Genomic DNA, 144,179 nt, shown 5'->3' on the forward strand with positions numbered 1-144,179 from the left:
ATTGAACATAAAACAATTAAGGTGTCCCAAAAAAACTTTAAGAATTGTGTTAATTCAACTCATTATGAATTAATAGTTTGAACAAGCAGCAAAAGTGATTTTATTTTTGTGTAAAGCTGATGAAAAATGAAAAAAAAAAAGGTTTTCTAGGTCAATATGACTGGGTACCATACTCTCATTCTGGCGTAATAATCACAGAAATGTATTGCCGTACCATTACTGCCTTTACCATTACGTACCATTTTTTTTTAATGCAGTAATACATGGTGGCATGCTCTGTCTAATATAAATCCATCTCATGCAACAAATACAAAAACACATCACAATATATATATATATATATATATATATATATATATATATATATATATATATATATATATATATATATATACATATATTGTAATGTAAAGTTACCATAAAGGGTTAAACTGCAATTCAGTTTCTTAAACTGGAATTTAAGAATACAGAGTCATATTAAATTAAATATTAAAACTTCTGTATGTGCTGTATTTATATTCAAATGACAGCTTCATTAGTCTTTGTCTGAAAGTGGAATATATTTCAAAGCTATAAAAAACTCAGATAATGTTTTACAATTTGAAAGTGATTTTAATCTAACTAATCTAATCTAAATAATTTTTACCTAACATAGATTTTAAGGAACGCTATGAGTTTCTTTATATGATAATTGAGTATTCTAATCCTTTAAATACAATTTAAATTTCAATTCGTCTTCCTGTAAGGCCTGGTCTGTTTCATTCAAATCCACACTCTCAAACTGAAAAACAGCCAGTTCCTGCATTCAGAATGTAGACAAACTTCAGGCCTGGTATTTCAACCAGAACATGCATCAGGAAATATATTTAATTATGTCCTAACATGTTTCAGTCATACAATTAGGAAAACTGAATAATTTAGACTCAATCATTTTAAGTTACGTAAAAAATTGCTATTTTTTCTCAAAGAACAAGGAACTTTATTGCCGTACCATTACTGCCTTTACCGTACCATTACGTACCATTATTATTATTTTTTTAATGCAATAATACATGGTGGCATGCTCTGTCTAATATAATATCCATCTCATGCAACAAATACAAAAACACATCACAACATGAAATGTAAAAAAGAATAACAGTTACTGAAAATTATAAAGTTCTAGTGAGGACAAACTGACTAATTAATGTGTTTATATGAACTCTAAATATATCGTATGTATTCACTATCCAGTTCTTTAATTGTTACTGGAAGAGACTTCCAGAATGTGTTCTGAATCTGTCACAAAGAATAAGGGCAGTTCTAAGTTCAAAGGTTGTTTAACTGATAATAATGATAATTAATAATTCCTTACATTTACACGCTTTTCTAGACACTCTAACCACTTTACACATGAAGCCAATTATAATATGGGGATGGTTAGGAGGCCATGATGGTCAGTGGCCAGTGGGCAAATTTGGACAGGATGCCGGGGGTTAAACCCCTACATCCTGTGATTTTTAAAGACCACAGAGAGTCAGGACCTCGGTTCAATGTCTCATCCAAAAAATGGCACTCACTGAGCAGTATAGAGTGCCCTTCACTATACTGAAGAATTAGGATCCACACAGACACAGGTTGAGCACCCCATGCTGGCCACACTAACACCACTTTCAGCAGCAACCTAGCTTTCCCATGTAGTCTCCTATCCAGGTACTGACCGGGCACAGCCCTGCTTAGCTTTAGTGGGCCACCATGTGAGAGTTGAGCTAGCCGGCATACTAGCAGGTAGTAACCAATAAAGGGTCTTGTATCTAGACCTTAAAGTCAGTGGTTTACAATGTTTATTTTGTTAGTGCACACATTGTTAGTAAAACAAAAACAACAACAACAACAAAAAATGTTTTGGTAACCTTTAATCAAAATCTAATCATTTCCTTCCACTTTGGAATGGCAGCTCTTCTCTTATGTTGGCAGTTTGAAGGCTTGGGAAAAAAAGGTTTATCCACACCCCTCTAACCGTTAGTTTGCTGCGAGTGAAAAAATGAGAGGAATAAAATCCCACCCCTACTCAATATATAATTATAATAAAAGTCAGCTTCAACTTCTGGTTCAGTAACATAGATTTAGACTTCTTTTTTTAGGTAATATTTTTGTCCACCTGCTGAATATTTACTTATTTTAGTGGAAACCTGAAATGGTGCAAACATCTCATAACATTTTTTGAAAATATGCAATTGTGCATATGAAGTCAACCAAATGTATATTAAAGTGCACACAAAGATGAATTTTGCTGTATTTATTATAAGAAGGTCTTAGATGCTGAAAACTCTTATTGGATAAATCTTGGTTTAAAACACAGCTTGAACTTCTTTAAAAAAGGATTTACCATGATTTCATTAGTTTTAACTATAACAGAAGTCCACCTCATCCATTTAAAAAGCATTTAAAGCATGTGTTCCTGTAAAACATGGTGTTAGTAATAAGTGAAGTTTTCTAAATTAATCTCGAGAGGATCGTGTGATATGATTGATCGCGGCTGGTCTCTCATCCGTAATTAGCGATAAACCAATCAGAGCAATCCAAGACTACAATAAATAGACCAATTTACCCTACTTGCCTTATCTTTTTTTTAAGCATCCCCTTTATTCTAAATGACCAGGCGGGAGACTTGGCTGGGCTCAATTATTATTTCCAAGATCAGGTTTCTCTCCTAGCATGCTCAACCTGCAAATAGTTTCAAGCAATATCTAAATGTGAACTCTTGAATTATTATAATCAAACATACTGTTAATGCAGTGTCAACAAAAATCACCTAATTTCAAGCAAAAAAGCCCTTTAAATGTGTGTTGAACCAAACAAAATACTACATAGAATACACACTTTTTACACTCAGTGGAAGGTTTTTTCATCAGAGACTACATAATGAACAATGTTAAATTGACAGCTACATGCCTATATGACTCTATAGTCAAAACGACTTTGTGTTTAAAGCCTACATGGTCTGGGCCCTCAATATTTATCCCAAATGATTGTTATTTACCTCCATCCAGATACTTGCATTCCACTGATCAGTTTTTATTAAAAGTTCCAAAGGTCCACCTCAAAAGTAGGGGCGAACGTGCTTTTGCCATATAGCAGGTTCTCGCCTCTGGAACGCGCTCCTATTAGAACTAAGAAAGGGTTCATCGCTGCCTATTTTTAAGTTTAAATTAAAGACTCATTTATTTTCTAGGTCTTTTTGAAGCATAAAGCTGTGGTCACACTTGGCTTTTCTTCCCATAGACTTTCATTCATACGCACGCGAATGCGTCAGACCGGAAACACGGGGTCATGCGTTAAGTTTCGCAGTTCGCTGCGGTGCAAAGTTCAAGCTTGGTTAACTCTGACCTGCGAAATCGCATCACTTGACTGCGTGAGACCAATCAAGGATCAAAACAGGACCTCTCTGGACAGAAATTTAAAACATGGAGCAAATCGCTGGCTTTTTTAATGTCTAAACATCTTGTTTAATCCCGCCCCTTTTCGCAGCGCCATACGACAGAATTTTCGCACACACAAAGCCCAGTATGACCGCAGCTTAAGTCTTTCCCCTCTATAGGGGCAGGGGGATCAAAAACGGTCCTGTTGTTAATCTTGTTTAGTGTGTTCAACTGTGGTAGCATCTTTTAATTAGGCGAATTTTTTTTTTATTGTTACACTCTCTATGTTCTTTCCTATTATGTGCCTATTGCTGTTACTGCTTTTATGCTCATAACTTTTATTTATTTTTTCTCTGTAAAGCACTTTGTGCAGCCTTGTGGCAGTTGGAAACGTGCTATATAAATAAAATGAACTTGAACTTGAACTATTTTAGTTTGAAAAGTGGGACTTTTTTTTCTATCACTGCACATAGGAGGAGCCATTTCTCTTTCTTTCTCTTTCAGTTTCTCTTTATTAAATGCAGGTAAACAGAAACAAAACAACATGCAAGCCTACCACTGGTGTGACATATTGTTGTCCTTTACTATCTTTCTCACCAGAGCCTCAAGGTTGTTTGTTTTTGTCTGATTTTAATTGGTCTGCTACATTGAAGGCATTTAATAGGCTCAAAACAAAACATGTCTCAGATTTATTATTTTTTTCTGCAAGACCTGGACGATGCAAGGTTAGACGTAAGCCATTAGGGTTTGTTTTGGATTTGTCTGAAATAAAAGAAGGAGCCTGCTGCTTTCAATTTGATTTGTAAGCTCCTCAATAAATCTGTGCCCATAGAATTACGCAGTACGTTTTAAACCTGTGGTTGATTTTATTTACATACGTACAGTGGGGAAAATAAGTATTGAGCATGTCACCATTTTTCTTAGAAAACATATTTCTAAAGGTGCTGTTGGCTTGAAATGTATTTTTACTGGATGTTGATAACAACCACATAAATCCATATGCAAAGATCACAAAATTAATTAGTTTACAAATGAAGTTAAGTGTAATGAAATGAAATGACACAGGGACAAGTATTAAATACATAAAGAAAGGGAGGTGTAGAAAAGCAGTGAAAGCCAAGACAGCGGCTGTAATCTTTCAATGTTATTCAGCAACCCTCTGCCCTTCATCATTCATCATTTTCTTTTCAGCTTAGTCTGTTAATTAAACAGCGGAATGAACCGCCAACCTATCCAGAGCATGTTTTACACATGCCCTTACAGATGCAACCCATTACTGGGAAACACCCGTACACTCATTCACACACATACACTGCGGACAATTTAGCTTACCCATTTCACCTATAGCGCATGACTTTGGACTTGTAGGGGAAATCAGAGCACCCAGAGGAAACCCACACGAGCACGGGGAGAACATGCAAACTCCAAACAGAGCTGCCAACTGACCCAGCCAAGGCTCGAATCAGCAACCTTCTTGCTGTGAGGCAACATCGCTACCAACTGCGCCACCCCCCTTGGTCATTGTAAATTAATATTTGCTGCTTCAGTCCAACATCTACATTGGCAGGATAAAGAAGATGAAACCAGAGTGGACATTTCAGCAAAACAATGATTCAAGACACAGCCAAGGAAACTCAAATGCTTTCAGAGAAAGAAAATCAAGCTTTAGAATGGCCAAGACAATCACTTGACTTGAATCCAATATAAAATACAAAATAAAGATCAGATACAATAGATGAGACCCACAGAACCATCAGGATTTTTTACACTGTTGAAGTCTGTGAAAAGAAATCACACCTGAGCAATTCATATGACTTCATCTCCATCTCTTCATCTCTCACCAAAAAAGACTTTTATATACTGTAAAAAAAATGCAGGGTTCCACACAATTCCTTCATGTTGTCCCAACACAAATCGATTAAGTTAGGTTAACACTTTTAACAAATTTATCAGGATTGAACATAAAAAATGTAAGCCGTCCCAATGAAATCTCAAGAATTGTGTTGTTTCAGCTCATTTAAATTAAGCAGTTTGAACAAGTTACAAAATTGTTTTTTTGAGTGTATGAAGTATTAAACACAATTCAGTAGTTTCAGTAGTACTTTCTCCTTGTGTAATTCCATTGTTATTACACACAATTAATTTTTTTTTCTTTTGTTTTATTTTTTCGTTTTTGTATCATTTGGGTTTTACCAAAGATTGGTTCAATTCCATGTCAACAGCTCCTAGAATTATTATACCCAGGAAAAAAATGACCTGTTCAATACTTATTTCCCAACTGTATGTAAACATGTGCAAATTTCTATTTATACACTTTTTATCTTAATTTTAGTAATATTATTGAATAATATGCAATGGTTTATTCATATATGTACAATAGAGTTTGTAAAGTAATATTTTCTGACTTTTAGTAGACTTGCTTTTTATACATTGGATTTGCATTGTAAACCTTAAACACAAGTTAAAAAGTTACAATTTTTTTCATGTGTTGAGTTTTTACTATAATCCTAAAATCATTCTGCATAAGTCTTCATTGTCATGGATTGGTCAGGCTCTCACGACCCCCACTCACGAAGATCACCATCACCTGACTTCTAATGAGCACACAGCTGCATCACATTCACGAGCACCAGATAAAAGCACAGCACTCCAGTCGCTCATTGTCCGGGCTCGTCTCGACGAAAGCGGACAACTGAGCGACCACTCAGCGTAGTCATCCTCAGCTAAAACAAACGCTTTACTTACCTGTTCTCTTTGTATTCCTCCTAGTCTTCCTGGTCCACCCGAATCGTCCTGTCTTCCAGTCCTTCCAAGTCTGTGTCATCCTCTGTCAGCTGTATCTGGTGTGTGCTGTCCATCCTCGTGTATTCCTGTTACCCAGCCACGGAGGAAAAGACCCCAACATCATTCCTGATCCTCCTGGCTATCCTTCATGTGCTCCTTGTTGTCATTTAATAAACACCCTAACGTTTCCTTACCTCTGTCTCCTGTCCGCTTCATAACAGAAGCCCGGACCGATAACGACGACAACATGAGCACCCCCGATCACTTTCAAGAGCTGGTGGACCAGTTGAAGCGGATTCTACAGCCACCAGCTCCACTTTCCAACGCACCACCAGCACCGAGCACTTCCGCCTCCACAGTTTCTTCTTCGGCACTTCCTTCCAGTCCCATGGCCCGACCAGCGCCCTACTCAGGCGGAGCGGGGGAGTGCAATGGTTTTCTGTTACAATGTTCCCTCATATTCGAAATGCAACCTTCTCTATATCCCACAGATAAGTCAAAGATCGCCTACATCGTATCACTACTCTCTGGGCCTGCACTTAAATGGGCTGAGACGATCTGGAACCAAGCCGGGCCGGTCATGAATTCCATCACTACCTTCACGGAGTATTTCAAAGAGGTGTTTGGACGTTCTGATGGGGAAGTAGCCGCTGGAGAGCAGCTGTATCATCTAAAGCAAGGTACTCTATCTACACAGGAATATGCTCTCCGGTTTCGCACTCTAGCAGCTGCAAGTGGATGGAATGAGAGATCGTTGTTGACCACGTACCGGCTCGGCTTGGAACCCACTCTCCGAATCCAGCTGGCCACATTAGATGATACAATGGGTCTGGAGAGATTCATCCAACATTCTCTCCGATGTTCCGATCGTCTCCGTTCCTATCAACAGGACACCATCACCCCCTCGTCTGCACTCCTCCAATCGCCTGAGTCAACAGCCTCTCCAGAACCAGAACCCATGATAATAGAGTCTGGAAGACTGACATCAGCGGAACGACAGAGGAGGCTGACCCGGGGTCTGTGTCTATACTGCGGTGTCAGTGGACACACCCGTATGGAGTGTCCCCTTCGTCCCATTCGGACTTCAGTGAGTGTATTCAGTACGAATATTGAACAATGTAAACCACTTACCACCACCGTACAAATAACTACTGCCTCTATTTCTCTCCTTGTCACAGCCCTCATCGACTCCGGGTCAGCAGGGAACTTCATCTCCCAATCCCTCTGTCGTCAACTCCACCTCCGTACTGAGGCGTCCTCGCATATATACCAGATACAACCGATAACCCAGTGCACTCGATCTTCGACCCGTATCCATCGACAATGCGAAGACATCCTTCTTCAAGTGGGGCTGTTACATCAAGAGAGGATTCAATTTCTGGTTCTGGAGGGTGCAAATATGGACATCATTCTAGGGCGCCCGTGGCTGGTGAAGCACGATCCCATCATCTCTTGGGGCACAGGAGAGATAAAGAAATGGGGATCTGGATGTACACCTACCTGTTTTCCAAATCTCCCTCTTCAAGGTCGGAACCCCATTTCTTTGTTTGCAACATCGGTCGAGAGCCCTCCTGAGAAGCAGTCTATCCACATTCCTAAGGAGTACAGCTCCTTTCATGATGTCTTCTGCCCCAAGAGAGCTTCCCAGCTACCGCCGCATCGGCCATGGGACTGCGCGATCGACCTAGTTCCATATGCCCAGTTGCCAAGAGGTAGGATCTACCCGCTCTCGCTTCCAGAGAATCAGGCAATGGAAGATTACATAAGGGAGGCTCTGAGTCAGGGGTACATACGTCACTCAAAATCACCAGCCGCCTCAAGCTTCTTCTTTGTGGCCAAGAAGGACGGAGGGCTGCGTCCATGCATCGACTACAGGGTCCTAAATAACGGTACAGTAAAATACCGATATCCCCTTCCTCTGGTACCAGCCGCTTTGGAACAGCTCCGAGAAGCTAAAGTCTTCACTAAATTGGACCTCCGCAGCGCGTATAATCTGATAAGAATACGTGAGGGGGACCAATGGAAGACAGCATTCGTGACCCCTACTGGCCACTATGAATATGAGGTCATGCCTTACGGTCTGGTCAACGCCCCCTCCGTATTCCAAAACTTCATTCATGAAGTCCTCCGGGAGTTTCTTCACCACTTTGTAATAGTGTACATAGATGACATCCTCATTTACTCCCGGAGTGAGGCCGAACATCGCCAACACGTTGCGGAGGTCCTACACACATTGAGAGAACATCACCTCTACCTCAAAGCGGAGAAATGCTCATTCCACCAGAAGTCGATTCATTTCTTGGGATACATCATTGATCAAACCGGTATACGTATGGATGGGAAGAAAATTGAGGCTGTTCTATCCTGGTCAGAACCCACTTCCATTAAGGAGCTCCAGAGGTTTCTTGGGTTTGCTAACTTTTATAGACGGTTTATCAAGGACTACAGCAGGATTACATCACCTCTCACTAATCTCCTCAAGGGTAAACCCAAAGGACTGGAGTGGACCAAAGAAGCAGCCGCAGCCTTCCGCCTTCTTAAGAAGGAGTTCACAAGGGCCCCACTCCTGACTCATCCTGACCCAAATCTTCCTTTCGTGGTGGAAGTGGACGCATCCACCACCGGCGTCGGGGCAGTATTATCTCAACATCATGATACACCGCCCCGACTGCATCCCTGTGCCTATTTCTCTCGGAAGTTGAGCCCGGCGGAGCAGAATTACAGCATAGGAGACAGGGAGCTGCTAGCAATCAAGCTAGCCTTGGAGGAGTGGCGTCACTGGTTGGAGGGAGCCAAACATCCGTTCCAGGTGATCACAGATCACAAAAACCTCCAATATATCAAAGAGGCCAAGAGACTATGTCCACGTCAAGCCAGATGGTCACTTTTCTTCTCACGTTTTGATTTCTCCATTTCCTATCGTCCAGGACCCAAGAATCTAAGAGCAGACGCTCTCTCTCGTTTACACGAGCATCACGATCATGAAGAACTCCCAACGAAGATTCTTCCCGAACACATCTCCATTTGTCCGATCACCTGGAACGCTCCTCCAGTCGTTGCCACTCCGGAAGCCCCTGCTCCGCCGGGATGCCCTCCTCATCGGCAGTTCATACCACCTGAACACCGGGTAGATCTGATCCACTCCTTACATACCTCGCTAGGCACTGGACATCCAGGGATCAACAATACTCTCTCGCTAGTATCCCAACGATTCTGGTGGCCAAACATGGCAAGGGATGTGAGGCAATATGTTCAGGGCTGTAAGGACTGTGCCCAATCCAAGAGCCCACGTCATCTACCCGCTGGAAAGCTCCATCCCTTGCCGATTCCGAACCGTCCCTGGTCACACCTAGGAGTGGACTTTATCACTGATCTCCCTTCGTCAGAAGGTAATACCTGTATTCTAGTCATAGTAGATAGATTCTCAAAGTTTGTCAAACTAATCCCTCTGAAAGGTCTTCCCACAGCCTTTGAAACAGCCGACAATATCTTTAATCAAGTCTTCAGGTCATTTGGTATTCCAGAAGATATTGTGTCGGACAGAGGTCCACAGTTCATCTCACGTCTATGGAAAGCCTTCTTCAAGCTCCTAGGTGTGGCCGTCAGCCTCTCTTCTGGATATCATCCCCAAACCAACGGGCAGACAGAGAGGAAGATTCAGGAGGTGGGACGGTTCCTGAGGACCTTCTGCAGTGGTCACCAGAGCTCCTGGAGCCAGTATTTGGGCTGGGCAGAATATGCCCAAAATTCACTGCGGCAACCCTCCACCGGACTCACGCCATTCCAGTGCGTCCTGGGCTTCCAACCACCGCTCTTTCCCTGGGATGGCGAACCATCTGATGTCCCCGCAGTGGATCACTGGTTCCGGGAGAGCGAGAGAGTCTGGGACGAGGCTCATCAACATCTGCAGAGGGCAGTCCGTCGAAGCAAGGTAACCGCCGATAGAAGAAGGTCTGAAGAACCCAGATACACACCCGGACAAAAGGTGTGGCTATCCACCCGGGACATACGCATGCGACTGCCCTCTCGCAAGTTAAGTCCCCGATTTGTTGGTCCCTTCACCATCGTGGAACAGGTTAACCCCGTCACCTACAAACTACAATTACCCTCTCACTACCGTATTCACCCTACATTCCACGTATCACTCCTGAAACCCTATCACGATCCTGTTCTTCCCTCCACAGAGCCTGACCACGAAGAGGAACCCCCTCCTCCACTGCTCCTAGAAGAAGGAGCCGTCTACGCAGTGAAGGAGATCTTGCGTTCCCGACGTCGTGGTGGCCAGTTGGAGTACCTGGTGGACTGGGAAGGGTACGGCCCCGAAGAAAGGACATGGGTTCCCAGAGCTGATATTCTCGATCCTAGTCTCATGGTGGAGTTTCATGAGAGCCACCCTGAGTTCCCAGCGCCTAGAGGCAGAGGGAGACCACCACGGCGTCGGAGGTGTCGGCCCTCAGGAGCGGGCCCTGGGGAGGGGGGTACTGTCATGGATTGGTCAGGCTCTCACGACCCCCACTCACGAAGATCACCATCACCTGACTTCTAATGAGCACACAGCTGCATCACATTCACGAGCACCAGATAAAAGCACAGCACTCCAGTCGCTCATTGTCCGGGCTCGTCTCGACGAAAGCGGACAACTGAGCGACCACTCAGCGTAGTCATCCTCAGCTAAAACAAACGCTTTACTTACCTGTTCTCTTTGTATTCCTCCTAGTCTTCCTGGTCCACCCGAATCGTCCTGTCTTCCAGTCCTTCCAAGTCTGTGTCATCCTCTGTCAGCTGTATCTGGTGTGTGCTGTCCATCCTCGTGTATTCCTGTTACCCAGCCACGGAGGAAAAGACCCCAACATCATTCCTGATCCTCCTGGCTATCCTTCATGTGCTCCTTGTTGTCATTTAATAAACACCCTAACGTTTCCTTACCTCTGTCTCCTGTCCGCTTCATAACATTCATACAGTGCATCCGGAAAGTATTCATAGCGCTTCACTTTTCCACAATTATTTATGTTACAGCCTTATTTCAAAATGGATTAAATTCATTTATTTCTTCAAAATTCTACACACAATACCCCATAATGACCATGTAAAAAAAAAAGATTTTTTGAAATTGTTGCCAATTTAATAAAAATAAAAAACCTGAAAAATCACATTAATAAGTATTTGTAGCCTTTGCCGTGAAGCATCATGGCAGCATCATGCTGTGGGGATGTATTTAAGCAGCAGGAACTGGAAGACTAGTCAGGGTAGAGGGAAAGTAATTGCAGCCAAAGGTGCACCAACAAAGTATTGAGCAAAGGCTGTGAATACTTATGTACATGTGATTTTTCAGGTTTTTTATTTTTAATAAATTTGCAACAATTTCAAAAAATCTTTTTTTACACTGTCATTATGGGGTATTGTGTGTTGAATGGTGAGGAAATAAAAGAATTTAATCTTTTTTGGAATAAGGCTGTAATAGAAAATGTGGAAAAAGTGAAAAGCTATGAATACTTTTTTTACACTGTATATTGCTTCTTCAAGGAAATAGTATTAAATGTCTGCAGATTGGTCATACTGATTGGTCACAGATGACCTGTACAGACTGCTTGATGGCATACAACAAAAGCAAAAGAAAAACATTCATTAATCCATAAAAGACTACCAAGATTGTTTTGTTCATTATAAGCTCTTATTTTTCTTTTGACTTTTCTTAGCACAAATGATAATATGCTTCTAAGGAATATACCACATAATCCCGAAACGCCAGTTCTCTTCTAAAACTTTCTATCTTTTCTGGTTTTACATCTGAGGTGTTCAGTTTTTCTCCTGGGAAAGTGATCAAGGTCTTGAGGTTCAATGGAAAGTTGCAGGCAGTTGTGAGACTAAGGACTGTTCACCCCTGTGTAAGATAATAGCCAATATGTGCTAATTATAACTCTGTAAAAGTCTAGGTAGAACAAGGACATATAATCAGTTCTCAAGCACCTGAAGGTGTAGAAACAAACACATGCAGGAACCTGTGAATAAAACAACATAATCAAACACTGAACTTAGGGTTAAGAAAATAAGATAAATGATTATTTTAAAAGATGAAAGTAAGTCAGAGGTCTGAAGGTCTGTGATAATTCACACACTTTGCAATTAATATATGGACTGCTTGTGGAATTAGCTCTCACATGGACCTTAACACTGAAAAAAATTGTACATACAGACACATATACCAATTATAACATTTTAAAGACTTTTATCCAATGCAGCCAAAATTATTTTGAGAATGTAAAACTGCAGGATGTCTGAAGAATGGTAGGAGTAGTCATAAGGTAACAGGGCAGATTATGCAGCCTGTATCATATAAAAATAATTGTCTATGGGATGTCCCCATAAAACATAAAAACCCAATGTGTGTGTATAGATCCTTAGATAACTTTACCATTCCCCAATTTCTAATATGCTGTACTAAATTACATATCATACTCTTATTTGTACATTTCTGATCCCACTGGTGATGAAACAATAAAATGCAGAAAGACTAATTGATTTTCATGTATGGAACAATCTTACATGCTACATTTTTACAATCTTGCATCCTAAGACAATCTGCAATGCCATTCAAACACATTTAGCATGTCCTAATGTGTATGTAGAGTCTAAACTCTGACATTCAAGCTTGGATTTGCATGCTCATCATGACCGATCAACATGCATTTGTGTCTGGTATCCAGGGTAGAACAGAGGTTAGTTAACCTCATGCAATATGAGCCTCTCATTGTGGTAACCCCCTTGTCATATTACAGTATCACCTGCATACAAGCAGGAGCACAAGCACGAATAAAATAATGTACAGCGGCAACAACTTCAAAGCGGACGTCTGTACGCACAATAGAACATGTAAGTAATTGATTTTATGCTAATTATGTTTGCTTCACATTCCTAGTTGTGTTGTCAAGATCTGATATTTGTACAGGTGTGTTATTATATCTCTTTAGTTTGACAAGCTCAGATGATTTTAGTAATGTTATTCTGATAATGCGCCAGTGCTGGTATAGTGTTTCTGCCGCGGCGCTGCATGCTGAGGTATCAGTGATGGCCTGATTCTGCAGTGTGATTGTGTTTGTTCGTTCAGCTGAAGCAGATGGCCTCACCCTTCACTGAGATGGAGTGCTACACTATTCTCTTCTCTCTGGTTTTGTTCAGTCTTGTTACACTTCATGGCCTAATACAAGAGAATTGCATGCATACTACAGGTATGAATGATCCACGTATAAACAACATCTCTCTCATTAACTCCACTGCTGTCTTAAAAAGTACAACCTGTGTCATTCCATGTATATTACCACAAAAAATTTAAAGAGCCCATATTGTACATGAAATAGGGTCATATTTAGGTTGTAAGGGTCTCCAACAACAGTCTAATATGCATGCAAGGTCAAAAAACACTTTCATGGTCTTATAATCTGCATTTAGTTTTACCTAATTATCCCAGCGACTCCCATATGAATCGTTCAGCGATTCATTTGTTCCCAAACCCCTCCTGAGCGCGAAGCTAATCTGCGCTGATTGGACCGATGACAGCCTGCTGCGATGGGTCGACACGGACAAGGCTTCAGCGCGAGACAGAGTGAAATGGCCAGCTGCTAATCAACAATATAAAAGTAGTCACACTGCATACACGCTTCATAGTGTATGAATGTAAATACAGACGACTAACTATTTTATTGAGCAAAAAGTCCAAGAACTGGCGAGGAGATATCCTAGCCCTTCACAGTCTACCAGCTCTTTTCACACACACACACACACCTCCTGAATAGAGAGGGCGCGTCGGCGACACCTCCCTCACCACCCGCGTCCTTAGTTATATCCGCGAATACCCAACCCCCCCCCCCCCGGTCTTCATTTTCAACCGCGACAAACACCTCAGCCCCTCCCCCCCCCCCCCCCCCCCCCCCCCCCCTACCTAATACACATACACTTTACTCTACTAAGAGGAGACACACACACACACACACACACACACACGCACATGACCCTCCTCAGAGGAGACACACACACATTACACTTCTCCCCGAGGACACGACACACACGCCTAGAGCGCCAGTTCAGCTTGCTGGGTGCAATTTAGACACCTCACCTAGAACCTGAGCTGAACTATTTTTAAACTTGACCGTTGCATGTGTGTAGGAACAGCGGACGATCCGTAAACAAAACGGCACGCGTCGCGTTTTCAACATGGTTTTACACGCGATATGAGAATATAAAGAGTTAACCTGATACAGTACACACGGTTACAAGTAACAAAACACAACTAAATACATAATTTGCAAGCAAGAGTAAACGACGCAACAGTTTTAATCGCACGTACTTACACTTGTGAAATGGGGGAAGAAACTGATTCATGAGGCACTGATCCATGTTCTGACAGTCTTTACCGATCCTTCCTTTAACAAACTGATGAAGTCTTCTTTGTAAGCATGTAGTTTCCAGAAGCACTAGAACTGCTCAAGGCTAGGCTATATTGCTGAGGTTTCATCTTTGGGTGAACTGTCAATAATATCCATCTGCACAGCGTGACTTCATTCGACCGGTCTCTGTCTGTGTGTCTGTGTGTCTGTGTGTGTGTGTGTGTGTGTGTGTGTGTGTGTGTGTGTGTGTGTGTGTGTGTGTGTGCGTGTGTGTGGGTGTGTGTGTGTGTGTGTGACTTTTTTCTGTTAGTGGGCGGGGCCGCAGGTTTCAAATCTCCCGGGTTTGCGCGGCAACTACTTGTGTTTCGTAGCCGCGTCATCACGAAACACCTAATGACTCGTTATCATGACGACTCATTTGAAGCACTATGAGTCGACTCTTTTATAGATGAATCAATAGTTTTAAACACTGTACACTTACAGATTTAAGCCTTAGCTGGACATTTCACTTCACTTAGAGCTGTGTGACACACTATATGGAAGAGCATTTTCAAAAACCCATAATATGGGCTCTTTAAAATACAGCGGCCAAGAGCTTAGACGCATTACAAAACACATGCAAATAGAAAAATACTTACAAATTAAGAAAACATCTTCATCACTTTGACAACACACACACACACACACACACACAAATTCTCACAGCACATCTAAATACAGAAACATGCTGCAAATAGCACAGTCCAAAACGGAAATGTGTAACTAAGTGAAAGTTGTGTTTCCATCCACCTTTTTTATGCATTTTGGAATATTGCATCAAAACCGTCTAACTATAGGCTTTATTACCAAAAGACCACATTTTTATGGTGATGATTTAATTAAATAGACATTCTAAGCTTAATTTTAACCCTTGTGCACTGTTTAAATTTACTACCCTTTTGTAATGTTAGAGATAAAAACATCCACCAAATTAAAAAGCTGTAAAAAATGCATCAGATCAATTATTTTTTTTAATTCCCTTTGCATAAATCTGTTAATCAACCTCAGTCCTAATTAAAAGTACTAAATTTTTAAAAAACTTACAGGATTTTAACTCTTTAAATGCCAAGTTCATAAATTATGTCACTTATTTGGTGAAAAATAAAAAGTAATTGTGGACTGGATTTTTTTTACCTTTGATTCCAGCCTTGGACGTGAACGATTAGTACCAACATTCGCTTTGATGCATTGTTAGATTTTCTGTTTTCCCCCCTAAATTACTGTTGGTGGCTGTTTTTGCCCCATTGACTTCCATTATAAGCACATTTGATGGTGCATAAATACAGTCTTTGTTTTTGTTTACTCCATGTAGTTCTGAGAGCTGAGATGCATATTTTGATTTGACATTGACACATCAAGGTAAGTGCGCAAAGGTCACTCTCACACTCTCACACATGTACACACACTTTAATTTGCTGTTATACTCCATATAAAATCCAGAAACTACGCTTTTTTGCACAGGCCTATCTAAGAGTTAATTGTGTCGACTGATGATCAACAGTAAAAATTACAAATTTTACCTCTTCCCAACAGGAAAAAACTACCAACAATCAAAAATGCATGATTATATGGTGGATGGAAGTAATAATGGAAGTCAATGGGGCAAAAATAGCCACCAACAGTAAATTAGGGAGGAAAAAAATAAAAATTAATCAAAAACAATGCATCAGAGGCAATGCTGTTTCACGTGTCCAAGACTGTGATTAAAGATAAAAAAAATTTCAGTCCACAATGACTTTTTATATTAAAAATATGTCATTTGGTGTGATTTTTTCACCATATCAGTGACATCATTTATGAATTTGGCAAGTAAAAGTTAAAACCCTGTAATTTACTAAGCAATTTAGCAGTTTTGATCAGGACTGAGGTTAACAGATTTATGCAAAAAAAAAAAATGTTTCAAAATATTAATCTGATGCATTTTTGCAGCAGTTTAATTCAGAGGATGTTTTCATCCCAAACATAATTTGCCCAGAGTGTATTGTTGAGTTCTTTAAAAATGTCAAAACATTTTTTTCATTGTGTCAAAATAAGATTTTTCACCAAAAATCATTCATCAGAATGATGGTAATTCAATGGTAATTGTAGTAGTTATAGAATTCTGGTAATTCCAGTGTTAATGGACATAACAAGATGTCCATACATTTTGAAAATGCATATTAAAGACTTCTGCGCACACCTAAGATAAGCTTATTATCTCATAAGAAACATTTCACTTAAACTACAATGAATTTACAGAATAAATTGCAGCATGCACATTATTGTGCCATTGTTGTTTCTCATATCACTCATATCACTTGACATCACTGATCAAGGAAACGCAGTTATACACTCACCGGCCACATTGTTAGGTACACTTTACAAGTATCGGGTTGGACCCCCAGAACTGCCTTAATTCTCCGTGGCATAGATTCAACAAGGTACTACAAAATTCCTCAGAGATTTTGGTCCATATTGATATGATAGCATCACACAGTTGCTGAAGATTTGTCGGCTGCACATCCATGATGTGAATCCCACATCCCAACGGTGCTCAATTGGATTGAAATCTGGTGACTGTGGAGGCCATTTGAGTACAATGAACTCATTGTCATGTTTAAAAAAACAGTCTGAGATGATTCGCGCTTTATGACATGGCACGTTATCTTGCTGGAAGTAGCCATCACAAGATGGGTAAAATGTGGCAACAATATATCAGCAACAATATTCAGCGATGCTCATTTGGTACTAACGGTCCCAAAGTTTGCCAAGGAAAATATCCCCCACACCATTACACCACCAGCAGCCTGAACCATTGATACAAGGCAGGATGGAACCATGCTTTCATGTTGTTGATGCAAAATTCAGACCCTACCATCCGAATGTCGTAGCAGAAATCAAGACTCATCAGACCAGGCAAATTTTTTTTCCAGTCTTCTATTGTCCAATTTTGGAGAGCCTATGTGAATTGTAGCATCAGTTTCCTGTTCTTAGCTGACAGGAGTTGCACCTGGTGTGGTCTTCTGCTGCTGTAGCCCATCCACCTCAAGGTTGGAGTGTTCAGAGATGCTCTTCTGCATACCTCAGTTATAACGAGTGGTTATTTAAGTTTCTTTCTATTAGCTGGAACCAGTCTGCCCATTCTCCTCTGACCTCTGGCATCAACAAGGCATTTGCATCCACAGAACTGCTACTCACTGGATATTTTCTCTTTTTCGGACCATTCTCTGTAAACCCTAGAGATGGATGTGCCTGAAAATCCCAGTGGATCAACAGTTTCTGAAATACTCAGATCAGCCTGTCTGGCGCCAACAACCATGCTACGTTCAAAGTCACTTAAATCACCTTTCCTCCCCATTCTGATGCTCAGTTTGAACTGAAGCAGATCGTCTTGACCATGTCCACGTGCCTAAATTCAATGAGTTTCTTCCATGTGATTGTCTGATTAGAAATTTGCGTTAACAAACAGTTGGACAGAAGTACCTAATAAAGCGGCTGGCGAGTGTATATGTCATTCTATAAGTCCCCCCCCCCCCCCCGCTGACAAACAGCAAATATTCATTTTCATTTAGCTTGTCTGCTGTTTTTGTTTTGTACATGACATCCATGTTTTATCTAGACTGTTTTATGTTGATTTTATGTCATGAAGCTAAATGCCAGATCATTCGATTTTAATTTGTTTCGCTATTATACAATCAAATTTTAATCACATCCTGCACAAGCTAATGTATAATGACACTGCTTGCAGAAAGGGGTTGTCATGTATATTATTCAGCCATGCAAATAAACACTATGTTCTATACTTTTTTTTTTCTAAGAAAACGTGGAAATCTGCTAATTTGCTTGTTCAATTTAAGCTATTGGAATTGTCTGTGAAAAATCAAGATCTGTACATCACTAAATATGTTTCTGGGAATTTCCTTAGTTCATAGTGACAAAGTTGGCAACTCTAGCTGTGCCTATAAAAGCAATCACTTGTTTAGCTGATTCCCTAATAATCTCAGTAAACACTGAAGGAAATAAAGTTAAAAAAATCACAAGGTGACACTGCTTGCTTCAGAAAGCTGGAGCCTAATTTACAAATAAACCTAATTCTTACTATTACAAAAAAAAAGAACAATTAATTACAGTAAAAGTATAACTGTCTTTGTCAATAGCTTAGTGGTTAAGTGAGCGGCGACCAGAGTTCGATTCCTGGCTCAAGATTCCCTCACTCAGTTTCATGAATAATTAAAACTATTCTTAAACACTTTCAAACTAATGAAACCCAATATGGTAAGAATATATATTTGTAAAAGTATTTAAGAGGATATTTTCTCAACCTTTTTTACTAATAAACAAAACCTTAATCTCAGGAGCAATTAAAAACACTGACATCGCATTATTGTAACTCTTACCCACAAGTATAGTAAATATGTGTCTTCACACTGAGTACAATAGCGCTAATCTAACAAAACAGGTTCAGCTTGTTTCAAAAGTTGACGTGGCATTCTTGGTTTGTTTGACTGTCGAGCATTCTTGCTTAGCTTATTTGCTCTGCGTCTTGTTTTAAAGACAATGAAGATATGAAAGGAAGACTTGAGGAGCCACTGATCGTCTGAGTCCGGTTAATGTCATACACCATGGTCAGTCCCGGATCAGTCCTGACCTGTATTCTGCTGCCTTTATTGCACTTAAAACTTGATCACCTGGACTGGATCCAGCTGCAAACTCAGGTAAACAATAAAGACAGCCTGCGTATGTCTGTACAGCTACCTTAAGTATGAAAAGTGGGTTTTAAACGTTGACGTGGTTTATAGCCGGCAGTAAGGAAGTCGGAAGAAATGGACTTTGATTGCTCTGTGTTGGAAGCTTGTAAAAGTCTCTAACACACAAGCATGCGTTTTATACACTGTGTGTGGTGGGAAAGGAAAGAGCAACTGATTGGATGAAACCCATTGAAAGGAAAATAAGGTATTCATACATATTTCTCTCTTGCTACACAATGATAAAGCACTATAAAAAGGGCTTCAGATTAATTCATGCAGTAATCTTTTACAAGTCTATAAAATGTGTTCATTTCAGTGAGTGATATAACTGAGATACTAAGCTACTGAGATTTTTATTAGTATATTTTTAGTTATAGCTAGAGCCAGACGGAATCTGCTGACATTTTTTTGCTATTTCTGCTCAGAATTGTGTTAAAATCTGTGGATTTATGTGGAATTATTTTGGGAGTATCATAACTAAAACCTTAATATATGAAATAAAAAGTAATACCTTTTAAACTTTTATTTAATGTTTAAAATGCAAATCCAATTAGATCCACTTTATTTGGTAAACAATGCAAGTCTCTCAATTTAATATCTCTACTAAAAAAAACTGAAAATATTACTTTACGAACTGTATTGTAAATAAATCATTTGAATATTTTTATATTAGTCAATAATATTACTGAAATTAATTTTAAAAACTGAATTAATAATTAATAATTCAATAAATTTACACACATTTACACAAGAAAATAAACAGAATCAATGATGGGCTAAAAATCTGCAGAAATCTGTGGAATTCGGCATGCGCAGATTCCGTGTGGACCTAATTATAACTCATTTTAACCCTCATGTGCTGTTGGGGATGTTTTCATCTACTTTGTGGTGATTTTGAGTCTTAATTTGGCCACAACTTTCTCTGTGTTTTAGCAAATTGAATGAGTTTTGGTGACAAACCTTATTTTGACACATATTCTGGGACAATGCTTTGACATTTTTCAAAAACTCAACAATACACTCTGGGCACATTGATTACCCTTTCATTGTGTAAGTGGCTGTTTTTGTCCCATTGACTTCCATTATAATGACATTTTTTAATTTGCTGTTATACTCCATAGAACATATAAGAGAATTTTTGTTGTACAGGCCTATCTAAAGGGTCCATCCTGCCAACTGATGATCAACAGTAAAAAAATAACAAATTGTACAAGGAAAAAAAACCAACAATCAAGAATGCATGGCTGTCATACAACCTACAACTAAAATCTTCATAACATTAATATATAATGATGACAACCAATACAATAATGCAGGACATAAAAGAAAAACAGAACACTAACAATCAAACATAAATGATCACAAGATAAACTAAATACTAGCTTTGGAGTTATTCACACAAAAATGGTAACACATGACAAACAAATACAACAAACATTCACTAATTAGTTTTAAGAGCTTTTCTACTCTTAAAACATTATTTTACTGTATATAAATCTGTTGGTTAATTCTTACAGAATTTTCCATGACATTGTTACAATATTTTAAAGATTAAAAATTTTTATTTTCCACGATTTCCATGAGAGTATGTGGAGTCCAATCTTTCTGGAATATCTGATACTGATTTGTCAGCGACATTTTGGATAGAACAATAATGTCATGTAACGGCCATTAAACTATTTTAGTGTTGTCCTTGGTAACGTACAAACTATTAAACTTGTGTCTCTAATCATATCACCGACCATGCTGTTGTGAAATTTTTCAGCTTGCAGTGCATTATTGTTTTTTGCTATATCTTTAAATGGATAGTTCATAAAAAAAATAATTGTCATTTACTCATGCTCCATGTGTTCAAAACCTATTAAACTGTGGATGGACTTGCTCTTTAGTGTTTGGACTTTCAGCAGTGAAAATTAAACCACACTGAACTGAACTGAACTAAACTGAACTTCAACTCTGAAAATTGGACTGACACAGTTTCAATTTACTAGAACTTTTATGTTAAGCTGCTTGACACAATCTACAATATAAAAGCACTATAGAAATAAAGATGAATTTAATTTAATTTAATTTAATTTAATTTAATTTAATTTAATTTAATTTAATTTAACAACTCAATGGGATTCTAAAGAATGCTTGAAAAAAAATCAGACATTGGCTTCCACAGTGTTTTTGTTCCTACGGGTTTCAATGTCTGCTTGTTTCCAGCATTCTTCAGAATATCTTGTTTTGTGTTCAACAAAAAAATTAATTAATAATAACAGAGAACTACTTGAGTGTCAGTAAATGGACTGAAATTATCCTTTCTTATCCCTTTAAGATGATTTTGCTTTTGCAATATTTTGCTTAGTCCATAAACACGCTACAATCATTGTCAATCCTGTTTAGTTGTTCCTGTAGGTTTCAAACAAGCCTAATGGACTCAATTAATTTGATCAGGAGTGTTTATGTAGGGTTAAAGCAAAACTGTGCAGGGCTGATAACTTAATTCTTCTTTTAATAATGTAACCCTATGGGGATTCTTCTTCATGGGAGTTTAAAATCCGCACAACAGCGCTCTCTGGCCACTGGAAAACATTTACTACTGATCACAGAACCGTCCTTTCCTGACAATATGTGCATGACAATTGCAGATATGCTCAATCACGTTTTTAATTTTAAATATTAATTTAATTTTGATTAATCGCCTAGCCCTAGTCTTTCACTTACTATTTTTTAAGACATGGCAAAGTTAGCACTGTGTTAAATCACGTTCTGTATTGTGTGTGTGTGTGTGTTGTGTGTGTGCAGAAGTGGAAGTGTGTGTGTTATGGATCATCTGTTTTCAGGTTTTGAGTTGGTCTTCATCTTCATTGCCTTCACAATCATGTGCTTATTTGGCCTGGCTGCCATCTACACATATAATACAGATCATCAAGGTATGCACACTTTCTGTACTTACTCAAAAACTAAAATTAATAATAACAATATTATTATAATAATTATTATTAGTAGTAGTAGTATTAGTAGTAGTAGTAGCATTAGTAGTATTATTAATAATAATAAAAATATCAGGAAATGTGGTATTATTACAATTTGTTCAATGCTTCCATAGTTTGAACAATATTTGCTCTCACTGTTTGCACTATATTCTTTTATGTTTATATTGTAGTGTTGTTGTTTATATTATTAGTTTTTTCCATTATCTTTAATGCTGCTTGTCTCTGTATTATCTCTCTTATTGGCCTGTTTCAGTAAGGAGGTTCAACCAACTCGGAGTTTAAACTTGAACTCTGAGTTGATTTACAGAGAGATTAAAAACTCAGAGTTTTCGGTTTCAGAACAGCGGATCAGAGTTGACCAACTCAGAGTTAAGCGCACACCGCGACTATAAAAATGCATTATCAATGGAGCACAGATATTACGTGTGACTATTGCAACATCTTAAAAAAGAGATCACCATTTCTTTCTCCATGAACTTGATGTGCTCAAGTTATATGTGCAAAGTTATAGCAAATATGACCCTATTTTAAAAAGCAACACCACTGCATTAGGGAAAGAGACAGTTAGCGTGGGAAAACAGCCGCTCAAGTTAATGCATAATTTTACATATAAAGTAATTAAATATTTAGGTATAATAAAATAAGTAATGTAATGTGTGACATTTATAAAAATTTTTACACACAATCCCACTTTTAGACAAGTTTTAATAGATTTAAAAGTTGTGTGTGTCTGCCATTTTATTGATCAAGTGATAGAGGTTGATATGACATTTATGAATTTAAGCAGAACAATAGTTTTTAGAAAGAATAATAATCCCATTAATAGTTACAGTACATGTCCCTGTCGAAGGTCAGTGAATTTAAGCTAATTATTTATTTAAAAAGGACAAGCCATGCTCAGACGTGACTTTGTTTTTTTGTGTGACTGAAATGTAGGCAATAGCTATGTTTCTATGCAAATATATTAATTACATTTATGTGCAAACCTGGATATCGCATAAAAGATGTGCAAATAAAGCAGCGTTTCCATCCAACGAGTCAAAAAGAACAAAATCGTCACTTCCTGATTAAACGGGCGCCAAATATCAACAGTAAAAACAGAATTTACTGCGGTAGAAGAAGCTGCGTCAATCTTTTCTTTTATTAATAAATGTACTTGCGCCTCAGAAAACAATGTTGACACACAATAAACACGTGGCGGCGTTTTAGGCCACAGACGCTCTGGAGGTCATTAATAATACAATAACATTAATACTGAAACAGTTAAGGCATTTTAGAATGAACGACCAAAACAACATTTAAGATGTGTTACAGTGTGCTCAGCCTGCTGGTTTGTCCATTCACACATATTACATATGATACATAAGATATCATATGATCTCTTATAAAACACCATTTTTTAATGCACATACAGTTTAGGCGCATCTTTTCTGTCGAATAAAAGTTCATCCTACTCAGTTATGCGCCTGTTTTTTATGCGTATTTTTTAAAAGTTATGTGCATCATGACGTTTCTATCAATCATTTTTATGCGCATCTCCAAAATGAGCATTAAAATAGGTGGGTGGAAACGTATAAGGCTAAGGCAAGTAATACCGCTTCGTCTTTAAAAAAGGGGAGGAGACCGACAGAAACTCTGAGTTTAGAGAATAAAACCTGCTCCTGACCAGGTTAGGTTCACAGAGTAAGTTACCACAGTAACTGACTCTGAGTTAAAGTTACCTCTCTTTCAGAAACAGGCTTGACTTACCCTTCTTTTTCGAGTTTAACAAACTTGCCATTTTGAAACGGAAAACCCAGAGTTTCTCTCATTTCAGGGTTAAAATACTCTGAGTTTTCACTTAACCTCCTTTCTGAAACGGGCCCATTCAGTCTGCCCTAATGACTAAATAAAAAAGTCACCTAATTTTGATTTGTTTATGTCCCATAGGTGATTAAATTCAGACAGAGGAGATCACATAACAACTCCAAGAAAATGTCCTGCCTAAACAGGCGTGGCTCACCAAAAGATGTTAACCACTGGACAAAAGTGAAATCTGAAATCACATACATGCACCTGGTTTATAGTAGGTGAAAAAACAGTATGTGACAAAAAAGAAGAAGCAAGCCTGAATTTAAAAAGTGGGAAAAGGGTATAAGGATGACAACATGGCAACTAAATGTCCAGATTATATTTATATTACACTGTATTGGCACTCTATAATTGCCACTGATTAAACACCCAGCCTCAGGTGATGCCAGATTGTAGTTTTGGAGACTGTTTGAACCCAAGACTTGGAGATTCTTGGCCACTTGAACCATTGTCTTATGACAGTAGCTGGGTTTCCCTCACCCTGTGTCAACGCACACTTTGAAAGAGCAATGGAAATGCCGATTTTTTTAAGAAAAAATCCCTTAGTTAGCAAACAACGTTTTTATAAACACACTTGAGCTGGTTTTGGACTTGTGTGAAAAAGGTTTAATGCTAATAATGAGAAATGGAAACTCGTTTTCAGAATATGCTGATGTAGCGAACATTAAACCCACATGATACCATTATGCTTGCCTTGTTTACTGTTAGTTTCTAGGTTACCAATACCACAGACGGTTGCTCTAAAAACCTGATGGAAATGCACCTAATTCAGATTTGGGTTTTTTTTAATGAAATTTGAAAAGATTCGCTTTATGTTAGGATGGAAACCCAGCTATAGTGATAAAGTGATTCAACTGATTCATATGCCTAGGAGTTGAGTGTAATTTGTTAACGATTTCTCTAATGTCAGAAACTCTTGTATGTCGAGGCATTTTCTGTGTTATTGTTATTTTTATAAGAGCCACTTCCTATTTTGTAAAGCTCAGCAACACTTTTGCTGTAAATCACAGTTCTGTTCTTTAGTTCTTCCCCATTGAGATGAATGACTGAGTGAGTCTGGCCTTTGTGTTACCTCATATTTATAGCTCTGTGAAACAGGAGGTCGTGAATCTAGTCACCCATGTGTAAAAATAGGAAAGAAAAATATCAATGTGGATGTACCTTAAAAAATGCTCATATAAATTCATAGGAGTGTCAATAATAGTGGCACACATACATTTAACAGACATGTTTGTTTTTCATAAAACAAATGGATCAATTTTATGTTATTATTATAAGCAAAAACAGATCAAAAGGCTAAACAACAAAGCCATTTTCACAGCCTTTTTTGCTCATATTTCATCTTAAGGGTGCCAATATTAGTGTAACGCACTGTAGAATGCACATTTAAATGGTTGCCAAGTAATTACTTAATCTCCTCAAGAGAGCATGTGATTTTGGAGACAGCCAGCCTGTGTATCTGAAGATCTCTGAGACTGAGATTTCCCTCAGCTGTCTCTGATTGGCTTGAATGTATGACCCCGATAGGTAATTAACCAGTGAAAGAAACGTAAAGAGGATTTATTGAAACTGAAACCCCTCCTCTTTCCCCTCTTAAAGCTGCTTTCATTTGTAATGTAATTTAAAACCTGTTGGGAGTTCTTATGTTACCTGTTCCTACGCTTTGGAAGGCAGACTTTTGGTGGTGGAAGTCTTTGGCTACATAAATAGGAAAATGTGTATTACTCAATGTATTTTGTAAAATTATTTTAACTGTATATACACAATTTATTTCTATTATGTAATATTGTAATATTTATATAATGCTTTGGCTGTTTTGTATTTATTTTTCCACATATAGCTTTGTCACTTTTATACGTTAAAATAATATAACAGTAATCAAAAATGGTTGCTTTCTTTGTTTATTGTCTATTTTATTTTTTCAAGGGAACAATTTATTTCAAAATGTAAATGTATTTTGTTTATTAAAATGTGAAATAAATGTCTTGATGTGTCTTAAAATGTCTTTAATCAGTGTAATAGTGAGCTATATGTAAAGATTAACCAGCAAATTTACTTCTGTACTTATTCACATGTATAAAAGGATGGATCATATCATATATTATTAAATACAATTTAAATGATTAAAGTTTTGTTCTAAAAACAAGATATTTTGGTAAGCTATTCAAATTCTTACACTGAATGAACTGTTAGTGGGTGTTTTCAATAAATCATTTTAAAAATGTATGATAGTACTTGTTTTCTAGACATAGTCATATGTATCTAGCCAATTGAAGCTCTAATACAGTATTTATTGTTTATATTTTGACCCATTGATATATGCATTTTAAAATATATACAAAAACTGCCAAAAATCTATTTATATTCAACCATGTTGTCTTCAACTTATATTGGCACAGCTGAATTTTTTTTTATCTAGTATTAAAATACAAATGTCTGTGTGAAAGAGTTGTAATAAATATTCTAAACAAAAAAATAAATAAAAGTTGGTTCAGTTAATCTCTTGTGGTAATTCTATAGTTGCTACTGTAAAACAACATCTATAGTAATATAAACCATTTTCCCAGTACAACAATAAGTTCTCTGCAACTACAGTTGAAATCAGAATTATTAAACCCCTTTGGAATTTTTTTTCCCAAATGATGTTTAACGGAGCAAGGAAATCTCCACACTATATCTGATAATATTTTTTCTTCTGGAGAAAGTCTTACTTTATTTCCACTAGAATAAAAGCAGTTTTTAATTTTTTTAAAAACATTTTAAGGTCAAAATTATTAGCCCCTTTAAGCTATATATTTCTGATAGTCTACAGAACAAACCTATGTTATACAATGACTTGCTTAATCACCCTAACCTGCCTAGTTAAACTAATTAACCTAGTTAAGCCTTTAAATATCGCTTTAAGCTAAATATTGTCTTGAAAAATATCTAGTAAAATATTATTTACTGTCATCATGGCAAAGATAAAACAAATCAGTTATCAGAAATGAGTTATTAAAACTATTATGTTCAGAAATGTGTTGAACAAAATCTTCTCTCCGTTAAACAGAAGTTGGGGAAAACAAATAAACAGGGGGCTAAGAATTCAGGGGGGCTAATAATTCTGACTTCAACTGTACATAAATTATACTACAATACTCCACATTTTACTGTAGTAAGTAAACTAAAATACACTACAGAATGTATTACAGTTTATCAGTTCACTACAATATGCTTAACTAACAAAGAGTTGTAATATATACAGTATAATACAATTTACTATAGTGTGGATCATAAACACTGTAGTCAGTTATATTCTCATGTGGGATGATGGCAGGAAAAGTCACTGTATCATAATTTGGCTCTGTTACTGTGCCCTAAAGCAAGACATTTCACACCACTGTGCTGCAGGACAACTAACCCTGTAATTAGCCTTCTGTAAATCACCCGGGATAAAAAGATCTGCTAACTAACTGCTAACTGTGGATTATGGCCATTAAAGGATCTTGAAAATGACAGTGCGTTCCTTTAAATGCACTCATTCCTCTGGACTCCATGTAGGCTACTTAATCTTTACATGTTTACCTGATTTATTGCCCCACTCACCTGGATATGACGACTTTTGATGATGTACTGTAGGCTGAGGGTATGTTTACAGTGCTTTGTTTCATGACCATGAACAGTTCCAAATGCGACACTTTTGTGAACATTTCGAAAACACATATAGTTCATTTATAAAGTTCTTAAATTTGATTCATTCAGTTTTGAGTTTTGCACTAAAGTTATAAATAAAAAGGAGATAATCGCGGAATTCCATTGTCATGTCCGTTGGTGCCCTCTATTGGTAAAAAGCGATATGTAAAAAAAAAAAAGAATAGTAAATACATTGGCTTTAATTAACATAAATGAGGCAAGCTATTTCACCCATAATGAACATTTCCTCACCATTTAATCACACTGAAGTGGTTCTAAACTTTTAGCAATTTCTTTCTTTTATTGAACACAAAACAAGATGTTTTGAAGAATGTTGGAGCCCTGCAGCAGTCACTGACTTCCATTGTAGGAACAAAAAACTACAGAAGTCAGTGGCAGCTGGTTTCCAACATTCTTCAGAATATTTTAATTTGTGTTTAATAGAAGAAAGAAACCCAGACAGGTTTGGAACAAGTGGAGGATAAATGGTCACAGAATTTATACGTTTTGGGTGAACAATCCCTTTAATTCTCAGGTTAGTAATGAATTCTATCTTTAACAAGTGTAGATAAAAATATATTTCATTTTGTCTGGAAGAATAATGTAAAAAAAAATCTGTAATTATGAACAAGTATGAATTTTTTATCTTTAAAAATACTTTCAAAGTTATTTAAAATTTTAATTTAAAATGAACCCAAACTCAACTTAGAATTTTTTAAAACTTTTTTCAAAACTGGAAGGTCCTTCTTTTCTTCTGATTTGTAACTGTGATATTGCTAGAATGCCTTATAAATTATTCAATTTTCTTAAGCAAGCTTTACTTGCATGGTCTTTGATTTACAAACTCCACTTTTCTCCTCATCAGTATTTTATCTGGAAAAACCAGGACATTTTGTATACGTGCAAATCTTTATTTTTAAGTGGTTGGTTTGAGAAAAATATTGTGACAGTATCTCAGTTATTTAATGCAGAAGGTCTTCTCTTAAATTATAAAGAGTTTTTATGCAGGTTTGGTTTCTCAGCAACTCCAAAAGCATTTTCCATTGTAATGAATGCAATTCCTAAAGGAGTTCTAATGCTTTTTAGAGGTTATGGTGGAGTATCCAGTGTTTCGTCTGCCATTACACCCCTTGAAAACTTCATGTTTTTTGTCACAACCTTCCTCACATAATTACAAAATCAAAAGGAAATTGTAACAACCCCATAAGTACAGTTTTAATGCAGTGGTAGGGAACCTATGGCTCTTGAGCCACATGTGGCTCTTTGACCAAAAATATGTGGCTCTCCAGCTGTCTTCCTTCAATATTATTTTACCGTTTAAAAAACTATAACCAACTATAACCATCACAAATCAGTTTCCTATCGAAAATACAATTACAATCCCCTTTTAAATTGTAATTTTATACAGCACAATGAATAAGAACTCAGTTAACAATAAAAGGCCGTTTCGACCAATGTGCGTATGTGGCAGTGTGGATAAACTTATATCGCGACACCAATAAATGGCAAACCACTCTCATTTCTATGGTAGCTTAAATTCAAACAACATTCATAAGTGGTGATGGCAAAAATAAAAATACTATAAACTGTTCTTTCTTCAGTCATGATCTTGCTCAACATGTGATGCTTCACATTTGTTTATTTTTGAGTTGTACATGGACATAAATTAAGGTTTTGTTTAAACCTGTATTATTTATAATATTACAAATAATAATATAGTATTAGTAGTAACACTAAATAATTATGAGTAATTTATAGTAATACAGTAGCAAATGCCATTTTAAAAAAACATTTATATATATCCAAATGACTCGTTACAAAAATCCATTTGCTAAAAGAACAAAATGAGAGAAATGTCACTTAAACCAACACACAGATTTTACCCAGTCAAGACATTTCTGAAAAAAATTAAGTCGGATGTAGACATGCTGCTCTTTCTGTAATTAACCAGTGAAACAGCTCATCATACTTTTTTGGAATTGCCCTCAAACACAATACTTTTGGATTGAATTTTCTTTGGTTATTCATCGCAAAATACTACCGGGATTCTTGTAATATTTTAAGGATATCTTGTTGGGTTTTTTCAATAGTACTGATGATAAACATTAATTTAATTTATATAATAAAAACAAATTACCTGTGATCATACAAAATTATTTTAGACTATTTATCTCTATAAATGTTTGCTGACTCAAGGGTAGGTCTGTGCTTCATTGTAATCCTTAAAGGGACAGTTCACCCAAAAATTAAAATGCTTTCATCATGTTTTCATCCTCCACTTGTTCTAAACCTGTTTGAGTTATCTTTCTTCTGCTGAACACAAAACAAGATACATCGAAGAATGTTGGAGGAAACGGTCATTACTATCAAAGTCAATGTCTGCCTTTTCCAACATTCTTCACAATATCTCATTGTGTTAAACAAGATAAATAAATTATTAAAATGTTTAGAACTATCGCCTGAGTAAATGGTGAGGAAATGTTCAATTTTGAGTAAAATATCCCAATAAATGAAGTGTTTTATATTATCTAATAATTCTGACGATACCTAACTAGATTTTTTTTTATTAACTATTGTTACATTTTATTATGTTTTAATCTTCTGTAAACAAAGATATAAAAAAGACAACAAATTTAAAAAACAGGACACAAACAGGACATGTACAGGGGGATAAATTACATTTAAAGCTGCATTAAATGTTTTTATGTTTAAAAACCCAAATGAAATCTCCAGTGTTTATGAAGTAACCTGCACTGGTGTGTTGGAGGAAGAGATGGTGTTGGGGGTGTAATTCAGGTATGTGTTTCCTGGGAGTAAGCACTTGGAGTTGTAAACTGCAGAAGGGGGTATTGTCTCGGTGTGTGTGTTTGTGTGTGGGTTTGTGTTTGTGTGTGTGTGTGTGTGTGTGTGTGTGTGTTGTAAAGGGAGGCTAGTAATCTAGTTTTGGAGGAAGAAAGGTTATGAGGAATGAATGCTACTCTTATCTGCTAGTGCAACAGTCAACAAAGCTACGCACTGATAACACTTCCTGTTACAACGAAATAATCATATACAAACGCACTTGGTAGCAACTTTAACACTCTCACTTTGAACTCAGTGTTGGGCTCAAAGGAAAAGGTCTATTCAATTAAAAAATTTAGACTTCTTTTCTCTAATTTCTCTAATGATCTGATATTATCGTATAATGCAATACATACTCTACTGCATTCCACTGGATAAATTCTGTGCATGTTTTTTCAGATAAACACATAGCTGAAATTGTTTCAGGTAGGCTAAATTGTCCGCAGTGTATGTGTGTGAATGAGCAGCTGGAAGGGAATCAGCTGCGTAAAACATAAGCTGGATAAGTTGGCGGTTCATTCCACTGTGGCGACCCCTGATTAATAAAGGAACTAAGCCTAAAAAAATCAATGAATGAATTTATATATATATTCTCCAGTAGACAAGTATGAAGAAATACTACTTTGTTGAACATTTATTCATTCATTCATTTTCCTTCAGCTTATTCCCTTTATTAATCAGGGGTCACCACAGCTCAATAAACTGCCAACTTATCCAACATATGTTTTACACAGTGGATGCCCTTCCATTTGCAACCCAGTACTTGGAAACACCCATACACTCTAACATTCACACACATACACTACGGCCAATTTATTTAATTTACCTATAGCACATGTGTTCCGACTGTGGGGGAAACCGGAGCACCCGAAGGAAACCCATGGCAACACGAGGAGAACATGTAAACTCTACACAGAAATGCCTACTGACATAGCAGGGACTTGATCCAGCGACCTTCTTGCTTTGAGGTGACATTGCTAACCACGGAGCCACCATGCCACATTTATTTAAATACTTAACTAGGTTAATTAGGTTAAGTTTAGTTACAGTTTTTCTCAGTGGCTTTGGTGCATTTCTCACAACACTTTTTACATTTGCACAACAGTTAATGCATTTCTCAAAACAATTAGTACAAACTGCAAAACCTTGTTGATAACCTGCAAAAGCTCGTCACTTGCACAAAATGGATAGCTCATTCCTCAAAAGCAGTATTCATGCCAATGGAAGTGTCAGTGTCATCAAAATGAAAAGTCCTGACACCATTGTTTATGAACAAGATAGTCAAATGGCTGTGTCATGTTTTCTTTATGACAGTTTACTCTGTACATTTTTTCCAATGTGGAAAAGTCAGATTTTGGTGACACTTCCTGAAATTGCTCAAGACAGCACTATATACTGTTTGCACAGCCATTTGAAAACTACAGTAAAGTTACACATCACTGCATTTAGTGAAGTATCTGAGTACAAGACACTGAATATGTTTCACATTTTTACTGCATATGCTCTTTGCAATTCTTATTATAAAACAGCAGAGAGTGAAAGCAATTGATGCATGTGGCCCACCTGTATAATGGCAAAGGGGGGCCAAAGATTCAAATTCATATATGGGCCATTTAAGGCAAAGATTTGGCACTTATGGCAAGATGTAATCTGAATGTGAGCCTAATGTGGCCCATGTGGAAAATGATAAATTTGGCCAAAATGACGGAGGACAAATGTGGGCCACAGATGGCAAAAATGTGGCTCAGTCATTTAAGGATAATCTGGGTCTAAACCTAAAGTGGCTCACACGTGTAAGTGCAAATGTGGCCCAGTTATCTTAAGACATATGTGTGCCAATTTTGGCAAATATTTGGCACAGTAAGCTCTGGCTAATTCGGCTGTGAGCCTAATGTGGCCCAGAGAAAATATGGCAAATGTGGCCCAGTTATTTTAAAACATGTGTGGGCCACTTTTGGCAAATATTCGGCACATTAAACTCTGGCTAATGCAGCCGTTAGCCTATAGTGGCCCAGAGAAGATATGGAAAATGTGGCCTAGTTATCCTAAAACAAATGTGGACCACATAGACTAAAGTCACCATCATGGAGAAAAGTGTTTGCTTTAGTTAGGCTCATAGCCCTGAACCTCTTAATATAAACTTTCTTATGGGATGCTGTAACTTTTAAGAACTTTGCTTGAAAAGTTTATTCATTACAGTAATCAAGCCAAGTAAAAAAAATAAAATGAAGTGAGGCACAACCTGTGATGAAATAATATAAGTCACTGATGTTAACAAATGTTTATTTCATTTTTAAAAGTAACGTAATTACATGCTTGCACATGCCACAGATCTATAGGTAAAATAATTCTATGGTTCAACTTCTGCTCACAGAGACATCAATAATCAGCGTATAAACCTCAACAACGGTGACAATTAACAAAACGAACAAAACTCACAAACATCACAAACAGGATACTAAAAGTGACAAAATCAACAACGTCAACATAAACAGCAGAATCAACAGCAAATAATGAAAACTGTAGCATCAATAAGCTATAGAATGTATTCATTCTGCAATGCATGCTGGAATTTTTGTACTTTGCCACACCCAGCAAGTGTAAGGTGTAGGCCAGATCTGGGCCAGAATAAAAGCAAATTGTGGCCCAGAATATGGTTAGTTCTGGTTCATTTGGTTGAATTCTGGCTGATATGTGATATTGCTATGGCTTAATTGTGGCCCAGATCTGGCAAACAGGTGTGGACCGCCCAAGTGCCATCATTCCATGTGGTATGTGGGCTGGATGTTAGTGTCTGGTGTGGGCCGGATTTGAGCCACATGAATTTTGCTAGCTGAGTATTGTTCTCTTCACCTGTATGGACAACCTTGATTATCATGATTTGTGTGCCTTTTCCAAAGTTTTAGCAAAACAAGCAACACATACAATTAGTGTTGTGTTGTTATCACTGAGTTTATATAGTGGCCAGCATAAATGACTACGTCCAGACAGATTTCTTAGAAAATAAACCATATGGCTATTAAATTAATACTGGTTATGGGATTCTATACTATTGGATATGTGTGCATATCTGGTGTATTGGTATTACATAAGATTATTCAGTAGAAGCCAAATTCAAAATGGTTAAAGCTAAATAATTTATGTTGCAAAAATAAGTGCACCACAATGAATGTGCTGGGAGAAAACTTAAAATAATATAGTAATTAACGAAAAAAAAAATCAAGGATGCCATTTAAAATACTACATGTAGTTTATATTTTTTTGCAACACCTCATTTGAATTTAAATGCATTATTTTATTTTCCTTAATATTTTTTTTAAAAGAAGAAATTACATCAGCATTAAATACTGTGCATTGTAACAGAGAAATGTATTGATTTTCAAAAGAGGATTCATATGGACATGAAATAAATAATAAAATAAAATAAAATGAGTATAAAATGATGGATGGATGGAAGGATGGATGGATGGATGGATGGATGGATGGATGGATGGATGGATGGATGGATGGATGGATGGATGGATGGAAGGATGGATGGATGGAAGGATGGATGGATGGATGGATGGATGGAAGGATGGATAGATAGATAGATAGATAGATAGATAGATAGATAGATAGATAGATAGATAGATAGATAGATAGATAGATAGATAGATAGATAGATAGATAGATAGATAGATAGATAGATAGATAGATAGATAGATAGATAGATAGATAGATAGATAGATAGATAGATAGATAGATAGATAGATAGATTAGTTTAATATCATAAGTTGCTCAGTGCCCTTGGACATTTTTTATTGTGTGTTTGTTGTTGTGTGGGAGACTGTCTGTCTGTCTACTGATTGACACATCATGTGCTCTTGCTCCTGAAAGATGGACTCGACCTCTGCCTGCTGGGACAGGGGTGTTTTTAAGGTCATCGTGTGTCTGCATGTGTGTGTGAATCTCGTGTTCAGTGTATAAACATCAAACACCACAATTCATATGAAAATCATTCATACTCAACAGTCAACATATACAAACTTATTTAAGACATTTGCTTTATGCCTTTAATATGTACAATTTGCATAATTCCTTATACTAGAGAGGAAAATATCCAAATAAACTTTTTAAGGGATAGTTCACCAAAAATAAATATTTACTCACCATTTACTGATCCTCAAGTAGTTCCAAACCCTTAGGAGTTTCTTTCTTTTGTTGAACATAAATGAAGATGTAAACCTGTAACCACTGAAAACAAATACAACGGAAGTGAATGATTTCCGGTTTTCAACATTTTTCAGAATATCTTTTTTGTGTTCAACAACTCAAACAGGCTTGTGACAAGTGTTAGAACACACTCTTCATGCCAGATAAATAGGATCTAGCCTCAGATGCCAGACCCTGTCAGAAAATGTCTCTTTTTCTGGGCATCCAGACAACAAGCCAGCGGAGCAGCCAAATACCCAAACCTTTAACCAGTATTCAACTGAATAGCAGTCTCCTATCAATATAAGAATTGACTAAGAAAGCCAGAGGGCAGCAGAAGCAGAAGACAAAGTAATGATGATAAAGAAAGCAGAGTTTATTGAATAATCTTAGTTGCTTATGATTTAATCCTCAGACTTTGTCTGACCAGGATAAATCTAACAAGTGATATTATACCACAAGCAACAGCAATGGAAAATTACTGCTTCACAACGTTGTCCACAGACAATACAGATCTTGAAATGGAGACATTTTCTCATCTCTTACTATTAAAAACAAGTGTAGCCTAAATCCACACAGTCAAAAGATTATAACAATAAGGAAAAATAAAATAATATTGAAGCAATAATTATAGGAAAATAGTAATAATAAAAAAAATTAATTATAAAATTTAATAATATTTAAAATCACGATAGTAAAAATCAACTCATTAAGTAATAATTAATAAAATAATAAAATGATAATTATATAAATGACTAATGATCATATGATTAAATAAAATAATTAAATGAAGAATAAATGATTATAAACAATGTGAAGTTTATTTATAAACTAATTTTGAGAGGATCACGTGCTTATGATTGCTAGTGGCTGGATCTGCATTATCCAATTCTCAATGCACCAATCAGACGACTCCTAAGCTACATTCCACCGCTATCTTCGTTTTGAAGAATCCCCCCTTCCACCCCTACTCCTCCTTCCTAGATGGGTGACACGGTGGCCCAGTGCTTAGCACTGCTGCCTCACAGCAAGAACGTCTCTGGTTCCAGGCTTTACCAAACCAGCAGACGTTTCTGTGCGGCATTTGCACTTTCTCCCCGTGCTCACGTGGGTTTCCCCCTGGGTTCCCCCGGTTTCCTCCCACCTTCCAAAAACATGCAACTTAAGTTAATTGATTAATTTAAATCGGCACCATAAACATGCTTATAGTAAGTAGTTATCTTTTAAGAGCAATCACTATCTGTTCATTGGTTACTACTGCAGGGGAGTTCTCGAGATCTACCTGAGCTCAAACTCCCCTCCCGCCTTGCAACGGGAGGGAGCCCCGGGCTCGAGGACCTTATGAGCTCGGGGCTCTCTCCCTGGACAGCATGCCAAACAAGCTTATAATCAATCATCAGCTAAGTGTGAACTCTTGAATGAAAATAAAACACAACACACAAATGAATGGTTGCTTTCTTGAAGCAACACACACATAAGTTTGCTACAAGGATTTTCGGATCCTTAGTTAGATTCTTCACAAGTGAAGGGAGAGTAAATGATAACAGGACTTATTTTTGTATAAACTATCCCTTTAAGTGTTTATTACATCCCATTTCAAAAGTTTGTGCCTATAGATTTCAATCAAAATACAAATAAGTTTGGTTTTTTAATTTAGTTTTTGCTTCTACTGCACCAAGACATTTCAATAGCACTTAAACCAAGCGTTACAGTTTTATTTATATCTATAATCTGATTTTGCCTGATTACATGCAAAGTGTGGACTTTTATTCTGGCTGTCCACAGTGTTTTCTGAATTACAGAGTGATAAAAAGCATTGTTTCAAAAACAATATATAAGTATTTAAGTCCAATGTTCAGATTTTGTGTTTAATTTTATTGTTCACAAATCAGCAGATATTTAACCAAATAGGTCTCATATTTAACATACCCTGTATGCAGAAAACTAATATAGACATATCAGAAAACTTGTAATCCAAAAATGTGTGTACTTCTTATAATCAATCAACTGTTGAAGCGCAGCAATAAATTAGCTTTATATGAAAAACATCTGCACTGATTTTTAAGGCATCCAAATGTCTGTATCAGTGGGTGGAGTCACTAACACTCGTCTCTTATCAGAGGGATTATTTGAGGAGGCAGGTTAATCCAAGTAATGACATCTAATCCCCAATAAAGCAAACGTTACGACATATACAGACAGAGGCAGTGGCAGACATACACAATCAGTGAGCAAACTGAGGCCGACATCTTCAGCGAGCCGGTGTTTTCATGCATGCGCTCTTGTCTATAGCTTTCAGTCTTCATGGATAGGAGACTCCGAATAAGAATACAGCTTCATTAGCATATTCAAACTGAGGGAATAAGTGAAGGGGAGAAGGAGAATCACCAGAGAGAATTAAAACACTCTACAACACTTCTGGCAACATTAGCCACCCTTTTCCACGTGTACTGTAACTACTCCGTTTTGAATTATTGTATGTTGTTGAAGTTTTTAAACTTCATACAATTAAGTTACTTTCATTTGCATTACATTAAAACTTAGCTTCACACACACAAAAAAGATTTTTCCTCCTTGTCCAAACTCCTTATTTAAAACGGGTTGAAGCAACACAATTCTTTTGTTTGTTTTGGGACAACATTATTATTTTAAGTTCAATCCACTTATATTTGTAAAAACAAAGTTAGCTTAATCGATTTGTGTTGGGACAACATGAAGGAACGGTGAGGAACACAGCATGTTTTACAGTGTTGTATTACTTGAAAAATTAAGTTCACAGATGATTAATATTTTAATAAGATATATTAACACACACAAAAAAAAATCAATAAGTCCTTATGACTTATAATCTTCCTACAATTTTGAAGAAAATTACATTGAAAAGAGCTGAAACATTGTTTTCTATAAAAATATTTTTTGTTACTCTCCAAAAAATAAATATTGGTGTATTTTAATATAATTATGACACATTTCCAAGTTTTAATTATGTTATTTCTACATCATTTAGGAAAATGGAACTAAAGAGGAAAATTGATTTTGAACCCATGAGCCTGAATCATTTTCAATAGAATTATATTGTGGACTTAAAGGCACAGTTCACCCAAAAATTATAATTCTATCATTGATTTTTCACTTGTCACAAACCTATTTGAATTTCTTTATTGTGTTAAACACACTAAGGATAATATTTTGAAAAATCCTGGAAATTGGTTATTTTGTAATAACAGTGATTTTTTTTAGTGATTACCAGTTTCTAACATCTTACAAAATATCTTTTTTTGTTCAACATAAGAACAAAATTTTAAAAAATATATGTATTCTTTTTATTTGTCACATATCGAGTGGCCAAGTAAATCTAGACTGATCTTAGAACTGGCATTAGTACAGTTATTTTTTTAGTCAACCAACAGATATTATTGTTGTTAATAAAGCCAGAAACACCCAATGAATGAGCACTGCTCTCCAGCACAGTTCTGTAAAATTAAAGGAACACTCAACGTTTCGACTCATTTTACAACTCCCAATAATTAAACAGTTGAGTTTTACCATTTTTTAAATGATTATGCAATGCCATATTGGCCTGTAAAATAGCAATTTTTAATTTTATGTCAATCTTTCTTGTAAACAATGTACAGAAGAGTCAAGCTTTAAATAGGAAAATTATCAAAACTCTTTTTTTTTTTGAGTGAGATCCTAATGGTCTGATTCTGATTCAATGATCTATGCTAAGCTAAGCTAAAAGCGATTCAGCAATATCTGGAGCTGTTTAAGGGAGCTTTAAAATTTGCCTATTTCAAAAAAGAAAAAAGTGTTCCTTTAAACTTAAACAAGTCTTTAAAAAATATGCCAAGAAAAATCCTTCATGACGCACCAACTAATTATTAACTAATTTTGTTTTGTGAATTTAAGTGTTGAACACAATATTACATAAATTGTCAAGCATTTTCCAGAATTGTGTTGTTTCAGCTCATTTTAAACAAGTAATTGGGAAATAAAGCAAAACTGTTATTTTTGTTAGTATATTCTTGTTCTAATTGGTTCATTTGTTAATTCTAATAGGTTGCATTTTGACATTGAATGGTCGAAAAGTAAAGAAAAAAACATTGTTTGTATCCAGTTTTTAAAACACCCATCTTTTAAAATACTTACAGATTATCACAAGCCATTCTCATAATTCACACAAAGAACCATGAGGTGTAGAAAAAAGGTGGATCAAGCAAAATCCAGGAGTCAACAAGGACTCTTGAACACTTGTTTTGAGACATAAATATTACTCCTAGGCCTAAAGTTTGAGGCTGTTGGTCCTGGTCCATTAGCTGCATGCTGGGATCTAATCCTAATTGACATGAAAAAAGGCTCAGAGGATGTGTAGTCACACACACACATACTGTTTGCACAAATGGATGTTTAATAAGGATGGGCATCGTCTATGACATCTGCAATATATCAGACCAAACACGCACTAAAAGTCCATGACAGGGCCAGTATTTCAAAGAAGAATTGAGATTAATGGAGACACACATGAGAAAGGTCAAGGAGTGGACACATATGGCTCACACACTCGGCTCGCACACATATGCACTTCATTATGGACACAAACACACACTTACACTCCAAGAGGTCAAGGAAAGCACACTCACACACTCGTTCTCTCTCTAAAAACTCCCTCTGGACAAGCTTTTTAGGGTCTTTTTGCAGTATATATATATATATATATATATATATATATATATATATATATATATATATATATATATATATATATATATATATATATATATATATACAGTTGAAGTCAGAAATTATAGCCCCCTTTTAAACTTTTTTTTCTTTTTTAAATATTACTCAAATTATGTTTAACAGAGCTAAGAAATTTTCACACTAAATCTGATAATATTTTTTCTTCTGGAAAAAGTCTTATGTGTTTTATTTCAGCTAGAATAAAAGTTGTTTTTAAAAATTTTAAGAACCATTTTAAGGTCAAAAGCCCCTTTAAGCTATATTTTTTTATGCCAACATATCCAGCATATGTTTTACGCAGCGGATGCCCTTCCAGCCACAACTCAACACTGGGAAACACCCATGCACTCTTATTCACACACATACACTACGGCCAATTTAGCTTACCCAATTCACCTATAGCGCATAACTTTGGACAGCAGGGGAAACTCTACACGAAAATGCCAACTGACCCAGCCGGGGCTCGAACCGGTGGCCTTCTTGCTGTGAGGCAATCGTGCTACCCACTGCACCACCGTGACGCCTGCAATGCCATAGTAAATTGTGAAAATAACCATTGAGGAAGGCTTTAAGACTAAGCAGAATCCTTTTTTGGCTGTTGCTTCAGCGTGACTGAGGAAAGTTAAATGTGCTGGCCAGTTTGTGTTTGCCAAATAAATGACAATAGGCTAGTTTTTAATTAAAAACTTGAACAGCATCCTTTTTTTCTAATGATATATGATGTAATAAATTTGTATTTGAAAAATAAGTATTATTCCCATATTTTTTTTTCTTCTAAATCTTTAGGACATGTTTTTGGTACATCAAAAAGTGTGATTGATGACCATTCAACAAGCTAATCCAGCAAAATAGTGCTTAAAGTATTTATACCTCATAATTAAACAGAAAATAAGATAACTGCAAAAAGTTTTTAAGAAAAACCTTTTTTTAAGAAAAAAGAACCACCCCTTTCATCAGGCTGGCTACGGGTATGATATAAATTTGTTTATATTAAGAGAAAACACTGGAATATATATTTATTTTATATTTATGTATTTTAGTTTAGTTTTAGATTCATTCATCAGATCTATTGACCTGTCTGTCTATCTGTCTATCAATTTATTTATCTATCTATCTGTCTATCTGTCTGTCTGTCTGTTTGACTGTCTGTCTGTCTGTCTGTCTGTCTGTCTGTCTGTCTGTCTGTCTGTCTGTCTGTCTGTTTATTTATTTATTTATTTATTTTATTATTTATTTATGTCAGTGCTTACATTTAAACTTATTTCTCTTAGTTGCTAACTGAAATTTTTGTTTTTTTTAACAATAAATAAAAAATAAATCTAATAATGTTAGTGGTTGGCAAATTTCACGAATAATTATAAAGAAATGGCAAGTAACACTGAGTTAAAGGAAGAATATAGTTTATTTCCTTCTAAAATATATAATAATCTTTATTTTATTGCCAACTTTAGAGAAGTATTGCAGTGTACAAAAGAGAGCAGGGGAGATTATTATTATATTATTTTATATTTTTTACTTTCATTTTATTATTTATTTATTTATTTATTTATTTATTTATTTATTTGTTTGTTTGTTTGTTTGTTTGTTTATTTATTTATTTATTTATTTATTTTTGCTAAATGTGAACCCAAATGTTGCTGCTAAATACATCTGTTTTGAGATTAGCCCTGGTCAAGAGGTGTGTGAATTATTGGCTGGCCTGGTCAGTGTCTGTGTGTGCGTATGCGTGTGTATGTGTGTGTGTGAACGAGCTGTGAAGTGCTGATTATAGAGTAGCTGTTGGATCTATGAGCTCTCTCTTTACTAATGAGCTACTATTGTACTTCACTAACTGGAACAAAACCTCACAACAGGAGAGCCAGCCTGACACACACTTACACACTGCCTGACACAATGTTACAGCTAATGTCTGGCTTTTCTATCAAAAAGTATGGATTTACACCATGTAATACTCATCTTGCTTGACTTCTGAAAGTGTAAAATGCCAGTAAATCACTCAGTAAGCAATATATGGGGCAAACCATGGTAGTGGCAGAGATTTAGAATTATAATTCATCACACAAAGATAAACACAGTGTACATTTGGGTTAAGCTAGGATTTATAGTGAGCCAGTGTTAATTCATGTATCATTTTCGCGTAAACATTGCATTGAATGATGTCTATTTAGGCTCCCTTGAGCTCAAGTACAAGTTTAGCAAATCTAAAGTGCTAGAGAGCAAGTTTTGTTTACTCCAAAACAGACTGAATAATGGAAAAGTCATTTTCTGATGGACAGAAGGAGGGAGTTTTAGCTCAGAATGGCTTTGCATTGTGTGTGTGCTTTTGTTCAGTGATGTGATACTAAACTGGACAGGTACCCCAGTGTGTTATGGGTCCAGTATGGTAATGATATTAGATTTACTGATACCCCAGCGTGCGTTGTATGTGTGTTGTAATGAGCCGGAGTCGTGAACGGCTTGACAGTGCAAGACTATGCATAAAACTAGTACAATATGCAAATGGCACAGCAGCTCCATCAAACAAACAAATGACAGTAAATATCAGATCATTTGTAAGTGTATTATTGTGAATGAAGCAGGGTTGTTATCGTTAATTACAAAACTATTACAAAACTAAACTATTAGAAACCTTTGTGATGATAGCATTAAGCTGAAATGAAAATCAAAATATGCAATGGAAGGTAAAGAAGTAGATCAGATATTTTTCAGTTAAATGTATTTATTTGGAGTTTTAAAAAGGAATATATTTATTTATAAAAATGTAATTTAAATTGAAACTGAAATAAGTTTATTGAAGCACAAACACTGTTGAAAATAAAATATAAATATATTGAAATATACCAATATAATTAAGCATATTGCAATATCATGTTATTGAAATTAGGGTTAAATAAAAATTGAAAGAAAAAAACTACAGCTGATTGATAATGTCTAATATAATATAAAATGACCAAAACATTTTCACATTTTATGTTAAAATAACTGTAGACTGCCACAGAAAAAAAGCATATTTGGTTCCTCAAAGTGTTTTAGTTAAATATTCTTCAGAGAACCATTTATATATAACCTAAAGAAGAACTTTTCTACTGTAAACAACATTTTGTGGGATAAAAAGTTCCATGGACAGTTCCTCATGGAACCATCAATGGCAATTTAAAAACTTGTGTTGAAAAATACAAACGTGTTCAATAATTTATAATATTATTATTATTATTTAATTTTTCCATTCATTCATTTATTTTATTTTAGCTTAGTCCCTTTATTCATCAGGGGTCGCCACAGTGGAATGAACCGCCAACTAATCCAGCATATGTTCTACACAGCGGATGCCCTTCCAATTGCAACCCAGTACTGGGAAACACCCATACACTCTCACATTCGCACACAAAAACTACTGCCAATTTAGTTTAATTCACCTATACAGCATGTATTGGGACTGTGGGGGAAACCGGAGCACCCGGAGGAAACCCACATGAACACGTGGAGAAACTCCACATGAAACTTCACACAGAAATGCCAACTGACCCAGCCCGGACTCAAACCAGCGACCCTCTTGCTGTCAGGCGACAGTGCTAACAACAGAGCCACCGTGCCGTCCAATTTAATTATTTAATTTAATTATAATTTAATAACTTTAATAATACTTTTCACACATGTATGTACAGTGCTCAGCATATGCTCAGCTCAGATATATTTATTAAAATAACATTTTAGTCACCAAACATATTTAGAAATTGAAAGATAATACAATTAAATTCAAGCTAAATATTGCATAAATTACTATAAATAAATAAATAAATAAACTACTACTTTAGCTAATTTTATTTATTTATTTTTTTGCTTTTCTTGATTTTTTCTCTTTTTAAAATTTGATTTAAATATTTTTCTATAACATATATTTGGGTGTACTAGTTTTTGTACCACTATCGTAAGTTATTTTGATAGATTAGCTCCAGATTTAGCTTCAGTACTGACTAATGTATTTGCAAAAATATAATATTGTATAGCTTTCTATTAAAAATATGAATTTAAAAGTTAGATTTCAGGGGTGTACTTATTTATGCTGAGCACTGTATGTGTATATAATTTATCACTTATCAAATTTAAGATAATGTAGGAAAATGTTTTTTGGACATAAGATAATCATATTTATAATTGCTTGGCCAAAAAACCCTCTTGTTTTTTTAAAGTCCCACTTTATGTCACAAAACAATTCTGCACACGTGAAGTATGATCCCCAAACAATTATTCTACACTCATTGTGTTTAAAGGTTTCCTTTCGGCCAGTTATGTTACCTAATACATGTGGGTTCAATATGTCCAGTGTGTGATGCCCTGTCCCCACCCAGTTTTAGGTCTTTCATACCCCTCCTCTGTCGTGCCCTCTCCTCCCCTTTCTCTTGCCATAAAGAGGGGGTGAAGCTACATTGTCTCAACTGAACATTCCCACTCATCAGGTCATCTGTCTATCTATCCATCCCCAGAGAGAGAAGAGAGAGTGAATATCGCCTTCTCAAACTTTGGAAAAGTTGGAGAGTCTGAGAGCTGACTGCAACTGCGCGTATGCAATATAACTTATCTTATACGAGCTTTGAAAACGCTTGCTGAGAGCGACAGACACATAAAAGGATTTCTACAGTCCGTTACCTGAATATCGGACAGAATTTACCGTCTGAGGAACCGCGAACCACCTGTGAGGAGAGTCGAGTCTGCGCCGCGGACCAAACCCCATCCTGAGCATCACCATGAGATTCTTCCACCCGCTTTATCTGTTGCTGCTGCTGCTGCTGACAGTGCTGATCCTCACCAGCGCTGATAAACATGGTACAAAACATGGTAAGCTACTCACCACCACATCTTAAGATAGATAAGTTTTTAGCAAGGCAATATGGGGCAGATGAGTTGTTGTGAGGCGAAGAACTGAATCAAAGCCAGCTCCGAACACTCAGACAAACATAACGTTAATTTAAAATGTTCTGTTGGCTGTTGTAGGCTAACCTACCTGTAATTTGTAAATTAAAAAAAACAAAACGTATGTAAGAAATCTTGTTAAAATATTAAGTCACGTTGATTTATAAGAATATATTTCAGTGAATCATATATCTATTTTGTAGTCTAAATCACACTTGATTCTTTTTGAGGAAGAGGATTCTTTTTATTTCTTACCATTTATTTCTCATTGTGACCTAATGAAAATTTCATTTTAAATCGGAACATATTATGCAAAGAATGTTAAAAGTTATTCATGGAGTCTTTGATGCCAGTAATAAACTTTATATGGTGCTAGTTGTGAATATTAAATTTACGAATTGTGAGTTGCGGGCTGCACATGAAACAAGGATAGAGTGAGACTGATTCAGGCGCAAACGACTCTTGTGAACGGGTTGTTTAAATGGTTTGAATCGGTTCTCCTTCAGTGAACGCTCGGAATTCTCACTGAATCAATATCCGATTCACTATATTTCACTGCAAGATATCAAGATATCGTCTAGAGGTGAAGAAAGACTAACTTACTGAAGGTTTGTAAACAAACAGGCAAATAGCTAATGACTTGCTGTTTACCAAGAGTAGGCTCATTAAATTATTTTCTTGTCGTAATTACTTAGCCTAATTAATTTAAAAGGATGCCTTTTACAAAACCCTATTTCGTGCTCTCCTTTTTGTAATGAAATAATTTTCTTGAGTAATATTAACTCTATTTTTAAAATACAATTAGAACTGAAATGGTTGGCTTAATTACACTCAAGTGTGTGTTCTGCTGCGAGTCACTTTAAATGAACGTCACCTCGTTAGTAAAGTAAAATCTAGTTGGCATATTTAGGTCTGTCCTTGTTAGTGGTCTGTTCCCAGTCATGGCTGATTTAGGGTCAGTGCTTTGAGTGGATTTTAAGTGGCGCTTGACGCTTCTGAAAAGCTCAGCATCTTAACAAACTCCAGAGACGAGCTCGGGTTTCACAAAGGGCTTCACTTGACCCTTAACTTGGGAATAAGTTATTTTGCACATCTACATATAGGCCTACTTAAAACTTGGAAATACACACCACGGTTACGCCAACACAAGATTGAGCCGTGCGTACTCCAGGGCATAGTATTGCAAGGAACAGAAAGCAGAAAGCATTCGTATACTGTAACTGAATGTACTTTAGCCTACGTGTATATCCACGCTCTCGTCTCCCGCTGCTGTGGCGGCTATGCGCAATTAATCTGGTGCCCGTGGGCGATCAAGCACCGGCGTTCATTGTTAGTCATGATGTTGAGCACAATAGGCATAATGCATTAGCATAGGGTTACTGCGGTGAAAGAGTGAAAGAGAGGGAGGTACATGGAGTTCGCATAGCTTTAGTCAAAGGCAGATATAAAAGCGGCCGGTTCTCCTCCCGTGCGCACCGTGCCATTGTCCCCCGCGCCTCTGGGAGAGGATCTAATAGCTGCTTATGGAGGGAAGTGACATGCGCGTTATCAGAAGAGCCTCTGATTGTTATATTGCCCTCCAGATTGTTTGTTACCAACCGGGGAGACCATTCATTTTGATTTTATTTCAGGTAACACCCCAATCAGGGGAGGGGTACTGTTGGAAAAGAAGGCAAATCTTCCCAACACCCTCCTATACTAAAATATTAAATTGTAGCCTTTACAGCTGATAGTGTGAAGGGAAAATAAAGAATCAAATGATCTTTGAACTATTCAAAAAGTTATTAGAGTGAATTAACATTGTTATATTCTCACCTGAATTATGACATTGTTTTATAAGTAAAGCATTTTTATGTTTTTTAATATGTAAAAAGAGGTTCTTCATTGGCATTAATGGTTCAGTGAAAAACCTTTAACATCCACATTATTTTTGGATGAACTATGAAGGGTTTCTATAAATATAATATACAGTCTTTCTCATTTTAAACACATTTTAGTGTTTAAAATCTAAAAACACGAATGATTTTATATTTACCTTATTCTGTTCTCGCTCTTATAGCGATAGTTCACCTCAAAATAAAATTTCTCTCATCATTTACTCACCCTCCAAACAGGTTGATTACTCATTGACTTCCATAGTAACTTTTTTCCTGCTATGGAAGTCAATTGTTTCCATCAACCAACATTCTTTAAAATATCTTCTTTTAAGTTCAACAGAAAACAGAAACTCATAAACGTTTCAAACTGTATCAAGAACAGTAAATGGTGAATGAATTTTCATTTGGGGGTAAACTATCTGTTTAATAATAAATTCTCATCTGAATTTTGTCTTCTGTACTTTATTTTAAAAAGTATTAAATCACTTTCTTTTTAATGGCAAATTCAAAGAATCGATAATAACATTTCAGTGTTTTCTCTTTTTTTTTTCTTTTCCCCAGAGCAGTAAACACTGTAGGAAAATGCAGGGTTCCACACAATTCATTCGTCCTGTCCCAACACAAATCCATTAAGTTAACATAACTAATTAAAGTAGATTGAACATAAAACAATTAAGTATCCCTCTAAAATCTCCAGAATTGTGTTATTTCAGCTCATTTAAAATAAGTAGTTCAAACAAGTGACAAATATATCTATATTTTTTGAGTGAACAGCTAAATAAACATTATTTGACTTCACAGTCAGTTCATAGCACTCACAAGTGTTTTGTTTTCATCTCTTTCTAGATTTCCTCAACTTGAGGCGGAAATATCGCAGACATAACTGTCCAAAGAAACGCTGTCTACCTCTTCACTCCAGAGTACCTTTCCCTTGAGGTGAGAATCCAGCCTATTGGCTATTTATTCCCTTTTATTACTCTGAGGAATGAGCAAATATTGGAAAAGAGCTGAGCGCATCATTAGGAAATCCAAATTCTGACATTCCTTGCGAGTATTTGTAGACAAATAATCGTGAAATGCCTCAATTGCCTCGACAACACAGACCTAGTCCTGCCTAACAAGTGCAGCCACTTCATTTAAGAATGGCGTTTACCACTCCATTGTGATCTGCGGGTTTGTGGTGTGGAGAAAAGACCGGCCGATTAATTAGCAAACCGCCTGTTGGATCTCCAGTGGCCTTAAGCCGCAGCGGAAACAGACGGAGAGGCTTTGGGTAAATACCCTGTACTAAATGAGCTGGGAAATTATTGGATGTTTATAGCCGTGCGACTTTCTCTGGGAGCGGGAGTAAACACAAACACTCCACACCCACGCACACACACTCACACAAAAGAGTGGAAACCTTCATATAGCCCATAGAGGAGAGACACACAGACGGATGAGAAGAACCCTGCCCCCGAAAAATACAACCCATTTTAACTATCTGCCACACACACACACTGTAAAACTTGGGTGGGACGCGCAGTAATGCCAGTCCTCTGAAACACCTGGTGACCTCTTCAGTGGAGGAAGTACAGTTATGGAGAGGTTTAGTGGTGGAATTTAAAAGACAAACAGAATACTGGGATATCTTAATGACTAACAAATCTGACTTATTTTATTTAATTGCAGTTGTGAGTTTTGCAACTAATCAGCACCAACTGCACCAATTCTGACAATATGTCACACTGCAAAAATGCTTTTCTTACTTAGATTTTTTGTCTTCTTTCTAGATCAAATATCTAAAAACTCCTATATCAAAAAACATTTTCTAGGCAAGCAAAACATATTGTCTTGTTTTCAAAAATAATATGCCAATATGAAGTGAGTTTTTCCTTAAAACAAGCAAAATAATCTTGTTTTTTCTTTTGACATTATAAAGCCCCTGAATTATTTTTCCTCAATTTCTGCTTAAGGGAGAGTAGATTACATTTCTAAACATAATAGCTTTAATAGGCAACGCAGTGGCTCAGTAGGTAGTGCTGTCGCCTCACAGCAAGAAGGTCGCTGTTCGAGCCTCGGCTGGATCGGTTGGCGTTTCTGTGTGGAGTTTGCATGTTCTCCCTGAGTTTGCGTGGGTTTCCTTCGGGTGCTCCGGTTTCCGCCACAGCCCAAAGACATGCAGTACAGGGGAATTGGGTAGACTAAATTGTCCGTAGTGTATGAGTGAGTGTGTATGGATGTTTCCCAGAGATGGGTTGCGACTGGAGGGGGATTCGCTGCGTAAAACATGTGCTTGATAAGTTGGTGGTTCATTCCGCTGGGGTGACCTCGGATTTATAAAGGGACTACGTCGAAAAGAAAATGAATGAATGAATGGTTTTAATAACTGATTTATTTTATCTTTTCCATGATGACAGTAAAAAATATTTTACTAGATATTATTCAAGACACTAGTATTCAGCTTAAAGTCACTAGGTAAGTTAGGGTAATTAGGCAAGTTATTGTATAATGATGGTTTATTCTGTAGACTATCAAAAAATATGTAGCTTAAAGGGGCTAATAATGTTGACCTAAAAATGAAATTTTATAAAATTAAAAACTGCTTTATTCTAGCCGAAATAAAGCAAATAAGACTTTCCCCAGAAGAAAAAATATTGTGAAATATATTGTGAAAATTTCCTTGCTCTGTTCAAAAATTCAAAGGGGGGCTAATAATTATGACTTCAAATGCATATATATATATATATGAAATAATGAAATAAAATTAGGCACCTAAATGCACATTTAATATCTAAAAGTGGACTAAAATAAACTATATTATGGAAAAAATTTCAAATGAAATAATGTTTAAAAGCATATATATGGTCTTTAATGCTCAAAATGATCAAATGTAATTAAATTAAATAAAAAAAATGAATTAGCCAAGCATCTAATGCTAGAAATAAAATATTTTCAAATATTTAATTATAGCTCCTAAAAGCATATATCGAATACCTGATAAAAAAATAGAAAAAAACATACACAAATATATTGAAAGTATAATTCAACGTTAGGTGAAATGACTGAAAAGAAAATATTAATGATCACATATAATATGGTATAAAGTTAAAAGTTCCAAATGGTTAATGTCACAGTGAGGCCATGGAGTCCACATTTTAGGTTCCCTAAAGAACCTTTCAGCAATCAGTTCTAAAAAGAATGTTTTTTTTATTGATAATTACCATTGTTCCATAGATTTCAAAGGTGCTTCATCAATCGTAAAGACCAATTAAGAACCTTTTAAAGGTTTGACTATTTTAAGAATAACAAATTAAAAGTTTGATAAATAATATATATAAAAAAAAAACATAAAAAAAAAATTAAATAAACAATTACACTGATCAACAGTATAACTGCAGTCTCTTTCAGAATCTACAAAGCGACAGACCACAGTACAAGCTTTTAATAATAATCACTCCCCCCCCCTAATATAGCATATATATATATAATTTAGCATGCATATAATACAGTATATATGTGTTCTTGAAGAGAAACCCTCAACAATATCATCAATGCAGATGTCAAATAGAGTTTGTCATTAGTTCTTCCTTAAAAATTCATGTAGTACTTGAGGACGTTTTGCTAAAAAGCTGAACTTTGGGATGGGTGTTGATGCTGAAATTGTGTGTGTGATGTGACACTGTATCTGTGGGGACACACATTCACAGTGACAGCCCAGCGGAGCCGCCTACTGTTTTCAGACCCTCTTGAGAGGTGTTCACCTTTAACCTTTACTCTGTGACCCCCACACAATGAGCCAGAGCCGGTCTGGAGTTAACAAAACACACAAACACACACACATATACAGCAACAATGTCCAAAAGAAGAGGCGCACAAAGATCTCATTAAGAACAATAAATATCCAACTCTAAAGGCTTGAACGATTGCAGATTGAAACTCAACTCTGTTTTTTGTTTTCTTCTCCATCAGGTTTTATGATGCTCCGGGCAAGCATTGCGAAAAACCAAAGACCAGCCTTGGATGGGAAATGAGAGGAGATTTATGTCAGACGTGCTGGGGACTGTTTTATTCGCACATATATTGTAATCAAAGCCATGTTAGTCACTTCTGTAACAGAAGTGTTTTTTTGTTTTGTTTTTTTAAATGAATGTAAGTGAATGAGCCAGGGAGATCTTACTGCTGCCAAACATGCTGCAAACTCATCGCTCAATCAGGTTGAGTTGGAGCAGAATCATTGTAAATAGTGAGGACTGAATGAAATGTGTTTATATGTAAGTTATGCACTTCAAATGTTTTATTATTATCTTGATTTAATAAAAGTGTATTGTCTTTTCACATGGGTTTTAGTGTGTCTTATTGATATACTACTTGCCAGTGGCTCAGTGGATAGCACTGTCCCCATGTTCATGTGGGTTCCCTCCGGGTGCTCCGGTTTCCCCCACAGTCCAAATACATGCTGTATAGGTGAATTAAATAAACTAAATTGGCCGTAGTTTTTGTGTGTGAATGTAAGAGTGTATGGGTGTTTCCCAGTACTGGGTTGCAACTGGAAGGGCTTCAGCTGCGTAAAACATATGCTGGATAAGTTGGGCGTCATGGTGGCGCAGTGGGTAGCACGATCGCCTCACAGCAAGAAGTTCGCTGGTTTGAGCCCCGGCTGGGTCAGTTGGCATTTTTATGTGGAGTTTGCATGTTCTCCCCGTGTTGGTGTGGGTTTCCTCTTGGTGCTCTGGTTGATAAATTAAATTGGCCGGTGTATGTTTGTGAATAAGAGTGTATGGGTGTTTCCCAGTACTAGGTTGCAGCTGGAAGGGTATCCGCTGGGTAAAACAAATGCTAGATATGTTGGCGGTTTATTCCTCTGTGGTGACCAATGATGAATAAAGGGACTAAGCTGAAGGAAAATGAATGAATGAATTTACATTGTTATATTTGTGTGAAATGGGTTAGATCAGTGTTTCCCAACCCTGTTCCTGGAGGCACACCAACAGTACATATTTTGGATGTCTCCATTATCTGACCCATTAACTTCAGGTGTTGGGGTCTCTTCTAATGTTCTGATGAGTTGATTCAGGAGTGTTTGATTAGGGAGAGGTTGAAAATGTGAACTGTTGGTGTGCCTTCAGGAACAGGGTTGGGAAACACTGGGTTAGATAAAGTGCAAAATGTGGATTTGACTGCAGGATGACAACTTGGCTCCGTTTTGTCTGACAATGTTTTTAAACTATGAGCTTGACATATGATGAAAAGATCCAGAGCAAACCCATCGCTTCCATTATTGTTGACTATCACTCTCACAAACAGATTTGTATACATTGTCACCAACCCCTTCAGATTCTCATCACTATGGCCATTAGGCTTCATGAATATATTTTTACAATTTAACTGTAAACTCCCATGGTGTATTTAAAGGTGCAGTAGGTGATCTGCCACAATGGCAGACCGGTTAGCATAATATCTTTGAAACACAGTCCCTCCCATGCCGTACAAAGCCACGCCTCTTGAAACACGACCGCACGCACCTTAAAGATGACAGACAACCCTCTCTCACATGCGACTCTGCTTAGTGTTTGGCCGGCGGCGTGCAGGAATTACACTTATTACTAAGCCACACTTACATGCTATTCCAGAGCGAATATTCAGAGTAGCATGGTAAACAATATAGGGAGAGCGTCACTGGCTGTCATTGTTCAAAAATGAACCCATGTGAATAAAAAACCAACCTCAGTAAAGCAGACTAGGCAAAATAGCGCTATTTTCTTATGTTTTGGTGTTAAACTAACGTAAATAAAAATCTTCATTATCGATGCTGAAAAAGGTCCTTATGAAACTGAAAATTGTCACATCAGTCTTTTGCTGGGAGATTTCAGCGGCTGAACAACACTTCTGTGCATATAACCCACTGGTAAAACAATACAATCTACATCAGCTTTGCGTGACTGAAAGAGTTTTAAAACATAGCATTACCTGTCTAAAAGATATACTTCAGCCATGGTGTCGTCCTTCCTCTGGCGTGCAAAAGTAGCTCCAGTATTGATTTAAGGTTTTAAAAAGTTTTGGTGGAGCATTTGTTTTGCTCTTCTCTGTCTCTTGTGTGCAGGTGAACGCGCGTGCCTTTGAAATAGCGGAACACCTGCAGATTTTCAAATCTACATTTGCTGACAGACAGTTTGGGCTACTTATCAGAATTATGGGAATTATCGACCCGAAAATATTTAATTGAACATAAACAATGTTTTAGTTTTATGCCTTTCCCAGAATATAAAATACATATAAACACATTTAGATTATTTACTTTAATCATTACTATTGGAATGTGAAGAGATTTTCAACCAGCACAACAAAACATGTTTCTGAAGACAATCCCCTACTGCACCTTTAATATATAGTTGAATTCAGAATTATTAGCCCCCCTGAATTATTAGCCCCGTTTATTTTTTTCTCCCCAATTTCTCTTTAACTGAGAGAAGATTTTTTTTTCAACACATTTCTAAACATCATAATATCTTAGATATTTTTCAAGACACTTCTATACAGCTTAAAGTGGTATTTAAAGGCTTAACTAGGTTTCTTAGGTTAACTAGGCAGGTTAGGGTAATTAGGCAAGTTATTGTATAACGGTGGCTTGTTCTGTAGACTATTGAAAAATATATAGCTTAAAAGGGCTAATAATTGACCTTAAAATGGTTCATAAAAATTAAAACTTGCTTTTATTCTAGCCGAAATAAAAAATAAGGCTTTCTCCAGAAGAAAAAATATTATCAGACATACTGTGAAAATGTCCTTGTTCTGTTAAACATCATTTTGGAAATACTTCAAAAAGAAAAAGAAATTCAAAGGGGGGCTAATAATTCTGACTTCATCTATATATTCAAGATGCAAAAAAAATATTAATTGCTCTTTGCAACACCACGTGATTCAATTTAAAACTGACACAAGAAAAACATTTGTAACCAACATGAATAAAGATCTAATTCTGAAAAACCTAGAAACACACTCACACTGTTTTTCACTATATTTCTTTATCTTGACAAAACTCAATCTACCCAATTCAATAAAATCTGTTCAATTTTATTTCAAAAACAAGATTCATTCGTTTTATTCACATTAGTTTAGATAAAAACTCAGCGGTTCAAAATCTGTGACATCCAGTATTAGCACTAATGCGTTTCCCCAGCGGCTCCAACACTGATCAACAAACCCAAAACACAAATGATGCACTAAAGAACGGAAATGAAGCACACAACTAACGAACACATTTCTTCTCGCACATAAACCCACTCAGATGAGCAGAAGTTAGACGACAAAGCTTTAGCTCTGATCAAATCTTACTCACAATGAGCATCTCCAGTCAACATTTTCGACAGCGGAGGTTTCTGACTTTCTAATTGTGGCCATTGTTTACCCCAACTTGTCATTAGAGAGGTTACCAGGGTTCGTTTCCCCTCAAAAGCCTTCTGATCAGTGAGCCATGGCTGCCGATGCCAGTCTAGATAGACGCGCTCTCACGTTCACACGCAACCATTCAGAGCCCATCATACGCACAGTCAGCCATGAGAGAGTGAGTGTGTCCAGGAGTCAGGCTCTGATCTGCTGGCCGGTCAGTGTCAGGATCCTGCGGCTCAAAACGCTGTTGTGCTGTTTCAGATAATCAATCAGGTCCGCCTGCTTCTCCACCACATCCTCCAGACTGGAGCCGTCTCTGTCAAAACAAACCACAGCACACCACACACGTGCACCTGTTTGAGACCTTCACAGCACATTTGATAGAAATTTGTATGTAGGAAGAGTTCCACACACACACACACACACATATTTATACATTTAGGAATGTCCCAATAGAGTGTTTTTAATGACACTTTGTCAGTCAGGTATATTGGAAAGTATCATATCACATCATATCTTTTATTGAATGCCATGTCTGCTTCATCTTTTTGGAAAAACATTATACAAAAAAGCAAAATGCAAATATAATAAATATAATAAAAAATACATTCAAACAAACAAAGTGAAGTTAAATAACATCAGATTTCTATAAACAAATGATAAAAAATCTAAATATTTTTCTGTCACAACTTTGAGTATGTGATCTTACTTCACTAATTATAATAATAAAAATTACTACAAATACACTAAAGACTATCCAATTGTTATTTTTAGAGTTGATTGCTCAATATCTGTATTTTTCATGTATTTGTTTAAGTATTTGTTATCTGCATCTCATTTTAATGAAATAAAATAAGAAGAACGTTTTATAATTAAAAAAAAACTACATTGTGGTAATGTTTAAGAAAAAAATAACTAGAGGTAATATATGGAGGTAAATATGCATTTAAAAAAATTGCATAACTACAGAAATACCCTCGGCTGGGTCAGTTGTCATTTCTGTGTGGAGTTTGCATGTTCTCCCCGTGTTGGCGTGGGTTTTCTTCTGGGTGCTCCAGTTTCCCCCACAGGCCAAAGTCATGCGGTACAGGAGAATTGGGTAAGCTAAATTGCCCATAGTGTATGTGTGTGTATGGGTGTTTCCCAGTACTGGGTTGCAGCTGGAAGGGCATCCGCTGCGTAAAACATATGCTGGATAAGTTGGCGGTTCATTCCGCTGTGGCGACCCTTGATTAATAAAGGGACTAAGCCAAAAAGAAAATGAATGAATATTTACTTTATTCAAATCTATATGTTACACTACTTTTTATTTATTTATATATATTTATTAATTTATATATATATATATATATATATATATATATATATATATATATATATATATATATATATATATATATATATATATATATATATATATAGCTTTTGATCGACTTGTATGGTTTTTATTGGCTGATATTGAAAGAGAGTAGGATGGATGATCTTCCTACAACCCAATATAAATATATAACAAATCCAGAAGTAAAATCCTTATGTAATATAGTATTTCTTAAAAAAAAAAAAAAAAAAAAAAAAGAAACTTCACACTCTCACAAAGGCTGTTTGGTTTTCTTCAGAGTTTAACACTACTGTGTGTTTTTTAGCCAATGATATACTTCCAGTGTAAGCTTTATGTGACTATATTCACTATTTTCAATGTCATAAGGTTGTTTTTACAGCATCGATATTGTAATGTGATTAAAATGCATTTAGTTAAATAGACTTCAGCACTCATTTAGTTGTTCAAGAGTAAAACAAAATGAAAAACTGTGTAACCGCTAGCATCGTCAGGACCAGCCGGCGAACACAGAAACTCCATTGACAATACTGGGGTAAAATAAATGGTCATATTTTAAAGACATGGCGGAGGGAAAATGGAATTTAATGCAGTGCTTCTTTTCTGAGACCCATTTTATATCGTATATCTATCAGGCAGTGAAGATCGCAGGTTTTTAAAGAAATCCGACCTTAATCATGGCATTTTTATAACAGAAAGCCAGTTCACCGGAAGCTCTGAGGCTGGCTGGCTGAAATTAAAAGTCTGTGTGCATATAGCCTATTGGCTTCTCAAAAACTCTTGTGGATTCAGTGTATATTTTGGTCAATCACTGCTGTGTGTTACCTGAAGCCCGTCTCTGTGTGTGCGTCGCTGGAGCAGCCGTAAGATCTCTCCTCTTCAGTCACATCAGGATGTGGCTTCTTACTATTAAACTTCACCACATGCACTGAAACAAACAAAACACAAGCAAACATAAAATAAACAGCACCTAGAAAAGTAAAGTTCGTAAACAAACTTTATGGTATACATGTGATAACATAGCATGTTTCTAGTATAAATTTGCATGTTTCCTGCAAAGCTGTTGATAGGGGGTTCTAAGGTGTTGCTAAGTGGTTGCTATGGTGTTCTGAATGGTTGCTAGGGTGTTCTGAGGGGTTTCTTTGTGTTGCTAGGCAGTTGCTACGGTGTTCTGAGGCATTGCTAGGTGGTTGGTAAGGTGTTTTGAGTGGTTGTTAGGTGGTTACTAAGTTGTTGCTAGGGTGTTAGAGGTAATTGTTAAGACGTTGCTAGGTGGTTGCTAAGGTGTTCTAAGTTGTTGGTAAGTTGTTGCTAGGTGGTTGCTAGGGTGTTTAGAGTGGCTGCTAGGCAGTTACTAAGGCATTGCTAGGTGGTTGTTAAGATGTTGCTAGGTGGTTGCTAATGCGATGCTAGGTGGTTGCTCAGGTGTTGCTAGGCAGTTGCTATGGTGTTCTAGGACATTACTATGGTGTTGCTAGGTGGTTGCTAAGGTGTTCTAGGTCGGTGCTAAGGTGTTTCTGTGTGGTTGCTAGGGTGTTCTGATTGGTTGCTAGGCAGTTGCTAACATAAATTAGCATGGTTCTAATATGAATTAGTATGTTGCTAGTATGATTAGTATGTTGTTTGTATGTTTCTAGTATGGTTCAGTATATTGTTAGTATGGATTGGTATGTTATCAGTATGTCCAATGTAAAGTCAATGACGTTTTTTTATAATGGAAGTCTATGGGACAGTTGCTAGGGTGTTGTAAGTTTTTGCTAGGGCGTGGCTAGTTAGTTGAAAAAGTGATCAGTGATTGACAGATTGGTAGTCTGAGTTAAATGAGCCCAATCTTAAGACTGTATGACAGTCTGGTGGAATGTTATGAGGTCACAAAGTTTAGTCCAATGTTAAGTCAATGGGAGTTTTCTGAATTTTCCGGGACAGTTTTAGGAAAACCGAAAGTCAGATCAGTTGGAAAAGATTTACCAACTTAATTCAGTATAGTTTGGTGGTTTGTAGTATGAACGGTCTAGAAGGAGATGCGTTCTTAAAATAGTCCTGGAAGAAGAAGTTTATGTAGTATAACAGTATGTTGGCTTTCTTAAGCCACCATAATTATGAGCTCTTGTCAAACTGCTTTCCTTCCAATAACGCTCCATAAACAGAATCCACAAATCTGAGAGCAGAAAACTAAGATATCTCCATGTAAAATCATTTAAAAGTAGTATACTGAAAGAAAATAATTTTTTTCTTTGCCAAAATCCAATAAATTTACTGTCGTCATTTGTAAATAGCAATATTAAATGTCAAGGACAACTAGAAAATTATATTCTATATATTTACACATTTACTTCATGTGATGAATTAATTTGAATGAAATCATTTACTTCAAACTTTTTAAATGTCTTCTAATCAACTCAAATAAACTGATTAATATTAAGTACATTTTAATCAAAAAGTTGGTTAGCATAGCCAGAAATGCCCACAAAGTCAACACATCCGTTTATTACAAATTTATAAAACAAAGTGAAAATATTACAAAAAAAGATCAAGTCTTCTAGCTTGTAAATAATAAGATTTACTTAATTTGATTGACGAGAACTTAACTTCACTTGAGTAATTTAAATAAATCTACATTCAAAATGAAATAAGATTAGTAAAAAATTATCTGATTTTAAAATAATTACAAATATTTGTTTTTCAGTGTAGTAAAGTCTTTTCTATTGAAAAGGAGAGCAGTGGAACTGATCCAGACAGTAATGTTGATAGTTGTGGTTTGTGTCTGATGGTGCAAGACATGAGCGAGGTGTTTGAAGACACACGTTCGGTGTATGTGTGTGTGTGAGCAGGAGCCGCGTTCAGAGCAGATATTCCTCTCCACAAGGTGTGCTGGTAGACGCATGGCTAGAGTGTGTTTTGGGAGAGTGAGAATGCAAGGAAACTGTGTGAATTCACACGTCGCTTCCCTCCTCTCTCACACCTTTAATGTGTCTCTCAATCAGCAAACTTTCACTCCACACACTGCCACAAAAGAGCAAGTTCAAACAGACTGAATCTGAAATGAAAGAGTTCAAAATATGTGTATAATCTCAAATAAGTGGTAGAAACAAAATCATATCTAATATATATCTTAATCGTTTGTTTTTTTTTGCTAGGTTTTTGGCTAGTTTGTTGTTCATTTGAGTTTTTTTAGAGATTGAATTTGTTTTCTTATTGGTATACAGAAAAAAATCATTCAAAGATGGATTTGCTACATTTTTTAAAGTTAAGTCGTTGTAAACAATTTATTTGCCCTGAATTTAAACAAACAAATTAAGTTGAACATTACTAAATTTAAGTTGTTAGTTTAAATTCAACCCATATTAATTGTTTGCAACAATTTTGCACACATCATTTTTTCAGTGTACAGTACAGGCCTTTAACATCTGGCAAAGGAACTACCAATGAAAACTAGCCTTTGGGCTAATTTGGTTATATTTACGTTTTTGAGGAATGTTGATTAATGCGCACAGTGATTTGTTGTGAAATAAGTGAATAAATAAAAAAAGATAGCTGTTAAATTCTGTGCTGAATATTTGTATTAGTTATTAAATGACATTTGCACTGTTATAAAACATTTACTGCATTACAAAAAGAAAAATAATTAATTTTAAATAAAACCCAACTTATTTCAAATAATTGCTATTCTTCATGTTATAAATAATTGGAAATAAAAGAAATTGCCATGACAGCAATAAAATACATTTTAAAAAATATTCAAATAGAAAAATAAAAATATAATCAATGCACAGAGATAAATTCAGACGTTGTGGGAAATAATTTTTTTTTTTTTTTAATCTTACCTACCCCCAATATCTGAATGATAGTATAACTCAAACAATATTGCCAGCGATAAACTATTAACGCCAAAATCAATGCCAAAAATGCACAAAAAATAAATAAAAGACAGAATTTATTTTATGGTGTCAGAGTGTCATTTAACTACTGATTCAGGTTAATTAATTGGATGTCCTAACTTGCATAGTACGTGGTTAAAGTCAGAAAAAAATTGCTGCTTGCTTGATTAAACTACTTAATTAAAATGAGCCGAAACAACAACATTATTAAGAGTTTTTTTTGGGACAGCTTAATTGTTTTATGTTCAATCAACTTAAAATTTAAAAAATAAATTGCAAGGTTACTTAATTTGCCTTGGCATGACATGAAGAGATTGCATGGTACTTAGCATTTTTTATAGTGTAGGTTTAAGATTGCGTTAAATGTAATTATGTATTATTAATTGCAATTACTATAGTACGTATATGGAACATGTAACAAGGACACCTTAAAATAAAGTGTTAGGTTGGCGCCAGTGGTCTAGTGGTTAGTGCTTCGACACATGCACCGAGTTTGATTCCCGCCTCTTGGTCTTATGCCAATCCTTCCCAGATCTCTGCTCTCTACTGTCATATCCAATAAAGGTGAAACATATTCAGTGTCTTGTACTCAGATACCTTACTAAATGCAGTGATGTGTAACTTTTCTGTAGTTTTCAAATGGCTGTGCAAACAGTATATAGTGCTGTCTTGAGCATTTTCAGGAAGTGTCACCAAAATCTGACTTTTCCACATTGGAAAAAAATGTACAGAGTAAACTGTCATAATGAAAACATGACAAACCCATTTGATTATCATGTTCATAAACAATGGTGTCAGGACTTTTCATCTTGATGACACTGACACTTCCATTGACATGAATACCTGCTTTTGAGGAATGAACTATCCATTTTGAGCAAGTGACAAGCTTTTGCAGGTTATCAACAAGGTTTTTGCAGTTTGTACTAATTGTTTTGAGAAATGCATCAAATGTTGTGCAAATGTAAATAGTATTGTGAGAAATGCACCAAAGCCACTGAGAAAAATTAAGTAAAAATAACTAGTCGTCGCTTTTTACAGTGTACAGTGGGCTAAAAAATGAACCAGGGTAACATTTGAGATTTCATGCTGTAAAAAAAAATCTGTTAATTAGCAGTTTTCCGTATTTTGGGATCCATATTTGTTATTTTACCCAATTTATTTATGCTTTTAATTTGCATTATGGGAGCTTAATCTTCCTGACAACAAATTGAACCTTTGAAAGTTTGAAAAAGTGACATTTGTTACATTTTTAATAGGTTAAAGCGATAAATTATCTGGGTTGGTGTTGTTTATTACGGTACAAAAACTGTGTAATAAGCTGCCAGTACACTTTTGGTTATTTTATTTCTTTATGTATTATTTTGTATGGACTACATTATTTCAAACTACTAAAATGTCATTAAAAATAAAACTGTACAGTTGAATTTTCAACATCAAAAGTCGACAGAGTATAGATCAAGCCCCCATAATGCAATTCACAACTGCAAATGAATGGAAAACACCAAAATACAAAAACTGTTTATTAACACACTTTTTCCCCACAGTGTATGCATTGATACAATTATTTAGAGCTGCATTGTAAAACTGAAGTAAAAAAACAAAGTGTTAAAAGGCACATAAAATAAGTGCCAAAACATCCGTCAAAAGATAATCTCCAAGAAACCCAGCGCAACATATCTCAGGGCTTCTGAATACATTCTAATTACACTATAATCACCTAAAAGTGCGACACACGCATACACAAACCCCAGCGTTTTCCTGACCCACACCTGGCTATCCCATCACAAACACACCAATCAGATAAAACTGCTCTTTCTTCAATCACCTGCAGGAAATGGGGGCCAACAGGCCATTGAGGGCAGCAGGAAGGAGATCAGCGATTCCCTCTTTAGAGATAATGCACACCTCTTCTCTGGCTCTGAAGTGCCCTAGAAGTGCATCTACAGCAGTAAACGAAGCTTAAGCAGTTATTCCACACACATACAATGAGTTTAGATATGTAACTTTGGGAGGTTATTAAGGGTGATTCGTCAGATCTGTCACAATACATCAACAAGGGCCTTTAAAGAATGTTTTTAAAGAGACAGAGCGACAGTCTTTCTGATATACGTGTCAAATTCCTTATATCTACGCTAAACAGTAGTGCTTCCCTCCACAAACGACACATAAAAATCAACACCATTACAATAACCCAAACCGAAGGGTCAACGATCCAAGACATCTGCATTCTAGCACAATGTTGCACACAATTACAGGCTTTCATAGAAAAACTCTAGCACTTTTGCGAAACATTAGAACTTATATAAACAAAAAAAATGTCATTTGATGGCTTATTATGCGTATTTTCATTCGTTTAGCTGCCTAAATCAACGTATTTGACCCATTTTTATCCATCCGTGAGCACTTTTGGACACGACAGGGGCCGAGCGCATGTTTTCTGTGCATCGCGGTAAAACAATGCAGGTCCCAATCACCTCCCTCGCCCCCTTTGAAGGGCCCTAAACTTCCTTTGAAGTGCAGAATGGCATACGACCCATACAGAATGCTGCATTCATGTTGAAATGAAGAGAGAGAGGCAGAGATACAACATCACAGAGGACACTTCAAAGACCCCGGAGCAGGACTCTGACCTAACTGCACCTTCCTTTAGGAAAGGGACGGAGAGATGGATATATGGATAGGAGGAGATAAACGCTGGGTAAATGGATAGAGATCACTCGTTAGCACAATAAATGTGCGGCAAATAAAAGGCTTTTGATTGAGACCTGGGTTTATTCTTTTGGGAATTATCTTAATGTGTGAGAGAAAAGAACACATTCTTGAATTTGTAGATCTAGACACATTCGGGTTTTATTATAAAAGGATTTTGAATACCTGAATATATAATGCTGGGTGAAAAGTCTTTCTGCAAATCATGACGATCTTGTTCTTTATAAGATGAATAGAAGTTTCAAACATATCATGCTACGACGAAGGCCAAATCAGAAATACAAAGGAGGGACATTTGCCTTACAAATTCACTATTCATTTATTTGTCCTTTGCTGAAAAGAAAAATATACTAATAAACTGGATCAGTGACAAACCCCCATCCTTAAAAGGGTGGCACAATATGATTGGGGAAATGATTCCCTTAGAATTCCTTACCTATGTCATTCATACGTCCACTGAGGCTTTTAATTAAGTCTGGACTCCTTGCTTGGATTTTATTGATGTTTCTTTAAGCTGGATTTTGAGTTATGGTAAGTCATATATGAATTTATGTATTTTATTTTACTATTATTTTATCTTTATATTTTTTCATTTTGTTTATTTATTTACTTATTATTTTTGCTATATATATATATAATTTATTCTGTTTTTCTTTAGCATTGCATTGTTAAAATGGGCATTGTCTGTTGGTTTGTTTCAATGTGTTTTGTGATTAATAGTTAAAATGTTAATAATAAGATTATTATAAAAAGTTATAGAAAGGAGAAACAGAGTATCGATATTCTGAAAATGTTACTTTGAGATTTTTGTTGACAGGCTTTTGAACATGACTAAAACACTTATCCAAGGACTTATAAACAATTTATAAAGTTTACTTACAATATTTATCACATTTAAAATGTAATGGAAAAGTTCATCATGCTAACCAAGGGTTTGATTTATTTATTACATAAAAAAACTGAAAAATATTGTCTAATAGTATTGTTCTTTAAAAATATATATATAACTTTTTAATGGCTTTTTAAGCTGATTTTTCTTATCAGACAACACTTCAACAAATACAGTAAAACAGCGATTTTTTTAAATTATTACAATTTAAAATAACTTTTCTAAAATATATATATTTTAAACTCAGTTTATTCTTTAAATTTTATTGATTTTTATGATAGCACAGCTGAATTGAACAGATATTATTAGTCACAACCTTTTAGAAATTTTTATTAGATTCTAATATACTAATATATTGTTTAAGAAACATTTGTTGTCGTCATGCTTTCAAAATAAGCTGTATTTTTTCATTAAAGCTCAAAAGAAATCCTTCTGTAACATTATAGATGTATTCACTGTCAGTTTCAATTAATTTAACGCATTACTACTACAAAAGGAGTAATATTTTATTTTTGTTTATTTATTTTTTATCTTATTGACCACAAACAATTGTATAAACACTCTTGAGATGCATGCAAGTGATTTCCCACACATGCAAGCCTCGTAGAGAGATATCCGAGACTGTGGTGATATCAGCTGATGGAGCTCATTGAGAATGAAGAGAGCGAGTGAGGGTGTGTCTCTGTAGATAACACACGTGGTCAAGCTTCACTTCACTAATCATCTCTGGAATCCAGCCACTGATACGAGAATGTGTGTGTCAACATTAAAGACAATGCCATGGTGTATTAGGGTGGGGTAGATTCAGGTTGCCTTTGGCAAAGAAGAGCCCTGTATCCATAACAAGCCTCTTCCCCCACACATATAGTCTTTCGCTTTAACATTCTCCCAAAAATTGCCCCTCTGCTCAGTCTCTCATTATGGAAGTGCAAAGAATTGTTAGATATTTTATAATAAGGAACCCAAAATGCAAGAAACGGAAGCTGAGAGGGACAACAGCTGCCTGGTGTGTTTCTAAAGAGGCTAAAGACAGAAGCTTGAGTATTGGGCATTGTAATGCATGCTGGGGGAGGTGTGCATGTACAGTCCTGGTGGCAACTCTTACTATTTTTAGCCACCAAAACTAGTCTTTTTGAGTGGTAGCATCTCAAACCATAGCTAATATGTGATATGAGCTGCTACACCAAACGTTTTATATATTTTACATGCTACAAACTCCCATTCATATGTGAGGGACACGCCATCCTAAAACATACAAGGTGAAAGGTATACATCTGTATGTATAGTATCTTTTCCTTGCGTGTAGACCAAAATCATGCCGTGAAACACTATTATACATAGCATACAAAATATTATTTGTAAAATATTTTGTTTCTTTTAGTGGTTAGTTCACCTAAAAATGTTAATAATTACTCACCCTCGTGTCGTTCCAATCTCCTGAGACCTTGGGTCTTCTTCAGAACACAAATTAAAATATATTAGATGAAATCTGAGCTCCATCATCCCCCATAGACAGCAACAGTTCTGTAATCATGCAAAGCTCCAAGAACACTTTTATGTGCCAAAAAACCTTGTAAAAACTAAATATTACTTTTGCATGTTGTGCTGTTGACTCTAAGGGAATAACACTGCCCATAAAAATGCACACCCTGACCTGTCATGGAAGAGAAGACAAACTAGTTTCTACAGTGTTTTTGGGCACATAAAAGTGTTCTTGAAGCTTCATGTGATTACAGTTGAACCACTGTAACTAAATGTTTTTGGTTCCTTTTCTGGGCTTTGAACGTTTCTGGAGGGCCAGAGAGCTCCTGGATTTCATCTAAGCAATCTTAATTTGTGTTCTCAAGATGAATGAAGGTCTCCGGGAACAGGAACTATATGAGGGTGAGTAATTAACAACAAAATTTGCAATTTTGGGTGAACTAACCTTTTAATTAGCAATTTTTTTACAATATTGTACTGTATTCATTTCACTTAATCAAGTAAGGGTCAGTGTGGGCAGTGCATCAAAGAAAAACTGGATGACAAAATTATCCATGGTGTAAAAATATATACCAAATATATACAGTTGAAGTCAGAATTATTAGCCCCCGTTTTTTTTTCCCCCCAATTTCTGTTTAACGAAGAGAAGATTTTTTCAACACATTTCTAAACATAATAGTTTTAATAACTCATCATCTGATTTATTTTATCTTTGCCATGATGATATTATAATATAATATCTTACTAGATTTTTTCAAGACACTTCTATACAGCTTAAAGTGTCATTTAAAGGCTTAACTAGGTTTATTAGGTTAACTAGGCAGGTTAGGGTAATTAGGCAAGTTATTGTATAACGATGGTTTGTTCTGTAGACAATCGAAAAAAATTTTTTACTTAAAGGGGCGAATAATATTGACCTTAAAATGGTTTTTAAACAATTAAAAACTGCTTTTATTCTAGCTGAAATAGAACAAATAAGACTTTCTCCAGAAGAAAAAAATTATCAGACATACTGTGAAAATTTCCTTGCTCTGGTAAACATAATTTGGGAAATATTTTAAAAAGAAAAAAAAATTGAAGGGGGGACTTCAACTGTACATCACTGTTTATGCAAGCAACACTGCACAACAGCGACACCAATGGGTGAAGTTACAGCGGGGAATAGATTCGGTGTGATAATTGAGAATGAATGTGGTAAAGTTAAGTGCTATGACCAAATAACATTATCATCATGGTCAGTATTTGCAGTAACTCTGAAATTACTTCATTTTAAGTAATCTTACTTGATTTAGGTCATTTAAATCCTCTATACAGCAGTTGATATTTGAAGTGGATCAAAACCTTTCATCAAAGTTTGCCACACAGTGCAAATGATGCTTAATGCACGATGCATTTGTCAATTCAACAGCGCCTCCCAAGCAAGTTTAAATAACTGAACTCAAGCAAAAGTGACGGGAAGCTCCTGCTCATTCATTTCACTTTTTTATGTTGTGTGATGCTGCTCAAGCACACATGAGCAAACACTTGCAGCGATTACTCATGGGAGTTGTCGTTTCAAAGGGTCGCATTGCAATTAGTTTTTAAATTGTGTGACTTTTGAGAAAACTAAAATGTAAACCCACCACAGCTGAAATCTACCCACATTTTGTGGGTTTGCAGGTGTTGAGCCCTGTTGGAGTATAATAAAAGCCAAACCTGCAAATACCCTTTGACATTCCACAGCAGAAGCAAATTTTCAAAATTAAATTAAAGATACCAAACCAGACCTATTCATTTTTTTCCTATTAATTAGTATACGTTCTAAAAGTAAAGTACAATTAAAAAGAAGTGTCAATTTGAATTTTTTAAGGTGACTTTAAGAAAACTACAAACACTGAAAATAAGTTCAAAGAAAAGAAAACATTTATCACTGCTTTGTGTTTTAAATTAATTTCAAATGGAACACCAATGCTGACACACATGATATATAGGCCACACCTATATGACTTATTGTTTGAGTTTAAAAATAAAAGTATTTTCCTCTCAGAAATGTAGTTTTGACCCAGTGTGACTTAGTCAGGTGACGCTTGTTCCAGAAAATGTGGTGATTCTGATTCATGAAAAATGAGACATACACTTTGTTAGTAAGAGGAATTGTTCACTCTGTGTGTGCTGTGCTGCATTATATGAATGCACGGAATAAAGGTGCATGTTTACCTTTATTTATTATGCATGAATATGATTCAGATTGAACCATGAACAAATCATGTGTGTGTGTGTGTGTGTGTGTGACCAGTGTGCAGGAGTAGTACCTGTATATCTAAGCAAGCATATGATTGTCAGCAGAAGCTCCAAACAGATGATGGCCAACAGAAGATACACAGACAGATTCTTCACATTTGCATCCAGCAGTGAGGATGGAGCAATTACAGTCAGGATTGCTGCATTTCCTTTGTAATACAGAAAAATAAAGCAATTGTGCATTAAATCAGTAACAAACTTCTGCATCAAAGAAGCAAGCATTGATTACTTGATTTTAATTGATAACACTTCTTTATCATAGTTCAGCATACATCTATATGGGGGCTTTTGGTTCACATTTGTTGCCTAAAACACACACATTACTATTTAATAAGGTTTGGGTACACAAAATGTTATCATTGTCATCAAGTTTCACATTAGCAAAGTAAAACACAATAAACTAATAGCAATATTTTTAAATATTATAATAAACATTTTAAATAACATGGTATTTTTTTATTTTAAGACATTTTAAAATTTATTTTATTCCTGTAATTCAGCAACCTATTTATTCAGCAAAGTACTGATAACTAGAATAAGAGTTCATAGGGACAGCATTGGTTTTTAATTTAAAATGTTATCAAAATGTAATTACAGTCAATTCTAATTAATTTAATGCATTAATATCAAATAAGTGTAATTTAAAAACAGACAAAAAGAAACTGGCCTAAAAGGGTAGTGTAAACGTTGCCATATTTCAAAATATTGCCAAAAATAAATAAAATAACACAAGGATTTAGTATTAGGGATGGATTTAGTATTAGTATTAAGGAACATGAATTGTATTTAAAATAATAAATTAACGTTGTTCATTATCAATTATTAAATTCCATATTTAGTGTATGTAAACAACTTCAAAATCCTCAGTTTCTCTAAACAAAAGTTGCCTCTAATCTCAATATTATATTTTCTCAATACTATACAATTGGTATAATAAAAATGGAAAAAAATGTTACCAGACCTTCAGAGAATAAAACAAATGTTAATATTTTACTCCAATCATATCTAGTAAATCAAGCACATCCAGAAAAACTGACACTTTTACAGTCCAAATGATAGCTTACGCCCTGCCATCTAGTGGTCATCTGTAAAACATTCATGCATTCGTTCATTCATTCATTCATGTGTTTATTTTCTTTTTGGCTTAGTCCCTTTATTATTCTGGAGTCACCACAGCGGAATGAACCACCAACTTATCCAGCATATGTTTTACGCGGCGGGAAACATCCATACACACACTATGGACAATTTAGCTTACCCAATTCACCTATAGCACATGTTTTTGGACTTGTGTGGGAAACCAGAAAACCCAGAGAAAACGCATCCAAACACGGGGAGAACATGCAAACTCCACACAGAAATGCCAAGTGACACAGCCGAGGCTCGAACCAGTGACCTTCTTGCTGTGAGGCGATTGTGAGTTGTAGAACATTACACTGCTATTTGCAGAATTGACAGCATACTCTCATCACCCTTATGTTTTCCACAGAGATTGATTCAGTTTCTAAAGTGGCAGACAGAGATAAGAAAATATGTTTCACCTGCAGAGTGAATGAGTAGCGGAAGGCTTTTTATTCCTCTGGTCGTCCTGTAAAAGTCCAGATAACCTTTCCGTCTCACTGCGCTGTGGCGGCGCTGGATAACTCGATCATATATAAAGACGACCACCCAGAGAGCAACTTTTCCCAGTAACACCACGGTTTTGGAGTCGATCCCATTTAATGCTGCAGTGCACTCAGATGTGTGTTCATCAGATATCCAGCAAAATACTGTGATTACGATACACACCACCACATAAACCACCTGCAACACAGAAACAGAGAAATGACAGAAAATGTTCACAACGAAAGTGTTATTTATGTAGTCCATGTGTGCAGGTGTTCATGCACAAATTGAACAGGGTGTATTTTCTTTAAAAATATTATGTTGCTCAGAAATAATATTACATCATCTCTGGAACAAAAAGGGGAATAAAACATATACACTTAGTATCATACTGTACAATAAATAACAATTATTAGATTTTTTTGTTTTCAAAGCTCTCCTGCTCACCAAAACTTCACTTAGTTTAATAAACTATTGATGAAATATTGGAGTGGGTAGCGCTTTCGCATCACAGCAAGGTCGCTGGTTTGAGCCGCAGCTGGGTCAGTTGATATTTCTGTGTAGAGTTTGCATGTTCTCCTCATATTGGCGTGGGTTTCCTATTGGTGCTCCGTTTTTTTCTCACAGTCCAAAGACATGTGCAATAGGTGAATTGAATACACTAAATTGGCCATAGTGTATGAGTGCGGATGAGTGTGTATGAGTGTGTATGGGTGTTTCCCAGTACTGTGTTGCAGCTGGGAGGGCATCCGCTGTGTAATACATATGGTGGATATGATAGCGATTCATCCCTCTGTGGCGACCCCTGATTCATAAAGGGACTAAGCCAAAAAAAAAAAAAAAATGAATGAATGAATGAATGAATGATGCAATATTTTTACAATTTCAAAATAAAATGTTTCTGTGTTAATAGTTAATATATCTAAATAGGAATTAAAATTTATGTATTAGTACCAAATTACTTATAAACTTCTTAATTTTATAATATAAATATATATATATATATATATATATATATATATATATATATATATATATATATATATATATATATATATATATATATATGTTGATTTGCTGCTCTATTTTAATTATTTATAACTGGAACTTTTCATTTTCATCCATGTTTTCGCAAAAACATCTGCATGGTTTTTTTGTGCTACATATTACTTTTCAGGATCCCTTGATAAATATAAACTTCAAAATAACAGGGTTTATTTAAAATTAATGCTTTTATAACATTATAAATGTATTTAAAGACATCTGTAATCAATTTATTTGGTCCTTGATTTAAGAAATCCCAATGGTTAACTTATACATCACAGATCTAAATGAATATTAAGCAGCAATAATAATCAGAAATGTTTCTGGAGCCTGCGCACAATGGGTAGAGCTGTCGCCTCACAGCAAGAAGATCGCTAACTCGAGCCTCGGCTGGGTCAGTTGGCATTTCTGTGTGGAGCTTGCATGATCTCCCCTAGTTTGTGTGGGTTTCCTCCGGGTGCTCCGGTTTCCCCCACAGTTCAAAGACATGCACTGTGGGTAAGCTAAATTGTCCATAGTGTATGTGTATGGATGAGAGTGTGTATGTGTTTCTAAGTGATTGGTTGCAGCTGGAAGGGCATTCACTGCGTTAAACATATGCTGAAAAAGTTTGCAGTTCATTCCGCTGTGGCGACCCCAGATTAATAAAGGGACTAAGCCGAAAAGAAAATGATTGAATGAATGTTTCTGGAGAAAAAAAAATAAAAAATTTAAATAATGTTTTCTGAAATATAATGTGACCCTGAAGACTATAATGACTGCTAAAAATTCTGCTTTACCTACAGGAATAAACTACATTTCACAATAATATACAAATGTTTTAAATAAAATATAATACTTATTCACAACATAACAGATTTTTCAATAGTTCAATGAATTAAATTACATTTTGGTAAGCATTAGAGACTACTTTCAAAGACATTAACCGATCTTGATGTTGCCAAACTTGTAACCAGTACTGTATTCTTATGCAATATTTTGTTTCTGTACTTACGTGTAAAAATGAGAGGACACCCACTGCCCAGTGAGTGCTTAACGTCTGAAACTCTCTCTTGATTGCCGACTCAAGTGCATCTTGGGATACGAGTGGTCCATCAATGAGAGGGTCATCATCAGTGCTTTGTGTAAAATCTACATTGGTGTTATTCTAAGCCACAAAAACAAGACTGGGTTTAAAATGGGCATTGTAATAGTCAAAGCAACTACAACAAATAGCTGAAAGTTGCTTAACGGCCATTAAATGTTACTTTGAAGGTATACATTTCAAAGTGCTAATGCATAAACTGTATCACAGCCTAATGATGGCTTTCTATTCCACAAGAAATTTGTAAAAGATTAATGTCACTTGCTAAACGATCTGGTGAATTGACCATTATCGGAACGTTTGGTTAACGTTACTCGAACAGTAACCTGATTACAAATAGACCAGAGCCACTGAAAGAAGGTTTAACTGATTATAAAGCACACTAGCCAACAACATATCCGCATATACATATAAAGACCAACCAAACACCGTAAAAGCACAAGCAAACAGGTAAATAAACAAATAAATCATTCACCTTAAGGCTGTTGTCTGTCATAAGATAAATATAGCTATACTCGTGACTCTGTTTTCCTGACGTTACATGTTTTTTGCTACACATAGACACACACATCAGAATGAACAAACAGAATGTTTATACGCACGCCGTATGCTGATGTGCGCCCAGACTCCATTATCATGGCCGGTCATAACATATTAAGCCCAAAACTCATACATTTTCGTTGAAAAGCTCTGAGAAACATTTCGAAATTGAACTTCCGGGTGGCGATGCTAGCGTTACCAATCCTAGTAAAAGAAACGCTTCGCTCATGAATATTAATTACGTTACATGACGCTCGTACTTTAGGCTTGCGTGATTGGGTCAGAGTTGGATTTAGTAGGCGGGCATGGAAGTGAGCCTCATGAATATTAAGTTTAAAGACTGTCCTGCGCTTCTCTGTTTTTTTGTAGTCTCCTTTCCTTTCCCAAACGTTAGAAAAGCGTTTTGTCTTGGTTATAGTATAATATAGTTTTTTTTTTAGCATATACAGAGTATAAACTAATTGAATGAAACTTAAACTCATAGTTATTATATCTATAAAGACATCTTTATAATTTCAAATTTATTGCACACTGTAAAGCAATGATGTTATGACAACAAATGTTTTAATTTATTTAACCTTTTATTAAGTTAATCAGTTTTCAACTAAATTATTTAAGCTCTATAAGGTTTACTCAATATTATTAGTCAATTTGATTGATGTTGATGAGGTTAAGATGTCTAAAAAGTTTATTTGATTCAGCAAGATTTTTTTATACAGTGCAAAAAATGATCACTCCTTTGCTTAGATAATATATGCTTCACTGAATATACATATATTGTGCATAAATTATTGTTGATAAAAAAAACATATATTTGTAGTTCTCCCCTGTGTTGATGTTGCTTTTCCTTGTTATCACTTTTGTCACGCTGACAGTAAATGTTGTGATGTGGTGGATTAGATGCTTCTGCTGCTTCAAGCTGGCTTGCATTGTTCTCTTCACATTGAAATACAGCCAAATAGATTCTTCAAAAATTATGGTAAATAAACATTTTCATCCATATTATTTATTCATTAATTTTCTTTTCAGCTTAATTCCCTTTATTTAGTCCCTTTATTAATCAGGGGTCCCCCTTCTGCAACCCATCACTGGGAAACTGGAATACAATCTTGCATTCACATACACTATGGCCAATTTAGCTTATTAAATTTATCTGTACCGCATGTCTTTGTGTAGGGGAAACCGGAGCACCCAGAGGAAATCCACGCGAACACGAGGAGATCATGCAAACTCCACACAGAAATGCCAACTGACCTCGCCGGGGCTTGAACCAGCGAACTTCCTGCTGTGAGCCGATCGTGCTACCCACTATTTATTTATTTATTTATTTATTTATTTATTTATTTATTTATTTATTTATTTATTTATTTATTTATTTATTCAGCATTTTAGACCAAATGCAGCCTTGGTGAACAATATAGACTACTTTTAAAAGCTTTTACAATAAATCTTGACAGGCCTTTGATCCGTATTTGTTATATTTTCGAAATAATTGTGCAAATTTGTATCCTCTCAGGGCAAATGAATGGACGGCTGTTTAAACTTTTTACACCGATTGATGTCGCTGTTCGCGCAGGAACGCGTGTGAAAATCAGCCGAGGAAACAGTAATAATGGCGGAGACCTGTACGTGGAAAACATGTGAAGAAACGGAACAGAATACGTTTATTGGTAAGATTTTAATACCCAGAGTATCATAAATGTAACTTGGTACGTTATTGCTGTTATTTATTAGGTGTAAAATAGTAGTCTTATACTTCTGTTATGTATTTAACGCACCCACGTGGATATCATCGTCTCGTCCAAATAATAAACTGTAACGTTACTCAGTCTAACAGTATAAGTGTTAAAACAGTCACGCATTGTGTTTTAAAGCAATATCCTTGTCATTACAGTTAAATTCTCTAATGGACATGTGAAAAATGCCGAAGAGCTGGACTTTACAGTCTTCAGACACTTGAACGCATCCAACCCCAGAAAGAAAAACAGACGAATAGTGGTAAAACACCTATACATACTGAAACAGCTTTTGTTTTTATGTTTTTAAAAAGTCTAAATTGAAGCAATTGTGTTGTTTGTGCTGTTAAGAACTAACTTTATCTTTTCTGTATAGGTTGCAGATTCAGATAGGCTTCCCTATGTAGGGAGCAATTTTGGGTCTGGATCGCTGCAGTCTAATAATATGTGCAAGTGAGGTCATCAAGCTGTTATGTATTGATTTGTTGAGCAACACTTGAATAACCTCTCAATAATGGTGTGTAAATGTTGTCAACAGGTATTTTGTGGGAGTTCTTGACAAGCGCACCATGCAAATGAAGGTTCACAGTGCTCAGCTGTTCAATATGCTGCCTGTTATACCAGGTAAACAGTTTTACATCTGTAATATTATGGACATTAATTTTTTAGGGCTCTTAGAGGTCTCAGGAACTTTCACTCCATTTTGGGGGTGAAGATGTTTGCATGCCTCAAAGTCTGTAGTAATATTATTTTTATTACCGTGTTATTGAGTGCTGTTAGTACAATATCTCATACATTATTATTATTATTATTATTATTATTATTATTATTATTATTGCATAATAATTGTTAATGCTTATCATTTATAGTGAACAAGAAAATTTATACTATTTAAATACTTCTGTCATGACAATGCTCTGAGAGATTTAGTATGGTAATAAATATGTATTTGGCAATTTTGATGTGTTTGGTCTTGACGGCATAGATCTGCTACGCTGCTGCTGCTTTGATTTATGGTAGAACAAGTTGCTACTTGCTACTGCCAGTATATTCACAGACATGCGGTATAGACTATTTTGAGAGATGTAGACAATAACAATGGTTTAAATGTATTTCTTGTTTTACATTTTTTTTATTTCCATAGCTTCCAAAAGGTCCGTATATTGAGAATGTTATGGCAGCTGTTTTAATGTTAAGATGGGATAGAATTGAGTTGCCTCTTGTTAGAGTTATGAAATAGTTTGATAGGACATCTTCATGGACCAGTGACATTATATAGAAATTGTCTATGTAACCCCATAGTGGATCTATACACAGGTGGAGGAGGGTCTCTGAAAAACACGCTGCAATATTACAGCTTAGAAGAGCACTGTGCATTTAAAATGTTGAGAAGTAAGCTCATTGGCTGTCGAGACAACAGCAACCAATCTCCTGCTCCATTTAGTTAATTACGTAGAAGCAGATTAGATGACCTGTCAACCTGCATGTGCATTGAGTTTCAAGACAGAACTTTGTATGACATTTATTTCTAGTTCTGATGAGAGGTGAAATGTTTTATCAACTTATTGATGAAAAACATTTAATCTGAAGGTTTTGCAAACGGTATGATTATTGCTCCACTATTTCCTTTTCCAATTCAACAGTACTGTTTTAGAGACACGAGGAAAGTGAGTTATGGTTTATTTTGTTTGATAGGATGTCGGTGAACAGGATGTTCATTGTTAATTCTGTGTCTTCAGGTGAAGCAACAGAAGCTGAAAGCGAAAATCAACCTTCAACATTCAGAGATAAGGTGAGTAGCTCATCAGGTGATTGTCTAAAAGTACTGAACATATTAGTATATTATACTGTACATAGCGTTGAAGTCAGAATTATTAACCCCCCTGAATTATTAGATTTTTTTCAACACATTTCTAAATATAATAGTTTTAATAACTCATTTCTAATAACTGATTTATTTTATTTTTCCCATGATGACAGTAAATATTATTTTACTAGATACTTTTCAAGACACTCTATACAGCTTAAAGTGACATTTAAAGGCTTAACTAGATTAATTAGTTTAACTAGGCAGTTTAGGGTAATTAGGTAAGTTATTGTATAACAATGGTTTGTTCTGTAGACTATCGAAAAAATATATAGCTTAAAGAGGCTAATAATTTTGTCCTTAAAATAGTTTTTAAAAATTAAAAAAACTGCTTTTTATTCTAGCCGAAATAAAACAAATAAGACTTTTTCCAGAAGAAAAAATATTATCAGACATACTGTGAAAATTTCTGTGCTCTGTTAAACATAATTTGGGAAATATTTAAAAAAGAAAAATTCAAAGGGGGGCTAATAATTCTGACTTCAACTCTACATATTTGCGTACATACATGGTGCTGGATCGATTACTTAGAAGTTGTAGATTGTTACTGATTACAAATGACACAATAAATATTGTTTTATCATCTACGTCATCAAATCTTTATCTACATCATGAAATGCACCAAACATTACATTACATTAGGATTATTAACCATGAGAATAGCAATTGTCTTGTAAATATCACGGTCTTTCACATTTGATATATTTTTGTTCATAATCCATCAGTAGTGTTTGGTAATTTTCATTATTATTAACTGCATACAAACTACAACTGGTTTAAGAATGTGCTTTTGCTAACTAATTCGGGAGCATGATTCACAAATGCATTCAGGATGCAAGATTCTAATCATTTATTGCAGAGTACAATGAAATTCTTTCTTTGCAGTCCTCACTGAATGCCAAGGAAGGTTTAAGGTATAAAATAATTTAACAAAATAGGCAATCAAAGAGCATGCACAAAAGTATTTACATGACCGTTCAGTCTTGTTAATATGCAAAGCTTAAATTAGGTAGAATATACTAACTTGATCTTGCAAATAACTACTAACTATTAAAAAATATATAATTGTATGCATGATTTTAATGTAATCATTTACTAATCGTAAGTGATATTCAAATGAATCATCTAAAGAGGAGTTTAAGATGATAAAAAATAAATAAAGTGTATTTTTTAATTGTTTTTGAAAAATGTTTACACTCTTATACTTTATATATCATTACATTTTTGGGAGTCATATTTTACAACATGAATTTTTTATTGATTATTATCATTACGATTATCTGGAATATTGAGGTGAGCATAAAGCAAAAGTGGGAACATAATGGTGACACATATCTAAGTGAAACAGCTATGAATACACTTTTAAAAGGACAAGAAAAATCTCCTCAGTTGTGTTCAAGTGTGTTTTTGGGTGACATTTTAGACTAGACTAGTCGTTTATTTGTTTTATTAACAGAATGTTTCTTTTTTCAAAAATAATTTGTACATATTATGCCAAACTTTAAGATTGTTTATTTTACTAAAGTATTTCATCTTTTTGATATTTAAGTGTTTTCTTCATTATGAAATAAGAACAGTAGAACAGCCTGCCTTTAAATCCCTAGAAAAAATCAAAATGAACTGCCAAATTCAAAACGTGCACCACAGGAGTGGGAGTTTAGCATGGGAATGAAATTTTAAATGCATTTTTATTCATCCATGTGTGCATTGGGTTTGTTTGTGCACAGGTGGATGCTCTCATCGAAGCGTTTGGGACAAATAAACAGAAGCGGGCTCTTAACTCTAGGAGACTCAATGCAGTGGGCAATGAAACGCTCCATCAGGCCGTGGCACAGGCCGCCAGCAACATCATAGACCAGAAAGGAGTAGAAAGTAAGCAGCAGTATTAGACCTGTCACAATAATCAATATAACGGCTTATCACACAACACATGGACATGACCTCAATCATTTTTGGTAATGCAATATATATCGCCCATACATAAAAAACAATTCTAGCCACATTTTAGCTGATTGTGCAACATCTTTATCTCTACTGGTGGTGTCATTATGGTTAAAAACACTATAGTATTTACTATAAATCACTGTAGTATATTTTTATTTGGGTGTCGGACAATTGAAAATAGATCTAGTAGCAGATATCGTAGCCTCTGTTACTTTTTACCTTGCACTTTTTTTGTTAACATTTATTATTATTTATTTAGGATATGTGTTTTCACATTATGATTCCAATGCCTACTTATTACATTGTTAATATGACTATAATTAAATTAAATATTAAGAATAAAATATGATGAGTGTACTTGCATTGTGATGCTATTATATTGTCTTTGTGGCATAAAATGGTCTTAAAATGACAATAATATAGTTTATCGCAATATATTTTGGTGTAATATCTCGTACAACAAAAATGGATATCGTGACAGGCCTAAGCAGTATGTTTCTGTCCAAATGCAAAGTGCAGTAACTACGCATTAGCTCAAAACTAATTAAAGGTGCACTAATCGAATTATACCAAATTATATTTATTTTTGAAACCACAGAAACAAATACGCCCATCGCCCAAATGGATATATCTGGAGAGACTTTAAAGGAAATATTTTGAAATATGAAACTTTCAAAAATGGTTACATTTTTATCAAAAGTAAACCTTAAAAAAAGATTTTTATCTTATGTATTATTTATTGCTGTTGATGTCTTGTAATAAAACATTTAATTATGATTAAAAAAAAGATACTTATAAAACGTTGAAAATTTGATTTGGTTTTGTCATGAAATAGCATCAGAAGCTGATATGGCAATAAATTCAAAACTTTCTCTCTCCATCTTTAAAGGGTTAGAAAATTACCTTCTGATTTACTCACCTTCACGGCATCCTATGAATTTTAGGTATTCACAACAAATGTGGAAAGTCAATATCGTTTAACAAGCTTTTTCATTTACTGCAAATTTGATAACTAAATATAAATCAGATGATGTCATTATGCTGCTGTCTTGCTGCCAGACGATCGCTGCTTTGATCATCATGATTTTTAGAATGGATAGATCTGTCCTTCACAACCACATGCTTCAATCTAAGACCAGAATTCATCCATATGTTTTAATCTAATTTCACAAACTTGTTTAAAGAACCAAATTAGCCAGAGATCAGATATCATGATTTAAGAAATCCAGGATCAGACAAATCATCTTGGATCATTTAAGCAAGGTACAAAGAACATACTGGCTGGTGTAAAGATATTTTAAAGACATTTTCCTCAGTTTCAGTGTTTGTGTAGTTACCTTTGTAGGGCAGTATGGATTTTTACTATTCTTAAGACTGAACTGTGTATTAAAAATGCATAATAACATGTTCTCTCTAATTCTGGCATCCAGCTCTTCGTAACGAAGTGATTGAAACGGAGGCTCAGACTGATGCAGCCCTCTTTCTCCCTCCATGCAATGCTAACGCGGATAAACTAGAGGATGTTTACCCCTTTGACCAGCGTATCCTTTTGACTTTGATTCAAAATTCTTAATCTAGTAGTGCTCCACTGAAGAGCAGTGTTTAGATTCTTAACTTTGTTATAGTGTTGGCTCCAAATGAGTTTGAATCCCTGAAGGATGTCGGAGCGAAGTATGCAACCCTGAGCCCTGAAGACCTGCAGAAGATGAGAGATGAACGCTGGTATGGAGATTACAGGATTTTGATAAGTGAATATTCATGTTTACACATTAATGATTGGTGAGTAGGCAGCACGGTGGTGCAGTGGGTAGCACGATCGCCTCACAGCAAGAAGGTCGCTGGTTCCAGCCCCAACTGGGTCAGTTGGCATTTCTGTGCGGTGTTTGCATGTTCTCCCCGTGTTTGCGTGGGTTTCCTCCAGGTGCTCCGGTTTCCCCCACAAGTCCAAAGACATGTGCTATAGGTAAATTGAATATGCTAAATTGGCCGTAGTGTATGTGTCTTAATGTAAGAATGTATGGGTGTTTCCTGGTGTTGGGTTGCAGCTGGAAGGGCATCTGCTGCGTAAAACATATGCTGGATAATTGGCGGTTCATTCCGCTGTAGCGACCCCTGATTAATAAAAGGACTAAGCCGAAAAGAAAATGAATGAATGAATGATTGGTGAACAAGACCACATTCATTTAATCAGATTACGTGATATACAAGTTGCTACTTAATGTTTCTTTAAAAAATATTTTTAAAAATTAAACATTCAAAAGACTTTGTTTTATTTGATATAAAAAAATTTTGATAGAAATATTTGAAATTATTAACCAAAAGTAGAATTATTTTTATATTTTTTGTTTTAGTATATCTCTATCGTTTATTCTTTAGTTTATCCTTTTTATTTTTACTTTTATTGTTGTTGTTGCTATTATTATTATTATTATTATTATTATTATTATTATTATTTAACAGTGTCCTTTTTTCTGTATTTTGTTTATTACATGTATTTTTATGCTCACTGTTATATGCTGATCATTTTTTGTGTTCACATAATTTCAAAATAAAATAATATAAATTGTATTGAAAAAAAACTATCAACCAAAACAGAGAAGGCTTGCAGTAAACTATGGAATGTTTACGTAATTTAACCAGGCATGGGACGATAACCGTTTTCAAGGTATACCGCGGTTTGGAAAAGTCAAGGTTTTAAAACCGCCAAAATTTTCTGTAATACCGTTCCTAAGGTATGTGTAAGATTTTTTATTTACATTTTTGTTGTTGTTTTTTAGGACATCAGTATCTCTAGCAAAAAAGATATCCAAATATGGCTTTTAAATTGTAAAGAAATCTGTTTTTGAAACTATTGAAATCAGCAGATGTCCATGATTCATTTGAACTTTTTAACCTGACATGTTTACTCTCCCAAAATATATTAAATCTTTCAAAAAATAAAATATATTGTGATCAAAGGGGAAAAGGTTTTTTTTTTTTACCCAGACGTTTAAATAGAACATGTATTAGAGCAGTAATCACAAAACCGTGAATCCGTGATATTTTTATCCAAGGTTATCACACCGTCAGAATCTTATACAGGCTCATGCCTAAATTTAACTATGCAAAATCTGATCATTTAGATCAGTGGTTCTCAAACTGTGGTAAACTGCGGGCTTCCTTCCAGTGGTACGCGGAAGAATCGCTAAATAATAAAAGAATAAAATGAACTCACTTTTAACCCTTTGACACGTACGATAACACTGAGACTCATGTGATCACACAGCATTGGCTGTTCCCTGAAGTGTACGATTATGCTAGTGTGCTTTGAATGTTTACTTTAGTGCATTGAGTCAGCAGATGTTAAAAATCAGTCCGCTTGGCGCAGAGCCAGAGGACGATGCGCACAGCGCTTGCGGAGCAGATACATGCCCGCTAGAGAAGCCCTTCTGCAGACCAGTGCTGCTGTGTTGGCGTTTCAGTAATTACAAACTCAGGATTTTCCCCAGGCTGCATGATTGGTAAAATAATTATCACAGATGTGTTAAAATGTGTGCTCGTAGTTGTGTAAAATAATGTGTGTTTTCAATATACAAAGTTATTTGTTTTGTAAAGCATCGTACACGGTTTTCGATTTAGTTTGTTACCTCAGATTTAAGCTTATTAATTTGGGTTTGATTCAAACGGCGCGAGACACAGAACAGACTCAAGCAACTTTGCCATGCTTGAAGCTTAGTGGTAGAATGTAATTATAGTTATTCTCCGTGTGCTAGGAACCGTGTAGGAACCGTGAACCGTAACAGAGTCTGCTTGAAAACAGTGATCGGTGCAAGATTAACACAAACTTCATGGTTCACTTAAGAAGTGATCTCATTCGCAACAAATCACGAAAACACAGCACATATGAATTAGTCTGACATAATTCTGAATTCATAATTCTGACATAAGCCTACTGTAAGTGGCATGCGACAGAGTTAGTTTCTAATTTAAATGTAATTCCAAATCATATATTTAAAATACATATATATAAAATGATTTCAAACATATACAAATATGTCATATGTACATTGCAGTGTTAATGTTCAAACTATTTATAATGTTTAAAGTGGCTGACAATAATACATATTCTTAATAATAGGAATTAATCTGCCTTGTTTTTGAACTGTGCAGTGTTATAGCTGCTTAATTAGGCCTACTACACCACTGTATTTCAATACTGGTCATTGTGGTGGTACTTGAAAAAGTTTGTGAACCACTGATTTAGATCATGATTGATCATTTTAAAGGTCTCCAGTGATCATTTAGAGACTTAAAAAGTTATATTAAACTAATTTAAGGTCTTCTAACTATTAAATTAATGCATTCTTCCTGTCAGTATTAAAGTAATAGTTCACCCACAAATGGAACTTGTCATCATTTACTTACCCTCTATTAGTTCCAACCCTGAGTTTCTTTTGACCAAAAAAGAATATATTCTGAAGTATGTTAAAAACGGGTAACCACTGTCTTCCATAGTAAGAAAAATAAATACTATGAAAGTCAATGTGTTTCCAACATATTTTTCAAAATATCTTCTTTTCTGTTCAACAGAAGAAAGAAACAGGGTTGTTTCTGTACAAAATCAGGTTTGTGAAAAGGGTGAGTAAAGGGCAGAATTGTTCTTTTTGGATGAACTGTCCCTTTAATTAAAAAAAACCCTACAAACATGCTAGAGATGTTTCAGAGTCATGGAAATTAATTTGTGTAGAAAGAGTTTAACTTGAGGTCACTTTTAGCTCCTGATTAGACTTTGAAATTCTTATTTGTACTAATCTAATTGCCTTTTTTAGTCCGCAGACGGTTCTCAAACATCTTCAAACACTTTCTAAGGACGAGGCGGATCGAGACAGACAGTGTCGTTGTGCTTGGTACCTTTCCTTTGTCATCAGAGCCTCGCTACAGAAACAACTTTCCTTTAAATGTGAGTTTTACAGAAGCCAAGCTAAAATATTGAATGCGTCGGTCGGTACAGTAGATGATATTAATGTATTGATTATAAATACACTTATTTTATATGGACACTGTTTTTTTAAAGTAAATAAATAAATAACCTGAATTGCTTTTAATCCCTTTTACAAGTTGGTAGTGAGGATGGATGTCCACGAATCATCCTCAACAAAGTACTGAAGAATTTCACTGTAGAGAGTTTCCACAATGGCAGGTGTGTTTGTGTCTTAATATTTACCATTTTTTTGCCCAAACCTTCAGATAATTGCCATATATCAATGCACGTTTTGTCTCTACAGTCTCAGGAACACGGTGTCGATGTCCATGCGCATGAAAATGGCTTCTTACTGTTTGGCTTTACTGCTTCACATGGGCGGTCAGACTGCAAACCTCACACTCCTACACAGGGACATGAGCATCAGCGATAACAAGTCAGTCCAATGCTTCCATTTACAAACATAATATTAATATTGAAAATTCTTTTGTTGGTTTTTCTGAATTTAATGTTCATAAATTATGATATAGGATAATATATTCATCTGCTGTTACACTTAAGTAACACATATACACTATTAGCTACAACCTTTGCCTCAAAATTAAATTAAGGTTTATCAGGGCAGGGTAGTTGTGAGATTACGTTTGGGTATATGAGAGAATAATGGGAAATATGGGACAGATAAGGCGTTAATATGTGGTTTATAAGTACTAAGAACAGGTGTTAAATATGCAAGCTAGTTCAAAGTGAGAACTGGTCCTCATGCTAGAGTGATCACTGTGATAAATACAGTGTGCATTTTCAATAACGGAAATGTTTGTGGACAAGAAAATTTCAGTCAAGCATTAATGTGGTCAGAAAAAGGCTTAATTTTAATATTTGTCTTGCCAAAAAATCTAGGTCCTTAAAATCCTTGTGTGTGTATATTGTATGTTTTATATATACTCCAATATGGAAATCTAAAATGGTGATGAATGAGCATACATAAAATTATTGCTAATACACATGTTCGTATTTTTATTCTAATGGTGGACAATATATGTAAATTGCCAGGAACATGGAGTGACTGTAAAACACATCGTAGTTTCTAGTAGCATTGAAAGCGAAACAGGCTAACAACAAAGCTAAGCTTAATCCTAGTGATCAGTTAGTTTTGCAAAGGATAAATCTCTGTAGTAATTTAAAGTAGCTTTATTTATCCTGCTTTGATGCAACTGAATCAAGGCTAAATGCCGAGTTAGGAATAGTTTGAAATTTCCAGTCAAATACCTTATCTTTGTTTCGTGCAATACCCATCAGGACAGGTTAAGTAGTTTCACATCTATATAAACATTTTAATGCAGAGTTTGTGATTAACCCTGGACTGCATGCACCTGAAAATGTGATGCGTGCAGTAAACAGACAATCACATGAAACATGAGAGAGTTCGATTTATTCACTTATCAAGAGACAGCCAGCAATTCTCTTCTCTGAATAGATATCATTATCAGAAATATGTGTAATGAATTTACAAGGCAGAAATAAACACTGCTGATGCAGGAGAATTTTAAGAAAGCAACTTCAAAAAAAAAAGAAAAATCATCAAATCAATGCAAATCATTCAACTGCTTATGATAATGTAGGCTCACAAAGAGCTCAAAAGGGTCATTTTAAAAGCTTTTAATTTATATTAAAGCAAATGTATATGTAGATATTTAAATGAAAAATTTTAGAGCTACGATATTAATTTACAATTTGAATAATAAGAATAAGAAACTAATAAGAATTCAAATAATATAAATTAATTATTGAAAACAAAAGGCAATTTTGACTGAAAAAAAAGACTTTAAAAACTACACTTGGAAACTGGGGAATCAAATATAGATGTCACTATTCTCATAGCTGGTGGTCCAGGTTGGGTTTGCAAACCCGGAATAAAATCTGCTCTGTAGCAAGTTTGCTGTGTAGTGCAAGTTCCTGTGGTGATGAAATTCGGCCAGAACCAACAAACAAACAAACCAGCTTTGTGCAACAGTCTATGTATACAAAGTATTTGTTGATAATTGTTGATAATTTAGAGACCTTCAAAATTCATACATCAAATATTACACAGCAGGCTTTCAGGGTTATATGCTAAATAAATTAGCATAATTTGATTTCATATGATGGTCTTATTAAACAGGAGTTATCAGAAAATGTCCATGAGGAATCAGTGCCTTAAAGGGGTGGTCCAGAGTGTATTTTTAAGGCTTGGTTGTGTTTATAAGATGCAAAGCAATGTGTGCTTATGCTTCATTTGTAAAAAAAAATCATGTAATTTTTTCCATATATCTATAATTATATACAGCTACTCGGCTAACATGAAAACAATATCATATTTTCTAGTTCCGCCGAAAGCCTGGCCTCAAGAGGCTCTGATTGGTCAGCTAACATAATGTGCTGTGCCTCTGCTGTGTAAATACTGTCAGTCAGAGTAGCTGTTAGCCGTATCAGTTTGAGCTTGAATCAGACAGAAATGAAAAGGACACTGCTGAACCTCATGCCTGCTCTTTAAAAAAATCTGACAAGTGTCTTTCACATATATTTGGAATAAGCATGTGTAAGTAATAGGAAACGTTCACACATCTTTTGCGAGTTTGTATTTGAGATGTAGAACGCACTGAAAACAGCCGGATAGAGAGACAAATAACACTTCAATCCACAGCTGCTTCTATTATGGTTGGAGCTGCTCATTCTTTGAGGAGTTTTTAGCTAAATCCAGCACTGAACTTGAAGAGATTCTGGAAGCTGTCCTTTGTCAAATGCTAGCTATATGTTTTTATAATTCTCTGGAACATAATTAAAATTAAACTGTAAGCACTTCTCTCTTTGTGTCGTGTCTTTTGGAAGCCCAAATACAGAAACAGAAGAAGCTCTGTGGAAATAGCAGCGTTTGGACGGCATTTTAGCTTTCTCTGCTAAAACATTACATTGCCTCTGGCCACGCCCCTTTGCTACACATGGCGTATGTGCATAACCTGAAGTGTTTGTGATCTCACTAGCCCAGATGTATTTTTTTGTTGTCCCTAAGCTTCATTTGCTGTAGGCGTTGCTAAGCTAACTCTGTAAAAGCCAATATCTCCTTTTGCATTGACCTTTGAGCGCATTACATTCAGAGATGTTGTTTATGTTCACACAGCTACATTACACATCAACTAAAGTTTAAAATATGATATCATAGTGGACCACCCCTTTTATCTCAATTTTAATATGTTGTATGAACGTGTTGTTTTAGTATTTTATCTTAAAATGCTGATATATTGGACAAAAATCATGTCTGTGTACAGAATGTTGGAGGTGGCCAAAGCCATGGGACTGACCCTGTCCCGCCAAAGCACCTTAGGCACAGATGGGGCCTTGATGCAGGACGAGCACAGGATGGTCTCTCTGGTGCTTCCTCTTGTGCGTTATGATCGACGGATGGAACGCAAGAAGCGCAAGAGGATGAACTAACCTGAAAACAGTAGCTGCATTCATTTCTAAGATGTGCAGGTACAAGCTAAAACTGCTGTGTGTGTTACTTTACAGACTTCTAAGATTGAATTGAAAATAAATCATTATTCATTAAAAAGAAACTGGAATTGACATGTGCTTTGATTACTTTTACAAACTGATGTAAACTCTCCAGATGAAGATAATTTTGGTATATTTCAAGATGACTGGAATTTTGATTTAAAGTTATTGTGTAACAAGCAAACTATGGAGTCAGTCTAAGTTTTGCAAACGAAGCAAAGTATTGAGCAAAATAAAAAAATAAATGCAAATCTCCAAGAATCGCAAAGCATATTTTTCAGAAAGAAAAATTAAATTTGCTATCAAAAATAAAGAACTGCAAAGGCAAAATTAAGTTTTGAGAAATAAAAATAAAATTAGCAAACCAAAAAAAAAGAACTGCAAATAAAATCAAGCAATTTTTGCAATAAAAAAAAGATATAAATTTGCAAACACATCCCTGTCATTGCTTTGCACTTTACGTTTTTGTTCGTTTCACTTTGTGGTCCTGATTTCACAAAAGGGTGGTCCGGGCCTACCATAAATGCCAAAGTTCCCTTGACTCCGCCCTCTTGTCAAATCAGCAAAGTGAAAACAGCATAGCAAACTCAGTTGACTAAAAAAGCTAATCAAAATGAGCATTGCAGTTGACTGGACTGGTTGTGTAAAGGTAATGCTATCAAAATATTTTACAACTATATATATATATATATATATATATATATATAGTTTTTTTTTGTGTTTTTAATTGCAAATATTTTTTTTTTGCACTGCTTGATTTTATTTGCAGTTTTTTTTGTTTGCAAATTTTTTTTTTATTTCACAAATAAATTTTCCCTTTGCAGTTCTTTATTTTTGTTAGCAAAATTAATTTTTATTTCTCAAATAAATTTTCGCTTTGCCATTTTTCGAGATTTGCATTTATTCATTTATTTTTTGCTCAATTTATTTTTTGTTTGCAAAACATTATTTTATTTTGCAAGTATATATGGACCTAGATTGACTCCATAGCAAAATATTTTGCAAATATATATACATATATATAGATATATAGAGTATATATCTATATATATATATATATAGTTTTTTTTTTGTTTTTTAATTGCAAATATTATTTTTATTTTTATTTTTGCACTGCTTGATTTTATTAGCAGTTATTTTTTGTTTGCAAATTTAATATTTATTTCTCAACTTAATTTTCCCTTTGCAGTTCTTTATTTTGATGCTCAATTTATTTTTTGTTTGCAAAACATTCTTTTATTTAGCAAGTACATATGGACCTAGATTGACTCTATGGCAAACAATCGTTTTTCTCTGTGTCTTTGGTTATAGGAATCAAATCCATATCTTTGCAGTATGCGATTACAGACAAGAACTGCAGAAACAAGTTGGTTTTCAACAATAGTGATTATATTTATACTGCACAATAAGTATAAAAACCATACTGTAAAAATAGGCACATTTTAGTAGATACATATTGCACTTTACAAATCAAACCAGCAGTCGGTGTGAAAACATTACAAAAATAATAACAGCCTGCTGTAAATCTTACATCTGTTATGTTTGCAATGGGATACTTCTGTATTATTCCTGCAAAATGTATACTGTGCATGTAAACTATACCTCATCAACTATTGCATTTTACCCATTTTACTACAGTGGGTGTGACTTTCATTTCCAGTTCATTCAAAAATCTGAATCATCATTTGATTTGACTGCCTAAATCTGATAGTTTTAAACAAACTTTTAAAATATAAAAAGTCAAACTTATAATTTACACGTTATAAAATTACTGTCCTGTTTTATCATTGTTAAAGAATAATAGGCAATCTGCAGTATAGTAAAGTAGTATTCCATTACAAACATAGCTGTGGTCTATATATCCTGTATATACAGTAATGTGAAAGTTAGGCCAGCTTAATAAATTTCATGTTGTTGTTTTTTTTTTTTTTATCAAGACATAACAATATGGTCATTGGCAGATCTTAAAATTTGGAAGATAAAACCCTCAGATGAGCATAATCACATGACATCTCACAACATGTAATATATTTATTTAACAAAAATAAGATAGATAGAAAAAGCCATGGATGACAAAGATCTGGACTACTGAAAAGTTTTCTTCACTTGCTCTTGTAGATTTTATGGTCACTAGTTGCAGGTCCCAATTTTGGCTAATCGTTACCTGTTGGACAACACACCTGAAGCTCCAGACCAACACACTGCTAAAACTTGTGCTGATGACCAGTTCAGTCATTCGATTAGCAATGTCTGACTTATTTTTGTTAAAGCTATATGTTGTTGTTTATCTAATGTTTTATCTTTCAGATTTTAAGACCTGCTAAAATCATAACTTTAATGTCCTGATAGAGAAAAAAAAATGTCAGAACTTTCACATGACTGTATATATGGTTTACCCTGTAAATTTTCACTCAAGCTATCCAAGCTGTATATGCCTCTTTTTGTTCAGATGAACACATCAGTGTAAAAAATAAGATCCTGCCTCTTCTCGGTTTTGTAAACTAAGTGATGGTTTTCTGTAAAGAAAAATCAATATTTAAAACTTTTGAAAAGGCCAAAAGGATGACACTTTCAGCTTTAAGAAGATAGATTGATAATTCAAATTCAGTCATTTCTATTAGTACAATAACATACAATATCAGTAACTCATTCAAGTCGCCTCGGAAAGGCTGGTGATCCACAACAGACATGCATGAGGAGACAGGATAATCAATCACAGCAGGCAATCAGTTCAACGCTGCTGCTGGAATCTGTAGACATACGGTGTCTTGATTTTTAAGAGAATTTAGACTGAAAGAATTTAAACAGCTTTACACTAACCTTTGCTGAGGTGCATGTTGTGTGGACAGAGAATGGGTAATTGAGGGCATTGTAACTGATGTATAGTTTTAAAATGGAAAGTTTTCTTGCAAAAACCCATTGGTTTGGTTCAGAAGACCCTCATTAAGCCTCTGGAGTATGGATTAATTTAATGATGGACGAACGGTTTGGTTCAGAAGACACTCCTTAAGCCTCTGCAGTATGGATTATTTTAATGATGGACTGTAGTGCTTATGTGCTTTAAAAACACCATTCATTAACATTACAAAGCTGATAAAAGCCAGGATGTTGTTTAAATGAACACTTCATTTTTTGAAAATAGGTTCATTTTCTTCTAGAGTTAAAAGTTTGAGTTTTATCATTTTTAAATCCATTATACTAATCGCTTGGTTCTGGCGCGATTAGTTTTAGCTTAGCATAAATCATTAAATCGAATTAGACAATTAGCATCTCACTCAATTTTCTGAAAAGAGCTACATGCTAATTGCGTCAGACCTGGATATCAGCTGAACGGATTCTGAATGGAAATTGGAGTGTTCCATTCATAAAACTCTGTGTTCATCTGAAAAAAGAAAGGCAAGTACAGCTAAGATGGCTTATGGGTGAGTAATTTATGGGATAATTGTAATATTCTTGAAATAATCATTTTTTCAAGATTGTTCCACCATGCTTATTTAAGTTGAACTACCAGTAGATGGATTTACATTACAGTTTATCACTATTCATTTTAATGTTCTTTAATGTAATAAGATTTCCATCTCAAAAGAATTTAACCCTTTTCTATTTGCCTGCAGCTACAGAAGCACAGTGTACCTGTGAACGTATGACTCAGCTTCTAAAAAAAGTAAAGCAGCTATCATAACAGCAATTGCATATCAAGTATTTCAATAATGTCTCAGTAGAAGTCTAAGTTTTCTGCTGTACAGTTCAAATTAAATCATTTGTTGATAGGCCTATTAATTAGTGACTGTGAAATCACATCTAAAAAGACAGTCCACCCAAAAATATACACCCTCTGTTGTTTTAAACCCTGAGCGGTATGCATGCATTTCCTTTTTTCAACACAAATTAAGACACTCTGTTTCTCACTGACCTCTATTGTATTTTTGTCCAAAAAAAAAAAAAAAGAGAAATTAATAAGAACCAAAACTGTTAAGAACATTAATCTAAATATCTTGTGCAGAAAGTCATACTGGTTTTAAACAATACGAGGGTGAAGAATCCTTTTTGAATGGACTATCCTTTTAACTCTTTCTAAAAATGTAACTCTCTACCACAAAACCAGCCAATGTTGCACGTGTTAATTTGTGGGGAAAAGCCAAAAATACACTCAAAACTTCTTAAGACTCACCTTTTTTGTATTGCTTTTAACTTAGGTTGACCAATTTGTTAGCTTTTAATCCATCTTATGGTTCATATTCTTAGTGTTTTATTGCATCTTTTTATTGTTGTGCTGTTTTGCTGCCTTGTATTGTTAGTATTTTACCTTGTAGCGCTTTGAGTTTAAGAAAAGTGCATTACAAATAAAATGTATTATTATTATTATTTGCTTCAGCAAGTAGATCAAAAACCTATCCTTGATTAGTAATATGCATTGCTAAGTACTTAATTTGGACTTTAAAGGAGACTTTTCTGAACATTTAGATTTTTTTTAACCCTTAGATTACAGATTTTCAAATATTTCAAGACAAAAGCCTATTTCAAATGATGTCTAAACCTTAATTTCAAATGTTGACCCTTTTGTCTGGTTTTGTGGTCATGAGTTACAAATAAATGGTTCCCACCATTCAGCCACTTCATACAACAAAAGCCTTCAACTTTGCGCACAGGTACATAGAAATGGTGGATTTCACTGGAAAGTTGCTCCATGACATGCTGCAGCCAATCGGTGATGCTGATCAGTTGCATCTGGGGACCCAGTATGTGTTGTGTTTTTGTCCATTGCAGAAGCAAACAGGACTATAATCCCCAATGTGCACTGAATTTGTTTATTGTCTGTTCTCAGTACAGTCTTTTGGGAAGAGATAGGGAAGGGCACATGACACGTCTCTCTCTTCGACTTCCCCTGTGTGTCTTTCTCCCTCCTGACTTCATGCTGAAATAATAACAGGCTGTAGGTTCACAGGACAACAAAATGCATGTGATTTTTTTTAAAGTACCTAGATTGGCTTCCAGCAGTTCCAACTAAAACATGTCCTGTATTGGATGAAGTGGCAGTTGGATTGGTAGGGAAACAGATTTCAGGTATAAGATAAAGATTCCAGTCAGTTGCTTGTAAACACTGATCCCAGACCAGATTCATTTCCATATTGAGCAAATGGAATAATTCATTTCTATTAAAAAAGTGGTTTAATTCCTTCATAGTTTGAGAAGCAGACTACTTAACAACCTACCTTTGGTTAGTCGTAATCATATATATAAAAAAAGTGCTTTTTGATCATTTGATGGTCAAGTGCTTGAGGCTCAATCTGATTGTCCATCATCCAAATCAAAAGTCACTCACTGGGGAACAATTTCATGAATTTCCACCTGTTGTTGTTGAGCTCCAACCTCATAAAATGGAGCAAAAGATGCTGCCATTATTATGACAGCCGCTTTCAACAGAGGCAGTGATTCGGTTCGTCATAGTGAGTGCAAGGTGAGCAGGGATTGTGGAGGGCGTCACACTGGAGGGGTTACTGTTGTGGGGACGAGCAGGCGGGTTTTCCAGTGCCCAAAGGGCTTGTGATCTACAACAGACAAAAGTAACAGGTCAAGCATATTATTTTCTATATATTATCAGTGATGCACAAACATCTGATGCTAAATAAAAATGGATTTTTGGTGTCGTCTGATTAAAATAGGGTAACCGATAGGGTTCCGATAACCATACTATTAATCGGAAATACTCGCCAATATATACGTTTCTGAATTTTAAGCTTCAAAGGAGGTTATTTTTTCTGTATCATATAATTTTTTTTGCACGGATTTCTGTCTATTATACTGTAAACGAAAAAAGTGCTGCAGTCCCCCAGAGGTCACGTTTTCAGACACGGCCACATACAATGATGCAGCCTTCATGACTGAAATTAAATACAGCGTTTTTTTTCACCAAAGCAATCCAGGTTGCTGATAAATAATTGGTTAAATTGACAGTGAGCGGGTTAAAGAGACAAAAACAGTTATTTCAACTCTCACATTTTTAAAGCAGAATACCTGACTTAACATTGTTTTTCAGATAAACAAATATGTTCTCATAGTATGATTCCTAAATATCTGCAAACATATTAAGGTATTTCTAAGATTTTGAAGAGTCAAAACTGGTTTGTTTTTAGATTTTATGGGGAGCTATTTTCTTCTGGGTTTGAAATCTACATTGCATCTTGGGAATTGACCTAAAATAGCACAATTGTACCTTGTGAAGTGTCTGTGTCTCATTAATATTCATGAGACTGTATGTCCTTATTCAATCAGGACACACTTCTGTGAATTATTGATGAAAGCACATGTTGCTTTGCTGACAGATGCTGTACAAATCACATACACTGAGGGAAATAAACGTTCATGGATAAAGTATCCGATTTTTTTTTGGTTCCCATAGCCTTCCACAGTGAACTTTGTCTATAAAATGTAAATAAATGAGTACCAAAACTGTACAGTTGCAAACATTCTTCAAAAAAACAAAAACAAATTTCAAGCAGAAGTCAACAATTTAACAATGCATTAGTAATCATTAAACTATGATTAATAAATTCTGTAAAAGTATTCATTCTTATTCTAAATTCATGTTAGTAAATGCATTAAAATAACACATTATATTAAAGATGCAACACATTAAAAAAAATGTATATATATATATACGGTAGGGTGAGCTTACTAAAACTTAATTTGTGGTGAATGGTGAAATGCAACCAGTGCTGAAACAGATTTGTGACACATAATTTCTTAAAGTGTGTGAACGTGTCCAACCTGGGTGTGAGCAGAGAGTTGTTAAGTACGACACACTCCAAGTTTTGTGCGTTTGTCCGAATGGGGGCTTTAGTGGTCGTAGGGCGGCTCTGATAAACCAGGTTTTCCTGAACCACACCTCGAGCCAGCTGCTTCACAGAAATCCCATAGCCTCGCACCGCCTGAACACGATTCCTCAACACCTGCAAAACACAACGCAAACATCAGCATCTGATAGCAGAGACATTTGCAGGTCAACCAGTAATTGAGCCTAAATTTTGTCTAAAACCTTCGCTAAACAGGTAGACTTCAATGATTATAAATGAATGGTTACAAAGTGTTCCGGTAACACTTCAGGTCACAATTCATGGTATTAACAAACCATTAACTAACACTACCAGCTTAATAAACATCTACTTAGCTGTTTATTAATATTAAGATAGAAGTTTTGTTTTTGTCTTGGGTAGGATTGGGGATGTAAAATAAGATCATACATTATAATACTAACAGTTAATATCTTAATAGGTCGGTAGTGGTGTAAAGTACCAAATTACAAATACTCAAATGACTGTAATTGAGTAGTTTTTCTCAGGAATTGTACTTTACTGTTTAGTTTTAAAAATGTGTGCTTTTACTTTACCTTGAGTACATTTTTAGTGCAGTATCAGTACTTTTACTCCACTACTTTCCTTCAACCTGCAGTCACTACTTTATTTTTCTTGTCTATGGGGATTAGAAAAATCAGTTCTGTGATTCCTGTCAAATCAAATCGCTCATAAAAGTAAAGTCATCTATCTATCTATCTATCTATCTATCTATCTATCTATCTATCTATCTATCTATCTATCTATCTATCTATCTATCTATCTATCTATCTATCTATCTATCTATCTATCTATCTATCTATCTATCTATCTATCTATCTATCTATCCACACACACACACATACATACACTGTATATATACACTCACTTTAACATCTGCATTGTCCATCACTCGTATTCCGCCAGCAGTGTTTCCCACCACATCATTTTCCACAACGAGCCCATCTCCTCTGAAGCAGATCCCGTGACAGGCATTACCATAAACTCCATTGCCGCGCAGCTCCACTCGACACTCTCTGTCCACAGAAACTCCTGTCCAGCCATTACAGAGGACACAGTTCCCAACCAGACGTGTGAGCTGAGCGCTCTGAATCACACACACACCGGCTCCTCTGTTACTCTTCACCATGTTGGACACCACATTCAGAGGCTCACTGCTCTTCACAAACACTCCCACGGCTAGAGACACACACATAGGACAGTTCTTAATCCAATTTACAGATGCACTGCATTCACAACTCTCCGTTTAAGCTAGATTTTTATACATAGAGTACTTTTAGTTTATATACGGTGCATCATTGAAGAGAAATAAAACACATTTTATAGGGTTCTTTACTGAATGGTGCTTTTATTATACGACAATTTGACAACTTACAACTTCAATTTGTTACAAAACTGAATTTTCAATGATAGTCAAAATAATAATTAATGGTTAAAGAGCTTAGTTCTTAGTATTACATTTCTAAAGGATTAAAAAACTACTTCAAATAAGTTACCTTTTTTAACCACTCCATTAGACACAATTATATTCAATATTGTATTAAATTGTATGAAAATATGTATTATCTTGTGATTCATGCAAGTTGGACTAGCATTCCTGGCACATAGCAAGAGTTTCTGAGGGCTTTTAATGATTATTATTATTATTATTATTAAGAATAATATAAAGATCTGTACATATATAATAACTATGCTCCAAAAGCATATCTTTTATTGTATTCAAATACAAACAACCACAAAAATGTTTAGCAAGTTAGACATATTCTTATTTAAACAATATATTAATATTAAAAATATATAATTAATATGATTATCAATATGGATTCCAGGGCTGTGTGATTAATCGAAATTGAATCACAATCGCAATTTGAAACGTTGCGATTAGCTAAATCACAAGGGAATGTGATATGAAATATATTTCCCCTGCCCAGAGCAAATGTGTGAAGGATGACTGTGTGTTATAGTCTTACTAGTGAGCACAATTGAGTATTGAGTGTCTTGCTAAAAAGTGAACTAAAAGTATTGCCAGTGACATTCAATCTAGTAGCAAGCAACAGTAAAGTACAATTTCAGAGTTTTTTTAGCCATGTTAGTTTGCTGACTGTTCTGTATTTTTATAATTATAAATATTTTTGTTTGTATAATAAGCCACACTATCTCCCTAATTTTAGTTTACAAAAAGGTAAAAGTCATTTTATTTGTGCTTACTCTTTGCTCTAGAGAAAAATTGTTTTAAATATTTAAAAATAAATTTGAATAAATGTTTAAGTAAGTTAATATCATTTCAGTTCCTTTTTTTAAACTAACACTCACTGCATTTTAGCCATAAGACGCTACGATACAGATTGAGCTGAAACTTGACTACAATATTTAAAATCGCAAACCAAAATCACAATATCTGTCCAAAAAAAATAAATAATAAAAAAAAATATATATATATATATATAGATAAAAATATCGCAATTAAATATTTTCCACAAATCACACAGCCCCAATGGATACATGTACAAGTAAATAAAGTAATTTACTTTAAATAGAAAAAAAAAACATTGTTTAATTATTATAACAGATTATTTATTATTAGTATGACTATAATTAGTATGGTTAATAGTAGAAGTGGTAGTGGCATTATGATATTACTGAATACTGAACAATGTCAGCTTCATTTGATAGATTTAAAATTGTATCATTCATTTTATTGTAGTCCATCTACCAATTATTATTATTACTATTATTATTAAAATTATTATTATGATTATTAGTAGTAGTAGTAGCAGTACTAAAGTACTATTAATTTGGTTTCTAAAATACTAACTTTAACAGGTAATAGAAACCATTGCGCTGTTAGACTATATATTATAATAATTTATTATTAAAGTATTAAAAAGAAAAATGTTTTCAAATTCATGTTATGTTTTATAGCTCCTTTAACAATAAAAAAATATTTCCAAAGCACCTTTACCAAAACATAGGGAGCCCCAAAAGGTGAAATAAACTCATACTGTATAATAATTTTATTTTCATTCACGTCAAATCAATTTTAATCATTTAAAAGACCCGAACATAAAAGGCAAATTATATTTAACAAATTGTACAGCTATAAGATACACAAAATATATCTATAGAGCTCCACACGATATGCAAAAAAGATACATTACTGCGATACATTCACAATTAGTTCTCAAGTGTAGGTAAAACTTTTATTCTTTTACAATTTCTCTCTTTTTAATTTAGTTCCATTGTAGCTACATTTCAACTAAAATAAAAGAACACATTCTGTTTTGTCTACAGTATCTTGCTTTTTTCCTACTAGTGTTATGTGAAGACCTCAATTTTGATCACATTAATTTCAGGTTTTTTTATTCATCAATCAATTCTTCATAAACCAAAGCATCAGAAAATTATAATTTAGTTAGTATTTTTAAACATCATTTAAGTAAAGTTGGTTTTATATTTCGCACATTCCGATTTTCTCCTCAATAATAACACTTTATTAAAGTATCCTTTGCAAATTCTAAATGGGGAAATCATATTAGCAGCTAATGAAAATACAACATTCATTCATTCATTTTCTCATTGGCTTAGTCTATTCGTTTTCATCAGGGGTCACCACAGTGGAATGAACCGCTAATTCATCCAGCATATGTTATACGCAGCGGATGATCTTCCAGCTGCAAGCCAACACTGGGAAACACCCATACACTCTTGCATTCACACACATACACTATGGCCAATTTAGCTTATTCAATTCACCTATAGGTCATGTTTTTTGACTGTGGGGGAAAGCGGAGCACCTGTAGGAAACGAACAAGCAAACTCCACACAGAAATGCCAACTGATCCAGCCGGGGCTCGAACCAGCGACCTTCTTGCTGTGAAGTTATCGTGCTACCCACTGCGCCACCATGATGCCCAAAATACAACATTGATCACAGTTAAATAAATAGTGCTATTGTTGTTTTGAAGTCATATTTACATGTGATTTCAGACTGAATATTCAAAGTTGCATGGTAAACAATATAGGGAGCATGTCATAAGTTGTCACTGAATGAAAGTGTGAATATAAAATTAACTTAACTCAATTGAAACATCCCTGCACTGTAAAGAATGCTGGGTTCCACACAATCAAACTTATTAGTATTTACAAATTTAAGTGGATTAAACATAAAACAATTAAGTTTAACCAAAAAAAACCTCAAAAATTGTGTTGTTTAAGCTTAATTTAAGTAAGTAGTTTGAAAAAACGGCAAATATCTATTTTTTTTAGTGTGAAGAGGTAAAATAGGCCAGCAACTAACCTCCATTTTGGCTAATGCAGTTGTTTTCCACCAAAGCAACTGTGATTGGCCGCCTGGAGGAAAATCGCTCGTCTTCACTGTCGATGTCACTCTCCCAGGCCATCAATTCTCCTTCCTCATTGAAGTTGTCCCGTTCTCCTCTGTCTCTGTCCTGTAAAGCACGGTAGCCTTCCCGGTTCACTGCAGACTCTGTGTCCTTTCGGCAGAACACGGCCAGTCCATACATGCGGTTATGGGAAATGTGATTTCCAATAAGCTGAGGTAGACTAGATGACATTACCCATACTCCACAGCCTCTGTTGCCTACAACACAGAGAAATTTCACAACCAAAATATGAATTATCAGTGTCTTTCTTCATTTTCTGATCTTAACAATGTTGACTATTCTCAATATATAGTAGCCAACATTTAAATTGGACCAAAAGGTTTATGAAAATGGGGTAAAACTAATGAACAACATCCATCCTTGTCTTAAGTCAATTCTGAAAAGCTTTTTAAATCACTTGCAGTGGGGGATTTAGGCATGAGCAATATGGGCGATCGCCCAAGGTGGCGTCTGGCTGGGGGCGGCACAGGGAGATGGTGACGGGGAGAAAAAACAACGAGCCCAAGTAAAAGCTTTGAGATACCATTTACTTCATGCAAGTATATTAGTATAAATTATATTTAGAGTGTTAATCCCAGAATAAAGATGTCAGGGGCCATTCACATTTAGCGTCTTTTGCACGTGCAAGCTTGTTACTCTATGTGCAACTTACAAATGCACGCAGAAGACTATTCCTACGCCTCACTCACTGCTCTGCTCCCGGTGTAAATCCCGGTGTTGTTTACAGTCACGACAATAAAATACGCGCCATCTATGTGCTGTGAAACCAGAGTAACTGGAGTAACTTTTATGCTGAGGTCTTGACATGCAGTGAGTTTTGCAAGTCGACAAAACTAAAGTTTATATAATGATGAACTTATTTTGACTAAGCATGGCTATGAAGCAGAAAGGAGGGATAATGAGTCAGGGAGGTAAGACTTAACTCTTGGCCATGAGTCGTGTCTAAGACAACAGATACTTCCATAAAACATATCTTGTTTTCTATAGAATTATCATTAATATTCGTGCAAAAGATTTCTTAAGTGATCTTAGCATATCACTCCAGTTGTGTCTTTATTAAAATTGTTTTCCAGTTAGATTTTGGATTGATTTCTGTTATTTATTTAGAGTAATAATTGTATATTAATAATAATATTAGGCAGTATGGGGTGGTTCGCCCAGAGTGCCATTTAAACTAGAACCGCCACTTACCACTTCCACTACTGCTGTACTAATTTTTGATACTAAATAAATTAGATGAATAATGTTAAGATTATTCTAATCAAATTATATCTAATCAAATTATAAAAGCAGTTTTCAGCTTTAAAAAAAAAAACAATCAGCATTTTTTTATCAGTTGGTCTTTATATTATTTATTCATTTAAAACAGAATTTGTCTTTTTTATTTGAACTCTTTTTCACAATAAATATAATTTAAAAGTAATGTGTGAAATATCTCTATTATCTATTATTATTCTATTATTTTAGTGTGGTACTATTCATTCATTCATTTTCTTTCGGCTTAGTCTCTATTTCAGAGGTTGTCACAGCGGAATAAACCTGCAACTATTCTGGCATGTTTTACACAGCGGATGCCCTTCCAGCTGCAACCCAGTACCATAAAACAGCTACGCTCTCTCACACACACACACACACACACTCATACACTTCGGCCAATTTAGTTTATTCAATTCACCTATAGCGCATGTCTTTGGACTGTGTAGGAAACCGGAGCACCCGGAGGAAACCCACACCAACATGGGAAGAACTCCACACAGGAATGCCAACTGGCCCAGCCGGGACTCGATCCAGCGACCTTCTTGCTGTGAGGCGATAGTGCTAACCACTGTCATCGTGCCGCCCTTGTGTGGTATTATAACTGACCAAAAACAAATGATTATTAAGACATTTGTGATTGTCAAATATATTTTAGGAAACGGCTAAGTCCCTTATTTATCAGGGGTAGCCACAGCGGAATGAACTGCCAACTACTACCACCCTTCCAACTGCAACCCAGTACTGGGAAAAATTAATTTGTTAAATAATGCAATATAATAATGAAAATACCAAAATAATGTTATAATCTAAACATTTAACTCACTCTTTTTTTTGTAATTTTACACCTATTCTCAAAGTATTACCGTAATTTAAACAACCATTTTATTCTTTAAATGTCTTTATTACTTGTCAAAATCTATGATAAGATTGTTTTGTAAGCCTTTGTTAAATATTACTCAAGTAATTGTTTTGCTGTGCACCAAATACATTTTTTAAATCATTGTGTTTTTATGTTAGGGCACACTTTATGTGATGTTTTTTAATAATGTTTTTACTAGCCCAACGCACATGTCCAATAGGCTAAATACTGCACACGAAACACTGCTTTCGTTCAATACAGATAATAAAATGACACCCAATTATACATCATCAGCAAATTCCTTACAGAAAGAAAAAGTTGAAATATGCCCACCATATATGTGATTGGCTTCAACAAGTCCCCTTCCTCTCTCTCCAACCACCACTCCATCTGAATAGCCGTAACAGATGAAGTTATTGCGGAGGACTGGATCACCTCCTCGACGGATATCAGCACCGCCCCACTGATTCTGCCTAATCACGTTCTCTATCAGACACGGAGGCGGAACATCGATTGAGTGTAATTTAATTGAGCGGTGTCAAGAGCGTGAGCAAACACTTTAGAGCACTTAAGTGCTTGAATCTTCAATAAACAATGAAACAGCAAATGGAAAAAATGTCACAGCAGCCAAACAGACCAGTGATCAGTCCTCTTCCGTTTTCATTGACTGCAATGCCTGCTGCGAGCCCCTGGAAAATGTGATTTCCACTGTCATGAGGAAAGAACAGGAACAGAAATCAGCTGTATAGGCCTTATGACAAATATTACATGAACAAACATTTTAAAAAGTCTCCACCCATAACGGGGTTTACCTTTCGCAGTCTCGCAGATTTTTTTTTGTGCAATTTGATATGCTTTTTTTTTTTACAGTGCATTGTGTTCTGTGTCTCAATTGGCTGGTGACCATTGTCAATCAAAAATAAAGCAGACTACTTCACGGATTTCACCTATTGAGAGCTATTTTTACAATGTAACTCCAGTGAAAAACAAGGGACCACTGTACATCATTTAAGGGATAGTTCACATAAACAATTAAATTTACAGTAAAAGGAGCAGTAGGAGATAACTTTAGCCTGATAACATTGAACATGAACATCCCTCCCTACATCCGAAATGAACATTTGCTCATATGATCTACCTATGGTAATGTTCGACCCGACATTCTCTTCATTTATATACTTCTCTGACATTATGTATATAGTTTTTACCTTTTATACTTAGTTTTCTGTATGTATGCATGCATGTATGCATGCATGCGTGTGTGTGTGTGTGTGTGTGTGTGTGTGTGTGTATATATATATATATATATATATATATATATATATATATATATATATATATATATATATATATATATATATATATATATATATATATATATATATATATATATATATATATATATATGTTTGGACAGAACTGTTGTGTAGGTATAGTGTGTCTAGTGTAATACGGAATTGATTTAAACACAACTAGTCTCTTTGTTTAAATTTCCTGATGTTACAATAGGATCCAAATCCCAGTGATTTTGAGGCCCAACACAACATGATGTAGGAGTGCGGTTTTCCCCACCCACCGAATTGATTGTCACTTACATAATCAATAGCTTGAGGGTGAGTAAATGAACTGTACATTTTCATTTTTGGGTGAAATATCCCTTTAAATCTTGAACTCAAAATGAGCAACCAAAGAGAAGTTCCTTTCTTCTTACTAACATTTGGGTATTAAAATTGAACAGAAAAGCAGCAATCAGCTGTCCAGGTTAGCCGATTATGCCATCAGATAACACCATCACAATTTGTTAATGTCTCTCAGCCAATCAGATTCAAGATCCACATAGAACTAAACCAAATTATTTCTTAAGACGTCATATGCATTAAACCTAGTCTGACCAGTTGTTCTATTTTTCCAGAACAGTCTTGCATTTCAGCACTGTTTTTTTTTATATCTGGACTATTATGTGCGTCCCATATTACACTCTCAGAAATCTGGCCACCCTAATTAAAACACACACACAAACACGCATGCATTACTTACCTGACCACTGGGTTGCCATTGAAAAGAATATACACGCCAGCTTCCTTGTTGCCGTAGATCTGGTTGCTTCGAATGGAACCTCTGCCGTTGCCCAGAACAACGATCCCCGAACGCAAGCCACTGTGGATTCTATTACACTGCAGCCAGGAAAGGAAAAACAGAAGGAATGTACCAGAAAATGTTATGAGATGGTGGAAATTCCAATATATTTTCTAGACTTTCTTTCCACAGGAATAAATATAATTGCATTACACCACACAAAAGCATGTTTTAATTAGCCTTTGTCTTGTTCCATTCAAAATACAAAAACATAAACAAAAAACAAACTTACTAAGGAGGCAAAACTTAATGATATAATACACTGCATTGCCACTGCTTAGATGTAAAGATAGTTGACCCAAAAACTAAAATTAATGATCATCTACTCTACCTCATGTGGTTTTAGACCTTTATAAGATTCTTTCTTCTGTTCAACACAAAAAAAGATATTTTGAAGAATGCTGGTTGCTGGAACCCATCGTCTTCCATAGTAGGAAAAAAATATTATGGAAGTCAATGGGTTAGAGCAAGCAGCATTTTTTCAAAATATCTTCATCAGATACCAGATGTTCAACAGAAGAAAGAAACTCAAAAAGGTTTTGAACAAGTGAAGGGTGATTTTTATCCTAGTTCCAAATGTACCATTTCAGGCTTGTTATATATTTGGCAATAGATCTTTCAACCCCAAGTCATGCCATTTGTACCATTTTTTTTTCTTACACAGCCATCTTGGAAGACATATTCCAAGGCCATATACCAGGATGACAATTTTATTGACCTAAAATTGTGAAAAAAAGGCTTCATTTCCACATGCGATTTGACCACCAATTGACCTGATCCCCATTAAATTTCTTCTTTAGGATGTGCTGGAGTAGACTTAAAGTGGTTCTTCTCAGGGTCAGATGGGGATCATTTAAGGATCGTCTTTAGCTTTGATTCCAGCGGGCATATGTCATGGCTTTACCTGATGCATTGCCACAAGGTTACTTCCATCAAGAGCTTATTCATTTCAAGCTGTGATCTTAAAAACTACTTTGTAAAGTCTAATTCATCACGTCTCAAAGGCCTTCACTGTGATAACGTCAATTGGCATCAACTTATTTGTGAAAACAAAGTATTCATTCACAGTTTTAGCCTGATGAATCTTTTTTTTTGGAATCTGCCCAGGGGACGTGTCTACTAGCAATGTTGGCAAGTCATCCGTTAGGAGTAAAAGGTTATAGGGTTTATTGAAAAACATACAACAAGCCATAAACATAATAAAAGAGCGATAATTATATTGACCTTAAAATAGTTTTAAAAAATAAAATAAAAAAAATTCTTGTTGATTTCCGAGTGATGTGTTGCAGCTGGAAGGGCATCTGCTTCGTAAAACATATGCTGGATAAGTTGGAGGTTCATTCCTCGGTGGCGACCCCAGATTAATAAAGGGACTAAGCCGCAAAGAAAATGGATGAATGAATGAATTCTAGTCTAAATAAAACAAATAAAACTCTAAAAAATTATTGGAAATACTGTGGAAAAAATCCTTACTCTGTTAAACATCATTTGGGCAATATTTGAAAAAATATACAGATGAAGTCAGAATTATTAGCCCCCCAATTATTAGATTTTTTTTTCTTTTTTAATTATTTCCTAAATGATGTTTAAAAGAGCAAGGAAATTTTCACAGTATGTCTGATAATATTTTTTCTTCTGGAGAAAATCTTATTTGTTTTATTTCGTCTATAATAAAAGCAGTTTTTAATTTTTTATTAACCATTTTAAAGGTCAAAATTGTTAGCCCCTTTAAGCTAATTTTTTTTCCAACTGTCTTCAGAACAAAACAGTGTTATTTATTTTTGGCCTTTATTAGATAGCACAGTATTGAGACAGGAAGCCAAGTTGGAGAGAGAGAGAGAGAGAGAGAGAGAGAGAGAGAGAGAGAGAGAGAGAGGGAGGAGGGGGGGGTGGTAGGGGGGGTAAATGTCCTTGAACCGGGATTCGAACTCGGGGTGCCCTGACGTGCTACTACACCATATGTCGGCGCACTAACCACTAGTCTAACCTAGTTAAGCCTTCAAATATCACTTTAAGCTGTATAGAAGCGTTTTGATAATATCTAGTCAAATATTATTTGCTGTCATCATGGCAAAGATAAAATAAATCAGTTAGTAGAAATGAGTTATTAAAACTATTATGTTTGGAAATGCGTTGAAAAAAATCTATTTCCGTTAAACAGAAATTGGGGAAAAATAAACGGTGAGCTAATCATTCTGACTTTAACTGTATATTCCCAGGACATGTTATCAATTTCATTTTATCATCGGCATATTGAAATTCAAATATAATCTGAAGCAAATTATCTGTTTTATTTGTGCATCTTCTGTGTACCAGTATGATAGGGTTAGCCCCTTTGCGGATGTCTAGTCCTGCTTCTCCATTGGAGTGAATGTTGTTCTCAGCGATTAGACCTTGAGCGGAGAGTCGCAGGAACACACCAGATGCCTTGCACCCACACACTTCATTATGCAACATCACCATCTAAGCAGAAAAAGACACACAGCATGAGAGAGACACTAGTGAAAGAACTCGAACATGAAAAGAGCATATAATCAGAAACAGCACAATGTTATTATTTTCTGTGCGTAATTTCTGTTAGAAGCAGCATGAAATGAAAAAATATGTAAAGATAGCAGAAAAGGCAGTTGCTTGGGAAGTATTAATACACTTATTTATACCTCAATTACAATTATTAATACCACAGCCATATCACCCTGCAGCCCAAGACTGCAGCCCACTGAAGCTAAGCAGCTCAGTACCTGGATGGGAGACCACATGGAAAAACTAGGTTGCTGTTGGAAGTGGTGTTAGTGAGGCCAGCAGGGGGTGCACAACCTGCGATCTGTGTGGGTCTTAACGCCCCATTAAAGTGAAGGGGACACAGTACGGTCAGTGAGCGACGTCTTTCAGATGAGACGTTAAACTAGGGCTGTGCGATTAATCGAAATCGAATCGCAATTTGAAATGTTGAGATTAGCTAAATCGCAAAGAGGCTGCAATATGAAATATGTATTATTTAATTTCCCCCACCCAGAGCAAATGCGTGCATGGCGTCTGTCTGTGACAGTCTTACTATCCAACTAAGTACGCACACTTTTGTTCTGCACAATCAGAATTGCGCAGATAGAACTGTGTAATGCCCCCCCCCCCCAAAAAAAAATAGGATGATGGTGTCTGCCACTTCAGAAGCATTAATAGACAAATTAATATCAAAGAAAAACAGGACATCGGTAATATTGGAATATTTTGGTCACAAAAAAAATTTACATTTGATGTTTTGATAACTTCATGTGTATTTCGCATGCATTCACGGCTCGCGATGCAGGTATATGTGCCGTCTGTAGTGACTGAAAATATCTATATATTATAGTATATCTATATAATATACTATAAAAATATCATTTCATTTTCAAAGGACAGTTATATATAGATGCATTAGATGATTGGATATTACGTAATTCAATGCGACTACGCATGACTTTACAGAGAGCTTACGACCTGCTAACTACAGTTTGCTTTAAGAACATGTTAACAAATTTAGTTACAAACTAGCTAGCAGTTACAAAGCCCCTAGTGTGGACTTTACCTTCCATTTTAAGAACTTCCGAACAGCTGGTGAAACCCTACCCAGGAGATAACTAATGCCATAACACACTACCTCACTAAAGACACAGTGCCTTGCAGTGACCAAAGAGGGATTTAAAAAAACTCATCTAAATGTTGGATAGGACAGATACACTTCCGTCTCGCACCTATTTTAGCCATTTTGGAGTACCATGCATTAAATGTCATGATATTTTGTGTAGCATCTGTGATACCTATTTTGTTTTAGACAATATAAGCTACAGAAAGGCTCTTATCAGCCATATTAGTTTGCTGAGTGTTCTGTATTTTTATAATTATTATTATTTTTTGTATAATAAGCTACACGATCTCCCTAATTTGAGTTCAACTTGTTTACAGAAAGGTATGTGTGTTTACTGTTACAATTAGATATTTTTTTCCTAAATCGCACAGCCCTACGTTAAACCGAGGTCCTGATTCTCTGTGGTCATTAAAAACCCCAGGGCACTTATCGTAAAGAGTAGGGGTGTAACCCCGGTGTCCTAGCCAAATTCCCTCCATCGGCCCTTACCCATCATGGCCTACCAATCATCCTAATCCACCGAATTGGCTCTATCACTGTCTCTCCACTCCACCTATAGCTAGTGTGTGGTTAGTGCACTGGCACCATTGTTCTGTGGCTGCCGTTGCATCATCCAAGTAGATGCTGCACACTGGTGGTGGTGTGGAGAAACACCACCACTTCATGATTGGGAAGCGCTTTGGGTGTATAGCCATACATGATAAATGCACTATATAAATACATATTACACGCAAATACACAACAGGCTTACATACTTTAAGTAAAATCAACTAATTGCTTTTTAACAGTGTGTAAGGTTGCAAGATTACTGATTTCTAATTGGGTCAAAGTAAAACAGAGCCAGCAAAAGGCCACATTTACCAAACAGAGCAAATCAGCTGTAGAGTGCAATCCAATAAACGTGCCTATGGGAGTGGAAAGTTCTGAAGGTGATGTACTGACAATGCACAAATTCAGGATCACAGACGCAGCAGCTCATTTACATAACAAACAACTTGATCTTCAAAGAGTGGCTCAAATTAGATCACAAACATGCTGATAATAATAACGGGAGTAACACTAAATGTGTTAACACGTGCTTTTTTGATAAATAATAACTCAAAAATTGCAGTAAAAATGACTATCACAAACATTGTGTGATTAATTTAAATAGCCTTTCCATTCATTTTTCATCTAAAAGGGAAACTCCTACAAATGCATATACGATAAGGACTGCCACACAAAAAAATACACTTAGAAAAATAAACTGTTCATGTCTTTGTTGCTAAATTATCACAGCTTTATTGTGCTTTTTGTAGATTTTATTTATATAAAAGAAAGTTGGCCATAGAAAAGAATAGTTGATTAATATTAAAAGTAAATTAATTGACGTTTTTAAAAATCTGTTGTTCACTGTATCTGTTTGCCTTTTGGTTTTGCAGTCATGCAGAAGATTGATAGATTTTTTGGCTAATATATTGGCTATCGGCCTTCAAATCTAAAGAGTTATCGGTAGGGCCAAACACAATCTGCGGACATTTTTTGCAATTTCTGCGGAATGTATGTGGGTGTATCATAACAAAAATAAATAAATAAATTAATTAATTAATAAATTAAAAAAAAAAAAATAATAAAAAAAATAATAAAATAAATTAAAAAAAAAAAATTATATATATATATATATATATATATATATATATATATATATATATATATATATATATATATATATATATATATATATATATATATATATATATATATATATATATATGAAGTTAAAAAAATACCTTTTCAAACTTTTATTTAATGTTTACAATGCAAATCCAATTAGATATACTTTATTTGGTAAACAAAGCAAGTCTCTCATATAATAGATCTACTAAAAGACAGAAAATATGACTTTACAAATTGTATAGTGAATGAATCATGTGAACATTTTCATACTAGTCAATAATTATACTGAAATTAATTTAAAAACGGAAGAAATATAAAATGTACACACATTTATTCAAGTAAATAAATAGAAACAATGATGGGCTAAAAAAAAATCCAGATTCTGTGTGGGCCTAGTTATCGGTTATCAATATCAGTCAAAAATATATCAATAATCATACTGTTGCATTGCTACAACATGCATACAGTTAGAACTGATTATATTTAGTTTGTTTTTTATTTAATGCCATGTCAACTTATGGATATTTCATGGCAAGATCAATATAGATATATGACATAACTTCATGAATCAATAAATGATAATTGATTAAAAATATAATAATAATAATAATAATAATAATAATAATAATAGTTAGATATAGGATAACAATCTTAAATCTTCCCAGGGACACATTTTTAAAAATATCAATCAATGTGTTCTCAGTATAAAAATTGTGTCTTGTAGTCTTTCAAATTTCCCATTGTAATAAAATATGTAATAACGGAATATTGAACATTGATGTTTTTCAATTGTTGTTAACTGGATTTTAAAATGTGGCCAGATGAATGTGACTTCACACATTAAATGACTGACAGACTGTAAAAGTCCTAAATCTAAACCAAAAAAGGAACTTCTTACAAACTCCAGTTAACCAATGGTTTAAAGCTAAAACTGTGGTTTGTTCACAATAAGATCTATCACATGCATATTTTCATTTTAAACTATTCTTAAACCGAATTACTGTATCTAAAAATAGGGAAAATGAGCATGCATAATGTGCTGCAATGTTTCTACTTTTCAGGGAAATCGGCCAACTAAAGGCTTATTTGTGGTCATATCTGCACGCAAAAAAACTTGAAGGTATTTTATGATCAACAAAACTACACATGTCAGGTTTGAAGAACATTTAAAATGCAAGATTTACGCACTTTGGCATTCTGGATGCAGCGCACTGCATAGTTGAGCCCCCTGAACACATTGGCCTCCAGTCGAGCTTGAGCATGATTGCACAGATGCACACCACCCTTTCCATCCCGCAGCAGACAGCGACGCAGCAAGCAGCCTTGAACCGACGCAGTCAAATCCCGTGCCTCTGCATCCCTCTGTAACTCTGCAGACAGATTCAACAGTGCAGGAAACACAGAAGAATTGGGCATATCCGTCTTGGAGAGATGCGCTAATCCATGCTGGTCATACGAAAGTTTCAATCCTGTGCTTTTCTCGCCATCTAGATCATCATCATCTTCTTCACTTGATTCACTTGAAGTTTCCATGCCGTCCTCCTCAATCATGGTACCATCCTGACCTGGAAGGAGACTATCTCCACCTTTCTGTTTTGCCCATGTTGTTTCCCAATCGACTTCCGGTTTACTCCAGTCCTCCATTGTGTTAATTCCATCTAAAGGGGAGTTTCCATTACTACCAGTGCTCACACTGTCCTTCGTGCCTTGATTTGACATTTCAGCCAATCCATTACTGGTCATCATGGTGAAGGTCTTGGCCAAGGCGACCAGGTGTTTGAAGGCCCAGTTTCGTTCAGACACCGGAGGACCTTCCACAGTGACAGAAGCAGAATCGCCACCTGAGAATTCACAACTGTCCATTAAACTGATGGTCACGCCCAGGAAATGGGCAGAGCTGCCTTGGGCGAAAGAACAGAAACGAGCCTGGCACGTCCCTGGACCACGAATATGCAGTTGACAGCCCTCAAAGTTACAGTTGTCCAACTGGACATGCCCAGAAGATGTCTGAAAAAGAGAGACCACAGAGAATATTATAGAACTAGAAAAAGTCCTGTCGAGATTTTGATTATGTTAATAAAAAATGTATTGTTATAAATAACAATTTAGTGATGTTGTTTTGGTCTTTAACTTGTTAGGACACATGGAAGCATCATTATTCAACTTTCTATTAAGAGATGATGACAAGCAATGCCATCATATTGAAGGATTCGGATTTCTGCCTTCCAATCAGTCTCATCATGGATCAACGTTTATCCTTTTTGCATCATCCTGTTTCTCATTATCTTTATTAAATATGATTATTTAAATGAGTATTTAACTTTGAAATGATTTTAACTAATGAATAAGTTAATACACTGCTCTATGTATGTGTAACGTTTTCAGGAGCCACCAAACTAGGTCAAGGTCACAGAGACCTTGAGTGAAACTGAGGGCTGAGGACTTGAAGCAACTTTTTCTATAGTTATTTCTAGTAGTTATTACTATCTAAAATATCTAAAGTGATTTTGCTATTTTTACGATTAATTCTTTTAAAGTGATTCTACTTTTTATTTAAGATAGACTTTGTGTAGTGAGGATATTATAACTGCCTGAATGTAGATTATACCGGTTTTTAACCAGTTTTGATAAAGACGGCTGAGAGTACACTCAGCCTTGGACAAGAAACGGATTATACTTTAAGTGTGTGTGTGTGTGTGTGTGTGTGTGTTCTATTTGATTGTGGATCCGTTTCACAGGTCTGGAGTCAGCTCTAAACAGTCTAGTGGATATCTGACGTTTATATGCTTAAGATATTGTTCAGAATTGTACGCACGCACCCCACGTGGAAATGTTCCTACTCTATCTGTCTTTTAACCAATCCGGTTAGAACACCTATATGTGTGACGCAGTTAATGACGTTATGTGAGAGTATAATTGATGTTGATTTGTGATTGTAAACAGAGCGGCCTAGGAACTCATGCGAGTGTTGAAGTTGGCTTTTGCTGATGAAACTGCAAACTATCTTCAGTAAACTTTATTTATTTATTTGAATCTCTGACTCCGGCTGTTCTTCATCTGACAGACTGGTCATTCTTTGGGTTTAAACTGTATACCATCCCTACAGTATCATATATTTTTACTTAATGCTATGTCAGCAACATACAATATGTTTAATGATGGCATATATGCACATACAATATGCTTAATGACTATGTTGCACATAGAGAGAAAAGATGGAGAGGAACAAATAAACGGATTAAAAAAAATGAGACAGATAAATAAATGACAGACAGAAACAGAAACAAACAGACACATAGACAGATAGATATACAGACAAACACCCTGCATTTACAGAAAGATGGACTAACACATTGATAGAGAAAGAGAATGACGAATGGAAACTTAAGCCCTGCTCACACTGTGAGATTTCAGCCGCGATTTTATCATCGGAGACAAATTTGGGAAATCCTAAAAGATTCCTGAAATACTAGGCTAAGATCTTTGATCGTTGGTTTGACATGTTCACAGACAGCTGCTTAGCATCGGTTGCGATCAGATTTTTCGTCCGATGAAGTTCTGGCAGTGTCAGAAAATTTCTGCTGCTCAAAAAAGAGCTGCAATGACCGTCAATTCAAGAACTAATAGGAGCATTTTTTTTTCTCCCTGGTTTTATTATAAAGACATGCCGTGTGCAAAATGGCCGCTACAGATTGTTTATGTTTGCTGTCAGGAATCATTTCAGAATGTGGGATAGTGAAAGTCACGGGTGGTCAAACTCCGGGGGCGTTGTCTTCCGTGTTTGGCACGTCTTCATTGTCGTTCAGTCTGACTTTATGACAGCTGAGATCTTACAGTGTGACATGGGAGCCATGTGCGTGCAGTCTGACATGCTACAATCATTCTGGATTTAGACAGGTAGACAGACAGATAGAAAGACAGACAGACAAGACTGACAGGCGGATACAGATAGAAAAGATGGACACATAAACGGAGGGATACAGACATACAGACAAATACACAGACAGACAGACATGAAAGATACAGAGAGACAGATATATATGACAGGCACAGACAGACAAAATACAGATGATACAGACAGACAGATAAGTACATAGACAGACAGGTGATACAAACAGATAGGTACATAGACAGACAAGTGATATACACAGACAGATACACGGACAGAGGGATAGACAGACAGACAGACAGACAGACAGACAGGCAGAGGAACTGAAACAACTGGATCATACAACCATTTGAATGGCTGAGGCATTTACAGATTGGACGCTGACAACTTGCCAAAAGAGTACATCACAGATTTTAAGGGGCACTGAGAGTCTTAACAGGGTCTAGAATGTGCCAAATACTTCTGTATAATGAACTATTGCCAATGTTTGTTTCTAGTGAAATATGCACAGATGTTATAATCTGCATGCCTCTGATCTGCAAAACTCACCTTATAAACCACAGGTGAAAACCAGGCTGGCATGAAGACCACATTGCACAGCCTCGCCGTTGGGCACTGTTGATCGAAGCTCACCAACAACGACACGTCGCCCAGCTTGCCCATTCCAACAATCTCCACAGGCACTTTAAGAGCCACCTCCACCTGTTCCTCATATACACCGGGATGGAGCACCACCTTGTCATACGGGCCTGCCACAGCCAGTGCCCCCCTGAGACTCTCATACCCACCCCCCGCCACAGCAGCAACATGCCAAACCCTGCGGTCTTTCCTCCGCCGGAAGAGGTGGAGGCAGGCAGATGAGTGAAGGTCTGAGCCGTTCTGGGTCCAAGTACGGCTGGCAAGAGCGTGCTGACGGAGAGCCTCTCTCCAGGAGGCCGGGGGCAGGTGGGGGCGGCGGGGCCAATTCGGGTGCCGACATTCAGGGCACCCTAGACAGAGCTGGCGCCAACGTGTGCTATCCAAACTCAAAATGAGCTCCCTCCAGGCCCTGCACACCAGACAGCAGCGGCCCAGATCCGGCAGAGGCAAGTAGGCCAAGATGAGGCGCCAAAGCTCGACAGGCAGGTCTCCCACCTCCATATCGGTCAGCGCCACACCACCTCACCTGGGTAGATCACCTAAAATTAAATCAAATATATTTTTCATTGTAAATACTGGTTTATTTCCTGTACTGATATCTTTTCTGTTGAAACAGAAAGCATTTGAAATAACTTTTCAATGTGAAAATGGGATTACACAATAGGTAGATACTAGATGCTAATATATAATAGGTACTCATTTGGCATTGAAATATTCTTTGGTTCAGTTCCTCTATTCACTCGATCAAGGTCAGACATCCACAAGTAAACAAAAACACTGTCAAACAACTTTAGAGTAGAAAAGTGCCATTCTAATTGAAAGCGTCACTGACAATTTTTTGTCCATCTCAGTCCTTCTTTAAACTGTATTACTATAGTTTAAGATACAACTTTATACTTGCAGGACACCCATGCCTGGAGGTGACAGCGCTGACCACTGAGCCACCGTGTTGCCACTGCTAACTAATGTTAATGTTTATTTTCCACGTTTATTTTTTAAAATACAATGTCATTACCATTTACAAAAATGTGAGCCGAGAACAAATTTTAACTTGTCTCATCACGAAGGCCACATTCATCAGAAATTAAATATAATCAATAATATTGGGAAATTCACAATAACAGTTTTCAATTTGTATACATTAAAAAAATAATAATAACTAATGTGATTGCTGACCTTTCTAAATAATTTCCATGTTGAGATTCTTAGTAAGTGGAAATAAACACAGCAGCTGAGATATTACTGACCCCAACTTTTTAATGGTAGTGTTTCTGCAAGCTAAAGATGATTTTTCGTCAACTTTTAGAAGTACAATAATATTGATCAACAAATAAAAGGATGTGCTGTATCATGTAAAATAAAGTGTTTTTTTTAGATTTACAACAAGCATCTACCTACAGATAAATAACATGTTGTAAGGTCAAAGGTGAGCAGCTGGCCCTTTCATCAGAATCTTTTTATGAAAACGATAATAAAAAAATAGAGAAATTGTGCGTTGACAGTTTCTTTAATAGACTTTGTATGTTATTCCAGGTGTCAAAACATTTTTACTGAAAAAAAAATGAAAAGATTCAACTGCAAAATACAATCAGATAACAAATGCAGACATTTTTACAGCAAAATCAACGTGCAACGCTACCTACCATATTTATTTTTAGCAAATAATTTGGATGAGAAATCATCAAAATGCAGAGACCTGCTTGCACTGAAGCAACACAGGTCGCAAAATGAGCACAGTAATGAAAACGGCCACACATGCATTCTAGTGTAGTTAAATAGAAAGGAATAACGTTATATGGCAAACGACAGAGCGTATCACATGCATCGATTCTGCAACAGCAACTTCGTAACTGCGCGACAAACACACAATGCTGCCATCATCACACAAAAAACGAGCCTACCTCGGACAATACTGTTTCCAGCTAGCATTTGATCAGACGTAGAGCTCATCATTGCCCTTTTCTCTTGCGTAACGAGAAGAAACAAAGCTCCCATCCGGTGAAAATCTCGTATTTCTTGGCGAATCTCCCTTGTTTTTGAAGGCGTGGAAAACAGAGATCACGCGTATCCAGACGGAGGCGGGGATGATCTTCTACGGACGACAACGGCAACTTTTCCCTCTTGTCTGACAATGTTGTTTAGCAACATGGCTTTTGCTGAGCAGATGCACGTGATATTTATCTCTGCATCTTTTTCCACGCCACGCGCGTTTTGCTAATAATGACCAAAATCCCCTAGTGTTTATGTTGTGGGAATTCTTGTGAATAGACTTGCTAAAAATTATATAAATAGAGACTCTATTTAATTATTAATAATAAGCAAATTAACGTTATATTAATCTGGTAAGGGGCTCGCAGATAATTTATGTAAACAATGCATTTCTGCAAATCACCGTACTTTCACGGCCACTCAAACTTCTGCATCTGCAAACAAACATTTGACCCAAATTTATTTCACAAGTGAAATCATCTGTCACATCTATTTGCACAGGAAATGACAAGCGCTTCACATTCAAAGTAAAAGTCCTTGTTCATCAGAGCACTGCAGTAAACAATGAAATGAATGACATAATAAATAATAAATACATAATAAAGACATAATAAAATTTAAAATTGATATTAAGTTAGAATGCTGTTTTTGTGAAAGCTTTAATGAAACTTCTTCACATTATTTTTGGTCTTGCCAATATGCTCGACTTTTTTGGATTAATATTAAAGCTTTTATTGCTCATAATATTTCAAAATCATTTTCCTTATCTTATAAACTTGTTATTTTGGGTTATTATGTTACGGATTGCTCTTTAAAAGATGCTGGTTTTATTATAAACGTTATTTTATTATTATGTAAATTTCACATACATAAATCTAAGTTTGCCAAACCTCTCTCTGTGGTGCCAGAAAAAGAGATTCAAATGTATATAAAAGTGATTTCTAAGTCTAAAATGAGAAAAGCAATTAAAACAGGTAATATATGCTCCTCCTTTAATATTTTTGCATAAAATATTATTTTGTACATAAGCATTTTTTCTACTAAAAGGGCATTTAATAACTCTTGTTAATAACTAAAATTGGAAAAATGTAATATATTTATATGTAATTTGATAATTATGCACCCTTTCCTTATTTTCTTTTTTTTTTCTTTAATTTTTTTTCTCATTTATTCAATTCTTGTTAAGAAATGTAAAGTGATTTTGTTGTATAAGAAAACTGTACATGCTGGTTATTGTTAACAACAACAACAACAACAACAACAATAATAATAATAATAATAATAATAATAATAATAATAATAATAATACAATCACAAAATATATATATAATAATCTGAGAGCATTTTTCTAAGTAATTTTCTAAGAAGTGTAAAAACTCCATTTCACATTTGGGGAACACAAGCACTGTTTGTCTCCTACAGTTTATCCTTCACTAAACATCCTTATCAGACTGAATTTTTCAGGACGAATGAATATAGCTTGTCCTTTTATATTCCTTTTTCTTAGGATCTTCATCTCATCTCCTTCTTCATCCATGTCAACCCATGATGATGTCAACCTCATCATCCAGGGGTCTCATCACTGGGGGCAAGCAGTTTAATTTTGTGTAGCCTGTCATTGTAAAATGTCATTTTTTTCCAATCATGAAACTTTACTTATGAGCTCTTGGTGACAAATTTAAATTTTATTTTATTCTGAAAATACAAAACACCTCAGCAGGTTTTCATGAAGGTTTTACCAACAAATGAAATTCAATTAATGATACATCAGAAACTAAAAAGTAAAATGAAGTAGCATTTATTAATTTATTCATTTTCCTTTCAGCTCAATCCCTTTATTAATCTGGGGTCGCCACAGCGGAATGAACCACCAATATCCAGCATATGTTTTACGCAGTGGATGCCCTTCCAGCAGCAACCCATCACTGGGAAACATTGTATAGAAAATGTTTAAATGGTTTTAAATTCCATCTTTTGGAGGTAGTAAGGGTCCGTTTAGTTATTTGCAGATCTAGCCAGAAGTCTATCAAAAGTCTCCCTGTTTAAATTTCAATGAAATGTATAGAGCATGGAACCTAGGGTCAATTATTCGCTCGTTCGTTGGTCCGTTGGTTCGTTCGTTCATTCATTCAATCTTTCATTCATTCATTCATTCATTCATTCATTCATTCAAACTACATGTTGTTTCTCAAGCATCTCTCAAACATTCTTCGTAATATTTTTTTATTCTTGTGTTACTACTCTTCAATTGATCACAGAGGGTATAGTGTATATATGTAATTTACTGTATTAATATTCCTTTAAAATACTAAAGGAAAAACTATTATTCCTATAAAATACTATTCTTTTAAAAAAGTATATCAACAGGGAAAGTGCCAATTTTTAGAATTGTGCTAAAAAATCTTCAGAAAATAAAACTAACCAGTCAACAAAAAGCTGAAGATTACGTACAAAATGGTTTTCAGTAAAGAATTTAGAGGGCCTAAAATTAGCTATTAATTTACTGATATGATGCACAATGATTTTAAAAAAGGTTTTGCATAGGATTTAGAAAAATCTTGCATATGGTATGTGTTTTGCAAATGTTTTTATTTTTTTATTTGCAATGTATAATTTTTCATCAAAGGTAAATATTAATAAAAAAATATATAAAAATATTAACAAACTAGCTCGAGTATTAGAGAGAGAGAGAGAGAGAGAGAGAGAGAGAGAGAGAGAGAGAGAGAGAGAGAGAGAGAGAGAGAGAGAGAGAGAGAGAGAGAGAGAGATTATTGTCTCAATAGGAGTGGCAGTGCTGCTGCTGGTGACTTCACTTCAAACATGGCTGCGCAGGACGAGCTCAGTAAGTTTAACTCATTCTACATGCTTTATTTCTTTATTTCTGCGAATTGGTTTTTAAAACCCTTTTTACAATTGACCACTCATTTAAAGACGGAGTTCGCCTTGCTGTCTGTTTGCTTACCGGTGATTATAGAAATCAATATTTGTAAAGTGAATGTCAGTTTGGCAGCTAACCGGCTAGTATGTGCTTACTAGAGGCCCAATGCTCAGTCATGCTCCAAAATGAAAGTACTTTTATTATGTTTATATCTATTAGACGACGCTACAGTCATTGTGTATTGTGAAATTATCCTTATAGGAATGTCATAGTGGACCGGGGTTGGTTGTCATTTAATGGCGGCGTATGAAATATATACGCAGATAATAAACGTTAACGTTAGTTAGCAGTGATGCTATTCAGCTTACAGGCTAACGAAGAAGCGACGTGAACTTCTCTTTTTTTAATGTTTTGATATATTTACAGTTGGTTTTATTTTCTGTTGTTCATTACAGCCACGTTTGATAGTTTTAAATGAAATGTATTTGTGTATACTTGCACAGAGATCCGGTAAAATGCACTCCTGTCAGGGACATGGATACATTACAGTATTTCTCATTGTCTCTTTAATAAATTCATTGAATAATGACATTTCTTATAATTGACATGGGAACTTGTATGAAATGTATACAATTCTTCCTATTTAGGGGAATTTTGGTGAGCTAGTCTTCTTTCGTTTTAAACACTAACTTATCCGTCACTTTCTCTTTGTTTTTTCAATGTAGACCAGTTGGAGCGTGTGTTTTTACGCTTGGGTCATGCTGAAACAGATGAGCAGTTGCAGGATATTATATCCAAATTCCTGCCTCCTGTCCTCCTCAAACTATCAAGTGTGCAAGAGGGGGTTCGCAAGAAAGTAAGTATGAAAACTGTTTTAGTAATGAAGCCAGTTTTAAGTTTAGTCGTCCATAAACCGGTAGCTAACAAAAAAAACATATGAAGTACAACAGATTTTAAATTTAGCTTGGTTGTTTTACTCACTAAACATTAACCTTATTTTTTGTATCATAAATTATTTGAGGTTTGTAACTGATATTGTTAAAAGTTACTATAACTTGTTACCTACAACTTTGTGTTGTGTAATTGTAATTTAAGTGAGTTTGTAATCTGGATGGATCTGCAAGGGGATTCTTGTTTTTTTTTATTATGGTTTATATCCGCTTTAGTTATTCATAAAAGGGAAATAAATGTTTTGTGCACATATCATGTGTTTATACATGCTAATAGATACATATTCACTTAGTAGTGGCTATGGGAAGGATTTCAATAACAGTTTAACGATCTGGACCTGTTATTGCGGTTTCCAGGTTATGGAGTTGTTAGTACACTTGAACAAAAGAATAAAGAGTCGACCCAAGATCCAGCTGCCTGTAGAGACTCTATTGGTTCAGTATCAGGATCCAGCCGCTGCATCTTTTGTCACGGTACGATTGCAAACCCACACACATATCACTATCATGGCTCTCAGTGGTATTAAGCTTCACATGGGTCATGATTTTTATGCAAGCGGTTTATGTTTCCATATTAAAAAGACCTTCATTGTGATGACTAGCTCTTTTTGTGCTTGCAGAATTTTACTATCATCTATATAAAGATGGGGTATCCCAGATTGGAGGTGTCCAAACAGTGTGAGCTTGCACCCACTCTTCTGACAGCAATGGAGGGCAAACCACAGCCCCAGCAGGATAGGTTAGTTTCAGCTTTAAATGTAATGACCAGGGCCGGATTAACATAAGGGTTAGGTGAGGTTGAAGCCCCAGGGCCCATGGAAGAAGGGAACCCTTGATTGGCTGAAGAGTTAATTAGCACTATGATGCGGGAAACGCCTCTTTGCCTTATGCTTTTTGTTGTCGATAATGTGAAGTATTCCTTTCCGTTCGCTGCTGTTCAAAAACAGTGACGCCAGTGCTAAACTGGGGCTCGCAGTGGTTGTAGCCCAATCAAAATATTGAATAGCCCTGTTTTAGTCACCCATAAGGGTGATCAGATGTCCCAATTTTCCCAGGACAGTCCCTTATTTCGGCACTACTGCGAGAACCGTCCAGTCAAAGGTAGGCTAACCAAGCTTGTCGTAGAACAACAACAAAAAAAAATCTAAAGTCTTCATCATTGATACACTTATACTTGTAGTAACAGAAGCTGGGATAGGCGGAATTAAACTGAATGTACTTCTAACTGAAGTGCAGTCTTGGCTGCGCAACGGTTGCAGCTGGACTCAGAAAACCAGCGTGCGCCTGCACATTCCTGCCATCATACAATATAACCGAGACAGTGTGCAAACAAATCAAATAGCCTACATAAGCAGTTTTCAAAATATCCATCGTTGCTGAGAACAGTATATCTATCTCAAGTAAATACACTTGGTTATGCTTTACAGTAAGTCTAACTGAACCAGTTAGAAAGCAAACTTTTTTTAATGAATGTTTACTTTGCCCCTTTTGTGAAAACAACAGTAATAATATGGAGGAATTAAATATTGGCGCTGACCTTCATCAGACAATGTATCTGATGCGAAAAATAAAATAAGGATGCTAGCCTTCTGTAACTCAGAAGACCATAGTATTTTGGATAAAAGCATGGATTTTAAAGATATCATATCATTAGGGATTTATGCTCCACTAAAGTTCTAAAGAAGCTTTGTAAAGGTGAACCCATATTTAAAGCATTTATTATGATTATATAATTATAATTTATGCAAAAAATTATTTTTGTTTTTTTTTTGTTTTGCTGATTTTTGTAGCCTGTTTGAACTGTAAAGTTCAGATTATGTCATTACTTTTGTTAACTTGCAGGCCTATTTTAATAAAATAGAAAGTGTAATTGAATATGCAGTAGAAATATGTAATAATCAAATATAAATTAAATGGTAGAAGTTTTTGATAATAATATTAATTAGTAAATTATTATTAATAATAACAAAAATAACAATATTTGTGAGGTAAAAAAAATAAAAGGGAGCCCTTGGATTTGTTATAGCCCCTGGGGATTAATGTATTATTAATCCGGCCCTGGTAATGACTGGTTATGAACACATTTCATTACATAGAGGAATAAATAAATATGAACTTTTGTATGTGTGCATTAAGAAAATATATATGTTTTTATATTGTTAATAAGTGTCTTGTGCCTGTCAGAGCATTTGTTTGTGTTTGTACTATATTTTGTCTTAAAAAATACATTGAAAGCTAAAATAAAATTTAGTAAAATAAATGCATATGTTATAATAACTATTATGAAAATATTTTCTATTGTAATATATTTTAAAATGTTTTTTTTTACATTATGTATTTTTTTTAGGGCTCTTTAATGAATGGAATATATAATAATGAAAAGAAATGTACACTTGTTTATTTTTGTAACAAAAAAACTGAATTAGGAAGAAAATAATAAAATGAATAAGTATACATTTCTTTAAAAAAAAAAAGTATCTTGCTGTGTACGTGTATATGCTTTTATTTATTTACTAAATGACTATTTTCTGTTTCTTTTCTCTCTAGTTTAATGCACCTGCTGATCCCTACACTGTATTATATGAAATATCCATCAGAGCCATCTAAAGCTTCCCCGTTTGTCCTGACAGAGAGACCCAAAACTGTACATCTCCTTTTAGAGTTCATGCTTGATGTTCTTCTGATGCCTTATGGGTATGTTTATTAGATGTGTATAAAAGGTCACAGTTGTAATGAATATTGATCCCTTTAACCTCATAAACTCTTGCTTGTTTAAAGGTTTGTGTTAAATGAGCCTCCTAGTCGTCCGGCCCCCTCATCTCCACAAGGGGGCTCTGGAGCTGGAGCCACAGCCACACAAGGTCTTCCTCAACCCCCTCCAGGAATGAGTGTTTATGCAGTTAAAAGAGTGATAGGAGAAGCTCAGTGGAGCCCAGAGCAACTGGAGCAGGTGAGGATTTTAAGAAAATGTGTTGCTGGATTTTTCTTTTTATGAATGATTCCAAAAACTTATTGACAAACAATTATTTGTTTAGTATGGTATACACATTAATGATTCAGTTGTTGATTAAGCATTAATATGGATGCTTTTGAGGCATATTGTTAACTATCTGAAATTAATTATTATCTAAGCCATCGTAAACATTTATCTCATTAACATAAATGATAATTTTGTCAATTTTTCTATAATATGTTTATTCTGGACAATCTCATATCTTTTAGTTTGGCTGGAATAAAAACATTGTGTAATGAAAAAACAAATTAATTAGGTCAATATTATTAGATTAGTATATTATGGATTGGATTCAAAATTAACCACTGTTGACTTGCCTATTTAACCCGACTTGCCTAGTTAACCTAATAAACATAGTTAAGGCTTTAAATTGCACTTTAAACACTAGTATTTTGAACAATTAGTAAAATGTGTAGTCATCATGGCAAAGACAAAAGGTTTTAGTTATGAGAAATGCATTATTATTTATTAATTTGTTTGTATTCTGTTTAAATGTTGCTCCTGGGAAGTTAAAACATCATAAGAGGGTTAATAATTTTCCTTTGTACACATGCAATGATGCATATTTTAGTCATTACATGTAATCATTAAATGCTTCTATTACATGATCATTTATTTATACTATTTACATTTTGTAGAATGCTACTAGCCTTTTATTTGGGTCATGAATTTGGGTGATAATGCTTGAAGTTTGAGTGGGGCTGCACAATATACTGTTTGTACATGGATATCGCAATGAGTGTGTTAGTAATAGTCACATCGCAAGATATCCCAACCCAACATTGCATTATATTTGACCAGAAACCACAGGTCAAAATACATGATATTTGAGAAAACACTGCAAAATTGTATCATAATAAAGTGAATATTTATCATCTGCAAAGTGTTTTTAAGGCCTGTGGCTTTGTGGGCATTTTATTAGTGCATGAAGTTTAGCAAAGATTAATTTATTGAATAATTTATATGAAGAAGACTATGCAATGTTATTTTACAGTTGATTATTCAATTTCTAAAAAAAACACAAAACACTGTTTATTTCACTTTTTTTTTTCTTCAATATTTGCTCCATTGTGTTTATGACTATAGTTTGTTTATTATACTTTATGTACAGTTAAAGTCAGATTTATTAGCTCCTGTTTATTGTTTCCCCAATTTCTGTTTAACGGAGAGCAGATTTTTTTCCAACATGTTTCTAAACATAATAGTTTTAATAACTCATTTCTAATAACTGATTTATTTTATCTTTGCCATGATGACAGTAATTAATATTTTACTAGATATTTTTAAGACACTTCTATACAGCTTAAAGTGACATTTAAAGGCTTAACTAGGTTAATTAGGTTAACTAGGCAGGTTAGGGTAATTAGGCAAGTTATTGTATAACGACGGTTTGTTCTGTAGACGATCGAAAACAAATATAGCATAAAGGGGATAATAATTTTGACTTTAATATTATAAGACTTTAAGACTAATAAGACTTTCTCCAAAAGAAATAATATTATTACATGCTGTGAAAAGTTCCTTGCTCTGTTAAACATCATTTGGGAATTATTAAAAAAAGAAAATAATCCAAAGGGGGGCTAATAATTCTGACTTCAACTGTATATAATAACATGGATAAAATATATTTATATTTTACTTCCATAAACGAATGACTTCTTAAATAGAGTTACGAAAGTTATCTGGTGCAATTGTATTCAAATCGCAACATATTTCGTAGAGAAAAAATTTATTGCAGTATCGTATTTTTCCAATATTGTGCAGCCCTAATTTTGACTGTCAATTACAATACTGTTATACCAACAAAGTAGGCACAGCTTTCATTATTAAAGTTAATAGCAAATCGTTTAATTGGTCATTAATTTAAACATTCAAAATTTATGTTACTACTTCCAGTATACCCTTTCTGTGGCTTTTTGAGTAATCTCATTCTCCATTTTTTTTCCCAGTGTAAGCTGGGGATTGTGAAGTTCATAGAGGCCGAGCAGGTACCTGAAGTGGAGACGGTCATTCATTTAGTGGTGGCATCAAGTGACACCAGACACAGTGTGGCTACAGCAGCTGATCTGGAACTCAAAAGCAAGCAGAGGTGAGGCCATCTGTGATGAAATGGCAAATAAAACAATCAACACTTAATAATGAAACTCACCCCTTGTTTTTGCCTTTGTACTGCAGCATTATTGACTGGAACAATCCGCTCATTATCAACAGAATGTATAAAGTTTACCTGGGTGATATTCCACTTAAAACTAAAGTAAGTGGATGTACACATGGGTGCTCAAATATTATGTTTTTATTCATAGAGATATATGACCGGGTTTTGTGTTTGTTTGTTTGTTTGTTTTTGTGTGTGTGTTTTTACCCAGGGTGCCACAGTGAAGCAGGAGCTAAAGCATGAGCCAGTCAGCACCAGAGTCAAGATGAAGATTCTTCCTCATCTTCTTCGCTCCAGGCTGGCTGCTGAATGCTTTCCTGCTAATATACAGGTCAGAATGATTTCATTTGACAGGAAGAAATTTAATGCAGCTGAAATGCACGCTGAGAGAGACTTGTCAGAGCTTGTTTGAATGATGTCATTGTAACTGCGGTGGTCTGTTTTGTTCAGGTTGTCTATGATGGACTTTTCGGAGCAAACACCAACAACAAACTCCTGTCCCTCACTCTGCAGTTTGTGCATCACATCTGTATGGTGTAAGTGATAACGTCACATTTACTACAGTAAAGTATTTCCTATAGGTTGCTTTGTAATCAGAACTTGTAATTTTTCAAAGTGCTGTATTTTTAAGTGAGAATTTGCATCGGGCTGCCTATTGTGCTTCTGTAAACAGGTGTACACGACATATTGTGATAATAATAATTGTGTTTTAATCTGAAGGTGTCCTGATACCAACAAACCATTGGGTTTGATGCTGCTGAATGGACTTACCAAGCTTATCAATGAATTTAAAGAGGTATGAAAACATGCTGAGTAATTTAGTTTTAGTTGTTACTGGAATTGTGACTTGTATATGGGTCAAAGATGAGATGTTCTTATAACCAACAGCATATTACTTGCAAATAATGGTTTATTTTGAGAAAATGAGATGTCAAAATATAAATAAGTTTCCATCATAATTCAGATAAATGTCTATATTTATGTAAAAACCGAACAATAGGCTCTATGCACAGCTAGTGTTTTTCAGGTATGATAAACTCCTGGTGAAAGTTTAATGTGACTATTTTCAATTTCACAAGGTTCCTTTTACAGCATTGATGTTGTAATGTAATTAAAATTCATTCAGTTAAATAGACTTACACATTCATTTAGTTGTTCAAACGTGAAATCAGATGAAAGACCAGCAAGTACCAGCATGCTAATGCAGAAACTCCATTAAAAATACTGGGGTAAATTAAAATGGCATATTTTAAAGACATGGTGGGGGAAAAAATGGAATTAAATGCAGTGCTTCTTGTCCAGTCTGAGGTCTATCAGGCAGTGAAGATCACGGATTTTTAAGGAAATCTTAAACATCAGACCTTAAACATGCCAATTTTAGAATGGAAAGACCGTTCACCGGAAGTCTGTGTGCATATACCTCATTGACTTATTCTAACCAGTACTAAATTAGATTATATTTGAAATAATTTATAGCGACATGCTGAGAAATGGATAAAGTCTGCTGTTTTGAACTGCTAAATGACTGCTAAATGACTAAATGTAAACTGTAGTGACAATGAATAGAGATTTAAAAATGTAATTAATAAGTATTTTGTGGCTGCACTGTCATGTCAACTAATGGTTTTTCACAAGACATATTGTTTTATATATGCTTCTTGGTAGATGAACTTTTACACTGGATGACTTTTTTTTTTACTAAATCTAAAATCCTAAACTAATTGCATAAAATGTATGAATGTTTTTTATTTGTTCAGAAAAACTAAAATTAGACATGACATAACTGATTAATAATGCACTGCAGTTAAAAATTAATGCTTGGAAAAGTTGTCTTTGACTGATCTCTCAAAGTGACCTTTTCATTTTTCTTTTTTCTATTAGGACCCCAAGCTACTATGTATGGCCTACTCGGCTGTTGGAAAACTTTCAAGGTAATAGAAAGCTTTTATAAAATAATAGGTAACACTTTAAAATAAGGTTCCATTAGTTAATGTTAGTTAATATATTTACTGACATGAACGAAGTTGTTCAGCGTGAGTTCTTGTTAACTCAATGCATTCATGTTCGCAAGCATCACTTTTCTTATCGTCCAGATCGCAACTTCCAGGATTCTGACCAGATCCAGAAAATCAGATCACACCTGTCTTCGGGTCTTTACACTGGCTCCTAGTTACATTCAGAATGGATTTTAAAGTATTATTACTTGTCTAAATCAGTAAATGGTCTTATACCTATATTAATACAGATATGCTCACTGAATACAAACCTAACAGATTTCTCAGTTAATTAGGATCCAGTAAATTAGAAATTCCAAGAGTTAATTCAAAGCAGGGTGAATCGGCCTTTAGCTACCACGTCCCCCACTGCTGGAATCAGCTTTCAGATGTGCTCCAACATTAGGTACATTCAAATCAAGAGTTAAAAGGCATCTGTTTAGCTGTGCCTTTACTAAATGAGCACTGTGCTACGTCCTACAGATCACACTATTATGTCTTTTTTTTTTTATATTTTTTTAATCTGTTTTTAATAATTTTTTATTATTTCTATTGTTTATATTATCTTGTTTCTTTTATTCTTGTTTATGTAAAGCGCTTTTGAATTACCATTGTGTATAAAATACCTTACCTTGCTTTAAGCAAGCAAGCAACATTTGCATTAGTAAATAGTAGTTGTAAACTACAATTGCTAAATCTTATTCAAGTGTTGTTCCTTCGTAGTTCACGCTAGTAAATAATTAACAGGACCTTATTGTAAATTGTTACCTAATATTATATAGTAGTTTTCTTTCCTGATATTAAAAAAACAACAACATAATTTTCGTAGGTAAATGAAGTTAGACAGAAAGTAATGTTTCCATTTTCCTTTCCCCCTCTTTATTTTAACAGTCGGATGCCTCAGCTTTTTACAAAAGACATTGCATTGGTACAGCAGTTTTTTGAGTCCATGTGCAAGGTTTGTTTGATTCAAATTACACAAAGCCATTATACAGGAATTACAGAACGACTTGTATGAATTTTAACTTTCAATTTTAAATTTAAATGGATCAACAGGAGGAAGCTGATGTGCGATTGGCCATACAGGAGGCCTTGTCTATGATGGTGGCAGCATACGCTAATCTTCAGGGGGCACTTCTGAACCTGATGGAAGCACTTGTGGCTGCATATATCACAAAGGTTTGTTGTTTACTTATTGACAAACAAATAAAAAGCAAATTAAACCCTTCAGCTTTAATGAAACAATGAGTTTAGTTTGAACCCAAATCTAAATTGAATTTTGGCTTTGTGTTAGCCTGAGGTACAGGTGCGTCAGGTGGCGATGAAATTTGCCAGCACAGTGTTTGCTCCTGATCACGTAGCTTCTAGATATCTCTTGCTTCTGGCTGCTGGAGATCCGTAAGTATATATTTGCTCTTTAATTTTTCTTTTCTTAACCGAAGTGTTGTCATGAAAATGTATACATCGTATGGCCTGTGTTTGTAGTCGTGAGGAAGTGGCTGCGGAGGCTCAGCGGGCTCTTAGGTCTCTCCCTTCTACAAAGACAGAAAAAGAGGGATCAAGGCCCATGCCGTCGTTTCCGGAGATGGTCAGCTACATCCAGGAAAAGGTGATTGTTTTGATATATCTTTTTGTGTGTCATGACTAGGCATGGGACAATAACTAGTTTCAAGGTTTACCGTAGTTTGAAAGTCAAGGTTTTAAAACTGCTAACATTTTCTGTTATACCGTTCCTAAGATATATGTAAGGTTTTTTATGTGTTCTAAAGAAATCTCAATGATTTATTTTAATTACTATGCCAGACATGTTTACTGTTCCAAAATATTATAAATGTTTCCTAAAATGAAATGTATTGTGTTCAGTTGAGGAAAAAGGTGTTTTTTTTATTTTTAATTCAGGCATTTAAAAATAACTTATTTTTGAGCAGTTACCACAATATCATTATATTTTTATCCAAGTTATCGTACCGTCAAAAACTGGCCCATGCCTAGTCATGACCTAAAATGATTCTTGGGTACAATGCAGGATTTGATGTAATTTCGCATTGTTAATCAACCAATCTGAATGACATTTTATTTGGGTTTGTATTAGGGATGCTTGATATATTGGCGGATATATCATTATCACCCAATAAATTCTTATTTTAATGTTTAATAATAATGGTTCCCTTAACAAATTAGTTCAATATCTTAAAGCATGTAATTAATGTATTATTTCTACTGGTTGAACCACGTCACATGCTTGCAGCCTGCCACTTTTGTAATTATTTAATTAATAGTTAGATTTTAGTTAATGGTCATTGATTTGGTTGCTTCATTTATGCATTAAGTTTTTTTTTTTTTTGGTCGGGCAGTAAATTTTATTTATAGAAAATAAAGTTGGTTATAGAAAAGAGTAGTTTATAAGTAAAATTCAGAGATCAGTTCAAGCTTTTCTGAAGTTAAGGTTTTACAATACAGTGGTTCCTCGCTGTAACGCGGTTTACTCTTCGTGGTCTCTCAGTTTTGCGGATTTTATTTTTGCAATTTGGCATGTTTTATTTTATGTCTGAGAAAAGTGTATAAAGTGTGTCATGAGAGGTTTTACAGCATTAAAACATCTATAATTATTGTAAAAAATAAATCTGATAATTTAATAACTAATTTCTAATAACTTTTATATTTGCTATGATGACAATACATAATATTTTACTAGATATTTTTCAAGATACTATCATTCAGTTTAAGTGCAATTTAAAGACTTAACACTAGGTTCATCAGGCAAGTTAGGGTAATTAAACAAGTTGTTGTATAATGAGGGTATGTTCTGTAGACTATTGAAAAAATGGTTTAAAAAAATGTAAGACTGCTTTTATTGTAGCTGAAATAAAACAAATAAGACTTTCTCCAGGAGAAAAATATATTATAGGAAATGCTGTGAAAAATTCTTTGCTCTGTTAAACATCATTGGTGCTTAACAGAGCAAATGCTTGAAAAATAAAAAAACATTCACAGGAGGGCTACTAATTTTGACTTACCTGTATACAAGGCTAATCTTTTATTTGTTTTGTTACAGGCTGCACAGAGATTAAAGACTCCTGCAAAATACATTGTTGGCACTTCCACATTGGCTTTTAATCCTGCAACATTTTCAGAGGTAAACTGACAGTCTTCATAAATAAATTTCCTATGAAAATTTTACTTAAGGAGAGTTTTCCAACATTACTAGCCACTCAGCATTTTCACTAGCCACAATTTTGTTGTTGGGAAAATATATTTTATATGCATAAATATGACTTTGCTAAAATTACTTGGTTTAGATTTTGTGTTATGTCCACATTCCTCCTCATTCATTTCACTTTGTGTGTGTGTGTGTGTGTGTGTGTGTGTGTGTGTGTGTGTGTGTGTGTGTGTGTGTGTGTGTGTGTGTGTGTGTGTGTGTGTGTGTGTGTGTCCTTGCTCAATGAGCATGAGCAAATGGGTCATGGTTTCATAGTGTTATTCTGCAATTAGTTTTTATTTCACGTGAATTTTCAGAGCTCAAAATTAAGGATTTACCAAATTTATATCTGACCACATCAGACAATAATTACTTAGCCACAAATGTTAAATGTGTCAAAACAAGCTAAATATAGCTGTATACTATACTTTTTTTATTTAATAAAACATTTCTTAAAAAAACAAAGAAAAACAATTGACTTTTAAAAAATAATTATTGTCATGTATCTACAAATATGCACAGTAATCTGTCCTGGCTAAAGGTCCCAGACCACCTGTTAACTACTCATAAATGGGGAATTAATCTCATATTAAAGCAATGTAGTTGTAAAAGATCATAAGTAACCCATATTAACAAAAACAACTGTAAGCAAAAGAAAGCAGATGAAAAACACACCATGTGTGATAATGAAAGGATGATCACACGCACACAGTTATCGTTAGACAAATTAATAATCTGATCAAAGCAAAAGCAAACGGTGCTGCTTACAAAAAGACAAGTTTGGAGTACTGGAAAGCAGAAAGACTGTGGGTGCATTAGCATAACTTTTTGTCTAGTCTATTTGAAAGGGAACCGATCACAGTTGCGTTTCCAGGCACGGCCACGGTTGCTTCACGCAAGGAAACGAGAGCGCGCATCACATCAGCTGTTAGCGCGAGTGATAATCCTCTCATTTGGTATTCACCTGCTTTCTTTTGCTTGCACGAACACAATTATCTTTGTCAGTCGTGCTGCTTCTCGATTCTAAGATCACATTTGCACCCATATTGGGCCATCCTATTGTGGAACGCTGCTTTTAAGAAAACTACAATTTAAAAATTATTTTCAACCAGCCAAAGTGGCTAGTGGAGGTGGCTGTCTAATCCGCCATAGCTGAAATCTACCCACCTTATTGGGTGTTAATGTCAAGCCCTGCATACAGTTATATGTTGAACTGAACAAATGCATATCTTTACTCTTTTATTTCCACAGATAGTTCTTTATCTTCGAATGTGTTTAGCTCATAGTTCTGGAGCCACTTCCACATCTCAGAGCTTGATGGACATGCAGGATGATGCTCCTCTTATTGGTCGCTATGTTCAGTCATTACTGTCCAATGAAGCTTCTTTTTCCTCGGCCACTAAAGGAGGAGACGCCAATCCAGTTCATATTTACATTGACTTACTGCAACAGCTGCTGTCAGCTGTAGGAGGTGAGGAAGATTGCAAATGATGTTCTCTATGGGCAGTATATTGAAATGGTATACAGTTTACACCTTTTGGATGAAATGGATCCAATGGAAAGTATTAAATCCATTCCAGTTTAACTAAAATTAGAACATGATATATAGATTATGCACTCTACATGTCAAAAGTCTCGAAAAACTTTGATTTGTAAAAAATGTTTTTAAAGAAGCCTCTTCTGATCACTAAGCTTGTATTTATTTGTGCCAAAGTACAGCAAAATAAGTAAAAATGTTAAAAGTTTTACTAATTAATGAAATTAGTTTCTGTTTAAATATATTTTAAATTGTGTATTACTGTGGTTTCAAAGCTAAACTTTTGGCATATTTTGGAACATGATACATTATTATACACTGACTGTACTATTCAAAAGCTTGGAGTCAGTGTTTTTTCTTTTTGAAAGAAATTATAGAAATGTATACTTTATTAGTATGGATGCTTTAAACTGATGAAAAGGGACACGTATATAATGTCACAACATTTCTGTTTCAGATAAATGCTATTCTTCCTATTCATTAAAGAAAACTGAAATCGTTATAATCATACTAAATGTTTACTGAGCAGCAAATCAACATATTATTATTATTATTATTTACGAAGGATAACTAAATTTCAGCTTTAAAATCACAAAAAATAAATGACATTTTCAAATATATTCAAATTAAAACAGTTACTTTTAAATTGTAAAAATATTTCAGAGCTGTACTGTTTTTGCTGTATTTTGGATCAAATAAAGGCTGGGTTTGTGAGAAGAAGAGACTTTTTATAAAAAGATTCAAATCTTACTGTAATGAATCTTTTGACAGGTAGTGTATTAAGTTGTATAATGATAGATTAAATGGTAAATAATATTTAATCATAATATTCTTGCTATGTAATCTGAATTTGTGATCTGTTTCATGAATGCAGGTATTCCAGTGATGTACTGTCTTCTGGAAGTGGTCTCTGTGTGCCCAGAGAAACTTACTGCCAAGTTTGTTGACAAGATCGACTGGATTAAAGTAATCCACACATGTTGTTTTGCACTCTATTTTGTTGGCTTATATTTAGATTTGGGATCAGATTTTTTTATTTATTGGTTTGCTGGTGGGTTGGAAAGACATACATAAATATAAGAATGCATCAAACTGGTCAAAGGGAATTTAAAAACTTAATCATTGGTTGCATGAAAAATATTTTTTGGTAAATTCAAAAATATTCTGCTCTGCTCATTGTACTCATTAAGAATTATTATTATACAAAATATAAAAAAACACTAATTCTACCTTTTGATGATCCAATAAAATGTTTAATAAGAGCATTCAGCTTTCCTTATCATAGGAGACTATAATGTACTTTTATTTATTTCTATATTTTTTGGTTCTTTGTTTTGTTTGTTTTTTCATTAAATAAATTAGTCATTTGAGCATTAAGACTTCTCACTAAATGTTATTTATGCCAAACTTTTAAACCATAAGACTCCAAGTCTCAAAAATGCAATTTGATGAATTAATCATGTTTGTTTTTAAGGGTCTTATGAACACTAATAAAGAAGATATGCGTGAGCTGGCAGCACAACTTTATGCCGTGGTTGTGTCTACAATGTCTGGAAATGAACTTAGAACTGCTGTACAAAACCTGATCAAGACAACTAAAGACACGCATGTATGTTCGAGTAATACTTCAGTAGTTGTTTGTTTATAGAAATGTAATTTTAAAACAATCATTACTTTTTTGGGTACATTTAGAGTCCTGAGACTCAACATGGTGCCATCTTGGCTCTGGGATACATGGTGGGCAGATACATGAATAAGAAGCGGACCCTAATGCCTTTAGAAGCCACTTCCAGAGAAGATGAGGAACTAATTGCAATGGCCACAAAAACCATCGGTACGTGTCTTTTCACAAAGTTTCACACATGGCATTTGACACTGGGTCTATTGACACCTGAAACATTGTTTTGTTGGTTAATGTTTTGCAGAAAAACTATTATAATTATATTCACTTGAGGGATTAGTTCACACAAAAATGAAAACAATGTTAATTAATTACATGTCCACATATCAGCCCAAACCATTGAAACTTTTGTTCATCTTTAGAACATAAATTAAGATATTTTTGAAGAAATCCAAGATCTCTCTGATCCTCCATAGACTTCAGCAAGTCCAGAAATGTACCAAAACATTATCAAAATATTTGGTCATTGGATTGGAATGTTATGATCTACGAGGGCACACTTTATAAAATGACCTTTTGCAGTGTAATGTGCCCGTAGCCTTGCATTTAAACTTCTGCATTCTGTTTGTGTTGCTCTGACAATCACACTTCCGAAGAGCTAGCTGGCATCAAGGTTCCTCTGCGTTGAGTTTTTTTTGCGGGTTTTTTTACTTACACCGAAAATACCTGTACTTGCTGTAAAAGTAGCTCAAACTCAGACAAATGCAATCAAATTTAAAACAAAACAAAAGTACCCATCTGAAGCTCCACCATGGGACTCGACACTTGTTAAAAACTCACGCCATTGGGTTCGTTGCTCTCCGATGGTTCTAGGCTCTGCCCAAACTCATCACTGTTAGTAAGGTGACCAATCACAGAGCTTTTGCTGTGTCATTGCGCCATGTAGTTACATTTGTTGAGAGGTCTGCATCAGGGTTTGTGTCATCTATGGTGAAGGGTATGCGACTCTGCAAAGGCTGTAGAACATCTGTGTACACTCCACGCAGAAGTACAAACGCATCACCCTGAACTGACAAAGAAGAAACTATTGAATAAAATCTGTTTTTTTTTTAATTTTATTTTAAAACATTTCTTTTTGGCTTTATTAAAATTAGTCTGTATGTAAACAGTAAATAAAGTTGTAGAAAGAGGGTTAAGGTGGAGGGCATCAGAAAGATCCACCAGCTGAGACTCGAACTCTGGATGCCCGAAGCGCAATGCTTTTACTTTTTTATGAAGATGTTATTTTGGGGGTTTTTTTGTGCTCGCAAAAAAATTATTGTTTCTTTATAACATTACAATTAAATGACTGAAGACACATAGAATGTTCTGATGAGGTTTTTAGTACCTCTCTAGACTGGAGGATCAGAGAGCTCTCGGGTTAATCGAAAATATCTTAATATTTTGATATAATGTTCAGGGGGGCTCCGGTTTCCCCCACAGTCCAAAGACGTGGTACAGGTTAATTGGGTAAGCTGAATTTGGCAATAGTGTGTGTGTGTGAATGAGAGTATAGGGGTGTTTCCCAGCACTGAGCTGCACCTGGAAGCATAAAAGAAACGCCAGAGTAACAGGTGGTTCAGTCTGCTGTGGCAACCTCTGATAAATCAGGGACTAAGCCAAAACAGAGTGAGTGATCAGGGGGTTTGGAACGACATTAGAGTGACTAACAGAATTTACAATCCTGGGTGAACGGTCACAGCAAATATCTACCAATGTGTTTGTGTCCAGGTTTGTTTTTAAGTAGCGAGTCTGCCCTGCTGACTACTGCTGCTGTGACAGCACTGGGTGAGATTGGGCGTAACAGCGTGCTGCTGATACCTGCGGATGGAAATGGCTTCACTAAACTCAGTCTAGTAGATAATCTGCTCGCCAGGATCCCATCTGGCAAAGAGACCGGCAAGGTAAAACAAAACACACAATTGCAGAGTGAGTCTGAGTATATTATTGATGTGTACGTTATTCTTCCTTTAAGGAGCTTCCTTATGGATCAATTTTATGCTCTTTCCACAATGATTCAGTTCATTATGTTTTGTTTTATTTTTTCCTTCTGGAATTATGCTACTGATCAGCCCCTGTTTATCTTGTCAGATGAAAGAACGTGCCATCCAGACTCTTGGGTTCCTGCCAGTGGGTGATGGAGAATTCCCACACCAGAAGAAAATCCTCCAGGGGCTCATGGATTCAGTAGAGGTGATGCCACATTTAAATTATTAGATGAAGCCAGTTATAAGATTATTGTTGTATAAATATGTTTGAGTAAAAAATATATATTTTTAAATAATGTAGAAAAATGTGTTGATTTGATTGTTTAGGCCAAGCAGGTGGAGCTGCAGTTCACAGTGGGAGAGGCTTTAACTAATGCTGCTGTTGGAAGCTGCTCTGGAGCTGCTCGAGATGTGTGGACATGCACAGAAGACCAGTACTGCCCTCCAGACAGTAAGTTTGTGTGAGAGACTGAATTTATTCATGTACAGTGCTCAGCATATGTGAGTACACCCCTCACCAATAATTCTTTTCAGTTCATATTTTTAATAGGAAGCTATACAATATTATATTTATGAGTATACATTAGTTTAGTCAGTACTGAAGCCAAAAATGGAGCTTATCTAACATAAAGTTATGATAGTGATTCAAAAAATGAGTACACCCAAAATCATGTTAGAGAAAAATATTTTAAAAAGAGAAAAAATCGAGAGAGAAAGAAAAAATACCTGAAATTTACTTTTGGAGTATGTATTTTTGTGCTATATTTGGATTGAATTTATTGTAATATTAACTTTTTATTTTTAAAGATGTTCGGTGACTAAAATATTATTTTTAGAAATATGTCTGTTTAATAAAACTGTTTTGTTCAAATGCACCAAAATATATGACCTATATTCACTGAGAAATTGGATGAAAATGGGCTGTACTCATTTATGCTGAGCACTGTAATTCTCTTTTGGATGAGTGAAATCCATTTTTTCACTTGACTGCAAAGCTCAAACTTAAAATGAAATCTCAGAAATATTAGGCATTCACTCAGGTTTAGGCGCCATTTAGATTTTGGTTTTCCAGAAATCACTTCAATCTGTTCAGTATTTTTTTGCATAAATATATCTGTTATGGGCATCATGGTGGCACAGTGGGTAACGCGATCGCCTCACAGAAAGAAGGTCGCTGGTTCGAGCCCCAGCTAAGTCAATTGGCATTTTTGTGTGGAGTTTGCATGTTCTCCCCTTGTTTGTGTGGGTTTCCTCTGGGTGCTCCGGTTTCCCCCATGGTCCAAAGACATGCGCTATAGGTGAATTGGGTAAGCTAAATTGTCCGTTGTGGATGAGTGTGTATGGATGTTTCCCAGTGATGGTTTGTGGCTGGAAGGGCGTCCGTTGCGTAAAACATGTGCTGGATAAGTTGGTGGTTCATGGAGCTGTGGCGACCTCAGAATAATAAAGGGACTTAGCCGAAAAAAAAAATTAACGAATGCATATCTGTTATAAAAATGACTAAAATAACTTTCGACTGTCTTTAGCATAAGTTAACACATGAATGTTTTATGTATAGAAAATATGTTGCACTTTTAATTTGATACTAAACTATTTTTACACCTGAGGCACAGTTCGGGGGAAAAAAAGAGAGAAATGTAATGTATTGGGAAATTTTTTATTTTGTTTGTTACATAAAGCATTGAGAAATGTTCATCTCTAATTCCAAGTTGTGCACTTAAAACATAATTTCTCTCTCCCTATATTAGATGTGAAGAATAATGATATAGTGCCCTGGGTCTTGAACTCTGTCTTGTCAAAATACATTCCAAGTCCAAACCCTCATGTCCGCCAAGCTGCCTGCATATGGCTTCTATCTCTGGTCAAGAAGCTCAGCCATCACAAAGAAATACAGGTAAATCTACACATAACAGACAGTTTCATTTATACACTGAAAAAAAAACACAGTCATGACCTCCTTTTTTTATCTATGATAGTCTCATCTGAAGGAGATACAGACGGCCTTTATCTCTGTCTTGTCTGATCCGGATGGTGAGTCACATACTGCTCCTTTATTATACTGTTCTTGTAAAGGTCATATTGCATTTTGACAGATTATCTATAGTCATGGAGCTTGTGGGCATGATTGATAGTGATGATCTGTGTCTAGAACTCAGCCAAGATGTGGCGTCTAAAGGACTCGGGTTGGTTTATGAGCTCGGAGGGGAGCAGGATCAGCAGGAATTGGTATCAACCCTCGTAGAAACACTCATGACTGGTAAAAGGTATCATTAAACAACCTTACTTGCTTCTTTTTTGAAGAATGCCATCAGTAGCAATGCTAGGGATTACCAAGACTCTGCTGATGAAGTACTTATGTTAACTACTTTGTAAATAATACATCTACAGTGGGGCAAAAGTTTTGCCACTTAAAAAGATGAGGCCTGTAATTACTGCCAAAAATCACATTGCAGGATATTTCATGAATTTATTGGTAAATTCCTCTATAAAATAATTATTTGGTCAATGACAAGCAAGCTTTCTGTCTCACAGAGCTGTAACTTCTTCTTTAAGAGGCTCCTCTGTCCTCTACTCGTTAAGCTGCGGTCATACTGCACTTTTCTCCCCCTAGGCTTCCATTCATACGCACGCAAATGCGTCAGACCGGAAAGCATGCTCGTGCACCAAGTTTCGCAGTTCACTGCAGTGCAAAGTTCAAGCTTGGTGAACATCACATGACAGCGCGAGACCAATCGAGGATCAAAACATGAGCTCACTGGACAGAAATTTTAACTATGGACCAATCGCTCGCTTTCCTTAAAATGTCTAATCCTCTTGTTTAGTCCCGCCCCCTTTCGCAGTGCCATACAACAAAATTTCGCAAGCTTAAACTCTACTGTGACTGCGGCATTACTTGTATTAATGGCATCTGTTTCAGCTTGTTATCAGTAAAAGATGCCACAACCTCAAACAGTCACTCTCCAAACTCCACTTTGGCCACACCAAAGAGCTGTCAATGGACACCAGAAACAAAATCATAGACTTGCTTCAGGCTGGGAAGACTGAACCTGCAATAAGTAAGCAGCATGGTGCAATTATTAGAAAGTGGAAGACTGTGATTACAAGAACTGTGAGCAAAAATCCCAGAACCACATGGGGGAACCTAGTGAATGACCTGCAGAGAGCTGAGACCAAAGTAACAAAGGCTACCATCAGTAACGCACTGCGCCGCCAGGGATTCAACTTCTGCAGTGCCAGACATGTCCCCCTGCTTAAGCCAGTACATGTCAAGGCCCGTCTAGAGAGCATTTGGTAAAAACTCAAATTGTCGTGTTTGGAGGAGAAAGAATGGTGAGTTGCATTCAAAGAACAACATATCTGAAGCATGCGGGTGGAAACAATGCTTTGGGACTATTTTTCTGAAATAAAAAACAGGATGACTGATACGTGTAAAGGAAAGAATGAATGGGACCATGTATTTGAGTTTTTGAGTGAAAACCTCATCAGCAAGGGCATTGAAGATGAAACGTGGCTGCGTCTTTCAGCATGACAATGATCCCAAGCACACCGCCCGGGCAACGAAGGATTGGCCAAGCCAGTCTCCAGATTTCAACCCCATAGAAAATCTTTGGAGGGAGTTGAAAGTCTGTGTTGCCCAGCGACAGCCCCAAAACATCACTGCTCTAGAGGAGCTCTGCATAGAGAAATGGGCCAAAATACCTTGTGTGTAAACCTTGTGAAGACTTGCAGAAAACATTTGACCTCTGTCCTTGCCAATAAAAAGCATATAACAAAGTATTGAGTAAATTTTGTGATTGACCAACTACTTATTTTTCACCGTAATTTGCAAGTAAATTAATTAAATATCCTACAGTGCTCTTTTCTGAACTTTTTCCCCTCATTTTGTCTCTCACAGTTCAGGTATACCTATGATGAAAATTACAGACCTCTCTCATCTTTTTAAGTGTGAGATCTTGCACAATTGGTGGCTGACTAAATACATTTTTGCCCCACTGTATATGACAAAGGCAAATGTGTAACTGATTGATTTTAAGCATCACTTAAATGTATTTTATTTTGTTTGTGTCTTGTTTTAATGGCTTTTGTAATTAAGATATTTATTAAAGTATAACTTTTGTAATTTATTCTGTGATAGCCTTGATATTGGTATGGTCTTAAGTGATAATAAAAGTATAAATATTTTTAATTTTATTTAATTTTATAATATATAAAATTTTATTACAGAAAAAAATATTTATTTGCATTTTAGCTTCAGACTCTTTTGAGAACTGTGGGATTTTATGTTTCCAGAGCCAAACATGCTGTCTCAGAGGACACTGAAGTTTTCCAGGGGGAAGCACTTGGTAAAGCACCTGATGGGTATGTCTATTTTATTTCATTTCAGAACTTGTAGGAACACTTCTAGGAATTAGGGTTAAATTGTGAATTTAATTCTTAATGGCAATTCTGGACTGTACATTTTCTTTTATCACATTCTGCTTTTTTTTTTTTTCTCCATTCTGTAGACAAGGACTCTCAACTTACAAGGAGCTTTGTGCACTGGCCAGTGATCTAAATCAACCAGATCTTGTTTATAAGTTCATGAATCTTGCCAATCACCATGCAATGTGGAATTCCAGGAAGGTAAGCTATAGAATATTACCAAAATTTAATATTTTTTTCAGTAGCATGCAGTGATCATTTGCTCCCCTTGTGCTGTAGGGTGCAGCATTTGGGTTTAACATTATTGCAGCCAAAGCGGGTGAGCAGCTGGCTCCTTTCCTGCCTCAGTTGGTTCCCCGTCTTTATAGATACCAGTTTGACCCCAACCTGGCCATCAGGCAGGCCATGACCAGCATTTGGGATGCTCTCGTTACAGATAAAACCATTGTAAGTTCTCATCTGTTATTATTATCTGAAGCATAGACACCATTTTAAAGAGTTAAGAATTTTTGACTGACTTTCGTGTGTTTGACAGGTGGAGAAATATTTTAAGGAAATTCTTCAAGATGTTATATCCAACCTCACTAGTAACATGTGGAGGGTGCGGGAGTCAAGGTAGCATGTCTATATAAGAGAGAGAAGAAAAAAAAACATACATGCATACATACATGTCTTAAGTCTTAAATAACTTCTAAATTGGTCTTAATTTTTCTGTGTTCATGTCATTTAAAAAAAGATAATCTATGTTGAAAAAAATGTGTATCTATGCAACTAGTATGCTTGTTTTGACACTATTTATTTTTGATTGAGCAAGTTAAAGACTTTTCTGCTGGATCATTAGAAAATCTTTAGCATTTAGCCCTGTTTAAGTCTGAAATTGCATTCATAATGTTCTTAAAGTTTTAAATTTCACTTTGATCGAACTTGCAGAAACCCTGTAAATTATCTGTCCTTTTTATGTCATTTTCTTCAGCTGCCTGGCTTTGAATGATCTGATACGTGGAAGGCAGGCAGATGAAATAATCGACCGCCTGTCAGAAATCTGGGAAACACTTTTTCGGGTCCTGGATGATATTAAGGTAAGGAATTAAAGGCAGTTGTACGTTTTATTGAGTTCAGAGCAAGTACTAACATCTGTTTTATATGTTATTTCCTGCAGGAATCCGTTCGTAAGGCTGCGGATCTGACTTTAAAGACTCTCAGTAAAGTGAGTTGCAGCACTATACTGGAAATCTCCAATGACTTTCCCCTCAGCAACAGACAAATAACTAACATGAAGGCTATGTGTGTTTGTCCAATAGGTGTGTGTGCGCATGTGCGAATCTACAGGAGCTACTGCACAGAGGACAGTGGCTGTGCTGTTGCCAACTCTTTTGGACAAAGGCATCGTCAGCAATGTAACTGAAGTGCGGACTCTCAGGTAAGATCAGTCAGATGCATATACAGTTGAAGTCATAATTATTAATTAATTATTAATAAGTCACATTAATTCTTTAAGCTCCGAGTGTAATGGTGAGTTTTGCTGTGTGTGTTAGTATCCAGACTTTAGTGAAGATCAGTAAGAGCGCAGGCAGCCGTCTAAAGCCTCATGCTCCTCGACTCATCCCGGCTCTGCTGGAGGCCTTAAGTGTTCTGGAGCCGCAGGTGCTCAACTACCTCAGTCTGAGGGCCACCGAGCAGGAGAAGGTGAGCAGATAATCTGGGATCATTTGCTCTGGACTAGGAGCGCAAATGATAACATCAACAACCCCTGAAATGCATACTGCAGTCTTTTTTTGTCTAGCTTTTTCAGATGGGCACAAAAGCTTGATAGGTGTAGAAACAGTAACTAAGGAGGGCGGGGCTTAGCGAAAGGTCAATTATAAATAAATAATTTTTCAGATAGGCACGTGAATAAAATATTTAAAATAAAAAACATTTTTTTTGCCAAATTAAAAAAAAAATTTATTTACATTTAGCAAAAATGTTTCAATAATTATCGCTTTGTTAAAGCGTCTAATATTTGGCATTCGTTCTGTTTGACACCAGTCCAAACAATGGTCAAGGGAGAAGGTTTGAAACAGTCTTTTTTTGTGGCAGTAATGTAGATACTCTTCACACAATTTTTGTAAAAACAGGATATTCACAGTTTCTTTCTTTGGCAGAGCGCTATGGATGCCGCTAGGTTAAGTGCAGCCAAGTCTTCACCCATGATGGAAACCATTAATATGGTAAGACGCATTTTTTTTTGGTCATTATGTAGCATAAGCTGCATATCAATGTTGAGAAGCTCTCTAGAATTTATCTCTCTTTATTTATTCCAAATAAGTTTTTAGTAAAATTTTATGTAGCCACATTTGCAGCATTTTAAAAGTGTTTTGTACATTTATGTATGCGCTGTTTTTGTGTTTTTAGTGTCTGCAGCATTTGGATGTGTCCGTGCTAGGAGAGCTTGTTCCCAAACTATGTGATCTACTAAAGAGCGGAATTGGACTTGGAACAAAGGTACACATCCTTCTAGATTTTATCAGACAAAATTTTTTTTCTTTTTTCACAGGCTAATAGTTCTCTGTGTGCTATTTAGGGAGGATGTGCCAGTGTGATTGTGTCATTGACAGTGCAGTGCCCTCAAGATCTCACACCATATTCAGGTATATTCGCACTGTTTTACACACTTACGCACTGTTTGGACTGGACTAGCCTTAAAGTGTCTGTTTTTTTCACGAGACCTCTGTAAAAGAATTCCAGAGTAAATTAAATTGACTACTGTTTTTCCTCTGCGAAATCTAATCTGTGTGTTTGCTGAAAATGTTTCCTCCAAAATGCTTTTTCCTGTTTGTTTTAGTCAACAGGAAATACTGTACAGTCAAGTTTTTAAAGGAGTGGTGCAGAGTGCTTTTTTAAAGCTTGGTTGTGATTATTGGGGTGCAAAACACTCGCTATGAGTGCTCATGCTTAATTTGTAAAAAAAAAAAAAAAAATGACATTTATTTTTCCCATATCCTTTCATAATTATATTGTGCTTCTCGGCTTACATGAAAACAACAATATTTCCTGGTTCAAGCTCTGTAAAAACAGCAGCATTTGGAAGGCATTTTACCTTTCTTTGCTAATAACCTTTCCTGGGTTGTAAACTGAAGGGAGTATGACATTTAACCCGGATTTGTTTTTTGTAGTCCCCAAACTTCAATATATGTAGGCTTTGCTAAGCTAACTCTGTCAAAGCCAATGTCTCCTTGAGCCTTTAACGCCTTACATTCAAAGATGTTGTTCATGTTCACACAGCTACATTACACAAAAACCAAAGTTTAAAATATGGTTTCATAGTGGACCACCCCTTTAAGTTCATTCCACAGTGAAATGAACCAGCAACTTATCCAGCATATGTTTTATACAGCGGATGCACTCTCGCATACACACACATACACTACGGCCAATTTAGTTCATTAAATTCACCTAAAGCACAAGTCTTTGGACGTGGGGGAAACCGGAGCACCCGGAAGAAACACATGCAAACACGGGATGAACATAGAAACACAGAAATACCATCTGACCCAGCCGGGACTTAAACCAGCGATCATCTTGCTGTGAGGCGACAGTGCTAACCACTGAGCCACCGTATTGCCACCTCTTTAAGTTTTACATTTACATTTAGTTTTATACCTAAAATGTACTTGTATGTCATTAACAGAGTAACAACATGTGATCTTTTGCAATGTCCACATGTCCTTTTGTACTATTGTTTTCCCACAGGTAAACTGATGAGTGCACTCCTAAATGGGATCAATGACCGTAGTAGTGTTGTTCAGAAGTCGTTTGCCTTTGCCGTTGGACATCTGGTCAGGGTATGAAAACGTGCCTGAATGTTTGTTTTAATTAAACAGTGAACTTAAAGCAACAGGGCAACAAAACAATCCTCTGTTTTCTTAATCAGACAGCCAAAGACAGCAGTGTTGAGAAGCTTCTGCAGAAACTGAACACCTGGTATCTGGAAAAAGAGGGTATGTGGGTTAAAATTTAAGTAATATTTCAGCCATTTCATAGTCATTTTATACCACATGACCTTCATAACATAAATGACTTGCATATTTTTATATTGAGCACAAAATTGACTTTACTCATTTTGACAAAAGTGTACAGCGCTAACGTTTTATTTGCCTTTCATGGAACTCATAAAGAATATATAGTTTATAATATCAATTAATATATGTAGCACACCACTGCAGTGTTTCGATTTATAGATGTGTCTTGCTATTATAATTCTTGTGCTGTCCAAATGATATGAAGTGTCTGTCTGTGGTTTTCAGAGGCGCTGTACAAGTCCTCATGTTGTCTGGTGGTTCACGCCATCAGTCACTACAGTCCCGATGTGCTGAAGGCTCATGCTGGAGTTGCTCTTCCGCTGGCATTTCTGGGCATGCACCAAGAGGCAGAGGAGGAGAAAGGAAGAGAGCGCTGAAGCCAACCTGTGGTCTGAGGTCTGGCAGGAACATGTACCTGGTAGGTACTGGGCAAAAATGAATTGCGTCCAAAATAAAAGTTTGTTTTGACATAATATATTTATGTGCACTGTGCATATTTATTATGTGTATATAAAAAACATGTATGCATATATTTGGGACTATTTTTTTATATTTAGATATCAAATATATATGTAAAATCTTTATAAATTTTAAATATGTATGTAAAATCATGTTTTGTTTTCTATGATGTGCGTGTATCACATATACATAATAAACATACTGTACACACACACATAAATGTCAAAACGAACTTTTATTTTGGATTATTAATCACGATTAATGAACACCTTGGGAAAATGCTTCTAAAGCATTTAAAATTTGTACTTCACATCAATTTAAATTGGAAAATGGAATAAGTGGAAACATTTATAGTGGGAAGTTTTTTAAGAAAAAGGAAAAAAAACTGGCTGCAATTCAAGATTGCAGTGCTGTAAGTTTTAATCGACACTTGTGTAAAAGTAAAGGCACTTTTTAAAATGATGCATAAATATATCTTATTTTAACAATTATCTATTAACTTCTATTTATTTAATTAAATAACATTTGGTATTACCAATCATTTACATTCATAATGGCTTTTTAGCTTTTCAGGTAGCTTTGCAGGTAGGTTTCTTTAACTGTCTTGGAGATGTTGCCACAGTTTCTTCTGTATTTCTGTCTCTGTCTTGACATTTTTTCCAGATGTTCTAATGGCCTGTTTCCACTGAGTGGTACAGTACAGGTCACCTTTATCAGGTTGCGTTCCACTGCCAAAAGGGCACCAATTGTGTACGACTGAAAGTATCAGACAACTTCATTCTCGCTCGAAGGAAATGTCAAAGTGTAAAGCCCTGTATGGGTCTTCACATATCATATGAGAACACTTCTCACACAAACAGATGCTTTATACACCAAATACTTTTATATAAATGTTCATTGCTAACTTTTCAATGAACATGGATGTGATATAACTGCAGATCAATGACAGTGCGAAATAGCCTACTGTAACGTCTGCAATTATATAAAATAAAATAAATAAATGCAACATATATGAACACATACAGACCCCTACAGTCTCCGATATGTTACCAATTGCAGGAAAACTACACACAACCACATTTAGTCCTTATTTGGGTTAAAAAACGACCCGCAGCATAGACACAGTCTCAGCAAACGTCTCATCTGTGTCTTTAATCTTCACCAGCACATGTAACCTCTGTTACAAAGTAATTTTCATCATTCTCGAGTTCATTAATAGTCCAAAAGGCGATGATAATAGTTAAACATGGCATTTTGTTCATGGTTTAGGTTGCTGAATGAATCATTTGCTCCTTTGTTTTTTCGCGCTTCACTGTTGTGTTTGTCCATTTGTGAAAGGTCAGAAGCACTTCAATAATCATGTGCACATTTTATCATCAGCTCAAGAAGTTCGGTATTTCAAATATAGATTGCACGGCGCTATCTCTGGAGAAAGTGAAACCGCTCACACTTTTAGACGGGCTCGTAAAAGACAGGACACGAGATTTTGTTCTTCTTGGCATTGTGGCTCTGCATCAAGACGGCGACAAGGTCGACCATGGCTTGTGATTAAATGCATATAGTATTATGATGTAATGTCTCAGCTGTGTTTTTAAAAAATGGTGCTTCCTTTGTTTTCATTCTCTGCTTGTCCACGAGTGGTGACGTATCTCTGTAAACCAATAGCATTCAGCTTTGCATCTAGCTCTGCCTTTTGTTACCCCTTTTGTCGTATAGGTACCCTACAGTACGGTTTTGCTTTTTAGTACTCTTTGACAGTGGAAACGGCCATAAAAGTGTACCGTACCATACCACTCGTGGAAACGGGCATTTTGACAGTCGAAAACGTTGATAAAGCATACTGTACCACTCAGTGAAAGCAGGCTATAAATTATGGTGAGATCAGATCTCCGAGTGGAGCACTGCCTGCTGCTAGACTCCTTGTGCATATAAACATCTCACTGGATATGCAGCTAATGGCAAAAAATATTGTTTGATTTTATATATATATATATATATATATATAAGATAGATAGATAGATAGATAGATAGATAGATAGACAGATAGACAGATAGACAGATAGACACAACATACATACATACATACATACATTACATGTAGGGCTCAAACTCAATTTCTGGAGGGTCCCTGCTCTGCCACAGTTTTGCTCCAATTCTATCAACTAGCGGATCCAAATAATCGTGTTGTTCAAAAGAGTTGTGAACACTTCATTGGTTGGATCAGCTGTGTTTTGATCAGGGTTGGAGCAAACTGTGCGGAGCTGCAGCCTCCACGAATCCAGTTTGAGACCTACAGTATGCTGTAGACATAGAGGCTGGATTAACTCCAAATCCTAATAAAATGATATAGAAGCAGTCTTTTTCATTATTTTGTGCATTGTTACCCCAGGCGCTTCGCGCGAATCAGGTTGTACATGACCGAGCTCATAGGCATTACTCAGAGGGCTCTGCAGTCTCAGTCCTGGAAGATGAAGGCTCAGGTGCTGCTGCAGCCATGGCAACCATTGCTAAGCAACAAATAGGCTCACTGGTAGCACCTCACCTGGGCATGGTGTGTGAGTGCACTGCTACAGGGGCTTGCAGGACGCACATGGGCAGGGAAGGTAATATATCATCACTCTTAATAAACACATGCTCCATGCTGACTTATGCACCTGAGCAAGGCTACATGATAATTAATTAATTGTCTTTCGGCTCTGCTGGAGACAAACAGAATGTCAGTGGGTTTATTTTGACCATGGTTTTTCAAACTTTCTCTTGCTTTTATTTGTGATCCCTAAGTATATGCTTGTATTTTTTTTAACAGGAAGAACTGTTGAAAGCTGTTGGATCTGTAGTGTCTAAATGCAGGTTAGTTGCTCTTCATTTCACACACACCAAAGTGGCATTGACTTATATGATTTTTGTTGAACAAAACAGTAATTTTATTAAACAAGATGATTAGACGTTTAAAAAAATAATCGAGCCATTATGCCATGTTTTAATTTCTGTCCAGAGAGATCATGTTTTGGTCCTTGATTGGTTTCATGTAGTCAAGTGACACAGCTTTGCAGGTCAGAGTTCACCAAACTTGAACTTTCCCAACGCAGCGATCTGTGAAACTTGATGCATTTGCGTGCGTATGAATGCAAGTCTATGGTGTTGAAAGTCCAGTGTGGACGCCAGTGTTAGTTTAAGACCCGGTCTGACGGCACGGTCAAGTGTGTTTGTTTCCATGATCCACGGGGTTTGTTGCATGTTTTTCCCCATGATTCTGTCAGGCCCGATACAGCAAAGCTGTTGGTTTGCAGCAAGCTTTTTTGTCAGGAGAGCTCTACAAGAATTGGAGAATGGCGGACTTTATTATCATTCGTACACATCGCATATATCCGTGCTGCTGTGTTCGCCCATGTTAAAAATCTCCAGATTACTGGCAGGGTTTAATGGTTTGAATAGACAGGGAAGAGACCTGCTGCACTGCTATCCCCTGTGTCTGCATTCAGACCTGGGGATTCAGAAGGAGAGACGTCCTCCTCATTTACAGTGTATATAAACACTATAAATAAACATGATTATCTTTATAATGAGATAAATTGTGGTTATTTATTTTTATTTATATATATATATATATAATATATATATATAATATATATATATATATATATAATGAAATTATGAATAACAAATGTAGCGGGTGCATTAAATTTACTGTTTATTTCTTTGCATTTTAACTTTGTAAACTATAAAATCATGGGTTCCTCAGTTTGCATCTCATTTTGTGAGCCAACCAACAACAGTTGTTCGCTCCCCCTCTTTTATCCCCTGCTCTGCAACGCCCACTCCTCCCTCTCCCCACAGAGCTCCACGCCCATCACGAAGCATTTTTTGAAAAAATTCTGAGGGAGACACGATCCGAAAAAGGGGGGGG

The 144,179-nt window shown here is 35.5% G+C and overlaps 5 protein-coding genes and 1 long non-coding RNA gene across 7 annotated transcripts in view; 4 read left to right on the top strand and 2 right to left on the bottom strand.

The window, feature by feature from the left end:
- The first annotated feature begins 19,081 nt into the window (after positions 1-19,081).
- LOC130213655 (uncharacterized) lies at positions 19,082-26,555 on the top strand. Of its 2 annotated transcripts, XR_008835493.1 has the most exons (4): positions 19,082-19,299; positions 19,384-19,537; positions 22,123-22,250; positions 24,243-26,555. It is a non-coding gene; the product is annotated as an uncharacterized LOC130213655 (long non-coding RNA). The 2 variants fall into 2 exon arrangements; XR_008835490.1 differs by lacking the exon at positions 19,384-19,537.
- Positions 26,556-44,061: 17,506 nt separating this feature from the next.
- apela (apelin receptor early endogenous ligand) lies at positions 44,062-50,664 on the top strand. The gene is made up of 3 exons (XM_056445556.1): positions 44,062-44,444; positions 47,243-47,332; positions 50,348-50,664. The coding sequence occupies exons 1-2, from the start codon at positions 44,354-44,356 to the stop codon at positions 47,329-47,331; spliced, it is 180 nt and encodes a 59-aa protein (XP_056301531.1). The 5' UTR covers positions 44,062-44,353; the 3' UTR covers position 47,332; positions 50,348-50,664.
- Positions 50,665-52,659: 1,995 nt separating this feature from the next.
- On the bottom strand, positions 52,660-70,811 carry tmem192 (transmembrane protein 192). Its single transcript, XM_056445660.1, has 6 exons — positions 70,674-70,811; positions 69,982-70,134; positions 67,880-68,141; positions 66,350-66,487; positions 55,926-56,028; positions 52,660-54,080 (listed from the first exon to the last, which is right to left on the bottom strand). The coding sequence occupies exons 1-6, from the start codon at positions 70,707-70,709 to the stop codon at positions 53,957-53,959; spliced, it is 816 nt and encodes a 271-aa protein (XP_056301635.1). The 5' UTR covers positions 70,710-70,811; the 3' UTR covers positions 52,660-53,956.
- A 1,379-nt stretch (positions 70,812-72,190) lies between these two features.
- On the top strand, positions 72,191-84,711 carry polr1e (RNA polymerase I subunit E). The gene is made up of 12 exons (XM_056445671.1): positions 72,191-72,281; positions 72,506-72,609; positions 72,724-72,800; positions 72,886-72,971; positions 74,087-74,139; positions 75,942-76,086; positions 77,589-77,699; positions 77,784-77,880; positions 80,967-81,097; positions 81,256-81,337; positions 81,423-81,554; positions 84,424-84,711. The coding sequence occupies exons 1-12, from the start codon at positions 72,224-72,226 to the stop codon at positions 84,587-84,589; spliced, it is 1,242 nt and encodes a 413-aa protein (XP_056301646.1). The 5' UTR covers positions 72,191-72,223; the 3' UTR covers positions 84,590-84,711.
- Positions 84,712-89,002: 4,291 nt separating this feature from the next.
- fbxo10 (F-box protein 10) lies at positions 89,003-112,092 on the bottom strand. Its single transcript, XM_056460535.1, has 11 exons — positions 111,869-112,092; positions 109,878-110,506; positions 106,628-107,446; positions 102,469-102,618; positions 100,057-100,193; positions 98,657-98,727; positions 98,353-98,505; positions 95,798-96,100; positions 92,369-92,679; positions 91,418-91,599; positions 89,003-90,198 (listed from the first exon to the last, which is right to left on the bottom strand). The coding sequence occupies exons 2-11, from the start codon at positions 110,466-110,468 to the stop codon at positions 90,021-90,023; spliced, it is 2,895 nt and encodes a 964-aa protein (XP_056316510.1). The 5' UTR covers positions 110,469-110,506; positions 111,869-112,092; the 3' UTR covers positions 89,003-90,020.
- Positions 112,093-114,731: 2,639 nt separating this feature from the next.
- The window catches only part of ecpas (Ecm29 proteasome adaptor and scaffold), a 30,882-nt gene continuing 1,434 nt past the window's right edge, over positions 114,732-144,179 (top strand). The window contains 46 exon segments of the mRNA XM_056460546.1: positions 114,732-114,798; positions 115,560-115,690; positions 116,142-116,258; positions 116,405-116,523; positions 118,332-118,478; positions 118,563-118,734; positions 120,747-120,886; positions 120,973-121,051; positions 121,164-121,283; positions 121,403-121,488; positions 121,673-121,748; positions 122,834-122,883; positions 123,838-123,904; positions 124,003-124,125; positions 124,241-124,344; positions 124,432-124,555; positions 126,002-126,082; positions 127,397-127,616; positions 128,557-128,648; positions 129,157-129,291; positions 129,375-129,516; positions 131,074-131,246; positions 131,434-131,535; positions 131,658-131,781; positions 133,079-133,224; positions 133,307-133,361; positions 133,480-133,594; positions 135,621-135,689; positions 135,836-135,953; positions 136,032-136,199; positions 136,288-136,367; positions 136,726-136,831; positions 136,912-136,959; positions 137,054-137,172; positions 137,288-137,438; positions 137,897-137,962; positions 138,147-138,236; positions 138,316-138,382; positions 139,485-139,576; positions 139,666-139,732; positions 140,039-140,178; positions 140,180-140,235; positions 142,662-142,752; positions 142,755-142,826; positions 142,828-142,875; positions 143,079-143,122. Of these exon segments, the coding sequence (XP_056316521.1) occupies positions 114,777-114,798; positions 115,560-115,690; positions 116,142-116,258; positions 116,405-116,523; positions 118,332-118,478; positions 118,563-118,734; positions 120,747-120,886; positions 120,973-121,051; positions 121,164-121,283; positions 121,403-121,488; positions 121,673-121,748; positions 122,834-122,883; positions 123,838-123,904; positions 124,003-124,125; positions 124,241-124,344; positions 124,432-124,555; positions 126,002-126,082; positions 127,397-127,616; positions 128,557-128,648; positions 129,157-129,291; positions 129,375-129,516; positions 131,074-131,246; positions 131,434-131,535; positions 131,658-131,781; positions 133,079-133,224; positions 133,307-133,361; positions 133,480-133,594; positions 135,621-135,689; positions 135,836-135,953; positions 136,032-136,199; positions 136,288-136,367; positions 136,726-136,831; positions 136,912-136,959; positions 137,054-137,172; positions 137,288-137,438; positions 137,897-137,962; positions 138,147-138,236; positions 138,316-138,382; positions 139,485-139,576; positions 139,666-139,732; positions 140,039-140,178; positions 140,180-140,235; positions 142,662-142,752; positions 142,755-142,826; positions 142,828-142,875; positions 143,079-143,122 (4,754 nt within the window). The 5' untranslated portion in view covers positions 114,732-114,776.

The sequence above is a fragment of the Danio aesculapii genome, chromosome 1, assembly GCF_903798145.1.
Source record: "Danio aesculapii chromosome 1, fDanAes4.1, whole genome shotgun sequence".
NCBI classification, from domain to species: domain Eukaryota; kingdom Metazoa; phylum Chordata; class Actinopteri; order Cypriniformes; family Danionidae; genus Danio; species Danio aesculapii.

Coding starts and splice junctions, on each gene's coding strand:
- apela (XM_056445556.1), top strand. CDS start 44,354: ATGAGATTCTTCCACCCGCTTTATCTGTTGCTGCTGCTGCTGCTGACA. Junction 44,445..47,242: donor TAAACATGGTACAAAACATG/GTAAGCTACTCA, acceptor ATCTCTTTCTAG/ATTTCCTCAACTTGAGGCGG.
- tmem192 (XM_056445660.1), bottom strand. CDS start 70,709: ATGATAATGGAGTCTGGGCGCACATCAGCATACGGC. Junction 70,135..70,673: donor GGCGCACATCAGCATACGGC/GTGCGTATAAAC, acceptor TTTGTGGCTTAG/AATAACACCAATGTAGATTT. Junction 68,142..69,981: donor GTGTCCTCTCATTTTTACAC/GTAAGTACAGAA, acceptor TCTGTGTTGCAG/GTGGTTTATGTGGTGGTGTG.
- polr1e (XM_056445671.1), top strand. CDS start 72,224: ATGGCGGAGACCTGTACGTGGAAAACATGTGAAGAAACGGAACAGAAT. Junction 72,610..72,723: donor AGAAAAACAGACGAATAGTG/GTAAAACACCTA, acceptor TTTTCTGTATAG/GTTGCAGATTCAGATAGGCT. Junction 76,087..77,588: donor AGACCAGAAAGGAGTAGAAA/GTAAGCAGCAGT, acceptor TCTGGCATCCAG/CTCTTCGTAACGAAGTGATT.
- fbxo10 (XM_056460535.1), bottom strand. CDS start 110,468: ATGGAGGTGGGAGACCTGCCTGTCGAGCTTTGGCGCCTCATCTTGGCC. Junction 98,506..98,656: donor CGGAAGAGGACTGATCACTG/GTCTGTTTGGCT, acceptor CGTGTCTGATAG/AGAACGTGATTAGGCAGAAT. Junction 90,199..91,417: donor AACTCTCTGCTCACACCCAG/GTTGGACACGTT, acceptor TGTCTGTTGTAG/ATCACAAGCCCTTTGGGCAC.